At 47.6% G+C, this 144,179-nt stretch overlaps 2 protein-coding genes across 2 annotated transcripts; one reads left to right on the plus strand and one right to left on the minus strand.

Annotated features, from left to right (window-relative positions):
* The first annotated feature begins 21,314 nt into the window (after positions 1-21,314).
* On the plus strand, positions 21,315-76,027 carry SUGP2 (SURP and G-patch domain containing 2). The gene is made up of 11 exons (XM_086946869.1): positions 21,315-21,474; positions 52,115-52,243; positions 52,677-54,179; positions 54,864-54,969; positions 55,063-55,370; positions 56,113-56,224; positions 56,987-57,294; positions 58,955-59,013; positions 59,609-59,751; positions 60,149-60,263; positions 74,833-76,027. The coding sequence occupies exons 2-10, from the start codon at positions 52,123-52,125 to the stop codon at positions 60,261-60,263; spliced, it is 2,775 nt and encodes a 924-aa protein (XP_086802995.1). The 5' UTR covers positions 21,315-21,474; positions 52,115-52,122; the 3' UTR covers positions 74,833-76,027.
* Positions 35,421-37,678, minus strand: LOC147673139 (ADP-ribosylation factor-like protein 2). The gene is made up of 2 exons (XM_086946327.1): positions 37,614-37,678; positions 35,421-35,535 (listed from the first exon to the last, which is right to left on the minus strand). The coding sequence occupies exons 1-2, from the start codon at positions 37,676-37,678 to the stop codon at positions 35,421-35,423; spliced, it is 180 nt and encodes a 59-aa protein (XP_086802453.1).
* Positions 76,028-144,179: the final 68,152 nt, after the last annotated feature.

The raw sequence follows: 144,179 nt of genomic DNA on the forward strand, positions 1-144,179 counted from the left end.
AGATTCATGTCACGGCAGCTCTCCCTGCCGCCGCGCCGGCCATTGCCTGGTGCACAATGCCTGCCGAGCGGCCTGCACTCTGCGGATGTCGACACCCTAGCGGCGGCGGAGGAAGAAGTGAAGGTGCCGCCTAGATACGGCACCTCGCCTCCCTCTGGTCTGTCGGAGGTGGGTGAGGGGGTTCCCAGGGTGTGACGCTGATGGCAGAGGATGACGTTGTGGCTTTCATCTGTTGCTGGTAACTGTCATTGTTGGTTGTCAGTAGTGTGTGTTGGTGTTGGACCTGGCCTCATGGCGTGGTTCCCCCCGTTCCTCAGTGTCCCGTTAGCCCAGTCCTGCACCCCAAAACCCCTGGTTCTCCCGTTCTCTGTCAGTCCCGGTCCCTACACGACCCTACCAACGGACGACCATCCCCGCATGCTCCTCCCGGTACCGGGCACCCTGAACCTGCATCACCCACAGGGCCACCGGCCGCCATTACCCTTCCCGAGGTCCCTGACTCCATAGCCTCGCCAGACCCCAGTCCCAGCGAAACGTAGGCTGCAGACGCGCCAGGCCCGGCTGGGGGGTAAAGGGCTTCCTGAGTGAGATGGGACCAAAGAGTTTCAATTGCACCTCCAGCCTCCCCTGGGGGACTGGTTTCTCTCACACCTCTGGCCTTCCCCCCGTGGGCTGGTTTCGATCACACCTCTGGCCTCCTCGAGAGCTGGCTCCAGACCCTGCTGGGCGTCTGGGAATCCCCGGACGCATCTTCAAGAGGATCAAAGGGCCAGCCGACGGAACTCTCCGACGACCAGCCCGAGGCATGAGATATCCGCCTGCGAGGGTCCGGACATCAAAGGGCCAATGCGCTATATCAAGGGGCGCCAAGAACTAGCGGGCAGTTGTATCCTGGACAAGAGAGCCCTGCTGATCTGATCGCGGCTCATCCCATTGAGGAGAAGACTGAACTATGGAACTTATCGAGCCCTGCTGACGCTGTCGCTGCTCATTCTCGTGAAGAAGGAACTGGAACCTCGGAGCCCTGCTGACCTCGTCGCGGCTCATCCTTGACACTCGAAGGACATTCGTTGAACACCCTGAGCCCTGCGGACGTTGTTGCGGCTCCTCAAGAACAGATAGACACTCTGTTCACTCCGGATCGGGCCCTGCTGACCTCGTCGCGGCTCGAGGAGAACCCTGGTCCGGCTGGACCATCGACGCTACCAACACGAACTGAAGTGAGAGGAGTGAGTACAGCAGCTAGTACGACCACCGCCCGTATACCCCGGCTCCAGGATTGAGAGCTGTGCGTAGGGTACGCTTCGTACTGGCCTAATACTGAGACTGTCCCGCTTCCCTACTCCTCACAACTGAGACTTTACGATCTCTCGATCGCTTGTAACTAAGTGTCCATTTTGCCTAAAGCTCTACTGTTAATAAAGAACTTGCTTACTGAAATCCACTGGGTGGTGTCCGTTCATAAGTGTGGTGTGAGCTCAGTGTGTACGATCCTAGACCCGGAGTCCTCCCCGACGAGGACTTCACGTTAGGACTCGGCAGTATTCCTGGGAGAGGTGGGTCACAGGAAGGTCGGGAGAGCATATCCTAACCCAGTGGTTTCCAAACTTTTTTGACCTGTGGCTCCCTTGGACTAATTGGCAGCTGGCCGTGGCTCCCCACCATTTTTTTTTACCAGTGAAAGGTTGGGAGGGGGAGGGAGGAGGGGGAGTGAGCCCGACCTCGGGAATACTTCCTGTCGTCTTCTGAAAGTCAAGTAAGAGTAAAGTGAGTTGGGGTGTTTTAGAATCTTAAAGATGTCAGCAAGGTTGTTATTGTTTTCACTGTAGTAAGAGAAATGAAAGAATCACATTTCAGCAATAAAAGAAGTGATTTAGAATAGCATGCATCTCTTTAATTAAGGCATGGTCTTTAAAGGTACGTCCACGGACTTAGAAAGGGACGGCTCTTCTGGAAACGAGTACAATGGAAAGATTAAAAGAGGCTACACGAGAGGTAATAGTGGGGAGTGGGGATACCCAGAGAGGTCCGGGATCATGCTGTGCCTATAATTTTCTTAATTAACAAAGTCCTAAAAAGAACAACTGGCAAACCTAAATGAAAAACATTTAGCTATATATTTGTCAGGCTCCACTGACACTGCCCTTACACAACAGAAAGTTTCACACCAACACAATAAGCTGGTCCTTGTTTACATTTTATTACTTGCACTTTTGAGGTTTAAAATACTATTTTTAAAGTTATACTGATGGACAGGGAAACTTGTATTAGTTTTATAATCAGTGAAGGAAGTTTATATCTTTGCTATGCATACATGTTATTATACGTAAGTATAAATAAACAGGTTAAATAAACAAAGGCATGATCTTCTATCCACAGAGCTGCAGAAAATTTCCCTTAACCTGCCAAAGGAGTTAACTTCATATTTTACTCCCCAAAAGTAGTGGGATTGATTAATGTTTAGTTTTCACACCAGCTCGAAACAGAACACTGCTCATTATACCCCATCTGATTTCATGATATCACCTCAAGCGTCTGCCCAAACTTAGCAAGTTGGAATGCGAGGTTCAAATCAGCACACTTTGCCCAATATGTGATAGGTCTGCAGCATCTTAACGTACATTGTGCAAATGCGTTTTTCAGTACCTACCATTAATGTGCACATTAGATTTCTTACCGGTAACAGTGTCTGAAGGCAGGTTAGCAGGTCAAAAGCAGGGTCGGCATAGGTAGCGTTTTACCGCTCCCAATGGCCCTGAAAACAGTGGAAGTGTGCAGTATTTTTTTGCCCCCCTTCCTCCCTGTGTCCCTTCCACTGTAAAATCTGAGGGGAAAAATCCCCCACACTTCCTACGCTCATGCCTGTGTGACCTTCCCCCCCACCCCCACCCCGCCCGGTCCAGCGAGAAACATAACACCTCCGCCTGAGTAGTAAAGGGGAGATAAGAACAGAGGCCCTACTACCTCTTTAAAAGCTGCTCAGGAGATTAGGCAGACCTGATAGGGGCTGGGGAAGGGCAGGATGCAGGCAACAATCAACAAACCTCTCTCCCTTCGTCCTGGAAGCGCAGGCTGTCCTGGCAGCGAGAACGAGGTGTGAAATCATTCCTGGAGCTTTTCAGCACTACAAAAGGGAAGGCCACAGGTCAAGGGCAGGGCCATTGGCACATCAAAGCATTACTGCAATGAGCTTCAGTTTCCCACATCGTGTCCGCGGCGCACCGGGGCGCCGCGGCACACAGTTTGGGAGCCACAGTCCTAACCCCTGGGATCGCCCCTTCTAACATTGGTGGCAAGCGACGGGATAAGAGCCTACGTCTAGAGATCGTACAGGAAAACGACTGACACACTACCTGAACGAAGACACAAGAACAACAGAAGAAAAGAGCAATCATGAGTTCCACTGGAACGACCGAGAAGCCCACATTCCAAAAGGACCTTTTGGAGGATTATACCCACAGAGAACTGAAACAATTCTGCAAAGAATTGCATGTCGCTACCACAAGTTTGAGCACCAAGGAAGACTTCCAGAAAGCCCTGACAGCCTGGGTAGAGTCCGGGGCCCCCCTTCCCTCACCTGAAGGAGACGGCGGAGAGGAAGGGCCGCAGACCGAACCTAGCGCCCGGGAGGGTGAGAGAATCGACTCCCTGGCCGGGAGCCCCAGCACGGAAAGGGGTCTGTCACAAGAGGAGCTGACAGACCAAGAGCGAACCCGAACCCACAAGCTAGAGCTAGCGCGTCTCAAGATAGAAAGAGAGCTCAAGCTGGCAGAGAAAAAGTTGGCCGTTGAACAATTGCGGTTACAAGGGGAACTAGAAGAAAAGAAGCTCCAGAGGGAGCATGAAGGAAAGAAACTCCAGCTCGAGCATGAGCGCAGCCTAAAGGAAAGTGAGCTGAAAGCAAGAAGTGAAGAGACCCGGCCCCCCGGGAACCGAGAAACCCTTCCCCGGTGGAGGCCAAAGTACACATCCCCAAAGATGTAGTAAAAGAGTACCACAAGGGAGACGACATCCAGCAGTGGTTCAAAGCGTACGAGGTCGCCATGACCTCCCACCGGGTACCCGAAAAGGATTGGGGGGCCGGATTGTGGGGGCGCTTCCTCAGTGAAGGAAGAGACACCATGCTGGACCTGCCCTCCACCGTCCTGAACTCCTACCAACACATGAAGGACGCTCTGCTATCTCGAAATGGACTCACTCCCAAGATGTATCGGCAGCGGTTCCGAGACTGCAAGAAGATCCCCGGCACCACATGGGTAGAATAAGTGAATTTCTACAGCCGAGCCTTGGAAGGGTGGATCAAGGGCAGCAAGGTTACCACCTTTGAAGGACTATTCGACCTAATCGCCTATGAACACCTATCCACAAACTGCTTTGTGGAACTGAGACAGCACCTTCTGGACAGCAAATTGACGGACCCATGGAAGCTTGCTGTCGAGGCCGATCATTGGACAAACACCCGAGTCCCGAGGGGGACTATGGCCGAAATGAATAAGGATTTTCCCGCCAGAGGGGAGGGGGAGGTCAGGGTAGGCAGCGAGGATTCCAGTCTGGGCCCCAGCGAAGCCCCCCCTGAAACCAGTCCCAAAGCTCTCCTCCCGTGACTAGAGCAGGGCCCCCGAGCCAGCATAGCCTGCTACAGATGTCAGCAACCAGGGCATTATGCCAGTGATCCCCAATGCCCCCTGAATAAGAAACCCGCGGCTGCGAGTCCCCCAGCGCGCCAGATATCCACAGTAGCGCTAGAAGAGGAAGAGATGGAGGACACCGAGGGGTGGTAGCCCGCAGCCATGACATTAGTCTCCCTCGGTGATAGGGAGATGGTCCCAGGGCCCCCCCTACCCGACAACACTGAGAAATACCGTCAACAGGTGACGGTCAACGGGCACAGCATAGGGGCCCTCCGCGATACAGGAGCAAGCATCACCGCAGTGCGTTGTCACTTAGTCACCGAGGACCAAATTATCCCCCAAGCCTCCTGCAGGGTGATCTCAGCCGACATTTCTGTCAGCACCTGCCGAATAGCTCAGGTCCCGTTTGAGTGGGGGGGAATCTCCGGTGACTTAAGGGTAGCTGTCCGCACCGACATGCCCGTTTACTGGGCAACGATCTGGAGAGCTCTCCGTGGAAACAGGTAGAGCGAAGGACTCACCTAGAGATGGTGGGCCTGCCCGAATGGGCCTGCGTGAGCACAGGAGCCATGACTGCCAAGATGCCCACCCCCGGGGTGGAACCAGAGACCCCTAGCCTGGTCTCTGACGGCCCGGAGGGCAGCGAGCGACCCGAGGGCCTCAAACTACCCCCCCGGCGAAGAAATTTAACCCGACGCAGGTCACCTAGGCCCTCCCGTCGAACAGACCCCGACCTTGGACGACCTTCCTGAGTTAGCCCAGTGGCGCCAGGAAGGAGGACCTTCCCGAGAGGAGTTCCGCCTGGAACAGACCTCCTGTCCTTCTCTAGTTGGGCCGCGGCAGCAGGCCGCCGCCCAGGCTGCCGGCGACCAGTCCGGCTCCCACTTTGTCTATTGGGAAAATGGCCTCTTGTATAGTGAACAGAAATCCGCCGAACTAGGGTCAGCCCGGGTGCTGGTGGTACCCCTATGTTTCCGCGGCTTCCTCCTGAACCTGGCCCATGATGTGCCCCTGGCGGGACACCTGGGTCAAGACAAAACCTATCACCGCCTGGTCACTCATTTTTATTGGCCCCGTATGCGCGCCATTGTGGAGACCCACTGCAAGTCCTGCCCCATGTGCCAGGCCAGCGGGAAGAGCGGAGGGAAGCGCAAGGCTCCTCTCCAACCCTTCCCCGTTGTCAGTACCCCCTTTGAATCGGTGGGGATAGACATTGTGGGTCCTCCGGACCTCCTTAGGCCACCGGTTCATCCTTGTCTTGGTAGATCATGCTACCCGGTACCCCGAAGCCACCCCCCTCCGGACGGTGACGGCCCCCGTAGTGGGACGGGCCCTCATGGGGATATTCTCTCGGGTGGGATTCCCGCGAGAAGTGGTGAGCGACCGAGGAACAAACTTTATCTCCAAATACATGAAGTCCCTGTGGCAACAGTGTGGGATGACGTACAAGTTCACCACTCCATATCACACTCAAGGTAACGGCCTGCTTGAGCAATTCAACCGTACCCTCAAGGGAATGATCATGGGTCTCGAGGAGCCCCTGAGGCGCAAGTGGGACATCCTCCTACCCTGCCTCCTGGGAAGTCCCCCAGAAATCCTTGGGGTTCAGCCCATTCGAGCTGCTCTACGGACACCCCGTCCGGGGACCCCTCAGCCTGGTCAAGGAAGGTTGGAAAGCGGCACCCCAGGATCCACCCCCAGATGTGTTTCGATACATTCTGGCCCTCCGGAACCAGACTCGAAAGTTCCGGGAGCTTGCCGAGGTAAACTTCGAGGCAAGCCAAGAAGAAATGAAACGTTGGTATGACCAGAATGCCACTCTGGTCGAGTTTCAGCCCGGCCAGCAGGTTTGGGTGATGGCCCCGGTGGAACCTTGTGCCCTTCAGGACAAGTGGACCGGGCCCTTCAAAGTGGTGGAGCGCAAGAGCCAAGTCACCTATCTCATAGATGTGCAGTCTCCCAGGAACCCCTTGAGGGTCTTCCATGTGAACCGCCTCAAACCCCACTGCGTTCGGTCCGAGTTGAGTTTGATCCTCGCCACCCACGACGGAGCGGAAAAGGACACGGAGCCTCTCCCCGATCTCCAGTGTGCGAAAGAAAAAGATGGCTCCGTAGAGGGAGTGAGTCTCTCCTCCTCCCTCAACCCCGAGCAGCGCGAAGACTGTCGCCAGTTGCTGGGACAGTTCTCTGACCTCTTCTCCCTCATACCCGGCGTCACCGGATGGTGCGTCCACGATGTGGACAGCGGGAACAGCCCTCCGGTACGGCACCGAGCCTACCGCGTCCCTGACCGAGTTCGGGCCTGCATCAAGGCCGAAGTCTCTAAGATGCTAGCCCTGGGAGTGGTCGAGGCCTCTGACAGTCCATGGGCCAGCCCCGTGGTTCTGGTTCCGAAGGCGGCCGCTCCCCGCGCTGTTCCCGAGCTGAGGTTCTGTGTGGACTACCGCGGGTTCAACGATGTCACCAGAACCGACGCACACCCCATTCCCCGAGCAGATGAGCTCATTGACCGCCTAGGGTCTGCTCACTATCTCAGCACCTTCGACAGGACCTGCGGGTACTGGCAAATTGCACTCACGGTGTCAGGTACGCTCCACAGGATCCGGATGAAGATCATACAGCCCACCTCCAAACGTCACAAACCCTCTGAGTATAAGTTAACAGAGGATTTGAGCCATTAGGCGAGGGGTAAATACAAAATAATAAACAGGGAAGGTAAGGGAGGGGTCTGCAGGGGAAGGGAATATCTGAAACGACAAAAGGCACAAATATAAGAATACTGTTCCTTTCTATGATCTGACTACTCATATATTAGACATATGTAAACTGTATACCTGTGGATATAAAACAGGAGTTCTGGAAAGTATTTCTGTTATCCCTCTTTGGGTACTCTCGTCCTATATAATATATAAATACAGTGAGACCAGGAATCACAGACGCAACCAGAACAAATGTACCTAGTATGCTATAGCTCTCATACCTTCTACAAGAAGCAACAAGCTCTAAACAAGGGGTTCCTGGGATAGCATTCCACTATCTCATTCAACAAGGAGGACTGATGAGGACAAAAGAGGCGGCAGCACAGACAAGAGAAACGCAGAACACGGCAATGCGTGGGAAGCAAGAACCACAGCATTCCGCTCTGCCAGATCCTGTAGAATACCACACAGTCAGTTATCCACAGATATGAAATAAAGGAATCCAAAAGAAATAATGGCAGTTGTTGATAGTACTATCCACGGATAAATACTATTGGAACACAACCTTCTAGTTGAAGTAAATACTGTCCTCACGGAAACACCCAGCAGAGAATGTCACAGTGCTCCATAGCAAGTTGAATCCAGAAAGGGTTCAAAGACAAAAATAATCACAAGCAGCTTGTACTGGTGACACGCAGCGAGAAACACCACCGTGCACCCCTGAAGCCTCAGTGGCCTAGACTTGCCAATAGCGACTTGTAAAGTACACCCAGTCCAGATCAACACGGTAACGTGTGGCTGGGAACCACTACGCTCCGCACAAATGGCAATCACAAATCAAAACAATAACGCGCGCAGTTCCTTCACTGCACGCGACGAGCGAGACGGCAACGCGTAGCAGCCGCCACCGCGCTCCGCTCAATGACGGGGAAAAACAGAACAGAGATCCTCTCCTACCTGCACGAGATCCTTCACGCAGGGGAATCCTCGAAGACCATACGGAACAGCGAGAGAAGGCTTCCCTCTCGCGTAGCACCAAACGCTGGAATAACACGCAACAGGAAGCGTGTCTTACTTCCTGATAAAGCCTCAGCCGAGGCTTCTGGGAAACGTAGTTTTTTGAAGGCGATTGTACCAGGTTTTGTCATGCAGGCGCCAATGTAGACCCTGACACACGGAGGGAGCTAGGGAAAGATCCGCTTTCTCCACTACCACTTCCGGGTGATGCCCTTTGGAATGAAAAATGCCCCCGCCACCTTCCAGAGGCTGGTTAACCAGGTACTGGCTGTGTTGGAGGAATTCAGCGCCGCATATCTCGATGATATCGCAGTGTTCAGCTCCCACTGGACTGAACACCTACAACACCTCTGGGAGGTGTTGATGGCCCTGCGCCGAGCAGGCCTCACCATCAAAGCCAGCAAATGTCAGATCGGACAAGGGTCCGTGGTCTACCTGGGGCACCAGGTCGGGAGCGGCGTAGTGGCCCCCCTCCAACCCAAGATCGATGCAATCGTTGCCTGGGAGGCCCCTACGACCCAGACGGAAGTACGGGCTTTCCTAGGGCTCACGGGGTACTATCGAAGATTCATAAAGGGGTATGGCAGCATCGTAGTCCCCCTCACAGAATTGACCTCCAAAAAGCAGCCGAAGAGAGTTAGCTGGACCCCCGCCTGCCAGAAGGCGTTTGAAGCATTGAAAGTCGCCATGTGTACCGCCCCAGTACTGCAGGCCCCCGACTACTCCCGAGAGTTCGTAGTCCAGACGGACGCCTCCGAGCATGGCATCGGAGCGGTCCTGTCTCAGATGAATGATAAGGGCCTAGACCAGCCTGTGGCATTCATTAGCCGGAGGTTACTCCCTCGAGAGCAAAGGTGGAGCACCATCGAGCGGGAGGCCTTCGCGGTAGTTTGGGCCCTGAAGAAGTTGAGGTCCTACCTGTACGGTACTTACTTCTGATGGAGCAGATTTCCTCTGCAGTCAGGCATTGTTTTATTGTTGTGCTTCAGACAGACTGCATTTAAATTGCCACGCACCTTTTGGTGCAAGTTATAAACATGGAACTTGAAAAATATGAAAGTTAGGCCAAATCAGTCTGACATGCTTTTGCTGAATTAACATGTGTTTTTGCAATGTAGAGAAAAGTGGCCTTTTTAGCTTTGAAGATTAATAGAATGTGTTTCTCTCTTCCCAGCGCATCCCATGTAATCTAAATCCACTATTTCTGTCTAAAGAGACTTTGACTTGTTGCATATTTTGATAAATATTTTCAGTTAATAACACCTCTTTTTCTTTGTTGCACATTGCACATTTATTTTACATGTTGTCATAAATAATAGAAAAGCTGCTTTACACTAGTAGCTTGGCTAGGAAAACATTTATAATGAGTATTAATATGGAGTTTGGAAACATAATGTGCTGATTTACATGAAACTAATATTATCTTTGTGTTTATTTTATTTTCGGGCCTACCATTAAATGGCTGCCTGTGAAACCATCAAAAGCTATGGCTTGCTTTGAATGAGAAGGGAGCATGCGCAGACTGTGGCAGCTTTCCTCATGCCAAGAAGTGAAGGACAGCTTGAACTGTACATTCTTCTGATTGTGCCAATGTGCCAGCTAACTAAAGTATCCGTCCTACTGCGCTGAGAAAAGGAAGGATGAAACATTTTCCCTAGTAAATGTTGCAAATGTTTATAAATGTATTATTCATGTATGCTTCTTTTGTTAAAACTGTTTTTTTTTTAATGCGTCAGGAAAGTGCAAACTCATGCCATCATGATTGACCAATCAACATACAGGTTTTCCTGAAATGCAACATTTTGAGTAGTCTGCCAAAATTTTGTGTATAAAAACTGACAGGGGCGGGCTTTCTCAGCTCAGCTGGCTTCTTGCTCATTTTGGCTTAGGCTTCTATGGGTTAGGTACGAGAAACGTCCCGGGAGATTGCTGAGGGTTTGCGTCCGAGGAGAATCAGGGGGAGGTTTCTTGCTTCCACGCCATATCTTGGCCACATTCCTTTGAGGTCTTGTGAAGGGCGGGCTATCTCACTCCCTGCTTGCTCTTTAGACACAGACAGATGCAGAAGAACAGCAGATTAAATAGAATTAGATGCTAATTTTCAGTTATGCTTAGACAAATTAATTAGGTCTGAAATGATTTATTTGTCTTATGCATTTATTTCTCTTAATGGGAGATTTTTGCAAACTATTTGATTTTTGATTAGCCTTGCAGGACTATATTTTTCTTAGAAACTCTTTAAGAATTTTGAATGACATTTTGCGCCACATTCCTACATGTTATGCCTATATGCAGACTGTAATGTGCTCTGTATTAATGCTATTTTTCCTGTTTTCCAAATTCTGTAACCTGATTGATATTTTATTAATGAATAAAGGGTCAGAGAAAATTAACTTTTGACTAGAAAATAAAACCCTTTAAATACTCAACAACTCTCTTTATTGGCTTAAAATGATAATTGCATTTTTGACTGTTCATCTTTATTTAAAGTCTCCAGAAGGTATTACATGGTGTGAAGGGCCCAACACCTTTTGAGCGGTAAATTAGAGATAGCATGAGGGTTTTGCATTGAGAAATTACCAGAAGAAATTACCGCTCCATCAGTTTTTGGTAATCAGAGGATGGTCATTATTGATTAGTTTGGTGATTAATGATTATTGATTTCACCATCAACTACTCAACTAATGGATCATTGACCTGAAGAGGGAAGTAAAATAATTGCCCAAGTTAGATAAATGTCCAAGTCCTGATTCCTGACTCCAATGCTCAAAACCTGAAGACTGGCAAAGCAGTACTGAAAGGTGATGCAAAAAGTGGTGTGAGTATAAATAGGGTTGTGAAATGTTGTTAATATGCTAGCATGTTTTTTTAATGCATGTTTTTTTTAAAGTGTTGAAAATAGTAAGGATTTTTACTGTTGGTGACATTTTGCTCATTTTGAATTGATGGTGTTATTGATTATATTGGTAATTTCATAGGACATAATTTTTTGGTTATTGATTACATGTTTTAACTCTTTATGTTAAGTTAGTGTTGTGTTCCATGTTGTCTGAACACGCAGGTATGCACACCTGTGGAATCCCGGGAAGGAATAGCGGGTGGTAAATGGAAGCCACACTGCACTGAGGTTACTCGTCTGTTGGAATAGCACTGAGAAGCTAGGTAGGGCTGGCAGTGCTAAATTAGGGACTATTTTCTGTGTGAGTGATTTATAGCAAAGAGTTCGCTGGTGAAACTTTGGACTAAGATATATCCTGAAGGATAAGTCCAAAGGAGTAGCAGGTTCTTCTGAGCTTGTGTGACAGGTAAGCGGAAGGGATTTACCTGTAGTGTTTGAAGAGTAAACGGAAAGTCTTACTTTGTGAAGGGTAAGCGGAATGTGTTACTCGCAGTGAATATAAATCTATCCTTTATTTAGCACAACAGACAGAGTAGCGAATGTATTTATGTTGTTACTAACAGAGTTATTGATTCAGAGAAATATTGCAGTAAGATTTTGTGGAGGGTCAGTAGTAGGAGTAAAACTGACTAAAATTGAGATTGACAGCTTTGGAGAAAAGAAATTGCATTGAACTATTGCAAAAATGAAATTGTTTGAAGGCTTAAGGAAGCTGTTAGGAGGTAAAGTGAAAAATTCGTTTTTCATTGGTGATGCTCCTGAAGGAACACCTGTGCATTTTATGTCTACCAATTTGGGACAAAATACATGTATGTGGGTTCACCAATGGTGCAAGATTACTGAAAAAGAGGGTGCTTTGAGGTTTCCAAAAGATGGTACTTTTGAATTGCAAATTATTGACAAATTAAGGGAAGTGTTATGTGAAATAAAGACACCATCTAAAGCTGCACAATTTGAGGCCTTAAGCATATGGGAAAAGGTAGCAAGAGAGAAAGCAAGTGAGGATAAAAAGGTAAAGCACCAAATACAGGAGAAGAGAATTAATGATGATAAAGAGCTTCAAATAAATAATGATTCAGGGGATAAAATAATGGATGCATTGTTAACTGAGTGTTCACCACTTTATGTGGTTCCCATTAAAAATACTGAAAATAGTGTACTGGTAAGCACTACAGTGGCTACTGCTTCTGTTGAGCAGAGAAAAACACAGATTGAGAAAACTTTGCAGACATTTTATATTGACCCATTACCTGTTGATTCAGCACTTACAGTGATAGCTCCAGATGTTACTGCTTCAAATGTGCCTGATTCAGTCCAAGAATTGCTAACTGCAGATGCACAGATAATGCATAGAAAAATTATGACTGTCCCAACTAATATGGTCCCTACTGAAAAGGTTCAAAGAGCTGCAGAAGGAGTGATTATGGCAGAGTTTATTTCAGAAACTCAGAATACACAGATTATTGAACAGAAATTACCCCAAGCACTGAAAGGTGAGGGAAACATGGTATTTACAACATCTGCAGCCCCAAATAAAATAAATGTAATTGAAAATGTTATTTTTCAAACCTGCTTAGAGGAAGCAGCAGTGATTAAAAATATTGAAAACATGGGAGAACATATTAACACAGGCACCGAAAAAGAGAGACAGCTTAGTGTTTTAAATTCAGCACTAGAACATGGAAAAAATAACAGTCCATGCTGTTTAAATAATGAAAATGTGAACAAGTGTCAGGAAAAAGAATTAATTTCCCTGAGTAAGGAAACAGTTGCATGTGCATTAACTACCCATAATGACCTGACAGATTTGTCTCAAAAATATGAAATTGATGTTTCAGGAAGTTTCCCATTTCAGAAAAGTTTTAGGGTACATATGGATGATGAAGCAAATGAGAAAATGTGTTCTTCAGGAATGCAATTGCACATTGCTGAAATAAAGTATATTTTTAAATGCAATGGGTTTGAGAAATTAGGAGACAAATGGGAAAGAAAACATGAGAAGAAAAAGAAACCACCAGACCTAGCTAGGAAACTGGATAAGGAAAAGAAGCCACCAGATTTAATTGAGAAAAATAATAAGCAGAATGAGGGAGAAGATTTTGCTTACTCATTGAGAGAAATGGTGGGAGAAGTGCATGTTCCTATGCCACAGAATAAAAGTGAACTTGCAGCATTTCTGAAAACAATCCCACAATTGAGAGACAGAATTATGTTGTGGTACCCAAATGTTGATGGATTTGTTGAGATTTTAAAAGAGCTGTGCAATATTTTGGAAATGTTCTTTTACATTGCCATGCAGAATGAATTGTGGTTTGAATCTAATGTTGTTCAAGGGCCAGGTGAAGAGACAATGAAAAGGGTTTGCATGAATGCACCATCATTTTCTGTTGTTATGGAGGAAAATATAGCAGTGATTATTTTCCTGAAGGGTGGAGTGCCAGTAAAGGATGTTGATTGGGTACAGATTAAAAGAACACAGGATGGAAGTAAAGTTGGTTTGGTTTGTGAAAATTCAGGTATGGATGTTGTACTGCTGGAAAATGTGTACTTTTGCCATCTTTATAGCAGATTTGAGCATTGGAAGAAGAAAAATAAATTTAAACATGATGCACAAAAACATGGAGACATGCAGATGCAAAATATGCAAGCTAAGCAAATGCAAATGTCAGTTCAGAAACAGGTACCTATGGCAGGAATTTTCCAAGCAAAGATGGTCTCACAAAATATGGAAAAAGCTCAAATCAATTTAAATAAGGTGACCAGAGCAAATGTGAATTATTTCCAGAGGCAAAATCAGAACCCAGTCCAACAGGTTGCTGTGTTTGAAAATGAGAGTTTTAACCCTCACAATTCAGAATTTACCAAGTGCATTGTGGAGGCAGTGGAAAGTCCAGACTTAATTTCAAGAGTTTTAAGGAAAGAAATTATAAACCCAGTTTTAGAAGAATTTGAACCAAAATTAGGCCCATTTGAGGAAGATTGCAAAACTGTTGTCTGTGATTCAGGCCTAGCAGAAAAACAATTTTTTTGCAAATTAAACAGCACAGATTACTGTACATCAGATAATGTTATTTTTCAGATTCCTGATGAGGATGTGCATTTTAAAATGGCCCAACAAGAAACAGCTGTAGCATTATTTTCAGAAAAGACAGTTGAAAATTTACCTTCTGATTTTGAAAAAAGAATAAACACAGAAATAAGAGAGTTCACAGAGAAGGATGCCAGATTAATAAAATGTGCAGAACATGTCTTATTAAAATTAGAACCAGATGACATGTATTCAGGTACACCATCAGTTGCAGGAATTTTACCAATAAAAGGATTTTTGATGGACTTGATTGGAAGTTTGTGTAACTTTCTGATCACAGGCTCACAGAAAATAAATGAAAAGAACAGAATAGTGCAGGAGATTAAAAGCATATTTTTTCCATGTTGTCCTGTGGTACCGAATCCAGCCAATATATTTTTTCACATTCCATGTGCTGAAGAATGGCTTACTTTTATTGATTTTTGCAAAGTCCATGTAACAGTGCCAATGCATGAGAATAGTAAGGTGTACTGTCAAAAAGAAGACGAATACCTGGGACACAAAATTGGAAAGGGAGGTAGAAAGGGGTCACCAGAGAAGGTGGAAATAATTTCCAAGATGAATCCACCTCAAATTCAGAAAGAAGTCAGGAAATTTTTGGGAATGGTTAGCTGCTGTAGAGAGTGGTTACTAAACCTTTCCCTAGTGGCTAAGCCTTTACTGAGGCTGACACACAAAGATGTGTCTGATCCGCTTCCATTGGACAACAATTGCACAAAAGCATTCCTAGAGTTGAAAGAGAAAGAATGTTGCGCCCCAGCACTAGGAATGAAAGTTTATTTAAAAGAAAATACACCAATTTGCAGTGAGAGGGAGGGCTGCACTCTCTCATTGCCTATTCAAAAAGATGACTGTGTTCAAAGGTCTGTGATGTATTGCCCAATGACCTTTGTCCCTAACTTCACAAAAATGTCAGCAAATGAATTGGATTGTGATGAAACTGAATATGAGTGTCTAAATATCATGAAAATATGCATAAAGCCAAAATCAGACTTTAATGATGAATGTCTGAGTCAGCCCAACAATGTCCATTTTGTAGATGGCCCATGTTTGAAAGGTGACACATTAAAAACAGCACATGCTGTGCTCCTTATGCATTATGTTGTCAAAGCTTCATGGCTCTCAGTAGTTGCCCCAGTCCAAAATTCGAAATTGATTGCCCTTACCATAACATGCAGTATATCTGCTCAAATGAGAGTCACTGTTGTCATGGGAGAGAGAAATGCTAATTCAGTTGCACAAATGTGTGTTCTGTTAGCATGTACATTCTATGGAATCTTCACAGGTGAATTAAAAGAGGCTCAAGAAAATGTTTTTGAAGCAGCACAACAGGGTTGTATCAGAACTGTTTTTGAGAAAAGTGACAACTGCATAGTGGCAAAAGTGTTATTGCAAAGACTGATGCCCAGGTATAGATTGCCGGTTTCTCTGAAATCAGATCATAAGGTGGTCTCAAAGATAATGAGTGCAGAACAACAGATTGGACAAGGAATGGATTGTAGCTATCTGCCTGAAATGTCAAGCATAATAAAGCAACACAATGGCAGCACTGAGTTACCTTTTGCCAAAGACGGTGTCTCACCAACACCAAAGTGGCTTGAAAATGCATATGCAAATGCACTTGTGGAAAACACTGAGGAGAACACTAGCCATGGCTGTGTAGGTCAGGTTGATGTACAGTGTGCAGTTTCTCACCAGATTGCAGCTGCTACACAAGATCTGCATAATGGATGGTGCAACGGCTTTGGTCGGAGAGATGAAGTGGTGAATCATCTGAATCTGATCAAAGTGAAGATAAGAGTGAAAGGCATTGGTTGAAAAAGTGCAAGAGATTGATGGTGCTCTGTCAGAGTTTCTCAGCACCTAAGTAGTCTAATTTGCATTGAAAAAGGTACAGAATGCCAATGAGCCATTCTGATGGCAAGCTGATGACAAAGAGAAAAGAAATGCTGAAACTGTCCTGTTGAATTCCTTTTTTATTATTTTAGTTACTTATTTTAAAGAAGACTAACTGTTTCAAGAAGCTACTTACAGAACTCTGCACTAAAACATTTGAGCTTGGCTATATATGATCTGATTACAGATAGACTTGTGTTTGCCTTAGAAATAGATGTAAAATTGTTATATGCTCAGCTTTTGCAATTAAAAAAAAAAAAAAAAAAAAAAAAGTCACTTTTGAAAATGAAATGTGTGATTAATTATAAATCATTGTATTATGATTTGAATTATCAGAAGGGTGGATTGATGGAGCAGATTTCCTCTGCAGTCAGGCATTGTTTTATTGTTGTGCTTCAGACAGACTGCATTTAAATTGCCACGCACCTTTTGGTGCAAGTTATAAACATGGAACTTGAAAAATATGAAAGTTAGGCCAAATCAGTCTGACATGCTTTTGCTGAATTAACATGTGTTTTTGCAATGTAGAGAAAAGTGGCCTTTTTAGCTTTGAAGATTAATAGAATGTGTTTCTCTCTTCCCAGCGCATCCCATGTAATCTAAATCCACTATTTCTGTCTAAAGAGACTTTGACTTGTTGCATATTTTGATAAATATTTTCAGTTAATAACACCTCTTTTTCTTTGTTGCACATTGCACATTTATTTTACATGTTGTCATAAATAATAGAAAAGCTGCTTTACACTAGTAGCTTGGCTAGGAAAACATTTATAATGAGTATTAATATGGAGTTTGGAAACATAATGTGCTGATTTACATGAAACTAATATTATCTTTGTGTTTATTTTATTTTCGGGCCTACCATTAAATGGCTGCCTGTGAAACCATCAAAAGCTATGGCTTGCTTTGAATGAGAAGGGAGCATGCGCAGACTGTGGCAGCTTTCCTCATGCCAAGAAGTGAAGGACAGCTTGAACTGTACATTCTTCTGATTGTGCCAATGTGCCAGCTAACTAAAGTATCCGTCCTACTGCGCTGAGAAAAGGAAGGATGAAACATTTTCCCTAGTAAATGTTGCAAATGTTTATAAATGTATTATTCATGTATGCTTCTTTTGTTAAAACTGTTTTTTTTTTAATGCGTCAGGAAAGTGCAAACTCATGCCATCATGATTGACCAATCAACATACAGGTTTTCCTGAAATGCAACATTTTGAGTAGTCTGCCAAAATTTTGTGTATAAAAACTGACAGGGGCGGGCTTTCTCAGCTCAGCTGGCTTCTTGCTCATTTTGGCTTAGGCTTCTATGGGTTAGGTACGAGAAACGTCCCGGGAGATTGCTGAGGGTTTGCGTCCGAGGAGAATCAGGGGGAGGTTTCTTGCTTCCACGCCATATCTTGGCCACATTCCTTTGAGGTCTTGTGAAGGGCGGGCTATCTCACTCCCTGCTTGCTCTTTAGACACAGACAGATGCAGAAGAACAGCAGATTAAATAGAATTAGATGCTAATTTTCAGTTATGCTTAGACAAATTAATTAGGTCTGAAATGATTTATTTGTCTTATGCATTTATTTCTCTTAATGGGAGATTTTTGCAAACTATTTGATTTTTGATTAGCCTTGCAGGACTATATTTTTCTTAGAAACTCTTTAAGAATTTTGAATGACATTTTGCGCCACATTCCTACATGTTATGCCTATATGCAGACTGTAATGTGCTCTGTATTAATGCTATTTTTCCTGTTTTCCAAATTCTGTAACCTGATTGATATTTTATTAATGAATAAAGGGTCAGAGAAAATTAACTTTTGACTAGAAAATAAAACCCTTTAAATACTCAACAACTCTCTTTATTGGCTTAAAATGATAATTGCATTTTTGACTGTTCATCTTTATTTAAAGTCTCCAGAAGGTATTACATGGTGTGAAGGGCCCAACACCTTTTGAGCGGTAAATTAGAGATAGCATGAGGGTTTTGCATTGAGAAATTACCAGAAGAAATTACCGCTCCATCACTTCCGGGTCCAAACCGACCATCGGCCCCTCCGGTTGCTAATGCAAATGAGAGGAGAGAACCCCAAACTGCTACGCTGGTCCATCTCCCTCCAGGGGATGGATTTCACTGTTGAGCACCGTCATGGTGCTGACCACGCCAACGCGGACGGCCTGTCCCGGTTCTTCTGCCTCAGTGAAGAGAACCCTCAAGGGGATGGGTAGTTCTCTCTGCCTTTCAGCTGGGGGGACACGTGTTGGACCTGGCCTCGTGGCGTGGTTCCCCCCGTTCCTCAGTGTCCCTTTAGCCCAGCCCTGCAACCCGAAACCCCTGGTCCTCCCGTTCTCTGTCCGTCCCGCTCCCTACACGACACCTACCAACGGACGACGATCCCTGCATGCTCCTCCCGGTACCGGGCACCCTGAACCTGCATCACCCCACAGGGCCACCGGCCGCCATTACCCTTCCCGAGGTCCCTGACTCCATAGCCTCGCCCGACCCCGGTCCCAGCGAAACTTAGCCTGCAGTCGCGCCAGGCCCGGCTGGGGGGTAACGGGCTTTCTGAGTGAGATGGGACCAAAGAGTTTCGATTGCACCTCTGGCCTCCCCTGGGGGACTGGTTTCTCTCACACCTCTGGCCTTCCCCCCGTGGGCTGGTTTCAATAACACCTCTGGCCTCCTTGAGAGCTGGCTCCAGACCCTGCTGGGCGTCTGGGAATCCCGGGACGCATCTTCAAGAGGATCAAAGGGCCAGCCGACGGAACTCTCTGACGACCAGCCCCGAGGCATGAGATCTCCGCCTGCGAGGGTCCGGACATCAAAGGGCCACTGCGCTATACCAAGGGGCGCCCAAGAACTAGCGGGCAGTTGTATCCTGGACAAGAGAGCCCTGCTGATCTGATCGCGGCTCATCCCCTTGAGGAGAAGACTGAACTATGGAACTTATCGAGCCCTGCTGACGCTGTCGCTGCTCATTCTCGTGAAGAAGGAACTGGAACCCCGGAGCCCTGCTGACCTCATCGCGGCTCATCCTTGACACTCGAAGGACATTCTTTGAACACCCTGAGCCCTGCTGACGTTGTCGCGGCTCCTCAAGAAGACCGGACAGACACTCTGTTCACTCCGGATTGTGCCCTGCTGACCTCGTCGCGGCTCGAGGAGAACCCTGGTCCGGCTAGACCATCAACGCTACCAACACGAACTGGAGCGAGAGGAGTGAGTACAGCAGCTAGTACGACCACCACCGCCCGTATCCCCCGGCTCGAGGATTGAGAGCTGTGCGTAGGGTACGCTTCGTACTGGCCTAATACTGAGACTGTCCCGCTTCCCTACTCCTCACAACCGAGACTTTACGATCTCTCGATTGCTTGTAAATAAGTGTTCATTTTGCCTAAAGCTCTACTGTTGATAAAGAACTTGCTTACTGAAATCCACGGTGTGGTGTCCGTTCATAAGTGTGGTGTGAGCTCAGTGTGTACGATCCTAGACCCGGAGTCCTCCCCAGCGAGGACTTCACGTTAGGACTCGGCAGTATTCCTGGGAGAGGTGGGTCATGGGAAGGTCGGGAGAGCATATCCTAACCCCTGGGATCGCCCCTTCTAACAGTTGGTAATTCCTGTGTTCTTGGGTGGTTGTAGCTTGGCCGCCTGTGCATAAGTGTGGGTATGTTTGCCCGTCGAGGGGCGTCTTTATGGATGGTAACTGAGTTGTTGTGTTTGGTTCGGTAGCGAACAAGTGTTTCAACATGTGTTCTTGGGTGTGTGGGTGTCTATGTGTGTGCATCCTTTGTTTAGGCCTCAAAATCTTTTTAGAGCCCGTATGTCGGTGTGAAGTTGGGTTTGCATGTTGAAAGTAGCCGTAGTCAGGGCGTTATACATATTTGTTGTTCATGGCAACTATACATGGCTTTGCTATGCAGCTGCGCAAGGCTGTTCCTATAAATGTGGTCTGGTATGGCTGGAGTTTTTCAGCTATTGCACCATAGGCAACAACTGTCTCTGGGTTTGTGAGACACTGATGAGGGTGCTTGTGTGCAGTGCATTATCAGTTCGATTTTAAGCCATAAAGTGTTTTGCTTTGCACATTTCCCTCTTACCAAGTATGTTGGTGTTTTCAAACGACACCATTTTATAAATACTGAAGGAAATAAGTAGAGGCCTATCCGGATATGTGAGCAAAGGCCCTCGTCGCAACAGGATGAAGATTTTTTGGCAGTTTTAATATCATAGGTTCAGTCCGTGGCTTTTCAAGCGGATAGTTTTCTGACGCCATCTGGGCCACTGTGCCTTAAGCAAGACGTTGCGGCTGGTGGATGTGTGCACGGGCCTCTGTGAGCGCATGAGGCCAGTCCAAGGATTTGCAACCCTCACACATCTTCTGCTTCCACAACAAAGCCTGCCGGTGATTTCCAGGGCGTGATGAGCTAGATGGTGTGGAGCCACTAACTGTTCCATCCGCGGTGGGGGAAGCTGCATTCCTATTGAAGTTAATTTCACCACTGCCCACCGCACGTCAGGCACTTCTTCAAAGAGCTCCGCTTCCTGCGGGTGACTGAAATGTAAATACGATGATTAACAAGCGTTTGCAATGCAATAGGTCTCGCTTTCACGCGAGTTTGAGCTATTGACATTGCAAATAACAATGCCTTTTATTTTTGTTATTGTTTTAAAAACATAAATAGAAAGCATTGTCATTTAAAATTGCCAATAGCTTAAACTTGCGTAAATACCAGACCTATTGCATTGCAAATGCTTGTTTAATCTCCCACTTTCCTCTTCCAAAATGTTGGCATGTATGGCCATATATGATCTCTAGTTTCAGGTAATGTTCATGGTTATTGCAGTTTCTGATGCTGACTGATGTTTCAATGAAGAATGACAAGCAGATTTTCGCCTCAGTGCCCTTAAAGGAAATTAGACTTTTCTTTACCTTATGTAGAACGTTTTACATCCACATTGGTGTATATGATTAATGAAAGGCATTGTATCCGCAACCATCTTAAAATGTCGGCCGGCGTGCCTGGCAGCAGGCAGCCATTAAGAATTAGTCCTCTTTCTATGCACATAGATATGCGAGCAGGCGATTGGTTGAGATGAGGCTGTTGGCGCAGGGGGAGAGGTGGTGGCACGAGGGAGGGCAGTGCGCAGCAGCGTTAAACCGTGACGCCTTGCGCGTGCCCCCTACCAGTTCGTCGTGAAGGGATTCCATCAAGCGGCCGCGCGGAGAAGCAGAACAGTTGAGGCACTGTTAAACGGTAAGCTTTCAATTTCGCGTGGGGGTGGGGGTGTGCGAGTCAGTCTTTGATGTATACTACTGTACTATTCCGGTGACTGGGGCCCCTTCGGTCTCTTAATCCATTGCTAGGGTCTTGAGCGGGCCAGGCGCCCTCGCCTGACCTTGTAACCGGCACCTGGCCCAGCGCGGTTCCGTTGGCGCGTGGTTATGGATTTCGCTCGAGCTCGTAGCCTCTAGCGCGCGACCTCGCCATTGTTTGAAATAGGGTCGGGCGCAGGTGAGGCCTAGAGTTGCGGCGCGTGCCTCTTGGCCGGCAAGTTCCCCGTGGCCGTTTTAGTTGCTCCCGCGCGTGCAGCGGCGCGCGGCTTTTCGCGCCAAGCGCACCCTGGACGCACGTTCCACGCAGAGGCTGGTTGCACGCCCAGGCAAAATGGCGGCGGCCTGTCCCGCAGAGAAAATGGTTTCCGGCGCAGGAGGGCTGGCTCGCTCGTTTTGTCTTCCCCTACAGTGCGCCGGCCCTCAGCGGGCGTGGCAGCCACCGGAGGGTATTGCTATTTTAATTCCATTCCTAGAATGTTTTGCGAAAGAGCTTCTTGTCCACAAATTTTCTAGGAGGCTTAATTAGTATTCCTACTCCAGTCCTGGAATATGTTGTGGAAAGTTATACATTCCCAAAATCTTTTTTTTCTTTTCTTATTTTTTAGAAATGGTTAAAAAAGTAGCAATTTTGATTGTTAGAAAGTGAGGGTGCATTGGGGCAAACTAATTAGGAATACAGTAGGAGAGCCTCTGCTAAGGGCCTAGCAATTGCTACATATGTTGAACCTGCCAACGTGCTAGTTACTGCCTTCTGCAGGTGTAGTATAAACTACACCCAATGCACTTGTAGGCTGAAATAGTGTTGTTCTCCAATATTATCCGCTATCCTCCCAACTCCACATTCAAGCTTTCAGAAGTGAAGACATGGAAGGCTTTTCATTTATGATTGTAAGCGGTCCTAGCTGGCACATTCAAACAAACCACTGTCGAACAAAGGTTAGAGGTAGTGGCTTTCCCAGTGATTTATAGACCTGCTGCCCAGCATCAGTATTTTTGTTTTGTTGCATTTTCTGTTTAAAACTTCATTACAATTGCTAAGCAAGCAAATTCAGTGTAAGTATCACAGTACATATCATCGGCAACACTTGTTACTTTTACATAGTGCAGAAAAACTGAGTGACAATTTTAATCTCGCAGCTATTAGTCCGCAACCGGCAGGGCAACCCGTGACCTATTGCTTATCGTCGTGGAGGTTTGCCTACTGATGGAGCATGTATGTCACTATTCTATCATAGTGGGAAACTGGAAAGCAGCGCGCGTGCGCTGCTCTCGGCATTCGAAAGCTTCTTGGAATCAATACAGATTCCGACGCTCTTTGGAGGCCGAGTTGAAGCCCGCCCATCTTTTTAATTGGGTAGCGTCCTCTTCCATGCAAACGCTGGCTTCTGACTGTAAAGGAGGCTTCTTGGTTCCTCCTTGTTGCCGCCTTGTCTCCTTTTGGCCCCGCCCACTGGGATTGTATGTATGTATGTATGTATGTATAGGCATTTATATAGCGCACTACTTACCCGGAGGGTCCCAAGGCGCTTCGACCGCTGCGAAACCCTTCCTGGCTTCCCTGAGAGAAGGTCCCTTAATGGGTATCTCCAGGGTGAGACCAGGCATCCCCGGCGGTCTGGTGGGGCCGTTAGTGAAGATGAGGCAAGCTAATGCCCGGAGTTGCCGAGTGTGATCGCTGATCAGAGTGGGCACCGAGGCGAGAGAATTATCGAGTCCGCTGACCCTGGTCCAGAAACCTGCCGCGCCGGGAATCGAACCCTGGTCCCGGGCCGTCCTCTGCTCTCGGGTCTGCCGCCTCTAACCAGTGAGCCACGCTACTTCACTGATTGGATCGTTTACTGACACACCCTCCTTCATTAGTCTCCCCACACATTTTTTCTTCACATTAAGCTTTGGCAAAGTCAGCAGCGTGTTTGTTCACAAGTGAAAGCGGGATGCGAAAATAAACACACAGCTAACTTTGCGGTACTGTACTTGCCTCTGCATATTTACACGTGCCAGGTTAAATAACAAAATCTTCCTCCAACGAGTTAAATTATAAAGGGTAACTACTCCGCACAATAATCAGTTGTCCCGCAGATTATAAAACATAACAACATGATGTAATATCGTATTTTATTAGTATCAAAAGGTTAAATAAAGAAACATTTGAAAACACGTTAAAATCGCATGAACTATACAAAACAAGCATTTTCAATGCAATGGTTTCGCCTTTGGAAAAGTTTGAGCTATTGGCATTGTTAATGACAACATTTTTATTTATGTGTTGGTTTTGAAAACAGATAAATAAATGGCATTGTCACTTACATTGTTATTAGCTTAATCTCTGGAGTCTCTAGAACTCCATAGCACTCCCTAGCACTGTGCACTTCCTAGCTTCCCTAGTCCCTCCGCACCTCTTAGCATTGTGCACTCCCCAGCTTCCCTAGTCCCTCCGCACCTCTTAGCATTGTGCACTCCCTAGCTTCCCTAGTCCCTCCGCACCTCTTAGCATTGTGCACTCCCTAGCTTCCCTAGTCCCTCCGCGCCTCTTAGCATTGTGCACTCCCTAGCACTCTCTAGTCATTTCCTAGCACTCCTTAGTCACTCCCTAGTCACTCTGCACTCCCTAGTCACTCTGCACTCCCTAGTCACACATGCACACTTAGAGCCACACCCCCCCCAAAGCCACACACTCCTCCCAGAGCTACACACACCTCCCCCCCCAGAGCCACACACACACCACCCCAGAGCCACACACACACCACCCCAGAGCCACACACACATACACACTTTGAGCTACACATATATAGCCAGAGCCACACACATACACACTGATTACAAACACACCCAGAGCCACACCCAGATGCACACACAGAGCTACACATACATACCCAGAGTCACACACATATAGTTATACATACACCCAGAGTTACACACACATATACACACACATACAGAGCCATACACACCTAGAGCCACATACACACCCAGAGCCACACAAAGACATACACACACAGAGACACACACACACACATCCTGAGCCACATACACTCAGATCCACACACACAGAGCTCCACACACACACACCTAGAGACACACATACACCTAGAGCTACACGCCGCTTGCAAGCTGTCTAGGCTCGACCTAAAAATCAGAGTGGAGAAAATAAGAGTGGCAAAGTGTTTCGTTTCTAATAGATAGATTACTGTTGTGTGGCAAAGTTCGTAAACAAACTGGGGAATTTTCATCTGGGATTTGTATACACTAGGGTACTGCAATCTACAAGTCAATATGCTAAGCGTAATTACTGGCAAATGTAAAACATTGGCTTTATCAGTCATGTGACAGTACCAAAACTTATCCTAGTAGAAACCACCTTTCACAGAATGCAGAGTTAAAATGATTCATTTTGTACAAAACTGGTAGCGACAGAAGTACGATGTTGAGATTCAGCACCTTGTTGGTTGCAGCTACTGGGCACATGCATTAGTCGTAAAGCTAACATTAATTTAGAGGCTTTATACCTGCCAACAATTATGCCGACATCGCCGCAAAAAGCCGCAAAACAATGTCACTGAAGCCAAGCATGCATGCTTAGATAGCTGCAGTACCTTTTTTTAGTACAGTAAATTGATCAAACATCCTGGCCATTTACAATTAAGAGTGGAAGTACGGATAGATAGATTTTTTTTTTTTTTTTTTTTAAACAACGAGATAGAAACAATTACTTTCATATGTAAACCTAAGGAGGCATGCAAGACTTCTTCCCCGTGACCTACGGTTATACTAACGCCCTGTATATACAGTCTAAGAAAGGCTACGAAATCAGAGAAGCTGTCTGAAGAAGAGAACATTTTTTAAAGAAGCAATAACGCTAAGGATAGAAACATGGGTAAAGCAGAAACCTGATAAATGTTGACTCCATGGCAGGCATGTGGTATTGAAAATCGGTAGGGCAAAGTGTAAAATAATTTGACATGGCAAACATTATCTGCCCTAAATTTAACATACGTAATAAAATGTAACTCATTAAATACCTGAAGGAAAAACTAGACCAGTTTAAAAAAAATATTTAGATAACAGAAAGCAAGGTTCCAAGTGAACAGTCAGTAAATGGGTGAACCTATGTGGCACAAATTATAAATAAAATTGTTTCAGGAGCACCATTGCATATCTCCTTGGCATCCCTTTTATGTACAACTCCCTTAAACATGCATCTACTCCATACATTTAATCACCTTATTATCTACTTAGACTCCTTTGAAATCTCAACCCTCGTGTCTGATTATCGAAGGCAAAGGTTAAATGGAGGGCAAGGGAATCTACTTTCACTTGCTAGATAGACCTACATCTCATTTGACAAATAGCAGTAGCAAAACCGAGGTAGGGTGGAGGCAAGGAAAGGTGGGTGCAACCCCGGCACTGTAGGTGGAATCGAGACCACAGCAAAGAAGGGTGGTGAAACCATGTGGGTGGAACCAAGGCAGGAGCAGAGGGAGGGTGATTGTAATCAAGGCAGAGGTGGTGGAACAGAGGACGGGTGGGTGGAACTGAGGTGGGCTGGGGGCACCCCGGAGGCGTGAGGCAATGAAGACAAGGCGGGTCTCGGGAGGAGACGGGCAGTATCAGAGGGTCAGAAGGGAAGACTTGTGGGAACAAGGAGGGCGAGGCAGGATGAATTAAACTAGACGTGCGGAGGCCTTCATGCCAGGCTGCCCTCTGCTGACTGCACTTCGGGGCTTGGGACCGGTCACATTGGAGATGCCAGGGGGGAGGGCGCCGCGCTGTAACCAAGAGGCGGTGTCAGCAGAGCGGGCCTCACCACCACGCCCGGGGTGCCGGGCTATGCGCACAAGCATTTACAAGTACAGCCCCCCCCCCCCCTCTCTTTGAAAGCACCCGCACTCACCGGCTGTCTTCTGGCGGGCGGGGCTAACCTCCTCACACGGGAGCCTTGCTCCCTGCAGCACTCCTCCGGCGGTCGCTTTGGGGCCGCGGGCGGGGTTCCTCTCCTCCTGGGCTCTCCTAGATGCAGCAGGGCTCCCTCGCATCACGGGAGCCCTGCAAACCGGCCGCCAGGCTTCTTCTTTCTTCCCCCCCGGGCTGTGGGGGTGGGCACTTCCGGCCAACCACTTCCGGGTCGCTGCGGGCAGCGCAGCGGCCCTTCTCCTTAGGCAGGCAGGCGGGGGCTGATTTTATCGGGCAAATGCCGGGTGGGCACCGGCTCTTTAAAGATAACCATCAATCGAGGTGGGCACTCGATCGGCCCACAAGTCCGCCACAAAACGGTCCAGATGCCGGGTGGGCGAGGGGGGGGTGTGGTCGAATGACGAAAATAAACCCAGGGGGCGGGAAAGGGGGGAGGAGAGACGCAGAAGTGCCTGCAATGCCGGAACAGACTCAGGGGCGTTCCAGGCTTTCGGCTGACGTCGCGTGACGTCGGCAAAAGCCAAAGATTCTCGGGAACGCCCCCGAGTCTCCTCCGGCCATGACGGACGCCTCTCTGTTCCAATGGCTAGCCTCCATTTATGGAGCTAGCCAATGAAGCAGAGGGGCGTGTTCAAGTCACTCATACTAGAAACTACAGATTTCTCTGGAGGCGGAGCCTAAAGGCTCCGTCCCCCAGCGAAACCTAAAAAGTGGCCCATGGAAGAAACCCTAGTACAAGAACAAACCTCTCCAAGGTATCAATTCAATATCTAGGTAATATATCCATTATACAAGCACTATATCAACATTGTCCCAACACAAAGGTTATTTAGAAAACATTTTCTTATTTATTCATTGCATGTCCACAAAATTCATAACCACCCAGAATTTTTCCCCCAACATAATATGTAGTAAAATCAATTATATACATGCTTATTTACAAAAAAAACCCCAAAAGAATAAATACCATATGTAATGCATACATTCAATCACCACAGTCATCCAACCATTCATTCAACCTTTTCAACCACAACTCTCATAACCTAAGACAAACATTAAATGAGAGAAGTACATCAGGTCATACACATAACAAAACAGCAAAAGAAGAGGAAAAGTGTTGTGTATGGCCTGATGTACTTACCTCATTTAATGTTTGTCTTATGTTATGCGAGTTGTGTTGTGGTTGAAAAGGTTGAATGAATGGTTGGATACCTGTGGTGATTGGATGTATGCATTACATTTGGTATTCTTTTTTTTTTTTTTTTTTTTTTTTTTTTGTAAATAACTGTATATAATTAATTGTACTACATATTATGTTGGGGGAAAAATTTTGGTTATGAATTTTATGGACATGCAATGAATAAATAAGAAAATGTTTTCTAAATAACCTTTGTGTTGGGACAATGTTGATCTAGTGCTTGTATAATGTATTACCTAGATATTGAATTGATACCTTGGAGAGGTTTGTTCTTGTACTAGTGTTTTCCCTGCCTCCCTCTCCTAGTTATTTTTGTATTCCGGGCCACTCGTCTGTTTTTTGGATCCCATGGAAGAAACCCACCATAACATACAGGGCATAACTTCTGACATAAACATAATTGAAATTAGGACAATAATAATCACCTAACACAAAAACACCATATATGAAAATGTAATGTACAGTCAGGGGTGGGGAATTCCTATCTCCCGACGCCCGAGACATCTAGATTTCTTAGGAGGGCAAGAGGTTTTAATCTGCATTTTGTCCAAAGGACAAGTAGACAGTTTTGATATGATACACAGCTGTTCAACCCTGTAGGTCACAGCCAGTAAATAAGTTGCTCTGAGCAGTTTATTGGCAGTGAAAGGGTCAATGCAAAAGCTGGGGCCTGCACTTTAATTTCACCAGAGCAGAAAAACAAAATGATAAAGCAGAGCTCAAAGTTGGAGCTAGCTCATAAGCTCGTGTGGCTTCCAGGCCCTCCCCATGTTTTTTATTTTTTATTTTCTTCAAGCATGAGACACACATCAAGCTTCAGCAGCTCCAGTACACTTGCAGCAATGGCATGTAAGAGGCTGCTTTTTCTGCCTCTTGGCCCCTTGCTCTGACTTGAACTGTATGACCCCTGCCTTGTATTCTCTCCTCCACTCCTGGGCCTCATAGGGCTCCAATATGCCTGCTCATCTTCATCTCACTTTGATTTCCCTTCTCATGCACTCCCTCCTTTGCACTTTGCTCTTCCTGAACACCCGGTGCCTGAACCTGCTAACCCCATCCCCACCCTCCGACGCCCTCTCTGACATCCCTGACCTGCTCCCCTTGGCCTCGCATATCTTACGTCATTGAGGGTTTACATTAAAGCTCATTAGTTTCCCCATGGGCTTTCATGCAGGCCTACGGCAATCCCCAATTCTGTCCTTGCACTAGGCCTCTCATCTCACTTTGTGCCTGCACCAGTGGCTTTGTGAACACTCCGCTTTAGCAACTACAGCAGCTGTAGAATTTTTGATGGGCCTCTCAGTCTGCAAGTCCACAGACCGGGTGGGTGGGAGAGTGAGTGAACGGGTGGATGAATAGATGCATGGATGAGTAGTGAAAGGGTGAATGGATAGATGCATGTATGAATAAGTGAAAGGGTAGATGTATAAATGCATGGATCAATACGTGCAAGAGTGGATGATAGATGCCTAAATTAATGAGTGAAAGGGTGAATGGATAGATGCATAAATGAATGAGTGAAAGGGTGGATGGATAGGTGCATGGATGAATGAGTGGATGGATAGATGCATGTATGAATAAGTGAAATGGTGGATGTATAGATGCATGGATGAATACGTGCAAGAGTGGATGATAGATGCATACATTAATGAGTGAAAGGGTGACTGGATAGATGCATGGATGAATGAGTGAAAGGCTGGATGGATAGATATATGAATGAGTGAAGTGAAACAGTAGATGCATGGATGAATGAGTGGATGGATGTAAGGATGGATGTGTGAAAGAATGGTAGGATAAGTGCAAGGGTGAATGAAGGGATGGGTGAGTGGATGGATGGTTGAAAGTGGATTGATGAGTGAAAGGATGGACGGCTTACTGAAAGGGTGGATTAATGGGTGAGAGAGTAGATGAATAGATGGCTGAGTGGGTGGGGATGGATGGATTGGTGGGTGGGTGGCTGTGTGGATGGGTTGATGGGTGGAAAGTTGAGTGTAAAGGTGGATGGAGGGATTAGTGAAAGGGTGGATGGATATATGAGCGAAACGGAAGATGGACGGGTCAAAGGGTGGATGGACGAGTGAAAGCATAAATGGAGGAAGGGAAAGGGTCGTGGATAGATGAGTGAAAAGGAGGGTGGATGGATGAGTGAAAGGATGGATGGAGGGATGAGTGAAAGGGTGGATGAATAGGAGTGAAAAGGAGGATGTGTGGGGTGAAAGGATGGATAGATGAGCAAAAGGATGGATGAGTGAAAGGAAGGTGGGATGGATCAGTTGGATCGATAGGTTTGGAGATGGCAGGGTAGGTTTGAACAGGGGCTTAGCAGCTACAGTAGAGGTGGAGCTCTTGATGGGCCCCTTGTGTCTGCAGCTCGGCAGGCAAAGATTCGTAATTAATGTGAAAGGATGAATGGATGTGTGGGTGAAAGGATGAGTGAGTGGAAGTGTGGCTGGCTAGATGGATGGAAGGATGAATGAATGAGTGTCCGGGATGGTGGCTGGACAAAGATGTCATAATGAAGGAAAGGGTGAATGAGTGGATGGGTTACAGGGTGTAAGGATTAGAGAGTGAAAGGATGGATGAGCGTAAAGGATAAATGGATGGATGAGTGGAAGGATGGATTGATAGATGGGTCGAAGGGTGGGTGGAAGGATGAGTGAAAGGGAGGGTGGATAGATGAGTGAAAGGAAGCGTGTATGGATGAGCGAAAGGATGGATGGATGGTTGAAATGGATAGGTTTGGAGATGGATGGGTATGTTTGAATATGGATGAGTGGATGGACTGACGGATGAACAGATGGACGAACAGATTGGTGAAAGGTTAATGGATAAAAGAATGAATGGGTGCCAATGTAAAGGTGAAATGCTAGATATCAGTGGGTGAAAGGATGAATGGATAGATGCTTAGATGGAAGAGACAGAGCTAGTCTGTCGGATTCCAATAACTTTTTTCGCTTGCTTGGTGTCATAAGAACTTTGGATGAACGTAGGGGGTATTTTAATTATCTGGTTACTCACTTGGCCTACACTATGCTCCTTTCTCTACCTTGGGATTATTAGGTAGGCGTGGTGCTGTATGCCAGCGCGTTCTTACTAGACCTCTAGTATTTGGTCTCAAAGGCCACATTGCCAAAAAAATTCCTGGCACTGAACAAAACTACCTTGTAAAAGAGAAGAATGCTGTGACACACAATGAAGCCAGCTCACAGATAGGAAGAGATAGCATTTTATTAAAAACAAAAGGTCTTGGTTAACTCAGGTTTAACTAGGGGCTCAAATGTTAAAGTCACAAAAGTGCACCCATGATATATGTCCTTGTATTAATGCAGATTTACGTTTTTCATGAATTCACATGAATTTCCTTAAGTAGGCCAGGAAACCGTAGTCCGAGAAAACATTTGTGAATTGCATCTTAGCATGAGAAAATATGAATATGCTCCAGCGGAAATCTGTTGAGTGTTTACAAGTTCACTTTTTCTCCAACCACATTTTTCCCAGCCCTGGAAGGAACTTTACTTCTGCCATTGTCAGGGGTAAATTGCCGACCTTTCTCAGTATGGGAAAAAATTAGAGAAGAGCTGGTGAATACTCCAAAATTCAAATCCTTCTATAGTATTAGCCTGACATAACCAAAGAGGCTATTATCAGAGCTCTTCTATAAAGAGATTGCAGTCATTATTTGACGGCGCACTACATGGCACCAAAGGGACAAGTGGATTTTGTTACAGGACATGTAGATTTATGAAGCTACTTGTCCCATGGACAAGTACATATTTAATTAAATTCCACACCCCTGTGTACAACAATAAAAAACCAGAGACCAGACTATAAACAAACGCCTACGCGCGTTTCGGAACACAAAACGGACATATAAGCAGTTCCTTCTTCAGGGCAAAAAACCTAGAAGCTGAATTTTCATGAGCCATCTGTGCAACTGGAACAACCACCGTATATGTGGTATCGCAAGTCGTTAATTTTGAAAAAGCAGGGCGCCTTCTGTCCAAGAGAAGATCAGAGTTATCTAAAAAAACATCTGCAAGGGAGTCACAAAGTAAGTCTGGAATCAAGGCTAGTTCCTAAACAGCTGACTGAAGATGGTAGGGCTCACTTTCTCCAGGATTTAGATAAGACGAGTAACCTGGAAACCAAAGTTGGTGGGCCCAGGATACAGCATTCAAGGGCCCAGATACGTGCAGACAAGGCGAGCAAGCATAAGTCGCACCCCCAATATACAGCTAGACTTGCTGCTTCATATTAGCCAATGATAATTGTTGAGTGAGATGCGATAACGATATCCCGGCAGGATCAGAGAGACCGATTTGGACTCATCGCGCCGCCCTTAGGATGCCTCACAGAAGTCAAGCTTTGTAACGCCTCATCTCACGCAACAATTTATCTTTGGCTATTATGAAGCGGCAAGTCTAGCTGTATATTGGGGGTGCGACTTATGCTTGCTCCTGGGCCCGCCAACTTCGGTTTCCAGGTTACTCGTTGTATCCAAATCCTGGAAAAAGTGAGCCCCACCATCTGCAGTCAGCTGGTTAGGAACTAGCCTTGATTCCAGACCTACTTTGTGACTCCCTTGCGGATGTTTTTTGGATATCTCTGATTCTTCTTTTCTTGGACAGAAGGTGCCCTGCTTTTTCAAAATTAATGACTTTGCGAGCTTGCGATACCACATATCCGGTGGTTGCTCCAGTTGCACAGATGGCTCATGAAAATTCAGCTTCTAGGTTTTCACCCTGAAGAAGGAACTGCTTATGTCTGTTTTGTTTTCCGAAACGCGCGAAGGCGTTTGTTTATAGTCTAGTCTCTGTTTTGTTGTTGTACATTACATTTTCATGTATGGTGTTTTTGTGTTAGGTGATTATTGTCCTAATTTCAATTATGTTTGCCAGAGAAGTTATGCCCTGTATGTTATGGTGTTTCTTCCATGGGCCACTGTTTTTGTATAGTTTATGCGATTTTTAATGTGTTTTCAAGTGTTATTTTATTTAGCCTTTTGGTACTAATAAAATGCTAAATGACATAATGTTGTAATGTTTTATAATCTGCGGGACAACTGATTATTGTGTGGAGTAGTTACACTTTATAATTTAACTCGTTGGAGAAAGATTTTGTTCTTTAACCTGTTTTTCCCTGCTCTCTTCCTCCCCATTGAGATTCAGGGTCCCTCTTAACCTCATAAGAGCGTCGAACGTTCAGCGCCCAGTGCTTAACGTTCGAAGAACGAATGCTGGGCCGACGGTCGTGCACAGCACTGGCAAGGTAGTGCTCGCGACGACCGTTGGCCGACGGCAGCACTTTAGGGGTTAAGTTTTTGAATTATTTACATGTGCCAGCTTTCTGTCTTTTGTGTGTGTGTACGGAGGTTTCTGTTTACCCGTTTTGCTGTGCCGGTGGTCACTTGTGGGGTGGTTTCAGTGTGACTGCCTGTGTGTGGGGGCGAGTCTTTAGACGTTTTGCTGTCTAAAGGGTGTTTGAAGGTGTGCCTTCCAGGCTGTCTGTGTGTACGTTGGTGAATATAAATGTGTGCCTGGCACAGGGAGTTTCCTCTGGCTGTTTAACTGTGCATATTTAAACACAGTCTAGGACTAAAACAGGCAATCAGTTGAGGGCTCCAGTGAGGCACATAGTTGTTGAGCGACCAGGAAAGTGTGCGCCCTCCTACCATATTATGATCGTGATCTCGCAGGTCTAAAGAGACCCTGGGTTACCTTCAAATGTGAGCTCCATTCTTGGAGACACTGGATCATGAGCTGCCAGTTAAATTGAACTTAATCCTATTTCAGCTGCGTCCAAACTCCCTCCTAGGGGGAGCTCCTTTCATTAAGTAGTTAAATCTATAAACCCCACGTAGGGAGAAATCCTAAATGTAAATCCATATCTGTAAAGCGCAAACTTCTCGCCCTTACGGGTCTCAAGGCTCTGGAGGGGGCTGTCGTGGAAATTAAGTGAGCTATTGCCCGGAGTCAGATGATGCTGAGCTGCCGCCGGAGCCAGTAATCAAACCTTGAACCCTGTGCTCCGAAGTCAGCTGCCCTTTTTAGGTCGAGGGACCGTTAAGCTGCGAAGCAGCTTCCGGTCCGGAGAATTAATGTTATTTAGTAGGGCTTCAGAACCCGCCTTCCTCTCTCCACCATTGGCTGGCTTCCTAAACGGAGGCCAGCCATTGGAGGAGAGAGCCATCCCTCCAAAGAAGCCCCGTCTTTTTCGGATTTGGGGGCGTAAGTTTTGCTGTTCTTTAGACAGTGATGTCGTCCGTCACTCAGCACAGCAAAACACGCCCCCAAATCCAAAAAATGCTGTAAGCTTTGTGGCCGCCATTGTTGCCCAGCCGGCGCCGAGTAAGGTGATGCTGCCGCTTTCCACCCACACTAGAGCCGCTTCCTCTGCTCTGACACGGGCAGTCAGGTAAGTTTTTTTCTTTTTTAAAGTATTTTTTACCCCCGCGCCAGTCCTGTCCCCCCGCGTGTCCCGTCCCCCTGCGCGAGTCTTGTCTCCCCTGCGAGTTGTAAGAAAAGTTCGCCCATTTAGGGCTTGTTTGTTATTTCCCAGAGTTTTGCGCACTTGCAAAGACACATGTAAAGATCTGTGCTTTTGATGTAACAGATCGCGGACCTTTATACGAAGGGTTGAGACTGAAAGTGACTGCACAAGAAATAGGTCTGTCAGGTACTTTCTGTTGCAGTAACAGTACATAGGTCTGATTGCTTATGGGCACAATTAACAAATTCATATGGGAAGGAAGAACCCAAGGAATGACATGAAGACAGGTAACTGTAGCAAGGGTGAAGACGCGCATATGCATGGTTGTACGATAAAAGTGTGAGAACAGATATGGTCTCACAGGTGGATTTCTATCCACCATCTTTAGAATAGTCTGTATCATACGGATTAAACCACATTTAGAATGTAGATTGAGCACCCTGGGGTGAAGGGCGCCATTGTCGGGAGGCACCTGTGCTGCTGCCCACCCAGAACTAGCAGACCTGCAACCCATAGCAAGAGGGATTATATACCGCTGTCATGCAAGATGCTTTCAAGACTCCTCCCTAGAGTGACAATGTGTAACCCATAGAAATGGGCATCATACAACCATCCATAATCTTATTCACGGGATTTGGGAACCACCAAGAAGCTGGCAAGGAGGAACCAAAAATGATGGGCATTATACAGTTTTCATTGTAAATGCCTGGGGGGGGGGGAGAAAGATGGCAGCTTGTCACTCAGCCGGGTGAGCTCTCATAATCGAACCTCCCTGTAGCCTCCGAGGGGAGCAAATTGCTTCCAACTCCCCTGACCGGCTGCTGACGCAGATAATGAAATTCATAAAGCAATGAAATGTCCATACAAATTCTAATAAAGTCATATAGCTTCCAAACAGAACTGTGAGTTACTGCACAGTTCAAAAGACTTCAGACTCCTTTAACGTCCCACAGCAGGTAATAAATCAGTGCAAAAATATCAAGAAATACATTTCAAATCTCTCTACGTGCTTGAAGGATTTTGCATCGACTGGCACTGGTCCTTTAAGAGGTGTCCCTGCTTTCAAAGCCAGATGTAATCTGTGCTACCACCCCACCCAGGTAATGTACAGTTACTCTGTATTTGTGGATCATCGCCACAGTGGTTTACCCACAGGAATGTAGGCATCAGTTACAGGTTCAGAGCCCTCCACTCCTCAACAGACGATACCTTATGGATGTGAAGGGTTAAAGAATTACCATTAGCATCCACTTAAGAATGGAAACATCTTACCCTCTGTGCTCCAGGGTCTTTATGTTGAACCCCAGCGTGGGCGAGATTGTGTCAATGTCTTCTCCATTAAACTTCTTCAGTATTGTAGTTTTACCAGCATTGTCGAGACCACTGAAATGAACTCATTAAGGAAACATAGTAGAAGCCAAATATCTAGCGTGTAAAAAAAAAAACCTCAACCCCCACCTGAGAAATCCCAGGGCTTCCCACCTACCAATCCTGGGGCTGACCACATGCTTCTGGGCGCCTGTGTCCCCTACCCAGTTCTCCTTGGACATCTCTATCGGTCATTAAACACACTAAATACCTCGAACTAACACTGCTCCTCTTCACTCACAGCCTCACCTAGCCCAATAACTGCCCACCCATTTGCATGGAAACCCCTCTTAATTTTCTATAATGTATCCCTTTCTCAATCAATATCATTTCAAAGGAGCACCACAAATATATTTTCCTCAGTATCATTTCCATACAGCAATGTAGAAGTGCCACAACTTACCCAGTTCCAAATCTTCACCATCTAGAATGCATTCACTCTTCATCCTCTGCCCCCCCCCCCTTACAGACAAGCCTCCCCCACTCATTCATCTGTTCCCTGGACAACACCTGAAAAGTCTCATGTCAACCTTTAATGCCTTGCACCCACATATGGATCATCTGAGCCCTATGCAATATTAAGACTTGCAGACCCACAAACCTGTCCCAGTCAGGTAAAAATATTTGCTTTTGAGACGGACTTAAAAATTCAAACTGCCACGCTCTTTTTTTTTTTTTTTTTTTTTCTTATCTACCTTTATCTTACTAGTTTCAGGCACCGTTCCCCTCAAATACACTTGGCAATTGTCCAGTATGCGCCGCCACCAACCTCCCACAGTGTACACGTTGCTCACAATCCTTTACCCACATAATTTCACACACCAAGACCATGTGGATACACTTCTCCTCTCTTCCTGCTACTGCTTCAAGCATTGTTTACTCCAATTCAACCTCAGGCACACTTCATACTCTCCACCAGCTTTTCACCCTTATTTTGAGCTCAATATCCCATTCTTCAATCATATTATCCTGTCTCTGCATCACATCTAATTAGTTTGCTATTTACTTTCACCAACCCAGCTCAATTATTTAACCAATTTCTCTTCTCTCTATCATTTATGTTCCAAGAGTCAATACTCTGAAATTCCCTGTTAACTCAAGCCACTTTACCCCGTCTTTGCAGATTTTACTCACATTTTCATATTTTCTTCATTCAAACTCACTTTAGACATGCACAGCAGAATGCCTTTCTGCCATAAGCTACTAGTTGGTCAGTCAACCCTACCAAGTCTGAAAGAGTAATTTTCCTCAATCACCTCGCAAATATGTAGTCACTGCATCTGTCTCCTCCTTGGTCTTAATTCCTCTAAACTCCTTCCAGAACCAAGAGCAAATCGTCAGCTCAACTATTTGCAATCACATTTCCTTTTTCAAAGACTTAGCAGGCTGGCGCTCCATGGACACCCAGGAATTAAAGATGCTATGATTTTAGTTGTTGTGATCAAGTATTCTTGAGCAGGCCGGCCAGTTAAGCATTTGCCAATGCGAACATACATACCGAATACTAAACAACCCAGCCCTCGTGTTTTTTTATCCTTAGTTTGATATGGCCATGCATATTCTGTGCATGAAAACACCGCTTATGATTCGTAGCATACATTTTAAAAACTGAAATGAATTGTTCCAGGACTTCTCAAAGAAAAGATGATTTATAGCAACCAGAGAGTTGGTGGGCTTTCCCCTACAGTTACTGTTTTTCTCTCCTGGTAGAGGTGGGGTCCAGTCGAAAAGTAATAACTGGGCAAAATTGTAGTTGCCCATGGTAAGGAAGAAGTTAATTAAATGCGCAAAACTTCTCCGGGAACGTTAAAAAATTGCCATTTCTAATGAAAATATGTACATTTCAATTGAATCTCTCCAATCAACGATGCCAATTTTCTGACCAGACGAGGTGTTTCTACAAATTTAGGAGTAAGTGGAAAAGCAGAGAACTATTGTAAAGATTTCACACGGTTTTGACCGAAAAGCACATACGTTGTTTGATGGGAAACATAAACGGCTTCTACCTAGTTACACAGCAGTGCATTTTGAAAGCTATAGTTTCGGAGCCCCATACTGAAAATGTAGGGGGTATCTACAACATGGGTGGATACAGCATAAGCAGTCTGACCTCACGCTCCTTCTGCTTCATCTTCTTCAGGATAGTGAGGAGTCCCATACCTGCAGCGCTGAGCTGCACCGCTACCAAACCGGCACCGGAAAACCCATTAGCAACTTCCGGTAGAATGTACCGCGCCCATCGTCAGGCGACCGTCTCCATAGTAACACGCGAACAAGGCGATTGAACTGCAAAGTACGCACATACACACAGATGACGCCATCCAAGGACGTCAATGTGTTAGTCATCTTGGAGCGATGCTACTGTTTAAACGTCCATGTAACAAAATGAGTTAAAACATATATTACTTTCTTACTTACATTTAGACACATACTAAATATTTTACTTAGTACACAAACACATAAATACAAAAAAGTTGGAATAATTAACAAAATGTACGCATCTGTAGTGGACACGATCGAGGCAGAGGGCAGAGAAACACCCCACCGAGTTCAACTATCAACTAACGGTTGAGCGCCCCTGGACTTCTCTTATTTGGCCGTGTAAAAGGCAGCGGGCTGCCTCATGTCCTCTCACAAGGCAAGCTCCGTCTTTTTTTCGGATTTGGGGGCGTGTTCGGTGGGCGTGGCTAAAGTGGAAAGAAGAACACCGAACACACCTCCAAATCAGAAAAGGACGGAGCCTATTTGGAGTGACGGCTCTCTCCTCCAATGGCTGGCCTCCATTTAGGAAGCCAGCCAATGGGAGAGAGCCAAAATTAGAGGCGGGATGAAGAGCCCCTCTAAGAAACATAAGATCTCGCTACTTCCGGTTCTGACGAACCGGATACTACCTCGACCTAAAAAGTTGATCAAGCCAGTTTCTGCAAAATAGTAAATTCTATTGCCAAAAGGAAGTCTGTTCTAGAAGACAAACATTGTCCCATCGACGTCATGCCTGGTCAGTCATTTCTTCTTACTCACTCCAACAACCTCAGGCCTATTTGGCAACCCATTTTAGCCACTATTTAAAACAAGCATTTACAATGCAACGGTTTCGCCTTTGCAAAAGTTAGAGCTATTGGCATTGTAAATGACAACATTTTTATTTATGTGTTGGTTTTGAAAACAGATAAATAAATGGCATTGTCATTTACATTGCCAATAGCTTAATCTCTCGCAAATGTGAGACCTATTGTCCCCTACTGGACGAGCTCAGCAGACGGCAATTACTACCACACACACACACCCAGAGCCACAGACACCCAGAGCCACACATACACAGCCAGCCACACACACACGTTGACCCTTTCACCTGCCATGCTTATAACCACCTCCTCTCCCCTGCCTACAACAATTTGCCCCTCTCCACTGCCCTGCTTCCAACCACATCCTCTCACCTGTTCTGCTTACAAAAATCGACCCCTCTCGCCAGCCCTGCTTCTAACCACCTTATCTCGCCAGCTCTGCTTATAATCTGCCCCTCTCCCCTGCCCTGCTTACATCCACCTCCACTCCCCTCCCCTGTGTACAACAATCGGCCTCTTTCCTCTGCCCTGCTTCCAACCACCTCATCTCCCCTGCTTCCAACCACCTCCTCTCCCCTGCCTTCAACAATGGACCTCTCTCCGCTACCCTGCTTACAAACGGCCCCTCTGCACTACCCTGCTTACAGCCACCATCTCTCACCTGCCCTGCTTACAAACGGCCCCTCACCTCTGCTGACCTGACACCCACCCCCCTCGGGATGGCGCAATCCAGATTCTCAGCCAACGGCTCTTGCGCCTCATCCTCTCTGCATCACTCAGAGGTGCAGCGACCACCGGTGCAGTGGCACCGGGTCCCAAGCTTCCCAAGCTTCTGTGTGTTTGTGTGTGTGGTTCTCAAGTCTGTTATGAGTGTGTGTAGTGAAAGAAATACATTTAAAGAAGCGGCCGGGGTGGGAGGGATATCTCGATGTTCGAGTGGGCAGCTCTCCTTCCAAAGAGAGCTTAAACGAAAAACACTTTCAAAGAAACAATGTTTAATCTAAACTAAATCGTCGGTATGTCCCATAAATGGTCTTAAATTTCCATCTGTCTTTTACTGTAGGTACAGCACCAGCAACCACTACATAACGATGGGTTCAGACCACAACCTCATAATGATGGGGTTACAAGCCTGGTCATTATTTAATCTTTATCGGAACGTCCTTTTACGCAAACTCCCTCACCCTAATCTCATCCAAATGTGTTCAATGCTCAAAATATTTACTCCCAAGTCATTCAGTAGGTGCCCTTCATGACAGATACAAAACGTACCTTTACCAAAACATAAAAATGCATTACTTTTATTACATACTAAACTAGATATGGAAAACGACACCATCCAAAAAACGTTACTATTCAAAACAGCGACACTAAAAGAAGTTAGGCTCAGGACAATACAGGGGAGCCTCGCAGGGCTCCGGACATCGAGTGAGCCTTGCAGGCTCAGAGGAGTGACACCCTGCCACACGGAGCCTTCCATAGCCCATTTGTAATGTAAATGTATAGGCATTTATATAGCGCACTACTTACCCGTAGGGTCCCACGGCGCTTCGACCGCTGCGAAACCCTTCCTGGCTTCCCTGAACAATCTCGCCAACCTTGGACTCAAACAACTTGTTAACACCCCCACTCACTACGCAGGTCACACACTCGACCCTATCTTCACCTCCAGCAAACATTTCTCCTTCAGTCACACCACAGCTCTCCATTGGACGGACCACAGCTGCGTTCACTTTATCTACAAAAAGACCACAGCCCACAACCATCCTCAACCTACTCTGCGAAGAAACTGGAACAAAATCACCATCGACCAGATCTCCTCATCGCTTCTTCAAAACCCCCCCTGAGCACTCATTGAACGCCAACCAAGCAGCCATTAACCTCACTCAATGGCTAACCAACAGCGCCGACAACCTAGCACCCCTGAAGAAACGCCCAATCAAACAATGCAACAAAAACGCACCCTGGTTCAACGATGATCTTAAGAAATCCAAGAAACTCTGTCGCTCCCTTGAGAAGGCCTGGAAAAAAGACCCAAATTCCAGCACCAGAGACACCTTCAAAAACGCCATCCGCATACACCACCAACTGAACCGAACTGCCAAGAAAGCCGCTTTCAAAGACCGACTTGACAACAACGCACACAACAGCAAGGAATTATTCAACATCGTCAAAGAATTCACCAACCCCACTGCCAACACCAACGACATCACTCCCTCTCAAGACCTCTGCGACTCCCTAGCTTCGTTCTTCCACGACAAGATCGCAGACATCCACAACAGCTTCGACAACCAACCCGGAGACCAACCCACCCTACCTTCTGCCTCACCTTCACCCCCCTTGAACACCCTTAATAACTGGAACCCAATCTCCACGGATGATACCATCCGCCTCATGAACTCCATCCACTCAGGATCCCCCACAGACCCATGCCCTCACCACATCTTCAACAAAGCAGACTCCATCATCGCACCCCACCTCCGAGATGTCAACTGCTCCCTCACCTCCGCCACCTTCCCTGATAGCTGGAAACACGCCGAACTCAGCGCCCTTCTGAAAAAACCCACAGCTGACCCCACTGAACTCAAAAACTACCGCCCCATATCACTCCTTCCATTCCCGGCCAAGGTCCTCGAGAAAGCTGTCAACAAACAGCTCGCCGCCTTCCTAGAAACCAACAAATCCCTCGACTCCTCACAGTCCGGCTTCCGAGCCAAACACAGCACCGAGACCGCACTCATCGCAGCAACAGACGACATTCGAACTCTACTGGACAAAGGTGACACCGTCGCCCTCATCCTCCTCGACCTATCCGCAGCCTTCGACACAGTCTGTCCTAGCACCCTGTTACAACGCCTCAAACATCGGAATTCAAGGAAAAGCACTGGAGTGGATCACCTCGTTCCTTGCCGGAAGAACTCAGAGTCCGCCTCCCACCATTCAAATCAGAAGCCACTGAAGTCATTTGCGGCGTGCCACAAGGATCTTCACTCAGCCCCACCCTCTTCAACGTATACATGAGCCCCCTCGCGGCCATCGCACGTCAACACAACCTCAACATCATCTCCAACGCTGACGACACTCAACTGATCCTCTCTCTCACCAATGACCCTAACACCGCCAAAACCAACCTACATAAAGGAATGAGAGAAGTAGCCCAGTGGATGAAGCACAGCCGCCTAAAACTGAATTCCGACAAAACAGAAGTCCTCATCTTAGGTACCTCCCCCTCCGCCTGGGACGACTCGTGGTGGCCAGAATCCCTTGGAAAAGCACCCATCCCATCAGACCACGCACGAAACCTGGGCGTCCTTCTGGACTCCTCACTCTCGATGACCAGACAAGTCAACGCAGTTTCATCATCTTGCTTCAACATTCTTCGCATGCTCAAAAAAACATTTCGCTGGATCCCCACTGAAACTAGAACAAGCATTTACAATGCAATGGTTTCGCCTTTGGAAAAGTTTGAGCTATTGGCATTGTAAATGACAAAATTTGTATTTATGTGTTGGTTTTGAAAACAGATAAATAAATGGCATTGTCATTTACAATGGCAATAGCTTAATCTCTCGCAAATGCGATTTGTATTGCAACTATTTCAGTTATCATTTTGCACTACCATGAAAACTGGCTTGTGCATTTACTCCTACAGAAGAGTATCAAGAGGACAGTCAGCAGGCGTCCCTGTAGGAGGTAGTGTATTCAAGACTGTGCAATACATACAATACATGCTCCCTTCCCAACTCACTTGGTCTCGAACGCCCAGTCATACACTGCACCACCATACATTGCGACACAAATCTGGACATACATTAAAACGAAAAACCGCCCGTTTGTCTATAGTTGATTGTACTCGGTGGCCTTGAGAGAGGAAGCAGAACTGTGGTGAAACTGCTGGGTTTGTGGGTACGAGGGAGGAGAGAAGTTGTATTTGTGACAGAAATTCTGGGTGTGGGCAAAGGAGCTGGGAAGACCTGGCACAAGAGTGGAGGAACGGCAGGGATGACGGGGGCAGTACATGATGCCGGTCGAGACGCCATGGTAAGAAGCACGGTTGCATCACTCTGCACGTGGGTGGCCGGCATGCAGGGCTGTACCCCTATGTCGGAAGCAGAGTTGTATCATCCAGCGCTTGTATTGCTACCTGTGCTCTGCTGAGATGCAGGGCCGCACCCCCCCCCCAGGTTGCTTAGGTTGGATGCAACAAGCTGGGACTAGAATCTGCCGTGGCACATGACATGGGCCCACTTGGTCCAGTTGAATAGAACTCCTGGGTGTATTACTGAAAACGTCAACTTAGAAAGTAAATATACCAGAGGACTTTGTGTAGCTAAGCTAGAACCCTGTTGCTCTGGCTGCAATCCAGGTCTGCGTCCTCACAGGGAGAGCCGTCCGGCTGGTGTGAGGAAGGATGCCGCAGAAAGAGAAAAAAAATAAACACACCCACCGCATCACTCACCCTTGTAGATTCTTTCCAAATTCAGGTCGGTAGCTCCTGCCCATTGCACAAACAGCCACAGCGAAAGGCTCGAAAAATAGAACTTACTTTATTTGCACTACGGATAGTGTGGGATTGGTAAGTCTCACCGCCCCCCTGGCTCACACCATTCCAATCAAACTGTCATCAACCAGACACGGACCTGAAGTCCGCATGGGAAAGTGCCCCCTAGAGGAAGAATCAAGAACACTTTGGCCCCTAAGGCACTTAAGTTTGGCAGCGAGTGGTTTCTTTTTTAGGGAAACGGGGGAGCTTATTGGTTGAAAAGGAAACTGCTGCAAGATGGTACTGCTGGGGGCTCTCGTCCTCAAGGTGGTGGCCAACTCATGAGAGGTGCTCCACGTGGGAGAGGACTCTGCACATGCGTAGAACTGCACGGGCACACATCACGGCGCGTGGAATCTCTCCAAAGAGGTACACTGGAGGGCGAGGAGGACGCAAGAACTGCTGCTTCCAAGGTGAGGCTGCTGGTGGGAAGCGAGGGGCTCTACCGGGCGAGGAAGAACTCTCTCCAGGTCTCTGGGAATGAAGGCTGCGTGTGAGGGTGCAGCTCTCACATGCTCAGCGCCCAGATCCACTGACTGCATGTCAGAGAGTGGGGCACACATGGAGAATAGTGGAATTTGGGGTGAGCTGAGGATAGGGCAGAGCTTGAGCAGCTGGTAGGGCTGGCGTAGTGCAGGGTTTGCAGAGAGGTGAAAGTGATATGAAGGGCTGAGGCGGCGCAAAGAGCAGGAGCTGCTGCTGCAGACGGACATTCAGGGAGGAACGAAAACTGCTGAGAGGAAGGTGAACGGTGAAAAGCCTCAGAGGAGAGGTTCCAGCTTTGAAAAGGGGTCTTTCCAAACATACACTGGCTGGCTGTGCCACTAAACAACATGCGCGTTTCGATCACTCAAACCACGTAAAACCCTTACGATCTTCAGTGTGCGCATATTTGTAACGTCCCCCAACCTTCACAACACCAATTACGAAATAAGTACACTTAACAAGTTTGCGGTATTCAACGGTAGAGCGCATCTCAGATTGACTTCCAAACGTTTAAAGTCGTGTATGCAAATGCATACACGTACCTACTATCGGTGACAGGAGCCAGGTTGGACATGTTCTTTTATTTATTTGATGCTTTTTATATTGCGCAGACTTTACCTGGCGTCAGAGCGCTTCACAATAGGATTAGAAATGATACATGAAGTGAACATTACAAGTGAGCATGTTACAAAAGCAACGTTACGTTACATGGGGCAATAGTGACAATTGTGCATGTATAAAGAGCAAACAAAACACAAGAGGTAGCAAACGGTACGTTACAATAGGAACAAGTCGCTGAGCCGCTGTATGTTGATAGGCGCTTCCGGCTGCAGGCTGCCCACCACCGTTTGCGGACTCCCGGCCATATCTGGGGGGGCTCCTGCTGCGTCTCGCCTCGCAGTCTACAGCCGAAGTGCGGCGTTGGGGCAAGAGAGGCTCCGAAGCGATCCTCGCACCCATGTCCCACTCGATGAGCACGGACTGCTTCTTTCGACGCGGGGCGGGATCGGAGCTTGCATTTTCGCCGGGGTGGGGGGGGGGGTCGCTGCTCACACGCAGCTGGCGGCTCTCTATTTCTGGCATGCCTGCTGCCTCCGGCCGCGTGGCCCTGCACAGCTGCGGGCTGAGGTGGAGGAGGCGAGCGAGGCCTGATTGTGCCATTCACCTCAGAAGCCCGCTTCCCCGGTCTCTTCACGCTCCCCCCGGAGCCCCGGTTGTGCACCTCGATGAAGAGGGGATTGATTAAACACAGCGCCCTGTTGCTCTGGCTGCAATCCAGGTCTGCGTCCTCACAGGGAGAGCCGTCCGGCTGGTGTGAGGAAGGATGCCGCAGAAAGAGAAAAAAAATAAACACACCCACCGCATCACTCACCCTTGTAGATTCTTTCCAAATTCAGGTCGGTAGCTCCTGCCTATTGCACAAACTGCGAGCGCCGTGTCCCCGTTCTGGAAGCTCACCCCGCCGTGCGCCGAGGGCTCCGGAGAGTCAGCGCCGCTGTCCTCGTCGTCTCGGGCGTCCACCTGGAAGCGGCTCTGACTGGGCGTGGGTCCGAGGGGCCAGTTGGGCCTGGCGCCTGCGGCCAACAGTTCCTCCTCACCTGGGGCCAGCTTCGTGGAGCCAAAACAGGACGACAAACAATAAGCCACGCCCGCGGGACTTCCGGCCGCGCAGGGATTGGCCGGCCGAAAGAAACAGAAAGCAAAGAAAACGCCCACGGAAGAAAACGCACTCCAGCAGCCAATCACCGCGCAGGTCACCCGGCGAGCCTCCCGCAGCCTGAACCAATGGCAGCGAGGCTCCCGGGTGACGTCAGCGGTGGTTCCCTCTGCTTCTCCGCGGCCCCGGGGCTGCGGCGGTGATTTTCACGGGCAAAACGGCTGTGCACAAAAAGCGCTCAGGGGGAAGCACAGCGCTTCGGACAGACTGCGGGAGGGGGCGGGAAAGGGGGAGGAGAGACGCAGAAGACGGCCGGAGCAGGAAGGTGGGTGCCGGCAATGCCGGAACAGATTCGGGGGCGTTCCCGGCTTTTGGCTGACGTATCGTGCCGTAGCCAAAAGCCAAAGATTCTCGGGAACGCCCCCGAGTCTGGTCCGGCCATGACGGACGCCTCTCTGTTCCAATGGCTAGCCTCCATTTATGGAGCTAGCCAATGGGACAGGGGGGCGTATTCCAGAGTCACTACTGTAATCAAGAGATTTCTCTGGAGGCGGAGCTTCCAGCTCCGTCCCCCAGCGAAACCTAAAAACAGTCACCCACGCACTGGTTACAAGCCGTCTGGACTACGGAAACACCCTATACGCCGGTACCACCGCAAAACTTCAGAATCAGAAAAAACCCCAACGCATCCAGAACGCATCAGCCAGACTCATTCTTGACATTCCGCGTAAAGATCACATCTCTGATCACCTGAAAAACATCCACTGGCTCCCCATCAATAAGAGAATAACATTCCGCCTTTTAACCCACGCACACAAAGCACTTTACGATCTTGGACCCGAATGCCTCAACACACGACTTTCCTTCTACACCCCCTCCCGCCAGCTACGCTCCTCCCACCAAGCCCTTGCTATTGTACCTCGCATCAACAAAACCACCATGGGAGGAAGATCCTCCTCCTACCTGGCGGCTAAAACCTGGAACTCACTTCCCACTCACCTTCGCCTCACTCGGAACCACCTAGCATTCAGAAAGCAACTTAAAACCTGGATATTCGACAAGTAACTACCCACCCTTCTCCAAGCGCCTTGAGACCCTCTGGGTATGTAGCGCGCTATATAAATCATTGAATTGCAGGGGTCGACAAATGTACTCGCCCGCTCGCAAATGCGAGTGAATTTCCTAAAGGGCGAGTCAGTTTCAAGGTCTACTTGACCGGCCTGGCGAGTGCTTATCTGGCACTGCAGTAGCAGGTGAAGGCTCTAGGGGGCAGCATTACAATGGCAGCAACGACGGCATTCAAGTATCCAGTGCACGCGGTGCGCGGTGAAGGCTCTAGGGGGCAGCATGCAGGCTCCACCTAACTTAGTGGTGGAGGTGTGGTGCGCTGCCTATTGGTTCTCTGGTTCCCAGGGCCGTCAATCTTGTTGTGTGCGAAAGCGCTACCAATGACAGCCCTGGCCTGCCCCCGCGCGCTGTGCTGCTTAAAGTGCAGCCGTGACGCAGCACGCCACCACGCGCGCGCTCTTCGGTGGACTCGGGAGTCGGGACGGAGTGCAGGGCGATTTGGAGGTGAGTCTGTTTTTATATATTGTTTTGTTGCAGGCCTTATCTTAAATCATGACTGCTCGGTGTCATCATACTATTCCTGAAAGTGAATGCCTATGGTGAAGGTAGCCTTACTGCACACCTAGTTCCAGTGTATCGGAGGTGGGCGTCAGCGATACTAGTTATGAGGACTGTCTTGTTGCCCTGAGTCACACAAGCCGCACAGAACTGACCCGACACTGTAAAATGAGAAATTATTTAATAGTACGCACATCAAATAAATGCTAACATTTTTAAACCTGGATATCTGAATAGCTGACTGTCCCACTTCACTGTATTTTCCCTTGCCATGTTTAGTTTCTGTACCTTCATACTCGGACCTGCCTTATTTTTAGGTCTCCTGGCGTTTAACAGCGCGTCAGCGCTGTGTCCGCCAGGAGATCTTTTGTTGCTGACTATGCTTCCCAGGAGACAGCTCAGGTCGCGCGCAAAGGCGATCGGCGTAGGCCACGCGCGCGCGAACACGCTCAGCTGCCGTCTCCTGGGAAGCTCCAACACCCTACATGCATGCGCATGCGCAGACACACACACACACACACACACACACACACGAGCGCCCATGCACGCATGCACCCCCACATAAAGAGAACTCACCCCTGCTGTCGCATACACACACACACACACACGTGCACCAAGCGCCCCCGCCCCCCCCCCCCCCCCCCCCCCCCCCCGCCCGCCACTTACCGCTACTCCGGTCTTCAGCTGCCACCGCGAGGCTCTCTCTAGGGCATGGGCTTCTCTCCGTGGGCGCGGCTTCTCTCCGTGGGCACGTGCGCCCGCGGTTCGATCCCCGGCCGCTCCTCCTCACACGTGGGTGTCCTCCCTGACGGTTGCATGCGTCAGCACCCGCGTAGCTAGGGGGGGGCGAGGGGGGCGGACCTCCCCAGGCGGCATAGTGGTGGTGCTGTGGTGCGTGCGCGACCAGGTCACCCCCGAGGTCAGAGGGGAAAGACTCCAACGATCGAGCCCCGGCCGGCACCTCCCCTTCGTAGGCGTACATGAGCGCAGCATTTCGTGCGCAGGCCTCGAAGTCGAACGGAGGCGCGCAGGGAGTCGCCGGGTGCTGACTGTCTTCTGTTGTGCGCAGCGCGGCAATAACCCCCGCGGGCCGCGTTCTGAACGCGGCGCGTTCACATTGCCACAGGGGTGCATTGCCAATCCCACAGAGCACAGACATGTAGTGGGGAAACGAGTGACATGACCCAGAGTGAGTAATGAGGGAACTGAAGGCGGGCGGCGCCAGTGGCATGCTCGTCGTTCGCCCAGTAGTTACTGGTGAGGTCAGCTGGACACACACCTCTAGGCAGGCCCTGCCACGGCACAGTTTAAATTTGGCAGCCAGCTCAGCCAGGAGGCCCCCCCCGCCAGCTCGCAATGCGTTCTGCTATGAGGCCCCGCCGGGGCCCAGTGCGGCCTAATGATTTGGACCATGGCAGCCGCTGTCTCGCCCTAATACAGTCCAGTGCAACCTGGGGGTAAATTGAACGCTACTACTGGTCGAGTCAGGCTCATGTTGAGGCTTCTGGACCGCAGCCGTGCTGCCTGCTCGTATGACGTCGCAGCTGTCTCCTACAATCTATCCGGCCGGGAGCTCGTTCGCTGACCTACAGTAAGTCTCACTCAACTAGGTTCTTCTAATAAATTGAGCGCATCATCATTTAACCTGCAAAGTGAGTTACAGCCGTTGAACTCTGCATAATTACACTGCCTACAGTCTGCACATTCGCATAATAAACGTTGTGTGCTATAAAACTTTTAAGAGATCGGCTGCCTCCGGTCCTCTCCTCGCATGTCAACTTGACCTGGCCCAGTGTTGTAGCAGCTGTAGAGGTGTATTATTTATTTTTATATATTTTATGTGGGCTAGTGCACTACTATTGTAATGGGGTCAGGTAGAGGCCCGTGATTAGATAATGTCAAGCAGCACCATTTAGGCTGATGAGCAGGTCGCGATTTCCCAGCCTAACCCAAGATGTAGGCCACCAGTCACTGCCATTGTCATCCCAATTCCTCTGTTCCGCTGTTCATGTCCAAAGCAGATTTATTCCAATATGCATATGAGGTCACTCTCCAGCACTTCTCACTGCATCACACCGCTAGACTATTGCACTATGCAGTTCAGGCCATGACCCACAGGGTCACCCAATTGAAAGTTACCTGTGCCAGCCCGCTTCCCCCAGTACTTAATCGACTCCTGCAGAGGGCACAGCTCTAATTTGCATGTCCCCCACTTGGCTGCAGCTTACCTACCATATGTTACCTCCCGTAGTGCTGAGAGCAGGTCCCGATCGAAGCAGGCCACGTGGTCTCTTCTTGAAGGGCCGCCAGTCCCCCCTCATGTCCCATTCTTCACATTTCCCTCACAGGATCTGCAGAGCTCCAGGCTCATCAGCTCCAATCAGGCGGGCCTGTGGTTTCCGATCCTCCAAATCCCTCCGATGCACTATGGTTCAAAACTTGCTAGTTTGTGTTTGCTTCATCTTTCGCAGTTATATGCTGTGTCTTTTCTGTTCCTTGTGAGTCTCTGCAGGGCAGATGTGGTCAAATATTAAGGGCGCAGAGGGAGAGCTTCCCTAATTTGTGTATGCCATGTTTGTCTGTTAGCACCCCCCCCCCCCCCCCGCCCTCCTTAGCTTCTAAATAATAACAATGCTGCAGTGTCATGTTGTCGCACATCTTTTACCTATTAATTGTGATTTCATCATTCAGCCCTGCTACTGTAAGCAAATGTACAGCTGAGCTCTGCATTGCAGTCACTGTCTGTGCAAAGTTGAGTTCAGCTTCAGTGAGGCAGGCTCAGGCTCCACGCTGGGGCCTCTCTCACATCTTAGTGCCCTTCCATTTCTGGCACTTTGCAGCAGTTGTAAGATCTGATTAGAGTTTCTCGTTGCTCAGATGGGCGTAATTTCTAATAATTATAGGTTTCCCTCATCTTCATTGCTTGATTTTGCTCATGAGAATGTGTCACTCATAGTTGTTGAAATGTCACTCATTATTATCCTGAAATTATGAAAATGTCACACACAACAATCACCTTGGCAGTTATGAGCCTACAGGCGTTGACTTTTATTTCTATGATATTTGTGTATATATATATATAAATGCAATGAAAAACTGTAAGATGTTGCAGCAGCTGAAATCAAAGGGCACTCACCTAGTAACCTTGCAAACTGACCGTACTGTAAAACAATTGTGTAACTGTGCAGCTGAACACTTCCCGCCCTCACAATGCTTGTTTCTAGTCACTCTTTTACGTTTGTGGTGACACTCACCATGTTATCTTTGACTTTGCCATAGTTTCCCAAAATGACAATTTAATGTATCATATGGGTGAAATATGGTATGATAAAGTCACTTGCTCGGTGTTGCTGCAGATATCACGGCACAGCAACATCAATTTCCTTACAGTTAGTTGTAGGCACTGTGACAGAGTGTGAGAGCCAGGCCTGGCTGTCATTGCTGTAAACATGGCTCAAGATTGGAAACATGTGTCTCCCGGAGCTGTGAGAGAGCTATATAAATGTACAGTATAGTTACCTAACCACGCTTCCTACCACTCTCATGTAAGTCGGGGCAGGCAGATGCCTTTCAAATCTTAGAACAAAGGGTTCAGGGCAGGAATGTCTACATGACCAACAGGATGTGACAATACATCTAAGTCCCGTAAATACAACACAAATTACAATAGAAATGCTATAGGTGTCACATTTGCAAAAGTTAAAAAATATTGGCATTGTCATACACAATGTCAATAACTCAAACTTTAATGCTCCGAGATCTATTGCACTGCAAATGCTTGTTTTTGTACTCGTGCGTGGTGAGGTGCCCTCAGGGGAGGAGGAGGCCGTTGTTTTGGGTTTGCGGACAGTCGCAGAATCGAAAGCAGACTTTCAGTGAGTGTTTTTTTTCATTTATTTTTTAAATCGATTGTTATGACTATGCTTTTGTCCCTGCCTGTTCAGCTTCATTTCAATAGCGATTGCGAAAGCTATCAATTTCAGTGCTGCTTTTTCTTGCAGCATTTACCATCTTTATACAACAATTCAGAGTTTGATAACAAATTAATGTAACACATTGTAATATACAATGCCAATAGCTCAAACTTTAAAGCTGGGAGACCTATTGCATTGTAAATGCTTGTTTCAGTATAATATTGGGCAACCCAGATGCCGGTTGCTCTCAGTGGGTTATTATGTTCATTTATTGCTGCTAGCCTCTCACATAACTCAAGTTCAGGGCTCAGTCAACACCTTGCTCTCGAGTACTAATGCTGTTCTACCCATCCAGGTATTATTCAACACGGCACAGATTGTCGGTTTATTGTGAGGTCCATTCCTCCACCTAGAGGCCTCCTCTAGGAAAGTGCATAACCGTGCTTTCTGTGCCTGTTGCCTAGTCCGATTGTGTTTATCTTGGCTTCTCTTTCTTCATGTCCACTGCCAGCCTACAACCTTAAGGGTTGCATGTGAACTTCATCTAGAGTGCAGCAATTTGCATGCTATTTTCGACGTTTTATTTTCTTTAAGCTTCTGAAATATGACATGTGGTGGGTAAGTTGACTGTGGTCCTTGCTTCCTTTTCTTTTGTTAGTCTTGTTGGTGCATTGCTGTTATGTAAGTCCACCTTGATCCTGTCTTTGGAATTAGGAACAACTGGTTTGTCCTTAGTCCAGTGCCAAAATGAAAGTCGTCCCATATGAGAGAGCAAACTGTTAAAATGGCACAAGTGCACCTGAGGAGCAAATGCAGTATTATTTGTGCAAGTAAATTCTGAGGGTGGTCTGAGTGAGTTTTGTTGTGAGGGCTGGGAAATTTCTATAACCGTGACTTAACTGAGAGGAGTGAGCTTGCACAAAGCAACTTATGAGTAGCAGATGACATGTTAAAGTTTATGGGGTTTTTTTGCCATGTATGTTGGCAGAAACGTTCACCACGGCACTTTGATACACACATAGGAAGGTAACTAGGTGCTAAATTATTAAAATTTGCTGTTAATTTGGTTGGACAACGTTTTTTTTGGTTGTTGGCGCTGCAAATGTTTTGAGAAAAAATCATATGCGATCAGTTTGTGGGTCGAGTGCATTGCTGTTAGGTCGAGTAGAAAAGTCTACTCACTCGACCTGCAGGTCAAGTAAGATTTTTTAGATATGTCGAGCCCTGAATTGAATTGAATTGAAACTAAAAATGGTAGTTGTATTTTTTTTCAAAGCCTATGCAAATTGTCTCTTTTGTGTAGGTCCTGAAATGGCAGCTAAACGAATGACAAGGGAGATATTTGATGCCGTCGTGCAGGAAAAAGCCCGTAAATATCGGCTTACCAGAGATGAAGCCATTGAAGAAACACTGCATGAGTTGAAATTACAAGGTGACTTTAGTATAATTTGTATTTTTGAAGAGTGAGCTTGTTATTGGTGTAAAAACAAAGTGATGGCATAAATATATATAATATATATATATATATATATATATATATATATATATATATATATATATTTTTTATTTTATTTTATTTTTACTCTAAAGAAGTGACACATTTGCTGCAACAGAGTAGCTTTTAAGTACTGTATCATGTCAACATGTTATAACAAACCTGCACTGCTAGAATCTTGTCCCACCTTTTGATGTCTAAGTGTTGGGAATTGAATAGTTCTCACTGTAGCCCAGTATTCTTACCACTGTGGTGACATATTACAATATACATTATAATATACAAAAGCATGCATATTATAGTCTGAAACTATGTGCGTTTATAGAAACAAACTATTTTCTGTGCATTGAAAACTTTTTTTTTTTTTCAGCTGGTGTCACTAGACCGAGTTCTAGGACGGAGAGGTATGATGATTATCTGGAAGCTGAAAGATATGGCCGTGACGGACCAGGACGCAGCGGGCATGAAGATCCAATTCGTGATGTTCCTATGCGCAGTCCACTTGATGCTCCCCTACGAAGTCCTCGTGATAGTGGGAGCTGGAGAGAAGATTCTAGAAGGGACCCATTCACCAGTCCTCCAGTGCGAGAATATGAAAGCAGCCCATTTGATCCTTTCCCTGAACGCCGGAGATCTAGAAGCCCTCCACCAATAGCTAAGGATTACTTAGCAGAACGTGCAGTTCGTTCTAAGTTTGACAGAGATGACCTTCCCAGATCTCGAGATGCATCCTATTCTCGTGAACTGGAGTTTCGCGAACCTCATGCCCCCCCTCCACGTCGTGAGTATAGCCCGCGAAGGTCACCTCTGCGTGATTTTGTGCCACCTCCAGTGTATGATGAATTTCGCCCCCGGGGTCCCAGAGAAGAATTTGTTGATAGAGGACCTGAGCGGTTTGATCACCCGGGGCCTATAGCTCACGAATTCAGATCTCCAAGAGATGAGGTACCAATGCGGGGACGTGGGGCACCGCGGGGTAGAGGTCCTCTACGTGGAGATGGAATAATCCCTCGTGGGCGGGGGTCCAAAATTGGACCGCCGGGTCGAGGGGGAACCTTGGGATTCACAAGAGGCAGGGGAGCAGCTGGTGCAGCTAGTGCTAAAAGACCCCTTCTAAAAGACCCTATAATCGATTTCAATGACAACCACAACATTTTTCACAGGCTTGGTAATCAGTTGATACGATGGGCTGGATTTGACTCTATTCGAATGAGCGTTCATTACACGGATGAACAGGAACTTATGTTTCAACATGAGACAGAAGCATGTTCAAAAGCAGTTATAGCTTTCAAACTCTTTCTCACACAAACGTACAGAGATTACTGCTTCTTCTTGGCAAAGGATTTGAAACACCCAGCGCTAAAAAGTCCTAGAATAGACAATGAACTGCTGAACATGCTGATAGACAAAAATGCTGTGAAAACAAAGAACTGCTTTTTCGAAATAATAAAGCCCTATGATGCAGGAATGAGGAAGATGCAAACTGGGATTCTGAAGAGCATTATACCTCTGCTAATGGCTTGCAACAACTATGAGCTGAGACAAAAAGTGGGCTATGCTGGACCAGGAGATATGTCGGATGCCTTTGAGAAGAATGTTTCTTTATGCCGCCAGTCCCTTGTCCTCCTTGGGCAAACATTTGCTCTAGCAACATCAATCCGGCAGGAAAGAGTTTTGGAATCAATGGGTCTCCAGGGCGTGGCACCAAATCCCAGCGATCACCCAAACCTCAAGGACTCGTTCCTGTTTGGGAAGGAGTATATGTCCCATTTGAAAGGTTGGCTATCAAAGAGTAGTTATCCAATCAGCATGGCCCCTTTACCTGTGAAAGAAGTGAAAGCCCCAGAAGTTAAGACTAAAAAGGAAAACAAAGGTAAATAACTTGATTTAAAATATCAGTTTTCATTTGTAATCTGCCTGATTTTTTTTTTTTTTTTTTTTTTTTTTTGCACAGGAGCTGGATCCAATTGTTTGTATATGTGTTTATTTGGCTAGTAATGCACCCATGATCTATAGAATCCCCGCATTGTTTGAATTATGCAAGGACACTTTCAGTATGTCAGTGTGTAGTTCTTTCACCTTAGGCGGATCCACTGGGATTATGTGATGTTGCAGTATTTCTGTATTTTTATGTATTTGCTGCATTTGCCACATAAGCCATCTGCTGCACAATCTACAGATCTTTAAAAAAAAACTTACTATGTAAAACTGATCCTAATTTTGTAAAAATTCAGCAATGCATGCTACTGTGCAGTGGAAGGGCCTTGGCAAAGGGTAACAAATCTTTCGCTTATTGATGTATTTGGCTGCTCAACTGGTACTAACCAGATAAAACATTTCCTCATTCAAGTGATCACTTGTAAAAATGACAAAAATGAAACAATACTATCAAAATGTGCAGCATCATTTGCCCTTTCTTGCCACGTAAGTTAGAGAAACCTGCCACATCATTTGGTCCAGCCCGCTGCGTAATTCCAGTAGGACTGGACTTAAAAATGTGTAGCAAGACAACTAATTGTAAGTTCTCAAATGCTAACAGTTCTTTGTTCTGCGTTAGATAAAAGACCTGCAGATCCCAAAATTGTTGAGACCATTGACAAGCTTGCGGAACACTGTATAAATCTATTTAAAGGGAAAAAGACTGAAAAGCAACCAGAGTTATGGTAAGTTACAGAATCCAGTTAGTGTAAGCCAAAGAGATTACAGTAAGCGCAAGGAACTCTGATGACATCGGTAATTATCAATTTGTGTTGCAGGTTCTTTTTTGATGAGAAGAGCCCAGAATACCAGTATTATCGTACAAAACTGGTAGAGACCCAGAAGGTGCGCCAAATTGTAAGGGATGGAAGACAACAGACAGCCAAACCAACCGCAGAAGAAGCTGCTGCCGAGTCTGTGAAACGTATAGAGTTTTCACGAAGAGTACGAGAATTCAAGACCAAGCTATTCAAGAATGTAGCACTTGCGAAGCGCCGGAGGCTGAGGGCAGCTTCTGAGCCGCTGCAAGCACCCAAAATCTCAGAACGTGCTGCACCTCAGGAAAAAAGTCGTCCGAGCACAGAAGGTAGGCGATCATTGGACTTCATCCTATTGCGGTTGTACCATAAAGGCTTTGTCTTTAAACTACCTGTGTATATGAGCCTCACAATCCGTTGTGCATAGGACAACCATGGCTGATCGATTTTAGTTCATGTTATTGTGAGATGAAAACCTGTGCATTCTTACTCTACAACTACATTAGTACAGAACAACTTCCATTGTTGTGTTTAGCAGCGTCCACGAAGGGGCCTTTGTCATGGCGCTGAGTCGTGCTTTCACTATTCTATGCAGGTTGTGTAGTTCTAGTTCCCTTCAATGGAAGCGACACTCTTGCTTTAGGTAGGGTACTGTTGCTGCCTTGACGTAAAACTTGTAATGTTATCTATTCACTTTCATAATTGGGCAGGGCAGACTCCTGCTTCCTTGTGCACGGCTGCATAGGCGGGCAAGCGTCTCAGAGTCCTAAAATTTCATGTTGCAGTGTAGCCCACTTTCTTGTTTTGCTTTCGTTCTGTTACTTCACCTATTGTCCCACATGTTATAAGGCACGAGAACAATCTTTTCATTTCTGGTACTTGAGACTGGAACTGTTCTGAATTGCCTGCTGGGCCACATGAGCCTAGTGGTTGACTGTTTAGTGATTTTAAATAAGTCTTCTGGGTGAACATGCAGTTTCTTCCTGGTTGTAATGGGCATGTTTGCCCATAAGATGTCTTAGCTGACCTCTTCTGCTGTTTCAGTTGAACTCTGCTTAATTTTGTACTTAGTTGATGCCAAAACGAAGGATACAGCTGAGAAACTCGCCAAATTTGTTGTTCAGATGGGACCTGAAGTTGAGCAGTTCAGCAAGGAGAACAGTGAGAGCAATCCAGAGTTTTGGTATGCATTTTATTTTGGCTATGCTTGATATGGTAATTGTGAAAATTAATCTACTTTTTAAAGCAGATCAGGCCATTCAGTAGTTGGTATATACCTTAATATGCCCTAAAACAAGGCAACACCCAGGATATTGTTTGTCATCAAGAACAAAACTTTTCAGGTTTTTGTCCTCTGTTAAAGTAGGCCCAATCACCAGCATTCCACTTGGCTGCCATTGTGCAATACCACATTATGGGTCTGCGAAAGGCAGATTCTTGCTTCTACGGAAAAATGTCTGTCCATTTGTGTAAGTTGCTAAGAAATGTACAAACGGTTTATTAATGCAAAAGTCTTTGCTATCAGGTTGAGCGCACTAAGGAAAGGCAGGGAGCGCTGCTTGTGGCATTGGCAGTAGTTCATACCAGTGTGTTCAAACGTTTGCAAAATTTTACTATTTGGGGGTGCTTAACCTCCTGGAGGCTTTCTTTTTATATAACCATATTTGTAGAAGCTGACCATAATAGTGGCACATGTGCTTCCGAACAGCACAAGTGCCAAAGGGCCTCATTAACCGTCTGTCCAAGGCCACAATGCATTGACTTAGTGACCTAGGTGCAGTCATTTTAGCTTCATTGTGAAGAAAATGATACCATCATTTGTCACCTCACTGTATGGAACCCAAAGGGGGCATTCCGTCCCTTGGAAAGATGTTGAATAGCCCCCCACCGACTCCCAACTTTCACAAATAATGCTTGTTCGAACATCTTTTTTCTTTATATTTAGGTTCTTAAAAGAAAAAGACAGCGCTGCTTACAAATATTATCAGGGAAAGGTAGCTGAATTGCGGAAAACTGAAACAAAAGAAAAAGCAAGTGACCCCAAGAAGGACCAACAACTTGTAGTGGAAGCTGACTCTGCAAATGGCGACAGTGCTGAGGCTGTAATGGAATGTGAAATTTCGCCCGAGCCAGCAAGCCAAGATGAGGTCACAAAGAAAGCACCTGTCCGTACACTCCCCCGTAAAAGAGTCACTGCTCTTAAAGTTGGAATGCTTCCCGCCAAGAGAGTATGTCATGTAGAAGACCCTAAAGGTGAGTGATTCTTTTTTTTATCTTAGAAGTTTGTTTTGTTATTGGCATTTTATACCCGTTACATTCTCTGGTTGCATTCAGTGTTGGCAGTTGGTTATTTTCCAGAGTACTGGGTGGAATACTATTCCTGAATTCCAGCAAACCCCACTTCGAAGGAGGCATCAGTGTGTTCTTTCCTCTCTCACCCTTTGAAAAACTGGGGTGGGGATGTTTAAAGGGTGCATTTTAAAGCCTAATTTACACACACACTAGCTCAAGTCATAGCCCCCCCCCCCAAACACACACACACACACACTTATTTAGAAGTATAATATGGGGACACCCATGTACTATACATTGTCTCTGGGTATAGAAATCTGCCATGGATGCTCCTATATGCCAAAAAATGACATGCAAAAATCCAGTAGCAGGCTTGTAATTGATGCTCTCCATATACCATGGCAACTATTGGTACCAGCATTTTGTCATGGTTGCCGCCTTCCCAGATTTAATGGTCATATGCCTAAAACTTCTTACAATGTCACCGCACCTGCATTTTGTCAAAGGTGCCCCATATACGAAGAACTACTTCCAATGTGTCGGTTCCAATTTTTTTTCCATGGATTAGGCTCCATATGGCACAAAAGATCTTAAGTATTCCAGTGTCGATGTTTTGCCACAGGTGTCCCATATGACAAGTTTTATATGTACCAAGCTTACTTCTAGCGCGCCAGTGTTTTTTCCTGTAGTTTTGCTACGAATTCCCTCGGATATACCAGCACTAGGATTCAGCAGTTTTGGTCTCTAAGCCCCGAAATGCTTTCGGTATGCCAGGGACAACTGTAAACTTCTACATTCTCACTTGTGCTCGCTTACATTCCTGCATTCGTAGAAATTGTCTTACTCCTGGTTACTCTTCACTCTATAATCCTCACGTACCTGCTCATTCACATCTGAATGCACTTTTACTCATACCTTGTCTTTAAGGTTTACTCATTTATACTCTTGCTTTCTCTGCCACTTTCTCTCGCACACATATACACTCACGCTCTGAGACCACATTTTTTGTTTTGTACCTTGCCGCTTGCTCAGTTATCCTTTTGGGTTCTCAGGCAGCACCGTAGTATGAAACTGAGACCTCAAACCTGTTCAGTCTCTAGTTGTAACTTGTTGGGAAGTGGTGGGGTTACAGACTGCCATTTTTCATGGGCCCTGAAACAAATCTGATTGGTGTAGGCACTTGGTGTGTGGTTTGCCTGCAGTCAGTTCCTGCTGCTGGCTCTGAGGCTGCTGCTGAACCCAAAGAGCTGCTTTTTTCTGTCGTACTAATAATGAAGAATAAAGGAATTATTGTTCACTCTGTGTAATAGTTATAAGTGTGAACTAGCAGCATCTCTGTAGTCTGAAGATTTGCAATACTTATTCTATGCGGTCTGTAATACCCTGCCCTACTGTAGCCTGAGATAACCATGGAGTATATTGTGCTCACCTGTTGAGTGCTCCGAGGGTGCTAGATCAAAGGCGCTGTAGATCAGTCTTGGGTTTTTAATTCTCTTGGTCTAAATTAATCTGGCCCCACAACTGAAGTGTATTCTGATTTACTTATGGGATATTGTAAATGGCATCTGCGTTAGTGATTCCGCAGTAGGAGAATAATGGCTTCATGTTTTCTTTCCCCTAGTTCATGATCCTGTTAGGATTGCCTATGAAAGGCCAAAAGGAAGGCCAGTACAAAAGAAGGTAATGCCTGCTTTTCCTTATGTTCAATATATTATTAGGCTGATGTCAAAGAACACAGCACAAAGTAAACGTCAATTTGATTCTCTTTTTTTCTTGGTTATTGTTTGATCACTTACGTAAAATATAAATGACAAACGGAGAGGAAGGAGATGCGTTGTTCATTTTCTGCATGTTATCATTCCCCTCCCCTTCAGAGTTGTTTACTTCTGTAGTGATTTGTGATGCCACTGCTCTGAGCCATGCCACAGGCTTAGCCAAATACGCCTTTCAATGGCCATATCCCACTCACTCCCTTTTAAGCCCTTGAATGAAAACCGGTTTTGGGAAACTCCAATAGCTTTTTTTTTTTTCTTCCATCCTACCTACTAGAACTATTTAATATAACTAGTTCAAGGTGATGATTTGTTTGCTTATTTTCTGGTCATTCGCCTGCTGGGATTTTATTTTTGTTTTGTTACAGGATGGCTGTTCCTGGCTTCATTTGTGAATATGAAAAAGGGAGTGGTTGCCTGTTTTTATAATCTGTAGATTTCTTTTGAGGGTATTAAGTAATGTGTTTTCTAAGTGATTACCAATTATTTTTTCTGCAATGTAGAAACCAGAAAAAAGAGACTTGGAGTACGCCAACAAGAAACTAACAGACAAGAATGTGGGCTTCCAGATGCTGAGTAAAATGGGCTGGAAGGAGGGCGAAGGCCTTGGATCTGAAGGCGCTGGGATCAAAGATCCGGTCAAAGTGTATGTTGTGGCAATGTCTTTATGTCGCTCCGGGTTTCTGTGTGTTCTTTGGGGGACATAGTACGCTTTTGGGGGATATTAAGGAAAGTGATTGCTGCATAGTTTGGGTTTTCCACTTAAAGGTAAGTTGGATTGTGTTACTGTGTTCAGGAAACTACTTTATACAATATGGTGTTGCATGCAGTGCTTTTTCATGAGTCAAGTTGTCTCTAGAACTGCTTCTTGGAGGGGGTGTAAATTTGCCTCTTCCCTTTGGGTGGGTATGTTCGGAGGGTGCCAGGTTTTGGGGGCGTCGGGGTTATATTGACTATATTACTTTCCTTTCTCTCATCATAGTTACTCATGTCTAAGAGTGTGATTATAAATTGCCTAACTCTTTCTTCTATTTATTCTGCAGGGGAACAACTTCAAGAGGGGAGGGCTTGGGTGAAGCGAGTGTAAAGAAGGAAGATACGTTTGATTCTTTCCGTCAAAGAATGATGCAGATGTACAAGCAGAAACAAACTAATTAGGTAGGTTCAAAGGTGGTAGAAGTAGTCTTCTAAATTTCTTCCTACTTCAGTTGAGTCTTCTGACCTGGCTGGAACTGAAAGGTATGGCCAAAATGAGCAGATTCTGCCATCTGCGTTTCAGTTGCAGGACATTTTGCTCCTCACCAAAAATGGATTATGCTTGAAAATCATGATTTTCTACTTCCGCCCCACCTCCTGTGACTTTAATTCTGCCTATAACTTTAATGGGAGTTATCAATTTTGAGCAGCAAGCTTGATAATTAAGGCAGTCCACATTTGTCTGTGTTAAAATTGTGGATTTAAAAAAAGTGGATAATTGCTAGGCCATACTTTATTTACTTTTTTCTACACTTATTTGCTGATATCCCTGTTAGCATAAATGATGCTAAAGGCATTAGCTTTGCCAGTAGAGCGTACACTGCTCTGCTGGAGCCTCTTACAACACTAGATGCAAACTCTGTCTTAGACAAACGTTTTGCAGGCTACTAACTGTAGGGTTGTAGCTCAGATTGGTTAGTTTTCCACTAGACTGCGTGTTTGGAACAAGAGTCACCCACTTCCCTTTTTGATTCAGCCAGGGACTCTGACAAGGAGCCATAAGTGCTCTTTATCTTGTCAGCTGAATGATCAAGATGCTGCAGAAGTTAAATGACTGTGCAGTGATCTTGTCTTGCAAAGGAAACCCCCATGGGTTTTTATAACTGAAACCTGGGGTTCGAATTCCTCAGGCCCGGATCTGGTGGATGCCAACCTGGAGGGCTATGTCCTGACCAGGATGGACCGAACCGGTCGCAGGGGTGGTGAGCTGGGAATTCTATTCAGAGATTCCTTTATCTGCCGCATTGACCCCCTCTCTTCTCCCTCTGATAATTTTAAGGCAATGTACTTCTCGATACATTTTAGCCCCACAGCCTCCTTTTCAGGCATTCTCTGCTATAGACCCCGTGGCCCTAGATCCACTTTCCCCAAAACCTGATGAAACTTTTAGAACCTTTCATTAATAGGCCCAATTTAACCCTCCTTGGCGACTTCAATTTTCATTTAGAGGTCGCAGATGCCCGAGATAGTGTCATTAGTAGAAGGCTTGTCTGCATGCGGTCTAATCCTACTGGTTGTGGGCCCCACGCATTCAGCTGGCGGCATGCTGGATGGCATCTTTTCTAACGATGCCAGACTAACGACCGGAATATCCATCCCGCTGACCTGGTCTGACCATCGGGCTGTACCTTTTTATCTGAATGCTACTTCCACTGTCCCCAACCAATCCAAGAGTAATCAATGGGAAACCAGAAGGAATTACAGAAAAGTCAATAGTGCGACTCTTGCACCTTTTATGGATACCCTTAGTTCCCTCTCGCTGTCAGACCCTAACACAGCAGCATTAAGTCTATCTAACACTCTATCCAAGGCGACAGACACACTAGCACCTGCCAAGCAACGCTGCTCTGCCCGGAAAAGTCCCTCGCTGCCCTGGTACTCTGACCGTCTTAGGCTTCTACGACAGAAGTGTAGACAAAAGGAAAGGTCCTGGCACGCCCATCCTGACTCCCTGGGAAAACCCCAACACAAATTATTGTTGAGGGAATACAAGAAGGCTATAGTGGAAGAAAAAAAGAGCTACTGTACCAATCTTACCGTCTCTTTAAAATCCTCTAGAGACCTTTTTAAAATCATTGACGCGTTATCAGCACCCAAATCAGCTGACCCTACAGTCGAGACACAGGAGCTCTGCGACATCGCAAGCTTTTTTCACTCAAAAATTGCTGATATCCATTGTTCATTGGAAACTCAACCTGGAGCTGAATACTAACTATGCATCCTTATCTCCTCTGCCTTCTCTTTCTCAGGATGAGGCTCTTGAATCCAGCTCTAAACCGCGCTTTACTGGTTTCCCTCACCTGACCCTTGAAGAACTAAATCGCCTTCTTGATGATACCAAGTCATGCTTGCTTCTGGACCCCTGTCCTTTGAAAATTTTGAAGGCCTGTAGAGAGGTGGCTCTCCCTCCTCTACGAGAGGTTATGAACTTGGCCATCACGGAGGGGGATCTTTCCCCTAGCCTGGAAAACCGCAGCAACCACTGCTCAAGAAGGCTTCTTTAGACCCGGGAGTTCTAAAGAATTACTGTCCTATTTCACTTCTTCCAGCCCCGGCCAAGATACTAGAGACCCATCTCAATTGCCATTTGTCCACTTTCCTAGAGATATCTAACTTGTTGGACAGTTCGCAACATGGGTTTCGGGCCGCACACAGCACAGTCTGCCCTTACGGTTGTGATCAACAACATCCGTTCTGAGGTTGACCGGATACACTACCCTGCTGGTGCTGCTGGATCTCACGGCAGCCTTTGACACCCTGTCCCCGTCGATCCTGGTCTCCAGGCTCGAGGGGGATTGGGGTGGATGAAATCGCCCTTAGGTTACTTGCCTCTCTCCTTCTGCCAAAGAGAGCAGAGAGTTAAGATGGGCAACTTTCTCTACTCCTCCCAGTCGGTGCAATGTGGGGTACCGAAGGGCTCTTCATTAAGCCCACTCTTATTCAACATCTATGTTACCCCACTTGCTAAAGTGGTGAGATCGTTCGGGTTTGAGGTACTGTCGTACGCCGACGACACCCAGATCATGGTTTCCATCACTCAGTCGGTTAACGACTCAGTCCTCAAATTCAGAGCGTGCATTGTGGCAGTATCACAGTGGATGGTACGGAATTTCTTAAAGTTAAACGGGGAAAAGACTGAGGTTCTGATTTTTGGAGGAAATCAGGATATGTGGTCTGAGGACTCGTCGCCGTTCTCTTTGGGGGGGACTGCCCTCACTGTACCCACTCTGCCAGGAATACTGAGTGACTAAGCCCTATCATTCGATCCCCAGGTCAATAGAACAGTGTCCACCTGTTGCGCCATCATTAGGAATCTGAAAAAGATTACCCCGTATCTGTCCCCCGTAGCTCAGTAACAGGCAACAGTTGCCCTGGTCTCCTCCAGGCTTGATTATTGCAATGCCTTTTACAGCGGCATAAATAAGAGCTCTGTCCATCGCCTCCAGATGGTGCAGAATGCCGCTGCCAGGATAGTCCTGAACCATCCCAGGCTGGCTTCGGCTACCGAGGCTGGGAAGGATCTTCATTGGCACCCAATACATTCTAGGATTTCCTTTAAACTCCTCTGTATGGCCCACAGAGCTGTATTTGGCTCAGGCTCCAAAGGCGTTAGGTCTCTTGTCGCAGCCTATATCCCTAGGAGAACTCTGCGTTCTGCCTCCAGAAATCTGCTTTCGGTTCCCAGATTCACGAGGGCTAGGTGGGGAGGAAGAGCCTTTTCCACCTTGGCTCCTAAATTATGGAACTCCCTCTCCCCTGAACTTTCTAGTCCGCCTTCTCTGGTGGCCTTCCGTAGACTTTTGAAAACTTGGCTCTTCTCTCAAGCTTACTAGTGGCCCTGTATTCGGTACTGAGACTGTGTCTGTCTGTCCCTGCGCCTTGATGCCCCTGGGCTAAGTTCGTACATTACAAATTTCCCATTCATTTAGAGAATGTTGCAATCTTGGAAGTAGTGAGTTTGTGCCTCTGGTGATTACTAGACCGACTTGGTGTCTCAAGAACCAGAAATATCATTGTTGAGGGATGGGTAGGGATACTGTGCTGCAGTTGTGTGTGTGTTTTACACACACAGACTGATGAGCAGGTGAGATTAATAAGTTATCAAGAGGTAGAAGGTAATGCTCAATTTACGGTACTTCAGTCTTCGAGGAAAGCGGAATGGTCCTACTCCGACCAGATGCAAGATTTCTCTTGAAGCAGTGGAGGTGCCTTCTGCAGGGTCAGACTGGGACAGAAAATGGAGCCAGGTACCAAAATAAGTGGCAAACGCTTGATAATAGGGGCAGTTTTGAACTTGTAAACATACGTTGTCTAGGTGTTTTCACGGCATTTAAGACTGTAGGTATACTGCAGGCAATGAATGATATCGGGGAAATCAGCAATAAAGTGGCCCACCAGACTATGCAGCGGGTCCCAAAGCATTCCTACAACTCACACACTGACCTGTCGGACCAGCTGTCTGACACTACCTGATTGCCTTGTAAATCATTCCAACCCTTGACTTTATAATAAAGTGGCTTGTTGCAGGTTATTTAATTTTCCAAACAGTTTTCCCTGGGGCATACTTCTCCGCTGATCGCATAAGAGAGACGAATCTGTATATCTTGTCAGTACCATTACTTTCTACATTTTACCAGGGTAAGACCAGTCTTAACACTGGTTGTGGGAGTGGCAGCTACAGTCATCTAGTGTCCCCTTCATGGTGCAAATTTAGCACAGTTGACTAGTTTTTGGAGGGAGTCCCACTCTTCTGTGTACTTGTACCTTCTACCAATGTCCGTGTAGGAAATGTGACTACCTGAACAGGTACATCGTGCGGACATTGCCCTGTGTGTAACTAACCCATGCCTGGGAACACACTTTCATTGGTGTTTGAGGTTTAAACGCTGTCTTGACTGGGGCGTTTTGAAGCTCTGGGTCGGGAATTAGGCTTTGGAGGGACTTGCCTTGATTAATAGTGAAGGTGTTGACTAGACCAGACCTATCTGCATTACTATTAAAGGCGACACCCTACATCCCTGCACCCCAAGTCCAGTTTGGTCTGATGCCACTATATATACCACTATGAGCTGTTCAGATTTTGGGTTTCTCATTTGACGGCAAGCTGACAAACACCCAGATCATTATGGTAGTGGCTACCTGCTTCGGAATTCTCAGATGGCTGAAAGATTTTTGAGGTTGCCTTCCAATGCCAGCACAAAGAACATCAATGCACGTGTGGGCGTTGGAGTAGGGACGACCGTGACACCAAGTAGAGGGGTTAAAGAAGGTTTTATTTTTATAGCTCTAGGGGGTTTTGACATCAGCGTCTTTCTGTTCCGTTGGGTCAGTCTCTCTCAGGCGAACACGCTGGGGTCCGTGGCTATTGTCTTCTCCTTCAGGAGTTGGGGGTGGATCGGATGTTATCACAGCTGTCTCCGGCTCCGGTACATGCAAGAGACCAACAGAGAGGGAAGCAGTTCGATCGCAGTCCTCAATGGGGGTTGCACCAAGGGGTCCAGGGGAGGTGAGGGTAACCCAGTGATACGTGATGTCTTTGATTACAGTGCTCGTTGCAAAGGGGGGGGATGTGAGGAACGTTGAAGGAAAAGGGTTATGGAAGGGAAGGGAAGTTACACAGGGCAGGAACAAACCAGGACTAGATTACACTATTTACACGCTCTCACTTTGTCTCCCTACCCAGGCTGCCCAACGCCGCCGTACCTGTGACAGCCACACTCCTCCCTCGGGAGTGTGGCACGGCGGTCCACGGGGTCGTTGGCCTCCTGGCTTTCCTCGTCTCCTCCGTGATGTTCCTTCGGGCTGCCTCTCTCCTCGTTTCCTCCGCGTTCGCCTCTCTCCTCTGCTCCGCTTGCTTCCGCCTGTCTCTCCTCCTCCGGGGTGCTCGCACACCCGCTGTACATCACTTCCCGACTTTTGACCAATCCGGTCACTCTGACGTCCTTCGGGGGTGTGTCCTCCTCCGTGGAAAACGCCCACCTAAAGGAGCCACTGTTGTTGTCCTTGTCGTCTGGCTCGCTCCGACCCTCCTTCCACCGTTCTGACTGAAAAGGAGTCGGAGCATGGTCAGCAGGGAAGGGATTCCACCAGTCACTCGAGGCATGTATCCCTACCTCGTTACAGCAGGCTATGCTCCAGTCACGACTACTATGGCAACATTCTGTATCTGGGTGTTAAGGGTTCTCTCAAGCGACTGCAGCTAGTACAAAAAGCTGTCACAAGGCTGCTTCTTAAGCCATCTCAATTTACCACTACAGCTAAGCTTTTGCACGAGCTCCACTGCTGCCTGTGAAAAAAAATGAATTTTGCAGCACAAATCTTTCTGGATTCACTATGCTCTACATTAATCTGCCATCTAGTGGTTGGGTCCAAAATTACGGTCTCTTTTTTTTTTTTTTTTTCCGTGGCCCAGGTGGGGTCGACATACCACCATTTGGTGTCTTTCGTAACGCTGAGGCGCTTCCCCTGGAAGCTCCCACGTTTTGGTCGCCATCTTTACATTCTTTTTTTTTGCTGTTTGCCCAGGATCGTTACTGAAGAGTTACAGAGAATTGGAGAGCAAATCGACGAAAATAGCTGAAAATCAGATTTAAACACACCTGACTACAGGTCAAGTAACCGGGACGACGAAGGAGAAGCTTTTTCAACCGAGATCTTGACGTTCAACAGAAAATGTGCACACATGGGCCTCCCTGAGCGCGGAGATGGATAAAACACCTTTCAAGTTATGCACCAATTGCCACCTCAAATATGCCCAGAAGGACCAGCATCCAGTCTACAAACTCTGCCTGCCGCTCGGCCACAAAAGCGAGGACTGCAACGAGTGTTCAGCGTACACACCCAAGACCCTAAGAGTAAGAGAGAGGTTGAGAAGTGCGTACTACACCATGCAGGGGCAAGGGCCACCTCTATCGCTCTGAGACTTGGGCCTCTTCAGTGGAGAGGAGGACAACATCGCCGAACAACCAGAGGACTGCAGTGTTGTCTAAGTCCAAAAGAAAACGTTGAAGGTAAGAGTTTCTGACCCCCAAACACTCGACCGACACTCGTAAGAGTGAAACTAAGTCCTTGAAAGGAGCTTTGCCGTCAAAACACTCTCCGAAAGCAACAGCATCCCAGGACAAGCAGCCCAGCGTATCCTTAGAAACAGGCTCCCAGGCGGCGAAGCCCAGGAAATATCAAGGTCTTCGAAGGAAGCCCCCGAAAAGGACTCCTCGATGCAGAGAAAAAAAGGGTCAAAAACGATTTTGACTACCTTGAAGCAAAGCGCACAAAATCTCAAGGCCGAACAAGTTGCAGAGATGGAAAGGAAGAAAAGGAGGGTTGAGACCGAAATGATGAGTATCCTACAACGGAAAAAGGACTTCGAAAAGATGAGCCAGTACACCATCCCGCCGCGGGGCGACGAAGACCCTGAACAGGTCTAGAAACAGGAAGAAGAGGCCCTGTATTACTTCGAGGGCGTAGGTGAGGAGGAGCAGCAAACCTACCAGGACTCGATGTCCTCGGAGGTGCAAGACTTAGAATGGCATGACCTCGATGCCGAAATACCAGTAGAGGGAGTAGACACTTGCCCTTCAAGGCCTTCATCACCGTACGATATAGGGATCTATAATATGGTGGTTACGAATGCTGCAGAGACACATGGAGTGAAATTGGAGAAGAAGCCCAAAGCTTGCTTTCTCCTGGAGCCTCTTTTACCTACACAAGCAGGGAGGTCATTCCTGCCCATGCTCCAAGTGTGCTGGACCAGGGCAGGGAGGCTTTCAGGGAGCCAGCTGTATGTAAATCAGTGACCCCAAGGACAGAGAAAAAGTACAGGCTCTTCTCAAGAGCCCTGCTTATATTCAGGGATCCGTGCCAGCTGATTCAATTATAACAGCAACAACTATGAAAAGGTCAATGTACCCACAAATGCCGGACCTCCTCCAGACACAGAGAGCAGAAGGATGGACTTCATGGGGAGGAAAGTAGAACGGAGTGCAGCGATTCAATGGCGCATCGCAAACTCAAACGCCCTAATCAACAGGCATGCATACCAGAACTGGGGAAACCTCTACCAGAACAGTACCAGCAAAGGGCAGCCCACCTGGTAGAGGAAGGGGAAAAGCGTGGCTTACACATGTTGATGTCTGCTTTGGATGCTGCGGAGACGTCCAGCAGACAAATGATGATTGGGGTGACCGAGAAAAGACACATGGCTGAGGATTTCAGGCTTCAAGCCTGTGGCCCAGAACAACATCTTGAATACACCCTTCAACAGAGAGCAGCTTTTGGGAATGCCAGTTGACACGTTAATTCAGCTCAAAAAGGACTGAGACAGCAAGGTCCATGGGAGCTCTGCAGTTCAGAGGGATGAGATGGGGTACCCTCAAGAGGCCCAAATGGTACGGGAGGCCACCTACCTAGTATATCGCACCAAACCTTCCAACAAGGTTACCAAGGAAACGGCCAGGGACAGCAACAGCAGAACTGGCAGTACCAGCCACGAGGCCAGTCCTTTCGAGGGCGCGCAAATGGGCCAGGACTGGCACGGAGAGGAGGGCAACAGCCCACACCCAAGTGACCTCACCTTAAGACAAACGCCCACCCTAACAACCCCTCTAGGGGGGCATCAAGACATAAGACAAAACCTAAACCTGATTTTACAAGACAAACAGTTCCTGGAACATTTAACACCAGTAGGAGGCAGAATAAGGGACTTCCACCATGAATGGAAGATTACAACAGACAAATGGATACTGAAAATCGTACAATACAGCTACTGTATAGAGCTAGAAAAACAACCTCCATACAGGAGACCAAACAACAAGGTACACTCATCAAAGGAACTTTCGCTCTTGCTACTAGAAGCACAGGAACTGCTTAGCAAAAAGGCAATAGAGATAGTGCTGCACAAAGAGAGGAACAAGGGAGTTTATTCCACATACCTCCTTGTACCAAAGTGGAAGAAACACTAAGACCTATTCTAGATCTAAGGTTCCTAAACAAGTTCATAAGGACACAAAGATTCAAGATGTCATCTCTGCAAGAGGTAATATCACAAATACAAGAGGGGGTTTACATGGCAACTATAGCATTCTGATTAAAATCTGCGCCACGGGTGTTTACAAAATGCCTAGCAGTGGTTGCAGTGCAGCTAAGAAGGCCAGGGATATGCGTATACCCCTACCTTGACGACTGGCTCGTAAACGCAAGCTCTTGCAGGCAATGCGAACAACACATCCGGCAGGTCATAGAATCACTGATCCAACTGGGTTTCTCAATCCATTGGGGAAAGTCTTCAATAGAAACGGAACAGGTGAAGATATTATTAGGAGCAGTAATTAACACCACACAGGGGAAGGTGTTCCCCAACACAAAGAGAACTTTGACGTTATGAAGGAGACACGTCTTTACCACAAGGGGCAAGCTCTGACAGTGAGCCAACTAATGGGAATGCTGGCATCATGCATACACCTGGTCCCGAATATTAGCCTCCACATGAAACCATTCCAAGAATGGATACCGCAGCAATGGTCACCGGCAGGAAGTTGGGAAGATCTAGTGATTGTCACACACGCAGTGCAGCAGGAAATAGCATGGTGGAACAAGGAACACCTATCACAGGGGAAAGCATTCACACAGCCAATTCAAACAGTTACCATCATGACAGACTCCTCCCAAATGAGGTGGGGCGCACACATGAACATGCTCATGGTAAGGGGGTTATGGTCTCAGCAGGATGCGGTCAAAAAATCAACTACCTAGAGCTAAAGACAGTGTCCCTAGCCTTAAAAGCCTTTCAGAAGGAACTGTACGGGAACAGGGTGTTGATCCAAACAGACAACACTACCACCATAGTCTACGTCAACAAACGAGGAGGAATGCAATCAGTGGCACTATCCTGGTTAGCATAGGAAATATGGAGATGGGCCATTCCACTGAGAATAGACCTACTAGCAATACATCCTCCAGGGAAGGACAATGTGGAAGCAGACAGAGCAGGCTGGCGTCCGCATCCCACGAATGGAAGCTCAACCAACAGGAAACAGAGAAGCTATTCAAGAAATGGGGTACACCGCAAATAGACCCATTTTCAACGCACCTAAATGCCAACACTTGGCATCCAGACAACCAAGCCATCAGTCCCATGGGAATGCCCTATGGATAAGTTGGTCAAGGACATTTCCCCGCGCTCCCCCCACCCCTACCCCGATTCCACTGAGACACAGGGTACTCCACAAATGCAGGATCAGCAACATGACGCTAATACTAATAGCACCCCACTGGGCCAGACCACAAGTACAGAAAGGGCACTGTACACAAACGCCAGAAGGGCGGTAATGCACTATATAAAGAGGACAAAAGAGGACAGAAAAACAAAGCAGTTCTTTGTATCCTTAGCAAGCAGTTTTTTGTGATGACCAGTTACCAGTGGATTGCACAAACCATACAACTCTGCCGAATACCAGGACGGGGTCCCTAAGCAAGCGCCGGGAAACCCACTGCGGGTAGCTGTGCGCTATATAAGCTCAAATACATTTACAAACCAGCAGGCAAACAGTTACACGGTGCAGCTCATGCTCCCTCAAGAAGGAAAAAAGCGGCAACAATTCCGTTTCTAGCAAACATACCTATCCAAGACATCTGCCAAGCCGCAACATGGTCTTCAGTGCACACGTTCGCTAAGCACTAGTATGTAGATATTCAGATGAACAAGAAAGCGCAAGTGGGACAAAAAGTCTTATAACACTTATTCAGTAGCCAGAGCTGATCTTCCACCCAGGCACCACAATAAGGACAAACCGCTACAAAGTCTATGCACAGCATAGTGACTCCAGGAAGATTCACGCTGCAAAAAGTATAGTTTCCTACCTGTCGGTGTAGTTTTGCAGCTTGAAGACTTTCTGGATTCACTAGGGATCCTACCCTCCTCTGCCAGAAAGATGAGACAAGAGGATTAATACAGGAATAAGACTTTAAGAGTTTAAAGAAGAGAAACAGTAACACAAGACTAGTAAAAAGAATCTAAAGATGGCGACAAAAGGTGGGGGCTTCCGGAGTACACCAAATGGTGGTATGACAACGCCTAACTGGGCCACGAAAAAAAAAAAGAGAAAATACAATAATTCCGGACCCAACCACTAGATGGTGGAATAATGCACAGCATAGTGAATCCAGGAAGTCTTCAAGGTGTAAAACTACACCGACTGGTAAACTGTAAGTTTCCAAGCATTATGTGTACAAACTGCTATTGAACACGGGCCCTCAGTATCTCAGACACCTGATATCGCTCCCTACGGTCTAGCAACTCCAACTTTTCCTCCATTTTTTTTCTGTAAAAATAACATACCAAGGAGGTAGTGCATTCAGCCACCTAGGGCCCAAACTGGAATGAAACTTCAATGAGATCTCGTCCGTCTTTATATTTTTCAAAACAACTAAAAACCTGGCCGTTTTGAATGAAGGATCCTTTCATTCTCTGAGAGTCTGTGTGGAGGCAGTTAGCTGCACGTTTTTCCAAACAATAATAATTGCGTAGGCTTTCCTTTTAAGGGAAGTAGACTTTCAAGGGATTCTTATTGGTGACTATATGTAGATCTGCATCAAATACTGTGGATCGCATCTTATCAAAAGGACTTGTATTGAAGATGGAATAGATGGAATTTCCTTTTATTTTGGGCTGAAATAAGTTCACGCTTGAAAGAAATAGGTTATTTTTCTTCTACTGGCAGTGTTGGATCCTGAATAGCTGACCATATTCTAAAGTTCGCTTATGAATTAGGAGCTATGATGCTGAAAACAGATTGAAAGTAGTTGATCAGAGACTGTGTTCACTCTTGATGGAAGTGCAGCACAAGTGATGGTGGCATAAATTGATGAGCTTCAGATGTAGTGGAACGGGTTGCTGCACAAACAAGTTCCCTGCCTAACCGTTGTTTCACTAAAACAACCCTAGTTTGTGGCGGATAGAGGGGCATGGGAAGCCTATAGCCGTCACACTGGCATTGGAGTGCTAGTAAAATTCTAGCAAACACCAAAACCCTGACGTGGCTGCATCCGTCAAAGGACCAGTATTCAAGCTTACAGCGAAAGCCTGTGGTTCATTAGTTTGCTCTCCTTGTTTATTACAACATGGGTTCTTGTGATTTGGAGTCCTCTGGCTGATTCTTCCTTCCGGCTTAGTTTGGAGAGGACGTTAAAGGTGAGTAACTTGCACTGGTATTTGGCTTTCAATTAAGCAGCAAAGCTCAAGCTTGTGACCTCTTGTTGGGGGGTTGATTGTCTTCTTTTAGTAACTGAACACAGGCAGGCAAAATACTTGATATGGAAGATTACCACTGTTTGCACTGAACACTCCTCATTTCACATTATTTTGCATTCCTAGAAACCAGAGTACAAAAGATTTATGGATTACTTTTCATCTTCTGCATCACAATTAATAGAGTTCCGTCTTTGGTCTTCTAATATCACTCCTGTTCGCAAACGACAGCAAATTTCAATATTGGCAATGCACATAGGACTAACCGTGTGTCTGTCATGTAGTCTATAGAGGGTACATGCACCAAAACAGCTTCTTTGGTGCTGCCATGACCTGAAATGGAAGCAGTGTACGTCTTCACAGCCAGGGTTTTTTGCTTTTTGGGAAATGTGAAGCTCTAATTAACGCTTCTGATGAATGCAGGGGCTTGTGCAAAAAAAATACTGTCTTGTAATGATACCACGTGCTAACTGAGTGGAAGGATGTGCAGAGTGACTTCCCTTTGCAAACCGGAAAAGACAGCATGCTGGGTTAGACCCACGACTGGTCACTAAAAGCAGAAATGAACTGGTGCAGTTGTGGAGTCCTTGATGACTGGAATTGTTTGAATAATTGGCAGTCTACAAACTACGCTTTCGTATCTGCGGCCAAGGTATGCTGAACACTGAAAAAGTAGTGCAAAACCCTATTTACCAGGGGGCAGACTTTTAAAACTTTAAATATTTGTGCTAAGTTTCTTGCATTTAAAATGTGTTGCCACCTTTCTATAGGCACGGAACATAAAGGCCTTCTTTGGTGTCTTAGAGTATCCATGTTTTAATAAATGCGCAAGAAATTACTGTGCCCATCTTGGCGTTCAGAAAGTAGTGACATGCAAAGCAATTTGTACTTTAAATGTGAAAGAGAACACCGCATCATAGATTGTTTGATTCCTGCTGCCAAAGCAGGCCGCTAGTGATTTAAGCCTAGCACCCTTAAACTCGTTCTTTCACCGCTATTATGAGGGTCTTTTTGATTGGATCAAATGTTTTGAACTTGAATTTGGTGCTATTAGGTGCTTGCATATCTAAAAGCGCACAAATTTCAGTGTAGTCCTGCCAACTCTCGTTAAGAGCCTCATAATTGAGGTTTAAGCCAGTACAAGTGATAGTCAATTTCTCTAAAACTTAAATTTAGAAAAGGTCCGATTTTAATGCCTCCGCCTAGAAAACCTTTTCTGGGTTAACCTTAAAACTGTCAAGTCCCAGCCTTTAAAATCATGTGGTACGTACAGTGTTGTGATTGCTCATCCAATTTGGTGATTCTTTCACCGTGGCAAAATTTGGACTGCAGTCTTCTAGCTCTCGTGCCCGGTATGAACCCCACTTCAGCAAATTTGCGATGATTAGGGCTGTGACCATTGCCTCAATTACAGTTGTTAGGTCTGACTCAGTAAGGCCTTTTAATTAGAGACTGCTTTGTGGCATTAGTGCAGTACTTGATACTAAGCTTGACAAATTGGATACCTAGTAGTTTCCTGGCCAACCTGTAGAAGGGCACGACTACTAGCCAAGAGTGGAGGACCGCCCTTTTGATATTTATCTGAAGCAGCCATTTGTACCGGTCTCTCAATGTTACATTCAATTTGAGTTTCTTTACCCTTTCACTGGCTCTTCTAACCTTTGCTCTAAATGTGCTCCGACATGCAACTGCAAATGTTTGGAAAAGTGTTCAGTGAATGCAGATCCTCAATCCATTTTTTGTGTGCTGTTCCCCATTCCTATAACTTAGTACTTCTAATACGTTGCTCTGTAGAAGTGCCACTGTGGTTTCTAGTAACTCCACTGGAGTAAATGTTTTATCTTTTCGTTTTAGCCACGTTTTACAGGCACAATGGGGCCTTCTAAATTGCTAGGCAATTCTGGCATTTACTATTCAATAGTGGGTAGCTTCATCCCCTAAAAAAATATTCCTCGTGCTGCCACATGCCCAAAACTTGGCTCTTCAGATTGGCCCAGTGTTACAAACTTTCCGTTCACTGTTAGTTCTAGTGGATCCTCTTGTTGGAGGGCGTTGGGGGCCTGATTGCCATGGGCTTGCACATAGAGGATGGTCCTGGGGAGATAGGCCAGTTTACTACTATGTCATTTCCAGCAGAGCACATCTTCATCACTGTAGCTGGTTTCTGTTCGTAGAGCAACCGATAATTGGTGGCTTCAGTTTATTTTTAACTTGCATGCCAGTTAAACATAGAACACAGGTTTCAGATTTTTGCCAAGACCTTTGGAGATAACTGGCTGTTGAATTAGTTGAATTTGACATGCATATTCTTCTAATTTTGAAAATGCTGGGAATAGGCAGATTCGGCAGTGGCGCACAGGTCGTGGGATTTCCACCCTCAGCAGCTGAATTTAATCAATTTGGGTATTTTTTTGAGTCAGTGAGGCTATCCTGATGTGAATTTGCTCTAGGCATAACCATTTCGCGCCCTACAATGGAAGAGATCAAGATGTGCTGCACCATTACATGTTTTAATACCAAACAATAGACTAGGGTATCTGCACTGTACCAGTGGGGTGGCAAAAGGCTTCCTATTTGCCATGTAACCCCTTTCGTTCTGAAGAAAAAAAGTTTCCTGCGTTTGCAGGTACTGGAGCACCAGTTTGAATTTTAAATACATGTACGTCCATGAAATATTAATGCAAATCTAATGTCTTGACACAAAATGACAGGCTTCTTTTATCTTAGTTTGCAGGTTTCCTGACTTGAGGACTTCAAGCATCCGTGTTGTATTAAGTCTGTTTTTAAAGTCTGTTTCCAGGTCAAGTTTTATACATTTTGGTTGCTCAACGTTTAGTGTTAGCCGTGGACGGATTCTACATGTTTTCCATGCATCTACTACAAGAAATAGTTTGTGCAAAGTTGTATTTGTAATCATTCTATATGATTTTAATAAAATGTTATTGGACACAGGTTCAGTTGTCTGTCTGTAGTTTGAACTTTGGGCACCAAGTTGTGCTGAAGATTAAAGGACTTTGGACAGTTTTCATGTTGCCTGGAAAAAGTGAGTCAACGCTATTTTTGTTTGGCTCTCAAATAAGCACAGATTATACCCGAGCTTTTCCAACAACAGAGTGAAAACACAGATTTTCTGTGTAGAAACGTGGCTGCATAACTTCTGGGCCGTAAAGCCATTTTGTCCAGTTTGTACTTGGACTTTACGAAATGTTTGCCTAGACTCGTGCACAAAATGACTTTTATCAAACTCAAATAGTGCACTGGTGAAAAAATTCTTCTTTTCAACCCATCAGTACCTGAGTTTGTGGAACCATAAACGGGGCCTCTTAATATACATGGTTTGTGTTTTATTACACCATAAAACCATAATGCACTCTTACTTGAAACTGCTGCAGTTTGTAGTAATTGCTTGTCTTCGAGTGGAAATAATCTCGTGGACCCCACGCTAGTTTTAGTATGCACTCTAGGCAATTCCCCTTTGTGGTGTGCACTGGCAATTGCTTCTAACATGGTTTAGTTTTCTCTTACGTGACTCGTTAAAACAATTCTGCTTCCTGTTCAGTCAGGCATTCCCTAACATACGGTCTTTGGAGTACTGGGAACCTGTCGGGGAGTTGAAAAGTATGCATGGGAACATTTAAAGAACTGTAGTAGTATTGCTAGGTACTTGGATTCCAGTTATTTTGCTTTTTCCTGAGACAGAAAAACTGTTTTGGCCGCCAGACTCGGGAACACCGGGAGTTACTAATTTGCTGGGAGCTGATTATTGAGATGTCTCTTAACATGGGTGTCCAAACAGTAATGTCCTTGTTTAGCTGTAAATGTTCCTACTGTAAATGAGCAAACAAGCGTTGTATTCCACGGGAGACCATATTTGAAATATTTGTAACAACCTGTGGTATTTGAATAAACAATTTAATTGAAATGGATTCCTGTTTTTATTTTTAAACCTTTATTAAATGTTTTAATCTGGAGTCCTTAGACCTTTCAGTTTGATTCTGTCCCTTGTGCCCAGCAGGAATGTTCTGTGCTTCTGAAACATGCACTATATAACAGTGTCCACATACAGGTTTTCGGGTGTCGATGAACTCACTAGAACTACCAACAACCATATTTCTACACGAACCATCATTCACTGTTGTAAAGCAAAAGACTAGCCCATTTGATTCATGAATGTAGAAAAAGTGATGGACCGTATTAAACAAAAAAAATCCGTCATCTGACATATTTTGTAGCGGTGCAGAATATACTCCAAGCAAGTTGGCCTTTCACCTAGTTTTGCTTGTAAGAACAACATTTTCATCTGTACTTCAGGTGTGTGATAAATGTTACCAGGATATAAGGGAAATTCTCCGCAAATCATCCAATTTGGCTAAACTAAAAACCTTTTTTGTAAATTCACAACACAATTGTTTTGGTTTTACTTGATAATTTTGCACGTGAGGAGTTTTAGCCCACCCACATGTCCGAACAAGCTTTTCCAAAGTGATCCTTCAATTAGTGAAAATTAGGGCTATTGGCTTTGCTATGACACTGCTTTGGGATCTTATTAGTATTTTGCGATGCAGCACATTATTGCACACTACTGCTTATTAAAAGCTATGTTTTTGGAGTTGGTAGCTTAGGTTTAGATACACTGGATGGTGGAGCCCAAACGCGCACACAGCAGCACAGACAAGATTGTTGTCAATAAAGCACTATTGGTCTGCACCAGCTAGTCAATAAAATTGCTCAAAGAGCTATGCGATGTTGATAACGTTTGTACAAGTTATGCCCTGGCGATCACCTGTAGAAAAGGCTTAAATGCGGAACCCCAACCCTCCAGATAATGACACTGATGGTGCCTCACTTGATACAGAGGGAAAGCAATAAAGCATAGCATGAGATTGACCGATTTTGAAGCTCTGAGGTGGCCTAATAAAAATGTTGAAGCAGCGCGCAGTGAAGAAAAGGAAAGGCAGCCATCCGATGAGGGCGAGTTCTTGGCCATCATGGTTAAAGTGCACATTGTTGATAAGCCAACAAAAATATAATGTCCAACAAAAGATGAAAAATACGGAGTGACCATATAAAAAGGATGGACTTCCTACAGATATTCAAAAGAAATGCCAATAAAGAACATGGTCGATCATCATAAGTAAGTATAACATTTAAATAATCTCCTAATACACTTTTACCAGTGAACCAGTTCATAATCCAAGAGTTTCCCAGGTAAGTGTTTAACAGGTGAACTTTGGCACCTGGATAATCTTCCAGTTTATTCAGCGCCAAAAAAACGTTGCTAGCATAGAACCAGTTAATCTGATTATATATTCCCTGTACGTCATCATGCATCACTTGAAACAACTTTCCTGCCTACAACTTTTTTTTTCCTTATCATTAATCCAATGGCATCCTTTGTTAAATTTTTCTGTTTGGCCATTGGCCTTGAGATGGAACTCAGATACCCTCTTGTGAATAATACCTGCTTTAGACAAATGTCTCCATGTGGCTATTGGTGAATGGTGGGCCATTCTCGAACACAATGTTTTCTTGCAAATATATCTGTCAGAAATTCCATTACCACTTCAGAAGTCACTTTTATCATCATCATCATTGCTACAGGCCATATTGTAAAATAATCCTGCAAAAACTGTACCAAACAACTTTGTGATGCAAAACCGCAGACTGCCCTAAAATATCCATACCAAGTAGCCTCGAAGGACCTAATGGAACTTCCACCGGTCTCCCTTTGCTAACTTCTCTAGGAAGCTGGGTTTCTGTTTCAGTAACCCCCCCCCTCCCCCAAACACTTTTCTCTATATTTCTGATGCACTTTGACTTGATGTGCCAGTCAGGTTCCCAGGGCCTGTGTGTCCCAAAACTATGCCTTGTACCCCCAATTGTCACCTCACCTCATTTAAGTCCCATGAAAAGGTACCAAGGGCACTGTGACCAGGGAAGTCCTCTAAGGGTTGCAGCACATATTATGCTACCCTTGGAGGTCCTGTACCTAACACACACACTGCCATTGCAGGCCGAGTAATTTATCTGAGAAAAGTGATGATTCCACATGGCACACGTACCTGTGTGCCATGCCTGCAACGCACAGCCTATTGTATAGGTAGGACAGCCTTTTAGCTGGGTGTATACAAATTGTGATTTGCCAAATGTAAAAATCTAAATTTTAACCAGATTTATTTTTTACTTTTTATTTTTGTATGGTGCAAGTGTAGTCATGGCATGCTGTAAATCAATAGCAGTCTGTAGAGCAGCAGTAAATCCCCTGCATGATCGAGAACAATAACATGCACCCCACGTAACATCTGTTGGTTCGAGGCATGTGGGCTGCTGAATTCATATCTGTGCATAGATCGCCGCCTAGTGTTGTGTCCGGATGATTTCACATTGTTGTCCTGGAAGAGTCTTCGAAGTATCAAGAGATAGGTGGCTCCTCCCCTGGACTACAGTGCGCATGGGCATCGACTCCATCCCCAGATTGTTTTTTTCCGCCATTGGGTTCGGATGTGTTTCGGTTCCCTCTGTCGGAATCGATAGTTGTTTAACTTTCTTTGCTTGAGACCAAAAGGTCTTCAGGACTCGCGTCGGTATTGTCTATCGTTCGGGTTTGTTTGTTCATCGGCTCCGAACCATTGCTGCCCTTCCGCGTGCTTTCGGCGCGGATGGGCCTACACGAAGCTCCAAACTACTTCATCATGGAACGAAGTCCATTTAAGAGGTGCCCAGTGTGTGCCTCAAAGTACCCGCACATCGACGTGCACCCAGTGTGCAATAAGTGCTCGTCACCGGACCACGACGAGGCCAAGTGTATGGCCTGCTCCAAGTTCCGGTCGAAGAAGACTCTCAAGCTACGTCGGGCCGCAAGACTGCAGGCCCAGAGTTCGGCACCACCTCCGGCGAACATCTTCGAGGAGGATGTTGACGACGACACCATCCAGAATGTCTCGGACTCTAACCCGGTGAGGAAAACTACGACGCGGAAGACTAGGAGTTCGAGGAAGTCGTCGAGGAGGTAGGGGACGACGACGGGGCCATTGCCACCGTAGAGGATAGCTCGGAGGAGGAGCTTCCTCACACTGACTCCGGGGCCAGCCACCATTATGAGGCCCAGGTCGAGGGATCGCCTTCGGGCCTTACCCAAGACCTCACTACCCGTCCCACGGCTCCGCCTTCCGGCCCGGCCACGGACATTGGTGCGGCACCACTCCCGGTGCAGAAACCGAAAGTGAAACCATCGGTGTCTACGCCACCCGTATCGAAAGCGCAAGTCGCACTGGTTGGTTCGGAGGCCTCGGCGCCGAAGAAATCCAAAATGGCCGTCGAGCTCAAGAGCCACGCCAAAATGGCCGATCCGAAGACTACGGTGTCGAAGGCGAAGACGCCCGACGCGGCTGCGTCAGCGCCGAAGTTGGTCGACGCTTTCAAGAGTCGCGTCGACGCCAAGAAGGTCGATGACCATAAGAAGGCCCCAAAGAAGCGGCAGGACGACCCCAAGTCTCTGGCTGCACCGCTTCCACTTGACAAGGTAAAGGGGGGAGCTGCGTCGGCTCCGAAGACTGCGGCCTTGGTTGCTGACCCAAACCCGGCTTCAGAGGACTCTCTCGAGCCGGTCCGTCCCTCCGCCTCGTTCACCAAGAAGGTCACGGAGTCCCTTCAGCGTATTCGGGAGTGGGGCCGCGGCGGTCGAGCCAAAGAACACTGTGCCGCCCAAGCCTCTACAGAAACCGGCGAAGGCGCAAACGCCAATTCTCTTCACGTTGCCGCCGAAGACGGCGCCGAAGGCTTTCACTGCGAAACCGGGGGCCGGAGTGCCCTTAAAGTTGACTTCGACGCCAAAGGCATCGTTGGTGGCTCAAAACCCGCGCCACCAACCACTAGCTGAGGAGGAGCGTCGAGAGGTGATCATCGACGCCAACACAGGCAAGCTCTCTCTCCTTAAACGGAAGATCACCCCGGAGCCGGCGTTGGAGCATTTTCACATCCCACTTAAAAAGAAGTTGGACTCTGCGGGTGCATCTGCCCCTATGGAGCCTGCGTCTCCACAAAGTCGGGGACTCTCACCCACTCATTCTAATGTTGGGGAAGGTGATGGAGACGATGACGATGAGGATGAGTATGCTTATCCAGTTTACTCAGACCCAGAGGATGTTACTGAGCCATGGTCTGCCGGCAGCGACCATGGGGACCCTCATTCGGGACAGGAGCCGCAGCTTTTTGCTGCAAAGACTTCCCCAACAGAAGACTCTGCAGCCTTCAACGCTCTAATTGAAAGAGCTGCAGCCAATCATGACGTCGACCTCCATGCAGACCCAGTGGACGTCGATTTTCTTTTTGACACCTTTTCAGTGGCTGAAAGAACTGTTAAGACATTGCCAATGCTCAAAGGTGTGTTAAAACATGCGGCAGAGGTTTTCAAGGAGCCCACCCGGGCAAGAATCATTAATCCTCGTATTGACAAGAAGTACAAGGCAGCGCCCACTGATCCAACGTATATCGAAGGACAGTTGCCACTAGACTCTTTGGTTGTCTCCAACGCACGCAAACGAGCCAACTCACAGACTACGGGTGATGCTCCTCCCCCAGACAAGGAATCAAAAGTGTTTGAGGCTTCAGGGAAACGTATTGCTGTGCAGGCAGCCAATGTGTGGCGCATATCCAACACGCAGGCGCTACTTGCACGCTACGACAGGGCACACTATGACACTAGAGACCCTTCTACAGCACTTACCAGATCAGTATAAGGAGGCAGCTGAAATGTTGATTCAGGAGGGGAAGCTTATCACCAATGCCTCAATTCAGTGTGCTCTAGATGTGGCTTATACCGCCTCACGAGCAATAAACACTTGCGTTCTGCTGCGCCGACCTGCATGGCTCAGAATATCAGGCTTTAAACCAGACATTCAGACTACCATCCTAAACCAAACCGTCAATCCAGACCACCTGTTTGGCCCAGAAGTGGATGCCACCCTTGAAAAAAGACACTGACACTGCTAAATCTATGGGTGCCCTACAGTCCCAGCAGTTTCGGGGTGGTTCCTTTCGCCGCTCCAATAACAGAGGCACCTCAAGGGGTCAAGCGTCACAATCCACGCAATTCTATAAGAGTAACACCCAATCCTCATACACCAACAAGGGTCGGGGTGGATAGCGTGGCAACAACGTCAAAGGCAGAGGACGTGGAAATAACAGCTCCAGGTCCTCCACCGCCAGCAAACAGTGACGCCTTGTCACTGCCCCCCGACCACGCAACACCGGTCGGGGGGAGACTCCAGCAGTTCCTGCCCGTGTGGAAGTCCATCACCACGGACAGGTGGGTCAGATCTCTTATCCAATACGGTTATTGTGTGGAGCTCACATCCACTCCACCCAACATACCCCCAAAAAGCCGTCTTATGTCCGGCGAGCACTTGCACTTGTTGAAGCAGGAAGTCAACGTCATGCTGCAAAAAGGGGCAATAGAGCTCGTTCCACTGCAAGAAAGGGGGACAGGGGTTTACTCCCTGTACTTTCTAATTCCAAAGAAGGACGGATCCCTCAGGCCCATCCTAGACCTCAGACCTCTCAACTTGTACATTCTGTCAGAAAATTTCCATATGCTCACGCTGCAGCAGGTTCTCCCACTGCTTCAGCAAGGGGACTTCCTGGCGACTCTGGATCTCAAGGATGCATACTTTCACATTCCCCTGCATCCTTCACACAGAAAATATCTAAGGTTCACCATTCAAAACCAGCACTACCAGTTCAAGGTTCTGCCTTTTGGGGTCACCACAGCACCCAGGGTCTTCACGAAGTGCCTAGCGACGGTGGCGGCGCATCTAAGACGTCAGAACATCCACATCTACCCCTATCTGGACGACTGGCTCATTCAAGCAAAGTCGGACCAGCAGTGCGCCGCCAACGTGTCCCACACCATTCACCTTCTGCACAATCTGGGGTTCTCGCTGAATTACCCAAAATCCCATCTCCAGCCCGCACACATACGGCAGTATCTGGGTGCGACCATAAACACTCTGGCGGCCACTGCGCAGCCGAATTCTGTGAGAGTCGCCAGCATTCAGTCGCTGATCCAAAGATTCAGACCTCAGCACTCGCTTCCAGCAAGAGTGTTCATGCAGTTGATAGGCATGATGGCCTCCTGCATCTCCATTGTCCCACACGCGAGACTACATATGGGTCCGCTCCAGGAGTGCTTGGCACGTCAGTGGACTCAGGCTCGCGGGCAATTGAAAGACCTAGTGTTGGTGAGCGGTCGGGCATACAACTCTCTGCATTGGTGGAATCCACAAAACCTTTGCAAGGGCCGACCGTTCCAGGAGCCTGTGCCACAGATTATCCTGACGACGGACGCTTCTCTCCAGGATTGGGGAGCGCATGTACTCCATTACACAGTGCAGGGACTATGGACACTACAGCAGAAGAAGATGCACATCAATGTGCTAGAACTGATGGCGATCTTCATGGCCTTAAAGGCGTTCAAAGTACATCTGTGCAACAAGGTCGTGTTGATCCGGACGGACAACATGACGGCCATTTACTACATTCAGAAACAGGGTGGAACACACTCTCCACAGCTGTCTCATCTGGCTCAGAGCATGTGGAAGTGGGCCATTCAGAGGAACATCTTCCTCATGGCAGAACACCTCCCAGGCAAAGACAATCAAATGGCGGACCTGCTCAGCAGGCACAGCCACCAAATGCACGAGTGGGAGATACATCCATCAGTACTCCAGCCGTACTTTCAAAGATGGGGTCATCCAGAGATAGACCTGTTCGCCACAAGGGAGAACGCAAAATGCCCAAGCTTCGCCGCCAGGTTCCCACACCCGCAATCGCAGGGCAATGCGATATGGATGAACTGGTCAGGCAAATTTGCGTACGCTTTTCCCCCAGCACCCCTGATACCGCTGGTGGCACGCAAGCTCAGGCAACACTCGATGACTCTCATCCTGGTTGCTCCGACGTGGGCTCGCCAACCATGGTACACCACGTTTCTGGAACTGTCCGTGGTACCGCATCAAAGGCTTCATCTCACACCCAGCCTTCTGACTCAGAGCCATGGTGACATTCAGCACCCGGATCCGCGACAGCTCAACCTGGCGATCTGGCTCCTGAGGTCCTAGAGTTTGGCTACCTTAACCTTCCTCCCAATTGCATGGACATCATTCGGGAGGCAAGAAAGCCCACTACTAGAGCATGTTATACGGCCAAACGGAAGCGATTTGTCGTTTATTGCGCAAACCACAACATTAATCCACTAGATGCTTCCATTCAGAACATCATCTGTTACCTGTTCCATCTGTACCAGTGTAATTTGGCATATACTTCCATCCGCATTCACCTGTCTGCGATGGCCGCATACCTCCAAAATAGACAGCACCTTTCACTTTTCAAGGTGCCTGCTATCAAAGCTTTTGTGGAAGGACTCAAAAGGGTCATTCCACCACGGACCCCACCAGCTCCAGAATGGAACCTCAATGTGGTTCTTACAAGACTGATGGGTCCTCCCTTTGAGCCACTACATTCTTGCGAACTTCAGTTCTTGACTTGGAAAGTGGCTTTCTTAGTAGCAATTACATCGCTACGGAGGGTTAGTGAGCTGCAGGCCCTCACAATCCAAGAGCCATTCTTCCAGGTTCATGCTAACAGGGTAGTGCTCCGCACTAACCCTAAATTTCTACCCAAGGTTGTGTCTCAGTTCCACATAAACCAAACAATTGAGTTGCCGGTGTTTTTTCAAAATCCTGAGTCACTGGCGGAGCGGATGCTCCACACCCTTGACGTTAAAAGGGCCTTAATGTATTACATTGATAGGACCAAGGAAGACTAAGCAGCTTTTCGTTGCCTTTGCGTCACACCACAAAGGTAACGCCATTTCCAAGGCTGGTATTGCTAGGTGGATCGTGAAATGTATTCAGATCTGTTATGCGAAAGCTAAACGCACTCTTACAATTCCACCAAGAGCCCACTCCACCAGAAAGTTGGGGGCTTCTATGGCCTTCCTTGGAAACATTCCCTTAGAGGACATATGTAGAGCAGCCACATGGTCTACCACACATACATTTACTAAACATTACTGTGTAGACGTGCACTCTAAACAGCAGGCAGCTGTAGGGCAGGCTGTTCTCAAGACACTTTTCCAAACTGCTGCAGCTGGCACGGGCGGCCGCCGCTAATGGAGGGACTGCTATGTATTCTATGCACAGATATGAATTCAGCAGCCCACATGCCTCGAACTGCAAATGCTACTTACCAGTATGCATCTGTTCTTGGCATGTAGGGCTGCTGACATTCATATCGCCCGCCCTCCTCCCCGGCGCCTGTAGCTGCTGCAGTGTTTACATATCATTTCATGGCATGGTCATCATTCACAAAGTTCACTCCATCTCGGCCACAATGGCTAAAAACAATCTGGGGATGGAGTCGATGCCCATGCGCACTGTAGTCCAGGGGAGGAGCCACCTATCTCGTGATACTTCGAAGACTCTTCCAGGACAACAATGTGCAACCATCCGGACCCAACACTCGGCGGCGATCTATGCACAGATATGAATGTCAGCACCCCTACATGCCAAGAACAGATGCATACTGGTAAGTAGCATTTGCAATTTATGCCTGCATGAGTAAAAATTAGATTGAAATCTCTAAGATTAAATAAATAAATAAATACGAGGCAAGAATGCAGGTCCAATAAACATCAGAGTAAACAAAAGAGCCTCGCTCCATTTTCTGGACCAACAATGTAGATCAATGGCCTTGGAACATTTATTATTTTGTATAAATCCCGAAATAGTTTTAGCTGAGAGATCAACAGTAGTATAATCATATCAATCCTGGCATTTGTAAAGCGCACTACATACCTGTGAGGGTCTCGAGGCGCCTGGGGCGCTGCTACTGTTCGAAGAGGCAGGTCTTGAGGAGTCTCCTGAAGGTTAGGAGGTATTTGGTCTGTGGCAGTCGGATGGGTAGGGTGTTCATGTATTGGCGGTGAGGTGGGAGAATGATCTGCCGCCAGTGGTCACTCTTCGGATGCTGGGGACGGTGGCGAGGGTGTGGTCAGCGGAGCTGGTGGGTGGGCGGGCGTATAGAGGCTGAGTCAGCTGTTGAGTTACGCTGGGCCGGTATCGTGGAGTTCCTTGTGTGCGTGGGTGAGGTGTTTGAAGGATATCCTTTTGTTGATGGGGAGCCAGTGCAGGTCTCAGGTGGGGTGTGATGTGGCTGCGGTGAGGGATGTTGAGGAACAGGCGTGCGGAGGCGTTCTGGATGCGTTGGAGCCGTTTCAGGAGTTTGGCCGGTGCTCCTGCATAGTGCGCGATGGCGTAGTCCAGTCTACTGCTGACAAGGACCTGCTTGACCGTCCTTCTGGTTTTGGTGGGGATCCTCTTGAAGATCCTGCGGAGCATGCGTAGGGTGTTAAAGCAGGAGTAGGAGACGGCGTTGACCGTCTTCGTCTTGGAGAGGGTGGAGTCGAAGATGACCCCTAGGTTGCGTGCGTGGTCGTGGCTGTAGGGGGTGCTCCTAATGCAGTCGTCCACCAGGAGTCGTTCCAGGCCGAGGGGGTGGGTCCGAGGATGAGGACCTCCGTCTTGTCTGAGTTTATCTTCATTCGGCTGTTTCTCATCCAGTCGGCGACTGCCTTCATTCCTTCGTGGACGTTGGTTTTGGCTGTGTGTGGGTCTTTGGTGAGGGAGAGGATCAGCTGGGTGTCGTCAGAGTAGGAGGTGATGTTGAGGTCGTGCGACGTGGGTGAGTGGTGCCATGTAGACATTGAACAATGTTGGGATGAGCCTTGGGGTACGCCGCAGAGGATCTCGGTGGCTTCGGAGCGGAAGTGGGGGGAGGCCGACGCTCTGGGTTCTGCCGGAGAGGTAGGAGGTGGTCCAGTCCAGGGCCTTCTCTTGGATTCTGGCGTCATGGAGGCGTGTTCTTAGTGTGCGGTGGCAGACCATGTCGAAGGTGGCTGACAGGTCCAGGAGGATGAGGGCTGCGGTTTCTATGTTGTCCAGCAGGGTCCTGATGTCAGTGGCGGCGATGAGGACAGTTTCGGTGCTGCGGAACCCGGACTGGGACTGGCCCAGGATGCTGTTCTCCTCGAGGAAGCTGGTCGGTTCTTTGTTGACTGCCTTTTCGATGACCTTTGCCTGGAATGGGAGCAGGGAGATGGGTCAGAAGTTCTTGGGATCCGCCTTGGGTAAGGCGTTGATCTCTGCATGCTTTCAGATCTCCGGGAAGGTCGCTGTCTCGAAGGAGATGTTGATGGTTTTCTGCAGCTCTGCTCGAGCACAACAATCTTGAAGTTAAAAAAGAGCGAATACGTAATCTGGCCTGTTGTTTCCATTCACCAGGATTTTCCCATTAATGCCAGTATTTTTCTGTAAATGCCAGTAATAAAAAGTAAGGAAAGTCAGTAAAATCCTGGATTATTAGGTCTCGTTTATTCAGCGCACATGTTGCATAGGAGGACCTTTAGCCGTTGCTCTGCTCTATTTGGAAGCACACACTCGTGCTTGTGGCGGCATCTAGCTTGCAATGAGAAATGCTTATATCAAGTTTCAGCATCATAATAAACCAGCATTGGCATAGCCAATAGGTCTTGCTTTAATGCAGCACAATGTCCTTGTTGCAACAACATCAACTGTTGCATGGCTAAACACTTAAAAGGTCCCAAAGGTGAGACCTATTGGCTATGGCAATGCATCTTTTTTACTTTCGATATAAAAAGTAAAACAATGAATAAAAAAAGAGCCGCAATCACTTCAAAGCAGGTTATACCTGTCAATCCAATCCATAAAGGGGGTGTCTAATATGTATGGGTTGCACCTCACAGCTTCTGGGTGGACCTTATTCACCCTTTTTTGAGGTGTATGAGACTTCCTGTGGGTGGAAACTTTAGCTCCTCTGGGTTAACCCCATATACCATTACTGAATTTTACTGGGCTTTTAAAGTTTGTGGGTGCAATCCATACTTGAGTTTTCTTTTCAGCCATGCCTCCAGATCTCCTGGAGGAGCAACCTGTCTCCTTACCAAGGTGTCTTGGATTTCCTCTGTGATGCACCTTCAGCTTTCTTTTTTTTTTTTTTAAACCGATTTTATTTGTCAAAATATTACATATGACGCAGAGCTCTGTCACCCAGAGGCAGCTGCCGCATTAATATACATAAATTGAATTTGACCATTTTTCATTAATTGTCAGGAGAAGATGAAATGCGATGCCAAAAAAATAGAACCTTAAATCTGTACCCCCCCACCTCCGCACTGTAGTCTATTCCAGAGCAACATATCACTTCAAAATCTGTCATTGTACAATGTAAGATATCACCTACGAGGCAACCTTTCTGCCGATGAGCTGCAGGAAAGGGCATACATTTAAACAGAAAATAAAGGAAAATAACAGTGAAAGATATTGAGATCACACTGGGTCTTGGCTCTGGTCCCCCTGTGGAGGCTCAAGCTCCAGACCTTGATAATCATCTCAAGTCTTACAGATCTTAAAGTGCTTTTGGGGACACCCCCTGGCCACAAATATTGGGATCTCCAGACCCATACAAAACTCTAGGCCATTTTTCCAGGCAGAGACAGAGGGAGCGACTGCTGCCTTCCAAGCCCTAGCGATGTCCCTTTTTGCCAGAGTAAAGCCCAGGAGCATAACCTGGAGCTTGTATATATTGCCCCTGATCCCTTCCATCACATGCAGGAGCACCAGCTTCGGTGAACTAGGAAGCTCCCACTCCAGCACTTCAGAGAGACAGTAGTTCAAGTTTATTTCACGTTTATTCGGACCATTGGTCCACAAACGATACATGTTGCTAAAAAATTCATCCAACAAGTTAAACAAAACATTTCATTAACACACATAAAATCACCTAAAACTTATTTGATCTAAAAGCCCACAAGAGAGATAGTATGTAGCAGGGTCCCATCCTAGTGTTTGCTCTGGACGCACACACTGGGGAGGCCACCAAACCTGCCCTCCAGAGCCTGACCCTGGTCTAATATACCAAATGTTGGTACTTGAATGGATAAGTCGTAGGCTTTTCGCGATGGCTGCTCCTCTTGGGAATAGAGATCCTCTGTCCAGTTTTCCTCCTCCATCTGACCCACATTGCCCTCCCAGGTCTCCCTTAAGTGCTGCAGTGAAGGGTAACAATGTGTAACCAGAGACTGGTAGATTTTTACAGATCTTGTGATCTGGAGGTCCCCCATAAATACCTTGGCTTCTACCAGGCTGAACTCCGCCAGCGACTCCAATCCCTCCAAGCTAAGGGAAATAGCATGCCGGAACTGTAAGTACTTAAAAAATCGGGTTTTCGGCATCTGAAAGTCTTTCTGGATATCCTGGAAGGATTTCAAATCCGGACCCCGCGTGACGTCGCCCAAGTTGGAGATACCAATTTTGTCCCAGTCGCGGAAACCAGGCAGAGCTGCCAGGTGCGGAAAGCGGCTGTTGTGCCAAAGTGGGGTCTCCCGAGTCTGTTACACCAACCCATCCTCCGTAACGCTTGCCTCCAGATCTGAAAGACAATCTGCGTGGCAGATGGTAGGGAGCGTCTCAGTGGGGCAGAGTAGAGACTTGTATGTAGGGTGTGGTCTCACATGCACTGTCGCTCGACAGCGTAGTCCGGGACTGTCCTATCCCCCTACCACCACTCGTTTAGGACGAGCAGGTGCGAGGCCATATAATAAGACCAGATATCTGAGGTTGCCAATCCCCCGCAATATGTATACTGAAAGCAAGTCTGTAATGCCACCCTTGCCCCCACCATCCCAGAGGAACTGGCCCAGAGCTGCATTCACCTGACTGAACCACCTGGGGGAATTGGGTATGGATGATTCTGCAGTTGGTACAGCAGGCGGGGGAGCAAAACTATCTGAGCGTCTATCCACACCCAGGCGGCCAGGGGCTCCAATAGAGAATGTGGAGGAGACAGCCTGCCACTCGCACCAGCGCCATTAAGTCCGTATACAACAGGGTTAAATATGACATGAATCAAGGTCCTATGTTCAACCTACGCAAAAGTGCAAACCGATATACCCAGCTCAAAGAGTCAAATGCCCTGTCCATATCCGCCAGTTGGACAGTAGCAACGCAACATATGCCCATCGAATTTTGTGGCGGTTCGCCCGTTTGGGCATAAACCCGGCCTGATCTGGATGTACTAGCGAGGCTATATGGGGTCAGAGACTATTTGCCGACGCCGTAGTCAAAATCTTGGCCTCAACGTTCAGAAGGACGATATGAGGCGTGGTGCTCGGGAGGTCTGCCGGGCTTGTGCAATACTACTATATCCACATGTCTTTAATCACTGGGCAGTCTACCCCGTTCCCTGGCCTCCTCCACCGCCCTGCGATAGTGGGGGCCCAACTGTAGAAAACATTTTTAAAAGAATTCGCTCGGGAAACTGTTTAAGCCTGGGCCCTGCCAGGGTTCAGATCCCCTAGGGTCGCACCCAGTTCTTCTGCTGTGAGTGGGCAATCAAATTCTACTTGTGCTTCATCAGAGAGCGCTGTAGGCAGGAGGTTGTCCAAAAAACGGCCGATGACTTCCGCTGATAGGCATTCCTTGGGGGCGTACAATTCAGCGTAATACTCAGCGAAGCTGTCAGCAATAGCTGATGCATTAGAAATAGGTGACCCATCCGGCCCCACAATGCCTGGAAGAGCCTGAGTGCGAAGTGACCCCTGAAATAATCTATACAACAGCTTGCTGGATTTATCTCCCCGCTGATAGATCCTGCTACGGCAGAGTTCTTCAAACTGTGGGGCGCGCCCCCCCAGGGGGGCGCAACACCATCTCAGGGGGGGCGCGGACTCCACGCGAAAATCTAACCTTTGTTGTCTTTCACTGGAGAACTCTGGGGGAAGGGGGGGAATCATCCGGCGACTAGCCCATGCTTCTGTCTGTTAATCACCGTCCCAGGAGGGGGTTAATTGTTCAAGCTGAAGCTGCAGTGGGAGGCAGGAAGTCTCCTCTGCTAAAACCGAAAGCAAAGGAAGAGACAGTCCTGTTCCTTTGCCTTCGGTTTCAGAGGAGACTCCTTGCCTCCCACTGCAGCTGAAGCATTTCAGTTCCAAGCCCTGCCCGGTTCAAAATTTGTTATCAATCAAGCCTCATGTCTGCGCTGCCTCACAGGCTTTCAGATTATTATCCGAACGGGGCCCTGGCTGCAGCCCTCACGCTGATCTGGTGGTGTCTAGCCTTCCGTGTAAAAGCTGGCAAGGCACCCCGGTCACTACTATGCACTAGTAGTGTAGACATTCCAGGCGAAAACGGGCCATTTTATTTTTTACCGGGTTGCCTTACTAAGGCTGCCCCTGCTTTTAAACTTGAGTGGTGTAGGGAGGATGTTTTTCCCCTTTCTGTTGCAATTACCAAAGGGCCTCCTGGCAGTGATGGAACGCTCCCTCCAACCCTCAAACACAATTCCGGTCCCAGGCTGCCGGTGTGACTTAGAGAGCAGATCATTGTCCACGGAGGCCAGTCCACTCTGCAGCAAAACCAGCAGAGTGGCTACAGCGACTGGCAGTGGAAGTTCTCTAAGAGTGCTAAATGATTGCTTAAGAAAACCTAGCACCCTAAATAAAGGCAATCCACAACACCCACACTGCGCCAGCTTACATTTCAGATGGTTTACTCTATATTGCATTCCTGAAGACTATTCTATTTCGTTTTACCAACTGTTATGGTTCTGTAGAATTTTACAACAGTTAGACATGATGTGCTTATGGATACATTCAGAGACGTGTTGAGAGAGAAAAAATGAAAGTGTACAAAATGAGAAAATACAGAAGACAGTATGAAGGAAAAAAACGTGATAGATTGAAACACTCTGAAAACTGCTTCCCTTCCACACACCTTAGTAATGTTTAAATCATAGTCTAACATTTTTAGAATTCCATCATTTTGAACTCTAATTCACAACATAATATGTATTAATTACTCATACACCTCGTACTACCAACAAGCATAAGTTACACCAACAGGACTGGCGTGTTTTAGGGTATGTTGGGTATTGTGCTGTATATCTGGCTATAGTAATTGGTCTCTGGGGTGGGAGAGATGCAGGAGGGATAGGGTTGTGAGGGTAGTTTCAATAACAAGCTGACCAATGCTATAACATGTGCTTTTTAGGCTAGTGCGTGGTCATGAATGATTAAATCATCTTCTGAGCAGTAAGTGCCTGCCTGTCCTTGGTTACTGAGAACTGCAGTCACGCAGTGTTTCAGATTAGCATTGTTCCATTTCTGGTGCTTTTCAGCAGTTGTAAGATCTTCTTAGAGTTTATTGTTGCTCAAATGGATGTGATTTCTGATATTTATATGTTTCTCTCATCTTCATTGCTTGATTTTTGCTCCCGTGAAAGTGTCACTCTGTCGTTGAAATGTCACTCATAATTAAACTCAAATTATGAAAATGTCACACATAGCAATCTGAAACCATGGCAGCTATGACACTACCAATTTAACCCCGTCCTGGTAGGCTTTGCTCTTAGCAGAAAGTGTGACAACGTTTCTTTTAAAAGTACACAGGCAGGCGCACAAAGCCCAGAGGGCCAAAAGGGCTTCAAGTTGTTGTTTAAACAGCCTATAAATTGCTGGTCCTGTCACCAAATATGGTTATAAATAAAGAAGTATGTCTCCATTTGTAATGTGACTTTTTTGCCTTTGGTCCCTTTTATCATCAATCATGGATCATTCAGGAAACCATAGAACACAAGAAAAAGTGCTTTCTATTTATATTGGAGGTTCAAAGTATGCACAGACAAGTGCTGGCAATGCATCTTTAGATGACTGCTCATTTTTGTACCGCCTGGGATATCAAAATAATGAGCTGGCAACCCTAACCATAAAAATTGAAGTTTATTGCAAGATCAGCACATTTATTTCCTCCACCCTGATCCCTGGTTAATGCCATTATAACAAAAGTTTAACTTATATCTGAAACCCTACGCTGCCGTCCACAACATGCTGAGTTACTTCAAGTGTCTGTGAATGCATCCTACATTCAGACAACTCGCTCCTCATTCTCGCCCTTCACTTTCACGCTCACCCTGCACACACAGAGTTCAAAATGCCCTCACACTAATCCCGGTGCACTCACACTATTCACTATTGTTAATGCTTTCTAAAGAAAAATTGTTTCTCTTGACTGAGCTAGGGAGTGCTCGAAAAATCTGATAACACCGTCTCCCTTACAGTCACCGTTTTGACTGAAAATGTCTGCAGAGTATTCAGCTTTCAGAGAAACTGCTATCAAAACTCTCTTGCCTTTCAGCTCGTCCTATTTATGTGAGATTGGGTTCACAGCACTTGCGGTATTAAAGACTGAGTACCGTTTAAGACTAGTTGTGGAGCACAACCTGAGGATGGCAGTAGCAAAAATCCATCCACAGATTGACCGTCTGTGGTGAAAAACATGCACACCCGTCACATTTATGTGGTGGTGTTATTATTAATCTAGGTCATGTGTGGAACAAAGCTTCCTAGTAAAAACGATTTGCACACATTTTATCTAGGAAAATTGTGTTTTGAACTGTATAATAAGTCTCTGTCATTGTCATTTCACCACACCCACTCACAAACCTGTAGTTTACCAAACATTCTTTTTGTGTAAAACATTATTTGACGGTTATGGCAGTTGATTATGTAGTGTCCCAGATTCCAGAAATTTTTGTCAGGTAGTGGGGGGGGGCCCAGCATCTAAAAATAATCAGCTGGGGGGGCTCAACCTACAAAAGTTTGAAGACCTCTGTGCTACGGGTAGCCAGCCACGCCTGACTAGCCTCATCTAGAAGAATATGAGAACATTCCTGCTGTGCCAGCAGCAACTGGCGGCAAACCTGTCTTCTCTCGACCCCCCCCCCCCCCCCCCCCCCCACCCTTCCGTGCTTCGTGCCTCTAGCCCGAGGATGGAAGCCTCGCCCGCACAAGGTCCTCTCTACGCAATTTACAGGGCGCTACACAGAAATAAATGTCTACCCCCGAATAGTGGGCTTCATGGCTTCCCACAGAGTCACAGCTCCTCGAACCGAGCCACCATTAATTGCCAAGTACTGATCAATGGCATCCTCCTACCGTTCCTTATAGTCCTCCTTCTGGAGATTCCAGGCCAAGAGGCGCCACCGGAAAGGCCCATTGGCCCTTCTGGCCTGTATAGTGAGGGCCACTGGTGAATGATCTGAAAGTCCCCGTGGGAGAATGTCAGACGCCACCACTCTGCTGTCAACTGCCCGTGGGACAAATAAATAGTCAAGGCGGGAGAAGGAGTCATGGACCGCCGAGAGGTAAGTGTAGCCCTTCCTTGTACCATGTAACCTGCGCCATGGGTCGTCCTATTCAAGACTCGTCACTAGGGAATAAAGTTTAATAGGGTGACGGACCTCCAGCGGACCCCCTGGCCTCCACCGATTCCTGGCCATATCCATCCCATCGTTCCAGTCACCACCAACAGCTAGGCCCTCTGGTATGTCGGCCCACAAGGTCATCATTTTCTCCACCAGCCCCCAGAACCGAGACGCGGGGCATACACGCTCCCTAACACTAAGGTATCTCCAACCACCATACCCTACATAAACAGGTACCTGCCCTGCGTGTCCCCCCACGTCTTGACATGTGCGTATGCTGCTCTGCGATGTATCACTATAGCAACCCCCGGGACCCCCTCACGAACCCTGAGTGGAAAACATGAACAAATCCAAAGAGCTGAAAACACGGCGCCTTCGTCCCCATGAGGTGTGTCTCCTACAACATCAACACATCAGTGTGGGCGCGCTTCGCCTGCTTCAGAATAGACCCACATTTGATCTTGTCTAGTGCCTCTCTAACATTCCAGCTGAGGACCCGGAGGAACCCAGAGGCCTCCTGTGGACTATCCAACATCACTACCCTGTAAAGGTCCCACTTTCTTAGTATATGGTTTAATTGGCCCCTGTGCCAATACTTGTGCAACTTAACGTGTGCTATTTAAGTCTCTTGTATTGTACTTTCACCTCTGACCGCATAAAGAGTGCAGAGGGGTTGTGTTTAGATTAAATACATATATATACCTTGTGTGGTGTCCTTTCATTTTGTATTCAAGGGATTGTATTTGGTAAAACAGCTGGCTTCACATGCCCTCTGAAGTTTTAGCCTAAGACTGCTTTGTCCATGCTACCACTAGGATAGCTGGTCTATAAGGTTGACTTGCAACCAATCACCATAAGGGTTGTTTGGACTGTTGCAAGGTGCCCACTAGAACTAGTAGACATCATATACCAGGCTAACTTCTCACATTGGTGTGCAGCGGTTGGGATAAGAGCTTGCTGTTGTTTTACCATTATAATCTTGAGCTATCATTTGAAAGATCACATCAAGGTACCGGAAAGGTACATATAAAACAAGCTTAGATATACTTAAGTTTTACTGAACTTGGTTGTTGTAGATTAAAGGGCATAGCACACCCTGACTACAACTCCTAGAGAGGTTCTAATAGGTAAACACATAGTGTAGGTAGGTGCACACACCACACCTCACTAGAAATATGTCTATCAGAGGAGAGCCCACTGTGTCTCTCCCAGTAGAAGAATATCCTAGCCGGATACCTTCTAGATATGACACCATGACCTTCCATGAGTTGAGACACTTGTGTACAACTAGAAAGTTGAAGCAGGGGTCACACCTTACTCTGAGACGTCTGATAGAGATATTAGAAGAGTATGATGTGGCCAGGAAATTCCATCCTAAACCACCAGGCAGTGTAGGAGGTCAACCCACCACAGAATACTCAGACAGATGAGAAAGATCATGAGGAGGATGAAGAGGTAGTGGGTGGTAACCAGGTTCATGTTTCTGAACTCAACCAGGTTAACATAAGCATACATGAGGTGGAGAATGGCCAGGAGTCATTCAGGCCCCCAAGTAGGCTTAGCTTTGGCCAGAGAAGGAGGAGATCCCCTTCCAGGGAGTCATCAGTCTCACCAATCAGGAGGCTGTAATGCCTTTTCTCAGAGGAGAATGACTTCCCCTCAGAGAAGAGAGCACCAGGCCAGAATGAAGGAAGTGAATCTCAGGATAGCCAGAGAGGAACTTGCCTTGGCCAAAGAAAAGTTAGCTTTTGCTAGAGAGCAGAAGTTGAGTGGATTAGAATCCACTGGTGGCAGCAGTATCCATAGGGATAGAGATAGGTTCTATGACAATAGAAACCTAAGCAAGATTATCACTCCCTACAAGTGTGGGGATGACCTCCACAAATGGATAACTGCTATGGAGAGGGCTTGCAAAGTACAGCCGGTACCCCAAAGTCAGTGGGCAGCAATCATGTGGCTCTCCTTTGCTGAAAAAGGAAGAGACAAGCTCCTCACAGTTAGTGAGGATGCTGATAACTACTGTGTCCTGAAGAATGCTCTAATTGATGGGTTTGGCCTAACCACTGGTTGTTGTTCAGAGACACCCAGAAGACACAGACTCAGGACTGGACTGATTTTGTTGATTGTACTGCAAAGGCTCTGGAGGGTTGGTTACTGGACAGTAAAGTTAAGGACTATACAGGATTGTATCATTTGAACATGTGAAAGCAAATTCTTAACAATTCTCAGAACCAGCTGTTGCATCAACACCTGATTGGCTCAGATCTGACCTCTCCCCAAGAATTGGGAAAGAAAGCAGACAGATGGGTCAGAACCAGGGTTAAGCAGAGAAACCAGAACCAGGGCGGTGATCAGAAAAAGGCAGACCAAAAGGGTGGGGATCAGAAATCAAAAGACCAGAAATCTTCACAAGGCCCCCAAAAACCTCAAGGGGAGGAGGGTCCCAAAAAGGATAAGAAGAAAGAAGGTCCAAAGTAACCTTGGTGTAATTACTGTAAAAGTGCTTCTCACTGGTTTAGTGAGTGCACAAGAAAGACAAACCTCGAACAACCATTGCCCCTAAGGCAACTGTACCCCCTAGTTCAGCTAATAGTGGTGGTTCTCAGCAGAAGGGTGTAGTAGGGTTAACCCTGAGAACTGAGGTAGAATCTGGCCTAGTCAGAATTCCAACACAGGCTGTTCTGATTTGTGATGTGGACATGTCCACTACTGTAAGTCCCAGTACTCTGGGTAAGTACAGACAGACGCCTTCGATCAATAATAAAGTGGCTCAGGCCTACAGGGACACATGTGGCAGTGTCACCATGGTGACCCCTAACTTTGTGGACCCTGGACAGATTGTACTAGGTGATAATTACCTAGTGACCAATGCTAGCAATGTCACTACCACTAACAGTATGGCAATTGTTAATTTCTCCTGGGGGGGATAACTGGCCTCAAGAAGGTTGTAAGTTCAGATCTCCCTGTTGAATGTCTGTTGGGCAATGATCTTGAAACTTCACTTTGGTCTGAAGTGTAGTATAGGACCCATGCAGGAATGCTGGGAATATCAGCACATGTCCTTGCTGTGACTAGGTCACAGGCCAAAAAGTGCAAACCTGAACAAGTACTGGATCCTGGGACAATGGACCAGACAACTCCCAAGAGGAAGATCAGTAAGGTTAAGGCAGTGCCTTCCCTCTTGCCTCAGGTTGAGGATCCGCCTTCACAGGAAGCTGACCCTGAGATCCAAGAAGGAACTGTCCTTGAAGAACTTGGACTTGATCAGGTTGAGTTTCTGGGGACAGGGGGACCTTCAAGGGCAGATCTGAGATAGGCACAGTTAGACTGTTCCACCCTTGAACCCCTCAGACAGCTAGCTAATGCGGAGGCTGCTGGGAATGCTCAAGGTACCCATAAAGTATATTGGGATGAAGGACTCCTTTATTCAGAGGGTAGAGACCCCAAGCCCGGTGCTTCCAGGAGGTTGCTCCTACCTCTGGCCTTTGGGGGCTTCCTTCTAACCTTGGCTCATGATATTCCTCTAGCAGGACACCTTGGCCAGAACAAGACTTGGGACAGGCTTGTCCCTCACTTTCACTGGCCACACATGTCAGAAGATACAAAGGAGTTTTGTCGCTCCTGTTTTACCTGCCAAGCAAGTGGCAAATCAGGTGGCACAACAAAGGACCCCCTTATACCACTACCAGTGGTGGGGGTACCCTTTGAAAGAGTGGGGATAGACCTTGTTGGACCAATGGACCCCCCAACAGCATCTGGGCACAGATTTATACTTGTGGTAGTGGATCATGCCACCAGGTATACAGAAGCTATTCTCCTGAGGACGACAACAGCACCTGTTGTGGCAAGGGCCCTTCTTGGAGTTTTTTTCCAGAGTAGGGTTTCTGAAGGAGGTTGTCTCTGATAGAGGTGCAAACTTCATGTCAGAATATTTAACTGCAATGTGGAAGGAGTGTGGTGTAAATTACAAATTTACCACACCCTATCATCCACAATGTAATGGGCTTGTAGAAAGATTCAACAAGACCCTAAAAGGGATGATAAAAGGGTTACCTGAAAAGCTTAGGCGAAGATGGGACATCCTTTTACCCTGCCTTCTGTTCGCCTACAGAGAGCTCCCACAAAAGGGGGTTGGCTACAGCCCTTTTGAACTTTTGTTTGGTCATCCTGTAAGGGGACCCCTATGTGTTGTGAAGGAAGGATGGGAGTTACCTCTCAAAAAGCCTAAGCTTGACATAGTGGATTATGTACTTGGTCTCCACTCCAGGATGGTAGAGTATATGAAGAAGGCTTCTAAAAACCTGGAGGCAATCCAAGAACTTCAAAAAGCTTGGCGTGACCAAATGGCTGTACTGACTGTATACCAGCCAGGACAGAAAGTGTGGGTGCTGGAGCCAGTGACCCCAGCAGCACTCCAAGACAAATGGCCTGGGCCCCACACAATTGTTGAGCAAAAGGGAGAGGTAACCTACTTGGTTGGTCCTGGGACTCCCAGAAGCCCCCATAGGGTGCTTCATATCAACAGACTCAAGGCATATGTTGACAGGGCTGACATGGGCTTACTCATGGCTACAGATGAGGGGCAGGAGGAAGAGAGTGACCCTCTCCCAGACCTACTTACTAAGAACCCTGATGATAGTTCATTAGAAGGTGTGGCCTTGGCAGGCAGCCTCTCTGAACATCCACAACAGGACTGCAGACAAGTTCTCCAGTTTTTCAGACATATGTTCTCTCTGACCCCAAGTCAGACAAACTGGTGCACCCATGAGGTGGACACTGGTGACAGTTTGCCTGTGAAGAGTAAAATCTATAGGCAACCTGACCACGTCGGGGACTGCATAAGAACAGAGGTTCAAATGATGTTGGAACTCAGAGTAATTGAGCCCACAGAGAGCCCCTGGGCCAGTCCAGTAGTCCTTGTGCCAAAACCTCACACTCAAGATGGTAAGAGAGAGATGAGGTTCTGTAGTAGGGGATCTCTGTGTATAGTCATAATCTAGTGAATAGTCCCGCCCATGTGCGTGGACCCCGGAGCAATCAAAAATAATCTCTTAAAGTGTTGAAAAAATGCAGAACTGCACAGACACTTAAGAGAGAATTTAAAGACAGATAATGCCGCCTATAACCAGGCTACACTGTCCAGTACTTCAACTAGAAATACCACCAAAAAAATCCACAAACAGCAAAGCCTGTCCAGATTTCCCTTGCCTCCGCAGCAAAAACCCTCTGGAATGATAGAGAGGAGGACATAGACAGACAAGCCCCATAGGCTGCCATTATGTGGCTCAAAACAAGATACTGTGCCTATAAAATAACTTTCCAGAACTTCACAGTATCCCAGAATGCACTGCAGGTCCCTTTTACTTTCAGTTCTTTTTTCCGGCTCCTGCAAGCAGGACCCTGGAGCATTGAGCTCTCCCTTTTTTAAGGGTTTTTGGTGATTTTTCACTATTTTTCTCATAGTTAAGTACTTTATTGTACTTTGGTGCCTTTCTCCTTGGTTCTTGCACTCTGTTTTTTGTCGAATATGCCTGCATTATTCGATAAATGCCTGGAGTGCTCCAGGGAGAAGGCCAAATCGGATCCCCATGAGGTGTGTATCCTCTGCCTTCCATCTTCCCTTGTCCCAGAGGAGTGTGTGATCTGTCAAGGCTTCTCTGGCAGGACCCTGAAGGACAGAATGAAGATCAGACTTCAGGGCCTCGAGGAAAGAAGAATGAAGGCACAAGGTGGGTCTGGAGGGGCTTCTTCTGCCCATCCTGAGGCCTCTGGGGGGCTCCCACGGGGCAGGAAGGCCAGCAAAAGTCACCATTCTCCGCCTGGGTCGTTTGCGCCCACTACGGCAACGAGAGGAATAACTACGGTCTGTTCCCCATCGTCTGAGTCGAAACGACGTCGACGCTCGGCGTCGAGGGATGTTACAAGACCATCGAAGTCCCCGGTGACTATTTCATCGTCGTCCTCGTCGATGTCGGCGTCGATCGATCAACGTCGACAGGCCAGGCGTCGGCCATCGCCGTCGAGGCGACACCGCCGTTCGCCGTCGGCGAAGAGGAGACGTTCATCGTCGAGGAGGTCCTCGTCGTCGAGGCACAGGTCGCCGTCGAGGCACAGGTCGCCGTCGAGGCGCAGAAGATCGCCGTCGAGGCACAGAAGATTGCCGTCGAGGCGCAGAAGGTCGCCGTCAAGGCGCAGAAGGTCGTCGTCGAGGCGCAGGTCGCCGTCGAGGCAAAGGCGTTGGTCGCAGAGGAAGAGACGCTCAACGTCAAGGGGCTGACGCTCGCCGGCTGGTCGCCGTTCTTCGACGTCGAAGAGAGGTGAAAGGAGGCCTGACGCCGTGGGAGGTTCGCCAACGTCCCAGGCTGGTAGAGAAGGAGGTTCGCCAGGCTCCGTGTATTCCGAGGTGTATACCCAGTCGGGGAAGGTGACTCCCCCTCCTCCATTGCCGAGGGGTCCCTCTCCGAGGAATCCTACTCCTCCTCCGTTACCTCCACCGCAACCTGGACCTGGGTTGCCAGTGAAGCCGCCTCCGATTCCACCGAGGTCGACTTTGTTGCCTATTCTTCCGAAGCCTCCCAAGGGTACGCCTAAACCGAAGGCCCGACCAAGCCCAAGTCACCCGCTCCGGTGGAACCGGTTGATCTCCCTAGGCCGAGGCATTCACGTTCATGCTCCGGACGGAGAGGAAGATCGAGGAGTTGTCATAGATCCTCCACCAGATCAAGGCGTCGCCATAGGAGGCAGGGGTCTAGGTCCCGCACGGACTCTTCCAGGACCCATTCCTACTCGCCGACCTTATCGGACTCCCCTGAGACCAGGGTTTCTCCGGTGGACGACTGCCACATTCCAGGAGGTTCTCCTGAGGGGGGCTGCCAAGTTGGGTATCATGGTGACGGCTCCAACACCTACAACGTCCGTGATATTCGAAACGCTTCACAAGAAGCATTTGTCTCGCCCTCTTCTACCCCTAGTACCTGGATTGAAGGAGCCTGCAGAGGAGCTGTTCCTCACACCAGCGGTGGTGAAGGCCGCTCCCTCCCGACTTCTAAAGAAGTACAGGGCCCCGGTTTCGGACCCTGCCTTTCTGAGAGTAGATCCGGTACCGGATTCGGTGATAGTGACGGCGGCCAGGAAATTACACTCTACCTCCCCGTCATCCACCGTGCTGCCAGATAAAGAAAGTCGATGGATCGACTCGGAAAGAAGGCGTGTGGGACCGCTTCCACAGCCATGAAGGCATCCAGCGATACAGCTCTGCTGGGGCGTTATGACCGGGCGCTGTGGGTTTCCCTGCAACAGTTCGTGGAACTGCTACCAAGAGACAAGAGGGAGGACTTCCAAGAGATCCTCAAGGAAGGGATGCTGGTGTCAAACAGGTCATCAGGGCGGCTGCGGACGCCTCCCTGTTGGCTGCACATGGTTACTGCCATGGAATCAATCAGCGGCGACATGCCTGGCTCTGGCTCACGTCACTCAAGCCGGAGGCCCAGCAGCGGGTGGCCAATCTGCCCTTTTCCGGGGAAACCTTGTTCGGAAAACAGGCAGATGATGAGATGGCCTGCATGAAGGCGGAGGCGGATGCCCTTACGGCTGTGGGCTTGGAGAAGCCCAAAGAGAAGAAGTCCTACCGACCGTTCCAGAGACGGATCGGTGCACAAGGAAAAGGACGGGGGCAATCTTCGGGACAGCAGCAGCAACAACAGCAGCAGTTCGGGAGACCCTTCCAGAAACGGCAAAAGGGTAGAGGGGGAGAGCAGTCCTCTACCGCGAACAAGGTCCCGGCCGGGTCTCGACCCTGAGCGGTTACTTCCCCTTCATCCGTTACCCGCTCCGGTGGGGGGAAGCGTTCAATTTTTTCTGGCAGAGTGGAGAAAAATTACTCGGGAGAAGTGGGTGCTGAATATTGTTTGCAATGTATACAGTCTTCGGTTCATCAGCCCTCCTCCAGCGATCCGTCCGGTCAGCTCGCAGTATCAACTGCGCAAGCTCCAGGCGGAGGCCGATATCCTGTTAAGGAAAAGGGCGAAATAAGACGTACCTCTGTCTCAAAGAGGAAGAGGAAGAGGTCTGTACTCCCGGTTCTTCCTGATTCGCAAGAAGGACAAGAACGAGTTCAGGCCCATTCTGGACTTGCGGCAGGCAAACAAGTGGATTCGCAGAGAAAAGTTTCGCATGCTGTCGTTGCATCAGATTTACCCGCAGTTGCAACAGGGAGACTGGCTTTGTGCAATAGACCTACAGGATGCGTACTTTCATGTGCCCATTACATGCAAACACAGGAAGTTTCTGCGATTTCAAGTCGGCACCAATCATTTTCAGTACATAGTGCTGCCATTTGGGCTGAAATCTGCGCCCAGAACATTCTCGAAGTGTATGGCAGTGGTAGCGGCACACCTAAGGAAGAACAAGGCGTTTGTCTACCCGTACCTGGACGATTGGTTGATCAAGGCCTCCTCCTTCTCGGAAGCTCAAGCACACTTCCAGAAGACGTGCGTTCTCCGAAACAAGTTGGGGTTGCATATCAAGATGTCCAAGTCTGTGCCGATCCCGGTCCAGTGCATTCAGTACTTGGGAGCCACCATCAATACGCTGTCAGCAAACTTGTCTCCTTCGGAGGAGCGACGGCGATCGATCGTTCGGAAGGCTCAGGCTCTTATGACCGCTCCATCTACAACAGTGGGGACGGTGTCTTCTCTACTGGGGTCGATGGCCTCTTGTATCTTCCTCACTCCTCATGCACGGCTACACATGAGACCTCTGCAGGAGTGCTTGGAGGACCAGTGGGATCAGAGGAAAGGATCTTGGAACGACAAGATACGATTGTCGCTGCATGCTCTTCAGTCCCTGAAGTGGTGGTGTTCAGCGGAGAATCTCCTCAGAGGGGTTCCCTTCCACAAGGACATTCCTACTCAGACTATAGTGACGGATGCCTCTCTCCACGGCTGGGGAGCGCATTCGGGAGACTTACAGATTCAAGGAACGTGGTCTCCGATGGAGTCCACGTATCACATCAATTTCCTGGAACTCAGAGCTGTTCACTTGGTGCTGAAGGCCTTTCATCTGTCCTTCCAGACCAACTCTCTGCTTGTACAGACGGACAATACGACCACGATGTATTACCTCAACAAGCAGGGGGGCTCGAGATCGCGCACTCTGTCTCGGGAGGCGCAGACGATCTGGCACTGGCTTCTGGCCAGAGGATTGACGATAACGGCTACCCATCTCCCAGGTGTGCAGAATGTTCAGGCAGGCGCACTGAGCAGACTGATTCAGGAAAACCACAAATGGGTCATAAACGACAAAGTACTAGGAGAAGTCTTCGAAAGGTGGGGGACTCCAGACGTAGATCTGTTCGCCACCGCCGAAAACAGCAAATGCCGAGACTTCGCCTCCAGGTACTACCAGCAAGGGACGCTGGGGAATGCGCTATCGATCAACTGGTCGAACAGCTTTGTGTACGCTTTTCCACCCATTCCCCCGATTCTAGCGCTGCTCATCAAGCTGTCCCAGTCCAGGGCAAGGATGATCCTGATTGCCCCGGAATGGCCCAGGCAGTGGTGGTTCACGGACCTGCTTCACCGGTCTCTCCTTCCGCACATACGGCTGCCGTAGAGGCCGGACCTTCTCTCGAAGTTCGGGGGCAGATGTTACACCCCAACCTCTCGTCTTTGAGTTTGGCGGCATGGCTCCTGAGATGGTGCATTATGGCCACTTGAATCTGCCCGATGATTGCATGGACATACTGAAGGAGTCTAAGCGACCTTCCACTCGGACATCCTATGCTTACAAGTGGAAGAGGTTTTGTATCTGGTGTGCGTCCAAGCACTTTGACCCGACGACGTGCAAGGAAGATGTCATCCTTCCTTACCTTCTACATTTGGCGCGGTCTGGCCTCAATGTTCATTCCATTAAGGTTCATCTCGCTGCATTGACTGCCTACATGAAATGTCCTTCACAGACTTCCTTCTTCCAGAACCCTGTGATGAAAGACTTTTTGGAAGGCTTGAAGAAAGTGTTCCCTCCTTTCAGGCTTCCTTCGCCTTCATGGGAATTGAATGTGGTGCTGTCCAGATTGATGAAGGAGACTTTTGAACCTATTCATAAGGCTTTGTTGCAGCACCTGTCCTGGAAGGTGGCGTTCCTCGTGGCCATTACATCGGCCCGCAGGGTGAGTGAAATTCAGACGTTGTGTTGCAAGAACCTCATACTGTATTTCATGCTGCTAAGGTTGTTATGCGTACTCACCCTAAATTTCTTCCCAAGGTTATTTCTGATTTTCATGTCAACCAGACTATAACTTTGTCTACGTTTTTTCAGAATCCTTCCTCTCCAGCGGAAAAGTCCTTACATTCCCTGGATGTTAGGAGGGTGTTGAAATTTTATCTGAATAAGACCGAAGATATTCGTAGGGCAGACCAATTGTTCATCAATTACGGATCGGTCAGGACGGGTCTTGCGACCTCTAAGCAGTCCATCTCTAGGTGGATTGTGTCCTGCATACAACTGTGTTACCAGAAAGCTAATAAGACCTTAGGAGGTAAACCTAAGGCTCATTCCACCAGGGGCAAAGCTGCCACGACGGCTTTGCTCTGTAATGTTCCTATTGCAGAAATATGCAAGGCCGCCACTTGGAAGTCGGTTCATACCTTTGCTAAGCATTACTGTCTGGACACGGATGTCAGGGCAGATGCTCAGTGTAGGAAGGTGGATATCCGACTATGGTTACCCCCAACTTTTTGCCTGGTGTTTTACTGGTTTTTCGACTTAGTTGACCTGGGGCCCTGCTATTCAGGCCCCCAGGCCCCCTGCTCTCTCTGTAAAATGGATTCCATGTACCTTAGGTGCATACCCAATTGGATACTGAGTCGCCTTATCAGTCCCTGTACAGTGCACCTTAGGTACCCAGGGCATAGACGTACCCAGGGCCTACCAGGGGCTGCAGCATGTATTATGCCACCCCTGGCTGGCCACCCAAATCGGACACAACTGGCTGCACGACAGCTGGGGCATGGTGGTGTAAACACCCTTTGCTTTAGATATAGTATTCCTATATCTAACCCTAAAATGGACACATGTATTCCTATCAGTCACTCCTATGGCAGGCCTTATCAATCCTGAAGGCAGAGTGCTTGGAATTATGTGAGATGGTGCTCTGGCATGAGCTGAGCCCGTTTGCAGCTTGCGGAACCAAGTCCTAATAGCTGTTCCATGATAACGCGTACCATATACTCTTAAGTGCATTATAATCATCGCGGGTATTTGCCAACATTGGTATCGCTTTATCAAAACATGTCGAGTAAGGTGTCATACGAATTGGAATACTAACCCCTCGCCAATTCTGGCGACGAGGTTAGCATTCCACCCTTCTAGAGGGACACGACCTGTAGGTAACTGTGAACCCTGGTTAAAGTTAACTCGAGCCTCAGCATCACAAAATGGATGCTGCCACCACAGACACAAGTCTGACCTCCTGCTGCTGGGAGTCCTTCCAGCGAGGGAGGCTCGGACAAAGGGTTTCTTGCCTTGGGAGGTGCTAGCACCACCCCAGACAGGGTTTTGTGTATTAGGTAGGACAGGGCTGAAAGGAATGAGACATGCCAGCGAAGAGAGCTCGGACAAAGGGTTTCCCGTCAGGGGCGGTGCTAGCACCATCCCAGACAGGGTTTTGTGTATCCCAGGTAGGCAGGGCTGAGAGGAAGGTGACTGCAAGTGGCACCCCGGTGCTCACTGTGCATATGCCGGCTCAAACCAGTTCCACGGACACCCCAGCCCCTGAGCTGGGGAAAGTCCGGACAAGGGAGAGGGGTGTAACCACCCCCCTCCTGGTCCCACCCATGGGCAAGACCTAGTCGCGTGCCAGCCCCTTTTCTTAGGATAAAGGTAGGAGCGGGCCCCCTTCCCAAATTAGATCATATTGAATCTTGAACTACTTTCCACGAAAGGAACTCTTGACTTTCTTTGAAGACTCTCCCTTGTGGCTAAGGAGTAGCCACCCTGCTCCCGCAGGCACCACCTAAGCAATTGTGGTTTGCTGCACGTCCATCCCCCGGATCAAGACCGACCAGCTCGACGAGACCCGGATTCCCTGGCATCTCTGACCTCTACCTGCATCATCAGCCCAGCTGAGATTCGTGGGTGTGACGAGACCTGAGGGACCGGCCATCTTCTAAACCTGCACGACGCTTAACCAGCACGACCACCGAGGGACCCTCGTCGGTGCACGTGGGTCTGAGAAGCCCCAACCCAGAGCAGCTCTAGCACCGAAGTCCAGCCCCCCAGCATCCACGAGATCTGCGTGGGGCCCTTCTGCTCTTTACCACGTTGTCCGGTCACTTGCCCGTTGGCTAGTGGCCCTCCTGACGACGTACCACGACGTTTTCACCGCTGGTCTGGTTGCTCCAGACTGGTCCTTGCTCCCTTCCAAAAGAGGAGCATCCCGGACCCTCCTGGTCCACTCCAGACGCCATCGTGACTCCACCGCGTGGGCTTGCCTTTGCCAAGGTTTGTTGCCCCCATCTTGGGTCCAGCATCGCCGACAGCAGACACCTTCGTGGGACAGCTCACACCTCCAGCCTGGTCGCCGACAACGCCTCCTAGCCCGTGTGACTGCAGAGTCCAGCGTCGCCCACTCACCTGGTCGACGTGACTACATCCGGTGCCATCCTGGTGCCCACATAATCACTGGCTAGTGATTAAGAACTGAGTCCCCTCTGCTTTCAGGTCGTCTCCATCACCGATCCAGGCTTGGATCACACCGAACATCTTCACTGGTTGCCTGCCAGCAACTTCTTCTTTCAGGCTCCATAGATTACAACGAGGATTCCCGACGTCTTTTGAACCCTATGCAGTCGCAGCCCCTGGGCTAGGTAACCCGAGCATTTCGGTGCTCCAACGCAGGTTCACTATCCAAATGTCCAGATCCTTTTTCGTTTTCAGTCTACCTAGTCGGATTCGTCCGAAAACAGTAACTTTAGAAATATTAGCCTCCATAGAATTTGTCCCGCATCCCGCGTGAGAGTGCACATTCTGCACCCGATCTCCCTAGGCCTCCTGCTCCTAACCTTAGGGTTTAGTAGTGTAGTATTTTCCTAAGAGTTTTGTATTGTGCTTAGCTCCCTGACTCATAAAGAGTTCAGGGTAGACTTGTTATTAATAAATATCCTTTATTTTTATAACAACTTGTGTGGTGTCCTTTCACTTGCTATTCAAGGGGTATATGTGATGGTAAAACAGCTGGCTTAACACGCCCTCTAGAGTTTAGCCTAAAGACTGCTTTTGTCCACGCTACTAGGATAGCTGGTCTATAAGGTTGACTTACAACCAATCATCAATAAGGGTCGTTTGGTATGATACACAGTGATCACTAGAATAGTGAGCACTATATATCAGGCCAACTTCTCACACTCAGGTTGGACAGGCTTCGCTGCGGAATTTGTTCGCACAATAGTGATGTTACTTATTTTCTCCACCGCCGCTTTGGTGTGGGGATGGGCTTGCCATTCTATTCATTAGATTATTGTAGGAGAGTAGAGTCTGCAATCCTATGATCACCCAGATTTTTTGCTTTTGTTTCACTGGTTTACGACTTTCTCTGGCTGTGGGCCTGCCAATCAGACCCACAGCCTAGCTGTTCTCTCGCTAAATTGATATGTGTACCTTAGGTGCATTACCCAATTGGAACTGGGCCACCTTGTCAGACCCTGTAACTCAGGGCATCGGTGTACCCAGGGCCTACCAGGGGCTGAAGCATGTATTATGCCACCCCTGGATGGCCATCTAAATCCGACACAACTGGCTGCGCGACAGCTGGGGCAACGTGGCGTACTCGCCCTTTGCTTTAGATATAGTATACCTATATCTAACCCTCAAATGGACACCCGAATTCCTATCAGCCACTACTATGGCAGGCCTTGACAATCCTGAAGGCAGAGTGCGTGGAATCGTGTGAATTGGGCTCTGGCACGAGCCGAGCCCGGTTGCAGCTTGCGGAACCAAGACCCAATGGCTGTTCCATGATAACGCGTACCATATTGATAACTTCGGTATCGCGTTATCAAGACATGTCGAGTAAGGTGTCATACGAATCGGGATACTGACCCCTCACCAATGCTGGCGACTGGGTTAGCATTCCACCCTTCTAGAGGGACACGACATGTACGTAACTGTGAACCCCGGTTAAAGTTAACTGAAGCCTCAGCTCCACAAAATGGATGCTGCCACCACAGACACGAGTCTGACCTCCTGCTGCTGGGAGTCCTTCCAGCGAGGAGAGCTTGGACAAAGGGTTTCCTGTCCGGGGCGGTGCTCGCACCATCCCAGACAGGGTTTTGTGTATCCTGGGTAGGCAGGGCTTTACAGGAAGGTGACTGCGGAGTGGCACCCCGGTGCTCACTACGCATCTGCCGGCTAGAACCAGTTCCAGGGGCACCCCAGCCCCTGACCTGGGGAAAGTCCGGCATGGGAGAGGGGTGTAACCACCCCCCTTCCTGGTCCCACCCCTAGGACAGGACCTAGTCGCGTACCCACCCCTTTCTTTAGGATAAAGGCAGGAGCGGGGACCCTTCCAAACTAGATCATCTTTGAATCCTGAAACTACTTTCTACGAAAGGAAATCAAGACTTCTTCTCAAGATTTCTCCCTTGTGACTAAGGAGTAGTCACCCTGCATCCGCAGGCACCATCTAAGAACTCTGCGGTTTGCTGCACGTCCTTCCTCAAGAATCCGACTGCCCAGCTCGACGAGAACCGGCTTCCCTGGCACCTCTGACCTCTACCCACATCGTCAGCTCAGCTGAGAACCGTGGGTGCGACGAGACCTCGAGGGACCGGCCATCATCAGAACCTGCACGATTTCTAAACCAGCACGACCACCGAGGGATCCTCTGGTGAGTGCTCTGGGGTCCGAGAAGCCCCGACCCTGAGCAGCTCCAGCACCGAATTGCAGCCTCCCAGCATCTCCACGATTTGCGTGGGCCCTTCTGCTTTTTGCTGCTCATCACGTTGTCTGGCTACTAGCCCGCTGGCTTGTGGCCTTCTCAACGACGTCCGACAACAACGCTGCTAGTCTGGTTGCTCCAGACTGGCCTTTTGCTCCCTTCTGAGAGAGGAGCACCCCAGACCCTCCCGGTCCACTCAAGACGCCATTTTAGGTCCACCACGTGGCCCTGAATTTGCCAAGGCTTGTTGCCCCAATCCTGGGCCCAGCGACGCCGACAGCATCAACCTTCGTGGGACAGCTCGCACCTCCATCCTGGTCGCCGACAACGCCTCCTGGTCCGTGAGACTGCAGAGCCTAGCGTCGCCCACTCACCTGGTCGAGGTGACGATCATCCGGTGCCCTCCTGGTACCCTCTGACTACTGGCTAGTAGTTACGAACTTGGTCCCCTCTGCTTTCAGGTGTCATCCATCTCTGATCCAGGCTTGGATCTCTACGAACTATCTCCACTGGTCGCCGGCCAGCAACTCCTTCCTTCCGGCTCCTGGTTCGTCAGCGAGGACTCCCGACGTCTGTACAAGACTTATGCAGCCGCAGCCCCTGGGCTAGGTAACTTCGGCATTTCAGCGCCCGCATAGCCTCCTTATCTAAGGGTCCAGAGTCACTGTCGCTTCCGACTCACCTAATCGGGTTCGCCCGAGAACACTAAACTTTCCGTGCCCTCGGGCATTTGTGTAGATTGTGCACTTGAAGTATTTTCCTAAGAGTTTTGTTGTGTGCTTAGTACCCTGGCCTCATAAAGAGTACAGGGCTGTTGTGACTTTAAATAAATACACTGTTTATTTTCATAACACTTGTGTGGTGTCCTTTCACTTGAGGTTCAAGGGGTATGTGATGTAATAACAGCTGGCTTAACACGCCCTCTAGAGTTTAGCCCGAAGACTGCTCGTATCCCCGCTACTAGGATAGCTGGTCTAAGGTTGACTTACAACCAATCACCATAAGGGTCGTTTGGACTGATGCATAGTGATCACTAGAATAGTGAACACTGCATATCAGGCCAACTTCTCACAATTATGACTATACACAGAGATCCCCTACTACAGAAGGAGTAGTTTCTGTCCTGCAACTCCAGTTCTTTAGTAGGGATATCTCTGTTATAGTCATAAGTGCCCGCCCTCCTCCTCGGTGGAGAGATATTCATGTAAGGAATGCTACAGGTCTGGCGTGTTACGCCTTCAAAAAGAACTAAAAGTAAAAGGGACCTGCAGTGCATTCTGGGATACTGTGAAGTTCTGGAAAGTTCTCTTAAAGGCACAGTTTCCTGTTTTGAGCCACATAATGGCAGCCTATGCGGCTTGTCTGTCCATGTCCTCCTCTCTATCATTCCAGAGGGTTTTTGCTGCTGAGGCAAGGGAAATCTGGACAGGCTTTGCTGTTTGTGGATTTTTTTGGTGGAATTTCTAGTTGAAGTACTGGACAGTGTAGCCTGGTTATAGGCTGCATTATCTGTCTTTAAATTCTCTCTTAAGTGTCTGTGCAGTTCTGCATTTTTTCGACACTAAGAGATTATTTTTGATTGCTCCGGGGTCCACGCACATTGGCGGGACTATTCACTAGATTATGACTATAACAGAGATACCCCTACTACAGAACTGGAGTTACAGGACAGAAACGACTCCTTTTGTGTGGACTACAAAGGTCTCAATGCTGTCACTAGGACAGATGCCCATCCAATACCCAGGGCAGATGAGCTCATTGACAGATTGGCTTCTGCCACGTTTCTGAGCACATTTGACCTGACAGCAGGCTACTGGCAGATCAGACTAGCTGATGATTCAAAAGCCAAGACTGCATTTCCAACCCCAGGAGGACATTATCAATTTGTGGTGATGCCCTTTGGTTTGAAAAATGCACCTGCCACTTTCCAAAGGTTGGTGAATCAAGTTCTCACAGGCCTGGATGATTTCTGTGCTGCTTATCTAGATGATATTGCTGTCTCCAGCTCCACCTGGGAGGATCACCTGGTCCACCTGAAGAAAGTTTTGGAGGCCTGCAAAAGGCAGGCCTAACTGTCAAGGCTACTAAGTGCCAGATATGGCAGAGTAAGGTTGTGTACCTGTGCCACCTTGTAGGTGGAGGTCAGATTCAACCACTGGAGGGCAAGATCAAGTCCATCAAAGACTGGACTCCTCCAACCACCCAGACACAGGTCAGAGCTTTCTTGGGCCTGTCTGGTTATTACAGAAAGTTTAAGAACTATGGGTCCATTGTGACACCACTTAATGACTTAACCTCAAAGAAGATGCCAAACAAAGTTCAGTGGACAGTTAGCTGTCAAAAGGCATTTGATGACCTGAAGCAGGCCATGTACTCTGCACCTATTCTGAAAAGTCCAGATTACTCCAAAGAGTTTATTGTCCAAACAGATGCTTCTGAGTTGGGTGAGGGAGCTGTACTTTCTCAACTGAATATAGATGGTCAAGATGTAGAAAAGCAGATTTTCCTTAGTTATTCTCAAGCACTGCTTGGTGTTAGTCGCCTCTAATTCATTCGATAATTATCAAATAAAGAGACGGGCGCTGGAAACTGGAAAGCAAGGGACAGATTTATTTGCTCCGGAGGAAAACACGTCTTAATCAGACAAGCAGTATGTCGTCTCGAGGTGCTCTGACCGCATCTCTGTGGCTTGGCCTTTTTATACACATTGGTAACGTATTATTGCAGTATAACACATTCCTGGCATTACTTTGATGCATTGTGAAACATCTTTGGAATCCCCGCTTCAGGCCCGTTCCCACACTTACCAACAGTAATATCCCCCACCCCAATTTCAACAGGTGATGGCTATCGTGCAGCTGGACATTCCTGCAGGAGCTGAAATATGCGCAATCAGTCGGATCCCATGGGGTCGTGGCATTGATTGATTACGGCTCCTTTGATGGGAGGCGAGATCCTACTGGAAGGGGGCAATACACTGTATCCGCAGGGGTTGGTTATGGCCTGGGATCGGATCGAACAACCAGGTGAAGGAAAGAGGTTATCAAAGGGGCCTGTTCGTGCGTGTGGGTTGAAAGGGCATGTGGGTTTGGAACAGGAAGTGGCTCCGGGGCCGGGTTGCGCTGAGGATGCTTGATGACTAGCATGTGTTTGGGGGAGTTGCCAGCGCGCGGAGGATGATAGCGAGGTCAGGGAGACATGCATGCGATCGACAATGTACGAAGTGGCCACTGTATCTAAAATGGCTGCCGCTTGCGTGCTCGTAAGGGCCTAAGTTGGACAAGATGGCGCCGGTAGTGTTCACATCATAATCTAATATTCAACAGTCCTTCCTCTGAACACATCCAGCCAACTTGTCAATCTACGTCTATATCCATGATGTTCTGTACCTCTGTCATATAGTGCTTTCATATTTTCAAAATTCGTGTCCAAAGTCTTAGAATAAATAGAGTTCATAAAAAGAGAGCACAAGGGCGGTATGCACTGTATCCCTAGGCAGCAACTACATATTATAAAAACTGGCACCAACATTATCATTAGTAGTTTCCAACCCCAGTTTTCAAAATGTTCCAAAACCAGCTTCCAAGTGTCCAGTCTTCTTGCTCTTGATGGATTTCCGATGCTAGTCTGTGAAGGTGTTCATTGCTTTGTAAACGGATGGTGAATTGTCTGGCACGAAGGTGCAACAGCTGGCACCGATGATGCGGTAGGCTCCTCCACGATCGGCTAATACTACATCTAAAACAAGACGGTTCTGTAAAGCCACTAGGCCGACCGCGTGTAGCTCAGCTGTGTTGTTGGTGAGGATGCTGGCTGTTATGTTCAGTGCTGTTTCGATTGCTTGGGACAGATGTCGGATAGCTCGACTGTTTGCTATCGGACCCCACAGAGGTAGGAGTCCTTTTGCTGTATTGAGGAACTGAGATGCGGTGGAGTCTGCTTGCTCTGTGTCTTTAGAACGCCTTTCTCTGTGATGGCTTGCTGGTGCTATGTACGTTGGAGGGAGAACAAACGCAATGTAGCAAGTGCCCCCCCACCAGCCTTTCGGGAGCCAGGTGTAGGCTTTTGTACCGCCAACAAACTACATGTTTGGTGAGGCAACAAATGATGGGGGATCAACAGTGTTCAGAGTCCTTTTTATAGTACAGGAGCTGTGGCCCACGATTTTCGTCCCGTGGCCCTCAATGCAGACAAGGCCTGAGACATTTACCACAGACAGGGCCACAGTCAGAGTTGATGCAGTTCGTTTTCGTAAGTATGAGAAGGTGGGTCTGGCTGGGTTGTTGAACACTTGCATTTCGATTCGTTCTTTTTCCGGAATGTTCAATTGGAAGGTTGTATTCGATGTCCGAGGGCAAAAGGAGGCAGAAGTTTTTCCATTTTTTTTCAGCCAGAACTCGTCGTAGAACTGTTTGATCGTTCCATCAGGAGTAGAATTGTCTTTGTAGCTCTCTTGCAGGAGCATTAACCAGGCTAGGCAGGACCCATAAACTGAGAAGGGTGAAAGGATGAAGGGAATTGAATGTTCAGTTGCATGTGGAAGTAGCCCACAGACACAACAGTTTGGGGCATTGGCAGCGAGATTGTGCTGATGCAGTAGCTGTACAAAGGAGTTATTCCAGAATTCCTTGCGTCGTTCTCGGAGATGGGGTGACAATGAGACCAGATAATATTCTTTCTTGGTGGTGGGCTGCATAGTGGGCATCATTGTCTTATGAGCGGGGGCACTTTCTTCCAAGATCCAGACTGGGACCATTAGCAGGAGGCAGACTAGGGATGAAATGAAAAGCACAATAGTCTTTGAACTGTGTAGTCTGGCAGTCTTGGGGTCTTTGCGGCGAGTCTTTGGTCGTCCAAGATCTTCCATCACCTTCAAGAGGCTCGGTGACTGGCAGGACCACTTACTTTTGTCTAGCGTCTCTCCTGGTAACCTTTGTAGTGTTAGCTACCGCTTGAGACTTTTGACTCGGTTAGTGGTCTGCTTTGTCGAGGCACTCTCCTTTCGTCGCAAGTTGTACCCTTCTCTGGATGGCACTGTGGGATCAGGAAATTCTGCCAGGTCAAGTGTCTCTTTTTCGGGGTAACAACTCGGGGCTGGTCGGTCTTTGGTCAGGAGCTCTTCTTGGGTGTCCACGTCTTCGTTTGTTGCCAGTGTTGGGGATATCCTTTTGCAGTGATGTGCATGCAGCCAATTTTTCTTTCCTTCCACTCGGAGTGTGGTTCGGGTGGTGATCAAGACTTGCCAGGGGCCCGTCCACCTGGGTTCCAGACTCTTCGATCTCTGAAAGTTTCGGATCAAAACAAACTCGCCAGGCTGGATGTCATGTCCGGGGCCCCTGGATGCCTTTGGTATGGCTTTCTGCACCTGTTGGTGGATAACAGTTAGTTCATTTGTTAGCTTATGCAGGTAATCAGACATTAGTATGTCCGGGACATCATGGATGGAAGTTGGCTTCGGCGCAGCCCAAATGTTCATAGGCCGGCCAAAGACAACTTCGTACAGAGTCAAGTGGGGTCTGGTTGGGGTGGAGCGCATTGATAGCAATGCCAGTGGGAGGGCATCGGGCCACTTCAGTCCGGTGGTGGCAACTATCTTTGCTAGTTTTAGTTTCAGTGTGGCATTGTGTCTCTCTACCAGGCCCGCAGATTGGGGATGAAATACTGCGTGAAACTTTTGCTTTACTCCCAACCCTTTCAATATGTGTTGAATAACTTCGGCTACGAAGTGGAGGCCATTGTCACTCCATAAAACTCTACAAAGGCTGTAGCGGGGGAAAAACTCTTTCAACAACACCTTTGCAGTGAAGGTGAAGGTGTTGTTACGAGTGGGGTATGCTTCCACCCATTTGCTGAAGGCGCACACAATTACTAGGACATATTTGAGACCATGGCACCTTTCTAACTGAGTGTAATCCATTTGGAGGATCTCAAATGGATGATCAGGGACCCCAAACCCTCCCCGAGGTACTATTGTCCCTTTCCCTGGGTTGTGTTGTAGGCATTCCATACATTGTTGTACTAGGCATTTAGCTGAATCTGCTATTTTATCATTACGCCATACCCTAGTAATCAGTTCGGTCATGGGAATGGATCCTATGTGTGCGGGTAAGTGTGCCATGGTCAGGATGGGGGTCAGGTAATCAGGTAAGCGTTCGGTAGCAGCCATTTGTCTCCGTCCTTCGTTCTCCAGCAGCCTTCGTCATCTTCTAGTCCCACCCGAGCCCATTCAGTCAATTCCTGTGGTGTACTAGTCAATTGAATATCTCTTATAGTGGTCCTAGTGTCAGTCCATTTCTCTGCCTGTGACCTGGTCACGTACATTCGTGTTGTTGCTCTGTTTTCGGCTGTGGCTTGGGCAGTAACGTCCGCTAGTACATTTCCCTGTCCAATAATGTCAGTTACTTTCTTATGTGCTTGGCATTTGATTACTGCTAGCTGCTTGGGGAGGAGAACTGCTTCAGTCAGGGCGGAGACTAGGTCTCATGCAAGATCGGTGTGCCGTGTGAGGTCAGGAACCCTCTTTCTCTCCAGAGGAGCCCGAAATGATGGACTACCCCGAAGGCATATTGAATGTCCGTGTATAGGTTTACTGTCGTCCCTGCTGCTAAAATACATGCTTGTGTGAGGGCGATCAGTTCTGCTGCTTGTGCAGATCGCTGGTCAATTCGGGCTGTTTCAATAATGTTTCGTGCTGTGGTGACAGCATATGCAGCTGAGGTGGTGCCATCGGGTAGTTTGATGCATGAGCCATCCACCCATAGCTCCCCGTCAGGTTCTGGGAAAGCGGTGTCTCGGAGATCTACTCTACTTTTTGTCTGTTCGTCAGTGAGGGTCACACAGTCATGTAGGGGAGTCACATTCAGGTCGTTTTCAGGCAGCGGTAACAATGTAGCTGGGTTCAGGGTGGTGCATCGTTTCAGAGTAATGCGTGGTGCTAATAGGGTCAGCTCGTATCCGGTCAGTCGTGCACTAGTCAGGTGTTGGGTTTTGGTCTGATTCAAGAGGGTGTCAACGGCATGGAGTACTAACACTGTAAGGGGATTGGAGAGTACTATCCCCTCACTCTGGCGTTTTGAAACTGCTGCAGCTGCTACAGCGCGTAGGCAAGCTGGTAAGGTTCTGGCTACGGGATCAAGGGTGGCGGAGAAATAAGCGCAAGGGCACTGCTTGGGGATAATTGATTGTTTTAGGACAGATATTGCACATCCCTCTCTTTCGTGTGTGAAAAGGGAGAATGGCTTGGAGTAGTCTGGGGATCTTAGAATGGGAGCCGAACAAAGGGCGTCTCTCAATTCTCTGACCGTGGTCTGGCATTCAGGAGTCCAAGAGAGGGGAAAGGGAATGTCTTTGGCTAGGGAGAGTAGGGGCTTAACAATGAGGCTAAAGTTTGCAACCACTGTCGACAGAATGAGGTAATGCCCACCAGAGAGCGGACTTGCTTCTGGTTCTTAGGAACGGGAGTGCCTAAAATGGTCTGTATTCTGTCAGGTGTGAGGTTCCTCCCTTCCTTCGATAGGAGGTGTCCTAGATAAGTCACTTGGGGTTTACAAAACTGCAACTTCCTTCGGGAAACTTTGTGACCATTCTCTGCAAGAAAGTGTAGGAGCTGGATGGTGGCTGTGACTGCTAGTGAGGTGGTGTCTGCTGCTAGAAGGATATGGTCTACATACTGAATCAACACCACCCCATCTGGTAACTGAACTGCGTCTAGCTGTCTCTTGAGCGCCTGACTATAGATGCTCGGACTTTCGGTGTACCTCTGGGGTGCTCGACAAAATCTATACGAGCTGGATCTTAGGGTGAATCCAAAGAGGTAGCGGCTGTCTAGATGGATGGGTATGGAGAAGAAGGCATTTTTGAGGTCAATGACAGTGAAGATGGTGGCAGTGGATGGGATCAGGGTCAGGATGGTGGTGATATCAGAGACTACGGGGTACTGTGGCACAACTATCTTGTTGCTCTCTCGAAGGTCGATTATGAAGCGGTATGCTTTCTCATCTCCCTCTCCTTGTCTTTTGATGATGGGTAGAATTGGGCTGTTACAGACATTGCTTACCACTTCCACTACCACTCCTGCGTCTACTAGCGACTGTATTATTTCAATCAATGCTTTCTCGCCTTCTGGTGATATCTTGTACTGGGGTACTTTCGGTAAGGTCACGTTCTGTCGTATAGTCACATGCACTGGGTCTATCATCATTCGACCTACGTCCAAATCAGCTTTCGCCCATAAGTGTGATGGCAAAGTATCAAGTAGGGACACATCCGCTTCGGTTATGGGGTACATGTGTCGGGATGTGCGAGGTCTGAGTGGGTTGGGATTGTCATATAGGATGACTCGGACTCCGTCGGGCGAGCACCGGATGGTTGTTCGAAAATGTTTCAGCAAGTCAAGACCCATAATGGCGTCTGGGGTATTGGAGGAGAGGAGGAATGTTGTGTCAATTATATTGTTTTCAAGATCAAAAGGGATCGGTTTGGACAAGGGGTTGGTGGAGGGCTTACCATCAAATCCTATTGATGTCACGTGTGAGCCAGACAAGGGTGCCCTTGGAATCAGTCGTTTGGATACTGCACTACGTTTTGCTCCTGTGTCTACCAAAAAAGGAGACTTTGTGCCCAGGACCTTTGCGGTAACATAAGGGCCTTGATGGTCAACATAGAGCTCGACTGGATCCCTCCCTTGCCCTTGGCAGTCCTATGCATAGTCGTATGCGTTGTCAAAGTCAGATTGCTGGTACTGATTCTGTCAGGGGTGGTCGAATATATTTGCTCTACCTGGTCTCTCGTCATTAGCGTCGTTTGTGTACCCTCTTCCACGTCCTCTACCTCTTGGTTCGTTCGCTAATTCTCTCGTTTCTTTATTCCTGTTCATTTCTAAAAGGACCGGGCATTGAGACTTCCAGTGTCCATATCCTTTACAAAATGCACATTGATTCTCGCCTAAATCTCTACGTCCAGCATAGGGTGCGGGTGCATTGTTTCTGGGCAGTGGGATTCTAGGGGTATTCTGCTGGTAACCTCCCTAGTATTGTTCTTTTCCTATATTCACTCCTGGTAGTTGCGCTATCATAACTCGTTCTTTTAAATCTTTCTTTTTCCTTTCAGAAGCTCTATCGCTTTCATTTTTCTGGTGTTCGTAGTACTGGGCCATCTGGAGGATGGCCGCGGGCTTTGAGGCTGTCCAACTGCTTTCACTAGTCTGTAGTTTCTGTGAAACTTCCGGCAACAGACCCTTAACATAATTTTGCACAAACAAGTGAGTCCGGTTGCAGTGGTCATGTCTTGTCTACTATAATCGGAGAACACTGTTTCGAACCGGGAGAAGTATTCTGAGACATCTTCGTGGAGAAGTGTGGCTCAGGGGTTAGAGGCGGCAGACCCGGAAGCTGAGATCGGCCCTGGACCAGGGTTCAATTCCCCGCCTCGGCGGGTCTTGGGCTAAAAATTCCACGGACTCGATAATTCTCGCTCCGGTGCCTTCTCGACTCACGGGTTCACACTCTGCGACTCTGGGCAATAGCTTGCTTAATCTCCACAACGGCCCCTCGCGGCGGGATGCCTGGCTTTCACCTTGTGGATACCCCGCCGGGGTTATCTCACAGGGGAATACCAGGACGGGTTCCCTAAGCAAGCGCCGGGAAACCCACTGCGGGTAGCTGTGCGCTATATAAGCTCAAATACATTTACATACATACATTTACATCTTGCGGTTTCTGGCGGCAAGCTGTTACTATAGACCAGTCTACCTTTTTCTCTGGGATTAGGGTCTTTACTTTTTGTACCATCTTATCTGGGAGGTCTAGTATGGCTTTCAGGGGTTTCTGTCCAGGGTTTCGCTGTTTATCTCTAGCACATCGAGTTCTTCCCAGGTATGTCCGAACAGGTCAGTGTGGTTGATTTTCCGGATTTGCTTCCACACATCAGCTGGCAGACACAGCCCAAAGAATAAGTCGATGTCAGCAAGGGTCATGATCGTTGATCCTAAAGCGGTACCTAACTCCGTGTAGAATGCGGTGGGATTCTTTCGCAAGTCCAGCAAGGATTTGCGGAAGGTCAGGTTGTCCTGTCTATCCCAGGGTTGGTACACCCAGTTGTATACTACCCTTCCTTTGGCGTCCTGGTGATTCATATCTTTATGAGTGTAGGAGAGTAGGGTCTTGTAATGGCTGGATTTTCTGTTTAGATGGGATCAGCCCCCAGGGGCCCCTGTGACCCAGCCAAAACGTACTCACCTTCCCTCCTCAGATCGTATTCACAATGAGTAGATATACAGATAAATATACAGGTCGCACCTAAGGATGGGGAATGACAATATATGTATGTACGGATTTTCTACAATATCTTATTCACATCAGTTGGTCTCGCGGCCACCCCGACCCAGACCGTTCTACCCTAGGGCAGATCTGACACACAATCCGGTGTGTCTACACATGGGCCTGCAGAACCCAATGCTCCCTTTTCCAAACTGTTCGCAATCCTGCGAAACTACACACTAGTTCCACCTCCTAGTGCTCTCATTTACTCAAGCCACAATCCAGTGGGTATTTGCACTGGTCTCCCACCCAGTGTTTTCACTAACGTCGCATATCAACGACGACCACATTCCTATGAACCATTATTGGGATAATATCTCAGTGGTCTACTCGGAATAAAACTACAATAATAACTTTGAATAGGGTTCCAGATTGTATAGTGTACTCCCTGCTCTTGACATCGAAGGTTCACTCACTCCCTCTTTATTCAATCACCATTTACCTGATCGGGATTTCTCATCCGTTCACCTAAACAGCTCTTAACTAGAAGTGCAGTTTACCAAGATTGAACATAAGCACCAGGTACACAATAATTCTATATGAATTAGGGTATTTATTAACAATAGATACAAATCACATTACTATGCAGCATAACTTTTGCAAGGAAAAAGGTAAAGATTAGAGTGCACATCCTAAATAAGTCAGGCAGGTATCACCTTGTTAGTGGGAAGTCTGGACTCAGCAGTCATCTAGGTTCCCTTCTCGTCTCTGTATCCTGGCTCGCCTTGCAGTCACCCTCAGCCGTCACAAGTACACGTCTGCACCGCTAGGCTCAACCTCGTCTGCTTCCCCTCAGGACACCGGAACCTTGCTGATTATTAGCTACCGTCTCTCTCTCTCTCTCTGTATCAGTGCGCTCCGCGCTACTTCTCGTTCAGTCTTTCTCAGAGAGTTTCGGTCTTAAATCTTTCTCCGACTTCAAAGATGGCGACTTGTCCACCATGAAAATGAATAATGGCAGAGATGCTAACGGCTAGATGCCGCCTACGGACTAACTGACAAACTGACTAACACCTTCGCTAATATCAAAGCCCGTTCCTTCATGGAAATTCACGGCCAGTAACCTGCCGCCCACCAAATTCTTGTACCTCCCCGTACCAAGGACACTTTCCCAGCCGGCCGGCCTGAAGTTGTGTCTTCGGAGTGGAGAAAAATACATTCCTTCGATAAGGGTCAGCCTGAACCGGTTCTCTCCAAGCGAACAACAGCTTGAAACTAAAACATTACACTTCACCTAGAAAGCCTTCTCGAGCTACCGGGCAGAAAGCAAAATGGAGTCTGTCTCGTTTAAGGCCTACGGAGCCCATAATATGCATAGCTCCATGAAAAACAGCCCAGCATGTTAGCAAATGAGCGAATCATGACTAATACTTATATATCTATCCCCTAACTTAAATTCATAAGCCTTACTCTAAGGAAAATAATACGAAAATGCCCTTATATATGTGAGACAGGGTCCCTGTCTATCGGCCTAATCCCTATGCTATGGGGGTGATAGGCTGGAGTCACTCTCCATCATTCTCCTTCTCTAAAGAGCTAGCAAAAAGACAGCCATAACATTACACCCCTTGACTCCAGTCTATTAACCAATAACTAAATGGAACTAACGTCAGTAGACGAATAATATGAAACAAAATTAACTGATCTACGACCTTTACTAAGTCTAAAAAATTGTAGCAGGGAAGGGATACACTGAATAAAGCAACAAATAGCTATTAGGATACAGATAGCAACAATAACCCCCCCTAAAATTTGTCGTATGAAATGCATGTCAGGGAGCCAATTAAAAAGCCAGTCGAAGAAACCCTGATCTATATGTTCTCTAATTTCTGCAGTCAAGTCGTGGAGTTTGTTAATGTGGGACTGGATAGCTTTAGAATGGTCAGACAAATTAAAACAGCATAGACCTTCAAAATCAGAACATTCATGTCCATGTTTCAACAATAAGTAATCGATAGCTGCACGATTCTGTAAAATAGCTCTACGTTCACCTTGGAAGTCTAATAATAAATCAGATAAAACAGTAGACGTTTGGTTAATCGATTTGACCATCCAGCAGGCCATTTTGCCGATTGTTTTGGCATTATAAACGGCCAATGCTGGCACACCAATAATAGAAAAAGCTAAACCAAGATATTCTGATTTGGAAAAAAGATGAACAGAGGAATCACAGTCTTCATGTAATGACATTGAATCACGTACGATACGGGAATGTGAAGTAGGATGTGAGGAAAACATTAGCAAACTTAATCTAGTGATGGCACATGGGCCACCAGAAATATTCGCAGGAATATAGGGCCAAGATGAATTCCCACAGGAAAAGAGCCATCCAGCTGGCAATAGCATTGAATGATAATGGCTAGTGGCTACTACTAAACGTTTACAGGTCATATTATTCTTAACTGAAAGACATGAATTCGGAAGTCTCTTTGAACATAACAAACGTTGATGAGATGAAAAAGTAGTAGCGGCTTGGAGCTTCAGCCGCAAGCACTCGGTAATAGCTTTAGGGTTGCAGGTCATTATGAAGCAAAGATCTCCAGGGGTAATATTAAAAGTAGTAATTCTGGAATTAATAGGGACATCAAGATCTGGAATAAGAGTACATGAGGGACAAAATTCGTGTGCCGCAAAGTCACCCAGAATAACATTAGGTCGGGCATTAGATACATTGAAAATATGGTGAAGAGTCTCAGTGGATGCAGGGACAGCTACCAAACAGGTCGCTAAAATGTCAGTAACGCTCTTCATGGGGGTAAGGCAAAAATGCGGAGAGTTCGTCACCCGCTTCGCGAGTGTAATCCAGAAGTTAGACGATGCAGCCCACGCAGACCGCGGGGCTCGAATTATCCCATCAACCGGCGTCGGTGGATCCTCTCCTCTCCCGGCGTAGCAAGCCAAAAGGAGTCCAACGCCGACACATCCTGCAGCAGCAATCCAAAGAATGATCTGAAATAATACAAACACAGGCCTTAATCATTCTCGTAAGTAACATTTATCAGCTGGGACAGCTTCCCAGCCATCTTTCCCTGGCTTCATCACCAAAACGGTGTTGTCATGACCGGTCGCAATAATATCAGCCTGTTCAGGAGGATTTTTAGGCGATTGCACCCATATTTTAGCTCCAGGAAGATCAGATGATCCGAAGCCTTTTTGTCCTCGCACAGTTAGCAACGTTGGAGCAGAGCCTTTCTTGATCTCACCACTGAAGACAGGCATAATCAGTAACTGAGCAACACGGTCAGACTTTTTGATGAACAAATCCGTCTCACTACTATTAAGCAGGAGAACCTTAATCTCTCCCTGATAATCACTGTCAATCACTCCTCCGAGTACTTGTACACCTTTCAGGGCCAGGCCAGATCTAGGGGCAATTAATCCAAAACTACCGGCAGGTATACAGACACCAATGCCGGTTTCAACAATGATTCGATCTTTTCCTGGAAATTGTGCATCATTTAACGCATGCAGGTCGAGGCCTGCAGAACCTGGGGTTGCTCTACATGGAGCCAAAGCACCGGGGGTAATTTCCCAATACATTACAGTGTGCGCTATAGAATTTGGTTTTGCATCAACATGTGGAGGAAACAAACGCATCAAAGGAGATTCAGCATGTAACAAAGGACGATTATTCAAAATTAACAAAGCTTGAAGTAGGACATCTCTCCACTGGCTGTAACGGTCATCAGTCAACTTGCGCAACTGTTCTTTCAACAAGCCATTCATTCTCTCAATCAGTCCTGAAGCTTGTGGATAATATGGAATATGAAACACCCAATCAATATTATTTTCCGTACAGAATTCCTGCACCAATCTTCCACGAAAGTGGGATGCATTGTCTGATTGAATCTGGAATGGGACACCATAGTACAGAATAATGAGCTCCAAGGTTTTAATAGTATTCACTTGGGTAGCATTCTTGCAAGGGAAAGCGACCAAAAGGCCACTATAAGTATCAACCACTGTGCAAATGTATTGACAATTTCTGCTCATAGGGAGTGGACCAATATAATCAATCTGCCAAATTTGGGCGGGCAATTTACCTCGATGTAAGTGACCTCGAACAATTTGAGGCACCTCTTTTTTCCTAGAATGCTGGCAAATGGGACAATGTAGAATGACATCTTTAATTAAAGAAAAGGGAATATGAATTCCTCTATCGGCAGCCCACCTGCTAGTGGCTTTCTCTCCAAAATGTCCTGCTTTCTGATGGGCCCACTTCGCCAATCCCGCCAAATCAGAATCCTGCATGTCAACCACTGCCTCAGAAATTTTAGACTGTTCATCTGCAATATTATGAAAAAATTTGTCAAGGGAATCAATTGGAGTATGAGCATCCACGTGAAAGATTGTTACAGTACTCTGTGGGAGCAATTCCCAAATTTCTTGCCACAACTCTTTACCCCACAGCTCCTTGGAATGCAATTCCCAATTATGAGAATGCCATGTTGGTAGCCACACCGCTAATCCATTAGCAGTGGACCAGGAATCAGTGAAAATATGACATGTACCTGGTAACTCCTGTTTCAAAACTTGGTAAACCGCATAGAGTTCAGCATATTGACTACTCTTACCGTCTCCAGTTGTGCTTAACAATTTCTTTGTGATCGGATTAAAAGAGACAGCTTTCCAATGTCTTTTGTCACCAATGAACTTCGCAGAACCATCCGTAAACCACACATGTTTTCTATCCTCCACGGACAGATCATCAAATGATTTACCCCACTTCACGGGAGACTCCTGCACTACGGGAACCGAACACTCACTTTCAGCCTCATTGGAGGGCGCCTGCGCCACTCGCTCATGTAAAACCGCCACACCTTTCGGACCCACACGTGCCCTGTCCTGAATGTACCATTTCCATTTAATCACACTGGCCTCCTGAGCATGTCCAATTCGATGGGACTTCGGTGAACTCAAAACCCACTGCATAATGGGAATTTCAGGCCTCAAAATCACAGCATGGCCTAGGGTCAATTGCTCGGTATCCACCAGAGCCCAATAACAAGCAAGCAACTGTTTTTCAAAAGGTGAGTAACGCTCACCAGCCTCTGGCAACTTTTTGGTCCAAAAACCTAATGGCACTTTTTGTCTGCCCTGCTTTTGCCACAAACTCCAATTGGCATACAGGCCTTCTACGGACACATTCAAATCCACATCACCGTCACTCACGGGCCACAAATCCAAAGCATACTGAATAGCTTCTTTAGCCAAATTAAAAGCAGTCTGTTGAGGTTCACCCCATTCAAACGCATTCTTTTTACGAGTGACTCGATACAACGGAGCCAAGATCTGACTCAAATGGGGAATATGCTGACGCCAAAATCCAAACAATCCAATAAAGCATTGCGCTTCTTTCCTGTTCCTGGGAACAGCAAAATCAAGTATTTTTCGTTTAACCTGTGGAATCACCTCTCTGTGACCCTCATGCCAATTAATTCCTAAAAATTTTACAGCTTGGGATGGAGTTTGTAATTTGTCAGGATTAATTTCCCAACCTTTCGCTCGCAGACAATCAATGATCTGATCTAAATGGGACTGTACCTGGTCTTGCGTTTCACCTTGAATCAAAATGTCGTCAATATAATGACAAATCTGAACTTGTGGATTCGTGGGTACTTCAGACAAATGTTCCGCCACCAGCCGGTGACAGATCGTAGGACTATGTACATAGCCTTGAGGAAGACTCCGTAACGTCATTTGACGTCCATTCCATGTGAAACTGAATTGTTCCTGACATTCGGGGGCAATCGGAATTGAAAAGAACGCATTAGCAATATCAATGGAAGCATACCACGTACCTGGATGCTTTTGAATTCTCTGAATCAGTGTGACAATATCCGGCACTGCAACAGTCAATTTAGGTGTATTTTTGTTCAATTCTCGATAATCAACAGTCATGCGCCAAGAGTTGTCACTTTTGCGCACGGGCCAAACGGGATTATTCCAAGCAGATGTGACCGGAGTAATGACTCCCGCGTCAACCAAATCCTGAATCGTAGCGGTAATTTCTTCATGACCACCTGGAATGCGATATTGTTTTTGAGAAATCACTTTCGTTGCTAAAGGGATCTTAATAGGTGGCATGCGTAAACGACCAACCCGTACGGGTCTGGTCGAAATGTACTGTCGTGTACCAAATTGATAGTATCCATCATCCAAATGCAAAGTCATACCTTTCAAAATGTCAATTCCAACAATGTATTCCAAAAGTGGCACAACCAACACAGAGTATTCTCTACGAGGAATTCTACCAATTTTAATTTCGAGTGCAGTTTGAACCGCGGGTGTCTCTTTACCACCCAGACCGGTAATTGTAAAAGACTGTCCATTAAATTTTCTCGACTTACCATGAATTAAAGTGGCCTCCGCCCCAGTATCAACCAACGCTCGGGCCCTTTGGATATTACGATGTTTCCAAAAAATCTCAATATCTACATAGGGTCTGTAATCTCTGTGGGCCCACTTGCGTACCGGAGCTTGACCTATTTCCTAGTCATTTTTCCTGCGTTCTGTCAACCAAGACAAATCAGGGTAAATGTTCTCGGTTTTCTTTGGTATTAGGATTTCTTGTTCATATCCGTCTCCAGTACGAAACGGATTAGTGTCAGGTTCAAAAAGCTGTGAGTTACGGTCAGGGAGTCTGTTACGATCCTCCCTTTTTCTTACGTCAGGGGAATAACTCCTTGCATCTCGTCGTCTGCTAGAAACACGATCATCGCTTCCCCTCTCACGATCATCCTCTCTCCCCCTCCCATCATTACGACGAGGGGATCCATCACGTTCATAGCGCCGATCATCACGGCGATCAGAATTCACACGTCGTCTCTCATCACCACTGTCATCCGAACCACGATCATACTCATTCTTTCGCACACGACGGGCACCCTCCTTTCGATCCAAACCACGCTTACGAAACATGTCCCATAAGCGATTATTAGGCTCGCCATCAATGTCTTCCCTTTTGACACCATCAGCAATGAGAGCAAGAAACATGTCACGTCTAGAGAACTTATAGTCCCCACCAGTACGACCCTCAGGTCGAGATTGTCTTTCAGGTTTAAACCATTCACCCAGCTCACCAAGCTGACGAACAGACTCAAGCACAACAGACAAAGGATTGCCAGTTTGATTAATCAATAATGTCATCATGACCTGCTTGTAAGCAACAGGAGAAGAACGGATAATTCGGTTACGCACAGAAGATGTTAAAAGACCATCCAATAACTTGTCAGCAGTACTAAGGAAGATACACGTTTTCATGACTTCCTCCTTTAAACGTTGCGACGCATCGCGCAGAGTGTACCACGGTTTTTCATCAGTAGGCCAATCAGATTCAGTTGGATATTTATGATTACAGCCATCAGACGCAAGCTGGAGCAAAGAAATTTGACCAGCACCATTATAATTCCGAAAATGATCCTGAATCGTAGAATCAGAACTCAAAGAGCAAAATCGTAAGCAATCAACAGCATCGAGCATAATACCGGCAGCACCAAGCTCATAAAGACGCACCATCCAGGTAAGCAAGGCCTCACCAGGCCGTTGTCTAAATCGTTGCAAAATGTCACTAACCTCCTGCTGAGTAAAATCTTCAATACAATCAAGAGCTATACCACCCGGATTACCAGGGGCCTGTTGTAATTTTCGTCGAAAAATCGGGTGAGCCGAAACTGCGGGAAGAGCTTCCGAGGAAGCCCGCATCTTAGATTTAACAGCACAATCAGGGCAAGCTACGTCATCCACACGGGAAGAACGAGCACGGTCACAATCGGGAGTTGAATCAATGCATGTAGCAGATTTACAATCACGTCCGGAGCGAGAAGACTCGCGCTTGTCACCCTCCTCTGCCGAGGAGTCAGAAGTATGAGAATCCCAGATATTACCGTCCCACTCATCGGGGTTCCAATCCATTCCAGCTTTTGCTACAATCATACGCACTTTGCGGGAAGACACACGTCCACGACGATGTTTATATTTATATCGTGCAATACGGACCGCAGCTCTTTCGGCAATGGTCTGATATGTTTCAAGTTTGTCGGCAAGCAATTTATTTTGACAACGCAACAAAGTATGCGCATTTTGTAACTCAACACACTGTCCATCCGAATCTTTAAACTGTTTCTGTAGTTGAACAAACCTCTCATGCAATATTCTGTATGCATTAAGAACAATCCACCCTCTGCGTCCTAAAATAGGAAGCTCATCACCCTTCACTACTGGCGCTTTCTGTAGGCACGACACCACATCGGCAGGCTCCGCCTGCTCCAAGCATGAAGACCAATTTTCACTCAAACCAGTAGAATCAGCCCACTCACGGGCCAAGGCCTCGTAAGGCGTAGACTCCCAGCCGGGAATCTGAATCGGTAATTTGAAAACCGACGATGATTTTTTCGCAAACATAATGACACGCAAAAAATTATATACACAACTATAAACAAAATTTTATACGTACAAGCCGAGCGCAAACCAACGAGATTAAAACAACACAATGCACACAGGCTTCGTAAACAGTTCGTGACGCCAGATGTAATGGCTGGATTTTCTGTTTAGATGGGATCAGCCCCCAGGGGCCCCTGTGACCCAGCCAAAACGTACTCACCTTCCCTCCTCAGATCGTATTCACAATGAGTAGATATACAGATAAATATACAGGTCGCACCTAAGGATGGGGAATGACAATATATGTATGTACGGATTTTCTACAATATCTTATTCACATCAGTTGGTCTCGCGGCCACCCCGACCCAGACCGTTCTACCCTAGGGCAGATCTGACACACAATCCGGTGTGTCTACACATGGGCCTGCAGAACCCAATGCTCCCTTTTCCAAACTGTTCGCAATCCTGCGAAACTACACACTAGTTCCACCTCCTAGTGCTCTCATTTACTCAAGCCACAATCCAGTGGGTATTTGCACTGGTCTCCCACCCAGTGTTTTCACTAACGTCGCATATCAACGACGACCACATTCCTATGAACCATTATTGGGATAATATCTCAGTGGTCTACTCGGAATAAAACTACAATAATAACTTTGAATAGGGTTCCAGATTGTATAGTGTACTCCCTGCTCTTGACATCGAAGGTTCACTCACTCCCTCTTTATTCAATCACCATTTACCTGATCGGGATTTCTCATCCGTTCACCTAAACAGCTCTTAACTAGAAGTGCAGTTTACCAAGATTGAACATAAGCACCAGGTACACAATAATTCTATATGAATTAGGGTATTTATTAACAATAGATACAAATCACATTACTATGCAGCATAACTTTTGCAAGGAAAAAGGTAAAGATTAGAGTGCACATCCTAAATAAGTCAGGCAGGTATCACCTTGTTAGTGGGAAGTCTGGACTCGGCAGTCATCTAGGTTCCCTTCTCGTCTCTGTATCCTGGCTCGCCTTGCAGTCACCCTCAGCCGTCACAAGTACACGTCTGCACCGCTAGGCTCAACCTCGTCTGCTTCCCCTCAGGACACCGGAACCTTGCTGATTATTAGCTACCGTCTCTCTCTCTCTCTGTATCAGTGCGCTCCGCGCTACTTCTCGTTCAGTCTTTCTCAGAGAGTTTCGGTCTTAAATCTTTCTCCGACTTCAAAGATGGCGACTTGTCCACCATGAAAATGAATAATGGCAGAGATGCTAACGGCTAGATGCCGCCTACGGACTAACTGACAAACTGACTAACACCTTCGCTAATATCAAAGCCCGTTCCTTCATGGAAATTCACGGCCAGTAACCTGCCGCCCACCAAATTCTTGTACCTCCCCGTACCAAGGACACTTTCCCAGCCGGCCGGCCTGAAGTTGTGTCTTCGGAGTGGAGAAAAATACATTCCTTCGATAAGGGTCAGCCTGAACCGGTTCTCTCCAAGCGAACAACAGCTTGAAACTAAAACATTACACTTCACCTAGAAAGCCTTCTCGAGCTACCGGGCAGAAAGCAAAATGGAGTCTGTCTCGTTTAAGGCCTACGGAGCCCATAATATGCATAGCTCCATGAAAAACAGCCCAGCATGTTAGCAAAGGAGCGAATCATGACTAATACTTATATATCTATCCCCTAACTTAAATTCATAAGCCTTACTCTAAGGAAAATAATACGAAAATGCCCTTATATATGTGAGACAGGGTCCCTGTCTATCGGCCTAATCCCTATGCTATGGGGGTGATAGGCTGGAGTCACTCTCCATCATTCTCCTTCTCTAAAGAGCTAGCAAAAAGACAGCCATAACAGGTCTGCAATCCTATGATCACCCAGATTTTTTGCTTTTGTTTCACTGATTTACGACTTTCTCTGGCTGTGGGCCTGCCAATCAGACCCACAGCCTAGCTGTTCTCTCACTAAATTGACATGTGTACCTTAGGTGCATTATCCAATTGGGACTGGGCCACCTTATCAGACCCTGTAACTCAGGGCATAGGTGTGCCCAGGGCCTACCAGGGGCTGAAGCATGTATTATGCCACCCCTGGATGGCCATCTTAATCTGACACAACTGGCTGCACGACAGCTGGGGCAAGGTGGTGTACTCACCCTTTGCTTTAGATATAGTATACCTATATCTAACCCTAAAAATGGACACACAGATTCCTATCAGTCCCTCCGATGGCAGGCCTTGACAATCCTGAAGGCAGAGTGCTTGGAATCGTGTGAGATGGTGCTCTGGCATGAGCTGAGCCCGTTTGCAGCTTGCGGAACCAAGTCCTAATAGCTGTTCCATGATAACGCGTACCATATACTCTTAAGTGCATTATAATCCTCGCGGTTAAATGCTATCTTTGGTATCGCTTTATCAAACATGTCGAGTAAGGTGTCATACGAATTGGAATACTAACCCCTCGCCAATTCTGCCGACGGGGGCCTCTTACAGGATGCCCATACAAAAGTTCAAAAGGGCTGTAGCCAACCCCCTTTTGTGGGACCTCTCTGTAAGCAAACAGAAGGCAGGGTATCAGGACATCCCATCTACGCCTGAGCTTTTCAGGTAGTCCATGAATCATCCCTTTTAGGGTCCTGTTGAACCTTTCAACAAGCCCATTGCATTGTGGATGATAGGGTGTAGTGAACTTGTAGTTGACACCACATTCCTTCCACATAGCAGTTAAGTAGCTTGACATGAAGTTTGTACCTCTGTCAGAGACAACCTCCTTAGGGAAGCCCACTCTGGAGAACACTCCAACTAGGGCTCTTCCACAACAGGTGCTGTAGTGGTCCTAAGGGGAATAGCTTCAGGATACCTGGTGGCATGATCCACTACCACCAGTATAAACCTGTGCCCTGATGCTGTCTGGGGTTCCATTGGACCAACAATGTCAATCCCCACTCTTTCAAAGGGCACCCCCACCACAGGCATTGGTATAAGGGGGGCCTTTGTGGTGCCACCTGACTTACCACTGGCTTGGCAAGTGACACAGGAGCGACAAAACTCCTTGGTATCCTCATTCATATGAGGCCAGTGAAAGTGTGAGACAAGCCTGTCCCAAGTCTTTGTCTGGCCTAAGTGACCTGCTAAGGGAATCTCATGGGCCAAGGTAAGAAGGAAACCTCTCTGGGTCAAGGGGATAACCAGCCTCCTGGTCATGCCAGGCTTGGGGTCTCTTGCCTCAGTGTACAGGAGTCCATCCTCCCAGTATACCTTGTGGGTACCTGTGGCGTTCCCAGCAGCCTCAGCAGCAGCCTGCTGTCTGAGGGGTTCAAGGGAAGGGCAGTCTAATTGTTCCTTCCCCAGGTCTGCTCTTGAGGGTCCCCCTGAGCCCAGGAATTCAACTTGATCAAGTTCGAACTCTTTAGGCTCAGTTTCCCTCAGTTCCTGTAGGTCAGCCTCCTCTGAGACTTGATCCTCAACCTGGGGCAAGGGGGAAGGCAATGCCTTAACCCTACTGCTCTTCTTCTTGGAAGGTGTCTGGTCCATTGTTCCAGGATCCAGCACCTGTTCAGTGGGGCATCTTCTGGCCTGTGACCTAGTCACAGCAAGCACATGTGCTGGCAAGCCTAACATCTCCATGTGAGTCCTATGCTCCACTTCTGACCATTGTGATGACTCCAAATCATTGCCCAACAAACAATCCACTGGGAGGTCTGAACTAACTACAACCTTCTTTTGGCCAGTTACCCCTCCCCAGGAGAAAGCTACAATTGCCATACTATGACTGGTAGTGACATTGCTTGCATTGGTCACCAGGAAATCTGTACCTGGCATGATCTGTCCAGGGTCCACAAAGTTAGGTGTCACCATTGTGACACTGGCACAAGTGTCCCTATAGGCCTGAGCCATTTTTCCATTAATAAAAGGTGTCTGTCTGTATTTGCCCAAAGTATTGGGACTGACATCAGGGGATATATCCACATCCCCTGTACAGACAAGGACAGCCTGAGTGAGTGTGCCAACTAAGTTGTCATACCCCTCAGAACCCAAGGTTAACCCAGCTAGTCCCTTGGGAGGTGCACTGCTACTGCTGGCTGTACTAGGGGGCACAGGTGCCTTAGGGGCTGCAGTAGCAGGAGTCTGCCCTCCTTTCTTGGTGCACTCACTAAACCAGTGAGTTTTACTTTTACAGTATCGTCACCACCTTTTAGATTGGCCTTCTTGATTCTTCTTTTTCTGGGAAGCCTGACCCCCACCCTCTTTGGGTTGTTGGGGACCTGTTGAAGACTTCTGGTAATTTTGTTCACCCTTAGAATCTTTACCCTTCTGGTCTGCTTTCTTCTGACCACCCTGGTTCTGGCCCTGGTTTTGCTTAACTCTTGTTCTGACCCATCTGTCTGCCTTCTTTCCCAATTCTTGGGGAGAGGTCAGATCTGAGTCAACAAGATGCTGATGCAACAACTGGTTCTGACAATTGTTTAAAATGTGTTCTCTCATGATCAAATTATACAATCCTGTGTAATCAGTAACCTTACTGCCCAGCAACCAGCCCTCCAAAGCCTTAGTGGCACAATCTACAAAGTCAGACCAATCCTGAGACTGAGTTTTCTGGGTCTCCCTGAACAGCAACCTGTACTGCTCAGTGGTTAGGCCAAACCCATCAATCAGTGTATTCTTCAGGACTTGGTAATTGTTAGCATCCTCAGCTCTAGTAGTGAGGAGCTTGTCTCTACCTTTACCTTCAAAGGAGAGCCACAAGATAGCTGCCCACTGACTCTGGGGGACACACTGTACAGTGCAGGCCCTCTCCAAAGCAGTAATCCATTTGTGGATGTCATCCCCTTGCTTAAAGGGGGGCACTATCTTCCTCAGGTGCCTAGTGTCTAAACTCCTGTTTTCCCTTGGGGGAATGCTGCCACCAGTGGGAATTGTCCCACTCAATTCTTGCTCTCTAGCAAAGGCAAGTCTTTCTTTGGCCAGGGCAAGTTCTTCCCTTTCAATCCTCAGATTGACTTCCCTTTCTTTGGCTTCATATACTCTCCTCTGAGGGGATGTCATCCTCCTCTGAGCAGAGGCCTGAGAGCCATTGGTTCGAATGGATCTGTTAGAGCCTCTTGATAGAGACCTAACTCGTCCACTCCCAATGTTAAGCTGGCCTGAGAGGGGTCCCAGGGGTCTCCTAGTACCATTCTCTTGCCTGCTTAAGTTGTCCCTAGTTAGCTGACTAACTACTTCTGGACCTTTGTCTGCCTCATCCTCAGATGGCTCTAGATCCTCATCCTCCTCTTCACCTTCTGCAGAGAGATGGATAAGGTCAGGGTCACCTGTGGTTCCCTCTAGGGGAGGCATGTTCCCATCTGGATTAGAAGGGTCTGGGTTACCAGCCCTCCTGGCATCATAAGTCTCTAAGAGACCAAACAGAAAGGGAATTGTGGGGTTAGACCCCTGTTTTAGTTTCCTGGAGGTACACACTTGTCTCATCTCCTGGAAGCTAAGAGCAGCATATCTGGAAGTGACCTGTGGAGGGTCCACTGACACAAGGGGAGACTCAGAGTTTCCTCCTTTGTCTGACATGCTGATTCTAGTGTGGTGTAAGTGATGCACCTACCTACACTATATGTTTGCCTACTGATCCCTTGCTAAGAGTTGTAGCCAAGGTGTGCTAAGCCTTGAGGAGCTACAACAGCTGGTTCAGTAGAACTCAGAGTATTCTAAGCTAAGTTATATGTACCTGAAGTACTTATGTGATCTTTCACAAGATATTCTTAGGATACGTGTGGTAAAACAACAGCAAGCTCAAATCCCAACCGCTGCTCACCAATGTGAGAAGTTGGCCTGATATATAATGTTCACTATTCTAGTGAGCACTTTGTATCAGTCCAAACAACCCTTATGGTGATTGGTTGTAAGTCAACCTTATAGACCAGCTATCCTAGTAGCGTGGATACGAGCAGTCTTCGGGCTAAACTCTAGAGGGCGTGTTAAGCCAGCTGTTATACCATCACATATACCCCTTGAACACCAAGTGAAAGGATACCACACAAGTGTTATGAAAATAAACAATGTATTTATCAGAATCACAACAGCCCTGTACTCTTTATGAGGACAGGGTACTAAGCACAAAACAAAACTCTTACGAAAATACTTGAGTTCGCACAATTTACACAAATGCCCGTGGGGCACGGGAAACCATATACTACAAAAAAGGAATGCGAAATTACTAGCAGGTAAGTACTGTACTAATAGGCTTTGGAATCGCTAGGACTTGACTACTGAACCTTCAGATTACTAATAGGAGGCCTAGGGGACTCGGGTGCAGAGTGTGCACTCTCACGCGTGATGCGGGACAAAGTCTATGGTAGCTAGATTTCACAAAGTTAGTGTTCTCGGGCGAACCCGACCTGGTAGGAGGAAAACGAAAGTGGATTCTGACCCTTGGATAGTGAGGCTATGCTGGGGCACCGAAATGCCGAAGTTACCTAGCCCAGGGGCTGCAGCTGCATAGGTCTCAAAAGACGTCGGGAATCCTCGTAGACGGACCAGGAGCCTGAAGAAAGAAGTTGCTGGCAGGCGACCAGTGAAGAGAGTTCGAGTTGATCCAAGCCTGGATCAAAGATGGATGACACCTGAAAGCAGAAGGGACCAAGTTCGTGACTACTAGCCAGTAGTCAGGTGGCACCAGGAGGGCACCGGATGGTAGTCACCTCGACTAGGTGAGTGGGCGACGCTGTGCTCTGCAGATCTCACGGACCAGGAGGCGTTGTCGGTGACCAGGATGGAGGAGCGAGCTGTCCCACGATGGATGAAGCTGTCGACGTCGCTGGACCCAGGATTGGGGCAACAAGTCTTGGCTAATTCAAGCCCACGCGGTGGACTCAAAATGGCGTCTGGAGTGGACCAGGAGGGTCCGGGGTGCTCCTCGGTTGGAAGGGAGCAAGGGCCAGTCTGGAGCAACCAGACCAGCAACAGTGATGTCTTCGGGCGTCGTTAAGAAGGCCACAAGCCAGCGGGCTAGTAGCCAAACAACGCGGTGAGCAGCAAAAAGCAGAAGGGCCCCATGCAGATCGTGGAGATGCTGGGAGGCTGAACTTCGGTGCTGGAGCTGCTCAGGGTCGGGGCTTCTCGGACCCCAAAGCACTCACCAGAGGATCCCTCGGCGGTCGTGCTGGAAAGAAGTCGTGCAGTCTTGAAGATGGCTGGTCCCTCGAGGTCTCGTCGCACCCACGGTTCTCAGCTTTGCTGTAGAGGTGGGTAGAGGTCAGAGGTGCCAGGGAAGCCGGTTCTCGTCAAGCTGGGAAGTCGGATTCCGGAGGAAGGACTTGCAGCAGACCGCAGTGTTCTTAAGATGGTGCCTGCGGATGCAGGGTGACTACTCCTTAGTCACAAGGGAGAATCTTGAAGAAGAAATCTTGAAGTCCTTTCGTAGAAAGTCGTGTCTTGATTCCAAAGATGATCTAATTTGGAAAGGTCCCCGCTCCAGCCTTTATCCTAAAGAAAGGGGTGGGTACGCGACTAGGTCCTGCCCTAGGGGTGGGACCAGGAAGGGGGGTGGTTACACCCCTCTCCCATGCCAGACTTTCCCCAGGCCAGGGGCTGGTGTGCCCCTGGAACTGGTTCTAGCCGGCAGATGCGTAGTGAGCACCGGGGTGCCACTCAGCAGTTACCTTCCTGTAAAGCCCTGCCTACCCAGGATACACAAAACCCTGTCTGGGATGGTGCTAGCACCGCCCCTGACAGGAAACCCTTTGTCCAAGCTCTCCTCGCTGGAATAACTCCCAGCAGCAGGAGGTCAGACTCGTGTCTGTGGTGGCAGCATCCATTTTGTGGAGCTGAGGCTTCGTTTAACTTTAACCGGGGTTCACGGTTACATACATGTCGTGTCCCTCTAGAAGGGTGGAATGCTAACCCCGTCGCCAGAATTGGCGAGGGGTTAGTATTCCAATTCGTATGACACCTTACTCGACATGTTTTGATAAAGCCATACCAAAGATAGCATTTAACCGCGAGGATTATAATGCACTTAAGAGTATATGGTACGCGTTATCATGGAACAGCTATTAGGACTTGGTTCCGCAAGCTGCAAATGGGCTCAGCTCATGCCAGAGCACCATTTCACACGATTCCAAGCACTCTGCCTTCAGGATTGTCAAGGCCTGCCATAGGAGTGACTGATAGGAATCTGTGTGTCCATTTTTAGGGTTAGATATAGGTATACTATATCTATAGCAAAGGGTGATTACACCACCTTGCCCCAGCTGTCGTGCAGCCAGTTGTGTCAGATTTAGATGGCCATCCAGGGGTGGCATAATACATGCTTCAGCCCCTGGTAGGCCCTGGGTACACCTAGGCCCTGAGTTACAGGGTCTGACAAGGTGGCCCAGTTCCAATTGGATAATGCACCTAAGGTACACATGTCAATTTAGTGAGAGAACAGCTAGGCTGTGGGTCTGATTGGCAGGCCCACAGCCAGAGAAAGTCGTAAACCAGTGAAATAAAAGCAAAAAATCTGGGTGATCATAGGATTGCAGACCCTACTCTCCTACAGTCACCCCCTCTTTTTGCTTTCTGCTCCACTGGTTTTCAACTTAGGGTTGCTGTGGGCCTGCTAACCAGACACACAGCCCAGCTGTGGTCTCTAAATTGATACCAAGTACTTTAGGTACATGCCAGATTGAACATTGGGTCACCCGTGTGAGTCCCTGTACAGTGTACCATAGGTACCCAGGGCATAGGTGCACCAAGGTTTACCAGGGGCTGCAGCATGTATTATACCACCCCTGGCTGGCCTCACTAAATTGACATAACTGGCTGATCACTCAGCTGGGGCAAGGTGGTGTAATCACCCCTTGCTTAGATATAGTATACCTATATCTAATACATATAGACACATAGTAACCTATAAGTCACTCCTATGGCAGGCCTTAACAATCCTGGAGGCAGAGTGCTTGGTTTTGTGTGAGAGGGTACCCTAGCATGAGCTGAGCCCCTCTGCAGCTTTCGGATCCATGTCCTTATAGCTGTTTTATGATATAGCCATACCATATACTCTTAAGTGCATTATAATCCTCGCGGTTATTGCTAACTTTGGTTTGGCTTTATCTAAACAGGTCCTGTACGGTGTCATATGCTTTGGAATACTGCCCCCTTGCCAGTTCTGTGGACGGGGGTAGCATTCAACCCTTTTAGAGGGAGAAGACAAGTAGTAGCTACTGTACCCGGTTAAAGTTAACCAGAGCCTCAGCATCACAAAATGGATGCTGCTGCCACAGACAAAAGTCTGACATCCTGCAGCTGGGAGCCCTTCCAGCGAGGGAGGCCTGGACAATAGGTTTCCTGTCAGGGGAGGTGCTTGCACCTCCCCAGACAGCCTTAGTGTATTGGGGCAGGGTGGGTTGAATGAAATGAGACACTGCCTGGGGCACACACGGTGCTCCATGCATAGTCCAGTTCAAACCAGTTGCTGTGGCACTCCAGCCCTAGCTCTGGCGCGAAACTGGACAAAGAGAAGGGTGTGTAACCACCCCCCTTCCTGGTCCCACCCATAGGAGGGACCTAGTAGGTAATCCAGCCCCTTTTATTAGTATAAAGCTAGGATCTGAGTCTAGAGACTTTAGATTACCCCCTGAAGAAACTTTGTTGCTGTACTCGTGGACCTTCGACATTCTACACTGCTGGAAGACTGAAGAATCTCCCTTGTGGTCAATGAGTGACCACTCTATGCAAACAGGCACCAACTAGCGAAGTGACCGGTTTGCTTTGTCGACGCTCCCGACGGATCCCGACGACCCTGCTTCACAGGAACTGGACTCCCAGACTTCTCCGACCTTGATCCACATCTGCAGCAAAGCTGAGACCTGTGGTGGACACGAGAGACGTGGGGCCAGATGCCCTGCCCATCTTGAACTTTGCTAACAGCGCAGCTCCTGAGGCATCCTCGAAGTTGTGCATTGGGAACTGAGAAGCCCCAACCCCGAGCACCATCTGTAACGAAGCTCAGCCCTCCACACGCCACGAGTGCCGCGTGGTGCTACTTTCATAGATTCAGCTCGACGTGTCTTCCCGGCTACTTGTCCGCTGACCAGTGAGCCCTCTGAAGACGATCCACTTGAAATGCACCGCTTGTCTGGTTTGCTCCAGACTTGCTACTGCTTCTCTCCAAAGGAGAAGCCCCACAGACATTGCTGGTCTGAACTGAAGCGAATCTTCCTTTCCTGCATGGGTTGTGTTTGCCAAGGCTTCGTGACTCCAATCTGGACATCGACATCCAGATCCTTCGTGAGACAGCTCGTATCCAGCTCCTGGTCGTCGTCGACGCCTCCTGGACCACGTGTCTGCGGAGACAAACTTCACCTTCTTCACCTGAAGCACCCGACATCGCCTGGTTCCATCCTGGTCACTGGCTAGTGACTCAGACTCTGTCCGCTCTGCTTTCAGGTTCTTCTCGACTCCGATCCACCTTTGGATCCATCCGGACACTTTGCTCCTGGTCGCCTCAAGCACTTCTTTGCAGCCTTCCATAGGAAACGATGACGAAACCCAACACGATTTGGCACCTATGCACCCGGCTTCCTTGGGTGAGGTAACACAAGTACTCCGGTGCTACAGTAGGTATTGACTATCCTAGTGTCCTAGTATAAGAGGGTTTTGTCCTAGTATGACCGCAAGTGCCTTGAATCAACTCAACTTTAAACTTTACATTCCCATTGAAAGTCTATGAGAACCCGCGTGTGTGTTTAGACACTGCACACGCCTCCCGTGGGCCTCCTACTTCCTAACTGTTGGTAGTTCAGTGTAGCCCCAGCGATTCCCTAGGCCCTAGGCCTACTTTGTATTTCTGTTGTGGTACTTATACCACTTTCTTAGTATATGGTTTGATTGGCCTCTGTGCCAATACTGTATTTGTGCAACTTAACGTGTGCTATTCAAGTCTCTTGTATTGTACTTTCTCCTCTGACCTCATAAAGAGTGCAGAGGGGTTGTGTTTAGATTAAATACATATATATTTTATATAAACCTTGTGTGGTGTCCTTTCATTTTGTATTCAAGGGATTGTATTTGGTAAAACAGCTGGCTTCACATGCCCTCTGAAGTTTTAGCCTAAGACTGCTTTGTCCATGCTACCACTAGGATAGCTGGTCTATAAGGTTGACTTACAACCAATCACCATGAGGGTTGTTTGGACTGGTGCAAGGTGCCCACTAGAACTAGTGGACATCATGTACCAGGCCAACTTCTCACAATGGTGTTTTTTATTGAATGTTATCTATGGCATGAATTCCTATGCATGAAGGGGGAGGAGACTAAGGGCCAGATGTAGGAGCCGAAATACCAGTCGGTAACGGCCGATTTCTGTCGTTACCGACCGGTATTTAGTATTTGGCATTTAGGGGCCCTATTTTACAGAATCGGTAAATTTACCAAATCGGTAAAATACCGAATCGGTATTTTTACCGATTCGGTAACTTCTGTAGTAAGGGATCTCTGTGTATAGTCATAATCTAGTGAATAGTCCTGCCCATGTGCGTGGACCCCGGAGCAATCAAAAATAATCTCTTAAAGTGTTGAAAAATTGCAGAACTGCACAGACACTTAAGAGAGAATTTAAAGACATATAATGCAGCCTAAAAACAGGCTACACTGTCCAGTACTTCAACTAGAAATTCCACCAAAAATCCACAAACAGCAAAGCCTGTCCAGATTTCCCTTGCCTTCAACAAAGAGAACTTTCCAGAACTTCACAGTATCCCAGAATGCACTGCAGGTCCCTTTTACTTTCAGTTCTTTTTTCCGGCTCCTGCAAGCAGGACCCTGGAGCATTGAGCTCTCCCTTTTTAAGGGTTTTTGGTGATTTTTCACTAGTTTTCTCTTAGTTGAGTACTTTGTTGTACTTTAGTGCCTTTCTCCTTGGTTATTGCACTCTGTTTTTTGTCGAATATGCCTGCATTATTCGATAAATGCCCGGAGTGCTCCAGGAAGAAGGTCGAAACAGATCCCCATGAGGTGTGTATCCTCTGCCTTCCTTCCTCACATATCCCAGAGGAGTGTGTGATATGTCAAGGCTTCTCTGGCAGGACCCTGAAGGACAGGAAGAAGATCAGACTTCAGGGCCTCGAGGAAAGAAGATTGAAGGCACAAGGTGGGTCTGGAGGGGCTTCTTCTGCCCATGCTGAGGCCTCTGGGGGGCACCCCAAGGGCAGGAAGGCCAGCAAACGTCACCATTCTCCGCCTGGGTCTATTGCGCCCACTATGGCGTCGAGAGGTATGACTACGGTCTGTTCCCCGTCGTCGGAGTCGAAACGACGTCGACGCTCGGCGTCGAGGGATGTTACTAGACCATCGAAGTCCCCGGTGACTGTTTTGTCGACGTCGGCGTCGACTGATCGACGTCGACAGGCCAGGCGTCGGCGCTCGGCGTCGAGGCGACACCGCCGTTCGCCGTCGGCGAAGAGGAGACGTTCGTCGTCGAGGAGGTCCTAGTCGTCAAAGTCGCCGTCGAGGCACAGGTCGCCGTCGATGCACAGGTCGCCGTTGAGGCACAGGTCGCCGTCGAGGCATGGAAGATCGCCGTCGAGGCACAGAGGTTCGCCGTCGAGGCACAGAAGGTCGCCGTCGAGGCGCCGAAGATCGCCGTTAAGGCGCTGAAGATCGCCGTCGAGGCGCAGAAGGTCGCCGTCGAGGCGAAGGCGTTCGTCGCCGAAGAAGAGACGCTCGACATCAGCGGGCCGGCGCTCGCCGTCTGGTCGCCATTCTTTGACGTCAAACAGAGGCGGGAAGAGGTCTGGCGCCGTGGGACGTTCGCCAACGCCCCAGGCTGGTAGAGAAGGAGGTTCGCCGGGCTCGGTGTATTCCAAGGTGTATACCCCGTCGGGGAAGGTGACTCCCCCTCCTCCATTACCGAGGGGTCCCCCTCCGAGGACTCCTACTCCTCCTCCGTTGCATCCACCGCAACCTCGGCCAGGGATGCCAGTGAAGCCACCTCCAGTGCTACTGAGGTCGACTTCGTTGCCTATTCTTCCGACGCCGCCCAAGGGTACGCCTAAACCGAAGGCCCCGTCCAAGCCCAAGTCACCCGCTCCGGTTGATCGTCCTCGACGGAGGAGGTCGCGTTCACGCTCCGGACGGAGAGGAAGATCAAGGAGTCATCATAGATCCTCCACCAGATCAAGGCGTCGCCATAGGAGGCGGGGGTCTAGGTCCCGCACGGACTCTTCCAGGACCCATTCCTACTCGCCAACCTTATCGGACTCCACTGAGACCAGGGTTTCTCCAGTGGATGACTTTGCCACTTTCCAGGCGGTCCTCCTGAGGGGGGCTGCGAAGTTGGGTATCGCTGTGACGGCTCCTACACCTTTGACGTCAGTGATATTCGAGACGCTTCACAAGAAGCATCTGTCTCGCCCTCTTCTACCACTGGTACCTGGATTGAAGGAACCTGCAGAGGAGCTGTTCCTCACACCAGCGGTGGTGAAGGCTGCTCCCTCCCGACTTCTAAAGAAGTACAGGGCCCCGGATTCGGACCCTGCCTTTCTGAGAGTAGTTCCGGTACCGGATTCAGTGATAGTGACGGCGGCCAGGAAATTACACTCTACCTCCCCGTCCTCCACGGTGCCGCCAGATAAAGAAAGTCGATGGATCAACTCGGCGGGAAGGAAGGCGTGTGGGACCGCATCCACAGCCATGAAGGCGTCCAGCGATACAGCTCTTCTGGGACGTTATGACCGGGCGCTGTGGGACTCCCTGTGTAGGAGAGTAGGGTCTGCAATCCTATGATCACCCAGATTTTTTGCTTTTGTTTCACTGGTTTACGACTTTCTCTGGCTGTGGGCCTGCCAATCAGACCCACAGCCTAGATGTTCTCTCACTAAATTGACATGTGTACCTTAGGTGCATTATCCAATTGGGACTGGGCCACCTTATCAGACCCTGTAACTCAGGGCATAGGTGTACCCAGGGCCTACCAGGGGCTGAAGCATGTATTATGCCACCCCTGGATGGCCATCTAAATCTGACACAACTGGCTGCACGACAGCTGGGGCAAGGTGGTGTACTCACCCTTTGATTTAGATATAGTATACCTATATCTAACCCTAAAAATGGACACACAGATTCCTATCAGTCACTCCTATGGCAGGCCTTGACAATCCTGAAGGCAGAGTGCTTGGAATCGTGTGAAATGGTGCTCTGGCATGAGCTGAGCCCGTTTGCAGCTTGCGGAACCAAGTCCTAATAGCTGTTCCATGATAACGCATACCATATACTCTTAAGTGCATTATAATCCTCGCGGTTAAATGCTATCTTTGGTATTGCTTTATCAAAACATGTCGAGTAAGGTGTCATACGAATTGGAATACCAACCCCTCGCCAATTCTGGCGACGGGGTTAGCATTCCACCCTTCTAGAGGGACGCGACATGTATGTAACTGTGAACCCCGGTTAAAGTTAACTAAAGCCTCAGCTCCACAAAATTTTATTTTATTTATTTATTTTATAGCACTTGTAAGGCGCGCAGCTACCCACAAAGGGTTTCCCGGCGTCAGAATTAGCAAAGCACAGAACACAACTAGAGAGAGTATAAACCTAAGGCAATTATTTGTCGAACAACCAAGCTTTTACACTTTTCCTGAATCTCATATAATTTTCTTCCTTGCGTATATGAATGGGCAATGTGTTCCAAAGAGTTGGACCCAAGTATGAAAAGGATCTCCCCCCCCCATTCTAGCCCGTTTGTACCTTGGCACCGCGAAATTCGCTGATGTACAAGAACGGAGACTGCGATTGGGGAGGTAAGGCTTGGCAAGGTCTTGTAGATACTTGGGGGCAGTACCAGCTTTGATTTTAAACAGATAGCTCAGGGTTTTGAAGCAAATCCGGTTTTCAACCCTGAGCCAATGCAGGTCCCTAAGATGTTTGGTGATTCTGGCGGATCTGGGGATTCTGCACAGCAGTCTGGCAGCAGCGTTTTGCACGAGTTGCAAGCATCTTATTACTGCTTTGTTTGAGCCCAGGTACAGGATGTTACCGTAGTCAAGCCGAGATGTCACTAAGGCATTGACTACGGGCTTTTGGGTGGTAGATGGTAACATCATACAATTTTGCGTAGCCATCTAAGGATGGTAAAGCATATGCCTGCCACTTTGTTGGCTTGCTGTGTCATAGATAAACTGTCATCTATGATGACCCCAAGGTTTCTGACCTGAGAAGCTGGTGGCGGGAGCTTACCTAACGACGTCGGCCAATGGGAATCGCTCCAAAGATCTTTACTATTCCCTAGGAGAAGGATCTCTGTTTTCTCTCCATTCAATTTAAGTTGGTTAGCCGACATCCAACTAAATATTTCATGAAGGCCTATTTTTAGTGCAGATGGGGCAGACGGGTCAGATTTAGAAAGTGAAAACAGAATTTGAGAATCGTCTGCATAGGTCATTAAGACGAGACCAAAATTTTCTGCCAGGTTGGCCAGTGGTCGTAGGTACAAGTTAAAAAGTAGCGGGCTTAGAATAGATCCCTGAGGAACACCATGGGGAGAGTGGAATACATCAGAACATGCCTCAGAAGAGGTGATCTGGAAGGTGCGGAGGGATAGGTAAGATCTAATCCACTCTAATGCCCTGCCCTCGACACCACTCTCCTCCAGCCTGACAAGCAGTCTGGAGTGAGAAATGGTGTCAAAGGCCGCACTTAGGTCTAACAAGACCAATGCCACCGTTTGTCCGTCGTCCCTGAGCTCCCTGATCTTTTCTGTTACTCCAAGCAGGGCAGTCTCGGTGGAGTAACCACTCCTGAAACCGGACTGGGATGGATGAAGTAGGTCATTATTTTCCACATAAGTTGAAAGAGCCTTATGAATGTGCCTCTCCAAAATTTTGGAAAAAGCAGGCAGTAACGATATTGGTCGATAGTTGGCCAATATCGTAGGGTCGGCACCCGGCTTTTTGAGTAGAGGACTGACCATAGCATGTTTCCATAAAGCAGGAACTGTGGCCTGATCTATGGAGGCGTTAAGTATCTCTGCTATGGAAATCAGGGCAGAGTCCTCGAGTTGACCAATGATGCTGATAGGAATGGGGTCGCGTGGGGAACCCGATTTGATAGATTTTAATAGTTCTTTCAGTTGATCCAAATTTATGGGAGGCCAAGCTTCCAAATGACAATTTTCTCTAGGGACTTGAGGGGTGTTGTCTTGTTTGTGTGTAATAATACTGTTTCTGTTAATGTCAGATACAATCTTCTCAATCTTTTCAGTGAAAAAAGATGCCAGATCCTGGCACTGCTGAGTATTGAGGGGGATAGCCTCCGCTCTTGAGTTCTCTCCCGCCAGCTCTTTTACAGTGTTAAAGAGAGTCTGGGATTTGTTTACGGCCGTGTTAATGGTAGTAGTAACATAGCATGCTTTAGCTTTCATGCATGCCGCGTGGTAGCTATTTCTGGCCTTGCGATAAACCTCTTTTTGGTGCAGTTCATAGTTCTTACGCCACTGTCTCTCCAGGGTCTTACATAAAGATTTTTCTTTCTTGAGGGCCTCTGTGAACCAGGGGGCGGGGGGGCGATGCACTTTCCCTTTGCAACGGGATGGGGGCAGGCAGTCATTTACTGCGCCATTTAGCCATGTCTGTGTGGCCTCTGATATACTTTCCATATCCCCATCTAAACATGGGTGGTCTTTCCTCAATGCATTGTTGAGATCCTCTATGTTTAGAGTTTTCCAATTCCTCCTAAAAGTTTCAGAAGGGGTCGTGGAAGGACGTTTGGTGGGTTTGAGGGAGATAGAGAAAAGTGTGAGGTAATGGTCTGACCAGCAGATAGGGGTGGTGTTCAGCCATAAGAGTTCTCTCATGTTAGATATGATAGGGTCTAACAAATGTCCTGCTTTGTGGGTAGGACCCTTATTGCGTAAAGTCATATCTAGGACCATAAAGTCATCAATTAAATTTTTACAGATCTTGTTATTGTCGTCCTCTAAATGAAGATTCAGATCACCAAGTACAGTAAAATTTTGGGCGTTCAAATGGATGCTGCCACCACAGACACGAGTCTGACCTCCTGCTGCTGGGAGTCCTTCCAGCGAGGAGAGCTTGGACAAAGGGTTTCCTGTCAGGGGCGGTGCTAGCACCATCCC

Source organism: Lissotriton vulgaris, chromosome 12 (assembly GCF_964263255.1).
Source record: "Lissotriton vulgaris chromosome 12, aLisVul1.2, whole genome shotgun sequence".
Taxonomy (NCBI): Eukaryota; Metazoa; Chordata; class Amphibia; order Caudata; family Salamandridae; genus Lissotriton; species Lissotriton vulgaris.

What these genes read in the sequence shown, in the direction of transcription:
- LOC147673139 (XM_086946327.1), bottom strand. Translation starts at nt 37,678, where the DNA reads ATGGGACTCCTCACTATCCTGAAGAAGATGAAGCAGAAGGAGCGTGAG. An exon ending in GAGGTCAGACTGCTTATGCT is followed by an intron (nt 35,536 to 37,613) that starts GTATCCACCCAT and finishes AGTTCATTTCAG; the next exon opens with TGGTCTCGACAATGCTGGTA.
- SUGP2 (XM_086946869.1), top strand. Translation starts at nt 52,123, where the DNA reads ATGGCAGCTAAACGAATGACAAGGGAGATATTTGATGCCGTCGTGCAG. An exon ending in GACTAAAAAGGAAAACAAAG is followed by an intron (nt 54,180 to 54,863) that starts GTAAATAACTTG and finishes GTTCTGCGTTAG; the next exon opens with ATAAAAGACCTGCAGATCCC. An exon ending in GAAAAGCAACCAGAGTTATG is followed by an intron (nt 54,970 to 55,062) that starts GTAAGTTACAGA and finishes TTTGTGTTGCAG; the next exon opens with GTTCTTTTTTGATGAGAAGA.